General features: G+C 46.4%; 2 protein-coding genes and 2 long non-coding RNA genes across 5 annotated transcripts in view; 1 reads left to right on the top strand and 3 right to left on the bottom strand.

Annotated features, from left to right (window-relative positions):
* Positions 1-28,023, bottom strand: part of LOC122371262 — a 37,409-nt gene extending 9,386 nt beyond the window's left edge. Inside the window, exons 1-9 of one of the 2 annotated variants that reach the window (XM_043347436.1) lie at positions 27,657-28,023; positions 19,476-19,567; positions 18,650-19,138; positions 12,427-12,600; positions 12,109-12,178; positions 11,469-11,783; positions 10,755-11,089; positions 10,317-10,444; positions 9,748-9,900 (exon numbers count right to left, since the gene is read on the bottom strand). In XM_043347436.1, the coding sequence (XP_043203371.1) occupies positions 9,748-9,900; positions 10,317-10,444; positions 10,755-11,089; positions 11,469-11,783; positions 12,109-12,178; positions 12,427-12,600; positions 18,650-19,135 (1,661 nt within the window). In that variant the 5' untranslated portion in view covers positions 19,136-19,138; positions 19,476-19,567; positions 27,657-28,023. Of the gene's footprint in view, positions 1-9,747; positions 9,901-10,316; positions 10,445-10,754; positions 11,090-11,468; positions 11,784-12,108; positions 12,179-12,426; positions 12,601-18,649; positions 19,139-19,475; positions 19,568-19,826; positions 20,065-27,656 lie in introns of those variants that run through there. The other variant, XM_043347437.1, reaches the window with a different exon arrangement.
* Positions 28,024-40,446: 12,423 nt separating this feature from the next.
* Positions 40,447-100,646, bottom strand: LOC122371269. The gene is made up of 2 exons (XR_006254705.1): positions 100,582-100,646; positions 40,447-43,922 (listed from the first exon to the last, which is right to left on the bottom strand). It is a non-coding gene; the product is annotated as an uncharacterized LOC122371269 (long non-coding RNA).
* Positions 100,647-124,035: 23,389 nt separating this feature from the next.
* On the top strand, positions 124,036-131,200 carry LOC122371265. Its single transcript, XM_043347440.1, has 3 exons — positions 124,036-124,410; positions 129,070-129,142; positions 129,825-131,200. The coding sequence occupies exons 1-3, from the start codon at positions 124,340-124,342 to the stop codon at positions 131,187-131,189; spliced, it is 1,509 nt and encodes a 502-aa protein (XP_043203375.1). The 5' UTR covers positions 124,036-124,339; the 3' UTR covers positions 131,190-131,200.
* Positions 125,370-128,017, bottom strand: LOC122371266. Its single transcript, XR_006254703.1, has 3 exons — positions 127,792-128,017; positions 126,632-127,339; positions 125,370-126,227 (listed from the first exon to the last, which is right to left on the bottom strand). It is a non-coding gene; the product is annotated as an uncharacterized LOC122371266 (long non-coding RNA).
* Positions 131,201-144,179: the final 12,979 nt, after the last annotated feature.

Below are 144,179 nucleotides of genomic sequence, written 5' to 3'. Positions count from 1 at the left end.
ACCGGGCCTGCCTTTTGACTAGGGCCGGTCTCCGGCTGGTTTTGTTAGGTCTAGTTTCAGGCAGAACATGAACGGCGTTGATGTACTTGGGAGTTTTTACAGCATTAACTAAACAATGCTTTATGCTACAGCCGAGTCTGCAACTCAACCTGGTCGTTACTCAGCATTGTCGTCATCACAGAGCTTCAAATCGATCAGCTACAGGCTGAACACGTACCTATAGGGTATAGGAAGACGTCCAAAAACTGTTGGCCATAGTATCTGTAGTGGGATCTACGTTCCATGCTGGTCAGGCATTTTGCAAAATGCCTAGTCATTTTGTAAAATGGCTAGCCATTTTGAAAAAAGCCTGGTTGCGTTCAGTCATTTTTCAAACAGCCGTCTTTTTGTAAAATGCCTAGGCATTTTACAAAATGACTGATTTTCTAAAGTGCCTGCAACATATATAAGACAAAATAAACTACTTGCCTAAAATGAGGCTGTTGCGAACGAATCGAATCCGACTCGATCGACTGGTAAACTTACGAATAAGCAAAATCCGAATAATACGAAAGTCGAATTAAACTTGTTCCGAATTGATCAATCTATATTGTCCGCCATTTTCTCCTTCTAATTTCAACGAGTTCATTCACACGACAACAATAGCACCGACGAAATTCCGACTGCGTGAAAATATGCAAAATGGCGCGTGCCATAAAACACTGGAGCCGCTACGGCGGCGACATCCTCCCCCCCCAAGAGTGACCCGTCGTCACCCTTGGCACCATGCCCATCGAAACACACACTGGGCAGAGCGCAGTTGCACCACTAATCACCATCATCATCACTCCCCTCGAGGAGACACACTTTGCTAGCAGGACGGCGGAGACGTCCTTTAGCGGTCACTATATCCACAGAACGGACACGACCATCGGGTCCAGGGTACACCTGAGCGACTCGAGCCAGCGGCCACAATCCCTTTGGCGTGTCGTCGCCGGCTAGCAGCACCAAGTCTCCGACGCGCAGGTTCCGAACGTCTGACGTCCATTTGGTGCGCTGAACGAGGGTGGGGACGTATTCCCTGAGCCATCTTCGCCAGAACTGTGTGGCTATGGCTCGTGCTTGCCGCCAGTGACTCCTGACATTCATGCGTGATGAGTCACTGAGCTGAGACGGCAGGAGACACGCCGGTCTGCCGAGAAGGATGTGACTGGGAGTGAGCGCTTCAAAGTCACTGGCCTCTGAGCTGACGTGCGTCAAAGGTCGACTGTTGATGACTGCCTCTACTTCTGCGATAGCGGTCAGTAGAGCTTCTTCATGAACGATGAAGTTTCCAAGGACTACTCGGAGTGCTCGTTTCACGGTGGCCACCATTCGCTCCCAAATACCTCCCATATGGCATGCGGTGGGAGGATTGAAAAACCAGCGGATATTGTCTTGGGCGAGCCGATCACTGATGCAGCCTTGATTTAGGCCGGTTAGAAGACGTCGGAGTTCAGCTTCCCCTCGGCGGAAGTTGGTTCCGTTATCCGAGTACACCGAAGCTGGCCTACCGCGACGAGCGACGAAACGCTGGAAGGCCATGAGGAACGATTCGGTGCTTAAAGATGTCGATAGTTCGAGGTGGACTGCTCTGGTAGACATACATGTCACCAGCAGACAGTATCGCTTCTCCGTCTTCCTGCCTACTTTGGTGAGTATCGGGCCGAAGTAATCGATGCCGACGTTGCAGAATGGGTGTGTCACAGCTAAGCGCGCTTTCGGAAGCGCAGCCATTCTTGGCGTTTGAGGCTGGGCTCGTCTTCGTCGACAGAGCGGGCAGGCTGACAGGATCTTCCGCACTGTCGCCCGTGCTCTGGGGATCCAGTACAGCTGTCTGGCTTCATTGATGACGTGTTCGGCGCCAGCGTGCAGAAGCTGGCTGTGCAAGTGCGTGACTACTAATCGAGTCACTTCACTGCTGCGAGACAGGATCACTGGATGGCGAGCCGTGGCTGGGAGTGGTGCGTTGAGGAGCCGACCACCGACCCGAATGACACCGTCTTCATCCAGCCAGGGTGAGAGTGCCAGCAGACTACTTTTGCTGGAGACCGAACTGCCGTTCTTCAGGTCGATCAGTTCCTGATGATACTGATCATTTTGCATCTTGCGCAGAATAAGGTTTTCTGCATCGTTCAACTCTGCCACCGAGAGCGTGCCAGCACGGCGCCATTCTTGCTCTCCTTGAGAGCCGTGTCTGGCCACGAAGTTGCAGAGAACCGCATCAGCCAGGCGACGGAGCGTTTGTAGCGAGTCCAACTTGAGAATCTGCTGGGGTCAGGGAGAACAATCCCTGTGCTGAGATCAGTGGAGGTGAGATTCACGACCCTGACCTCGGGATCACCATCGTTTATGGCCTTTTGGCGAACCTCTGAAGGCCATTGATCCGGCGGCTGGCGAAGGAAGGCAGGTCCTTGAATCCAGCGGCTATCCGGCGTCAACTGAGAAGCCGGCAGTCCCCGCGAGCAGTCGTCCGCCGGGTTTAGGTTCCTGGGACATGCCGCCACTGCGATGGTTCTGAGCCTTGGCGAATCTCTGCTATTCGGTTGGCGAAGAACGTGTGGAAGCGTCTACTTTCGTTGTTGATGTATTGGAGAACCACCATACTGTCGCTCCAAAAGTTGACTCCATCAATTGCGAGCTTCAGTTCTCTTCTGATGGCGTCTGCCAGTCGAACGGCTAGCACAGCCGCTTGAGTTTCAAGCCGAACGATAGTCAGTTTCTTTAATGGAGCGACTCGATTCTTGCTCATGACGAAAGAGACAGACACAGTGCCGTCAGCCGATGTCTCTCTGAGGTAGGCCACGGCCCCGAAGGCGAGCTCGGAAGCATCACAAAATATGTGAAGCTGCCGATCACGTGCAGGTGAGTCGCATGCTTTGAAGCTCCGAGGAACTGTGAGTGCTTCCAAGCACGCCAATTCTCCCGTCCAACGAGTCCATTCTTCCGCCGTCGTTCCTGTGAGCTCACAGTCCCAGTCGAGTTTCAGTGCCCACAGCTTCTGCATCACGATTCTTGCGAGAAGAGTGAATGGAGAGGCGAATCCGAGTGGATCGTAGATGGAGGCAGCCATCTGAAGGATACCCCGTTTTGTAGGAGGCACAGTTCGGTGATGAACATGCAGCCTTAGCAGGTCAGTCTCTGCGTCCCACAGCAAACCGAGGATGCGTTCTGTCGGCAGCTGCACAGTCAGATCTGCCGCTGATGGCGTACGCTCGGACTCTGGCACAGCGGCGAGGACGTCACGAGCATTGCTGAGCCATTTGGTGAGTCTGAAGCCTCCTCGAGATACGAGTGCTGTCACTGCTGTGAGGCTAGAAATAGCCGAGTCGCTGTTTGGCTCCGAGCTGAGGAAGTCGTCCATATAGAAGTTGCAGAGGACCGCTTCTGCCGCCGCTCTGTCCGAGTCAGTGTCAGCGGCCTTGTCATTGGCGGTCTTGCGAAGGGCATACGATGCCGAAGCCGGTGAGCACCGGGCTCCAAAGATGATACGGTCCATTTGGTACACATCAGGAGGCCGGGTGGTGTCCAGATCTCGCCAAAGAAAGCTGAGTGCCGGCTGATCGTCCTTCACTGCCGCCACCTGATGGTACATCTGTTCGATGTCGGCCGAAACACCGACTTGCTGCTCCCTGAATCTCAGAAGAACGCCGGGAATCGTCTGAAGGAAGTCAGGGCCAGTGAGAAGCTGACTGTTCAGCGAGGTTCCTCTGTAGCTGGCTGCAGCATCGAATACCACACGGATCTTTCCTGGCTTGTTTTGGTTGACCACTGCATGGTGCGGTAGGAACCATCGTTTCTTGTTTGCTCTCTCGAGTTCTTCTGGGCAGAGCATTCGAGCGTATCCCTTGTCCAGATACTGTCGAAAGGTATCTCGGTATGCAGCTGCCGTCCCTGGTTGGCGGAGAAGTCTTTTTTCCGTGCTCTCAAGCCGATTCAGTGCTGCTGTGTAGTTGTCTGGCATGGAGACGTCGTCTGATCTCCACAGTAGACCGGTCTCGTACCTGTCCCCGCGCCATTTCGTCGTCTCAGCGAGCAGCTTCTCCGCGCGCCTATCTTCAGCTGATGAGGCGACGTTCTCGCTGAATTTGGTGCCGAAGGACTCGGTGGACCACCATTCCTTCACCAGAGAGCTCAGCTCTTCTTCTCGAGTGTCAACTCGTGCCATGTGCATGACGTGACGAGCACCAGGTGAGACCAGCTGTGTGATGTTGCCGCTTAGACACCAACCAAAGGCTGTACGAACGGCCACTGGCTGGCCTGGCCTACCAACGCGTGCCTCGTGCTGCACTATTGCTTCAGTGACGTCAGCGCCTAACAGTAGTTCGATCGGCTTGTCACTTGTGTCTGGAATGTCGAGATCGGAGAGATGTAGCCACTCGTGTCGCCGACTCCAGTCGATTGTTTGCGGCTGCACGTTCAGCTTAGGAACGGAGTATACCTCTTGTACGGTAATATCCGCTCTTCCGTTTCCATCCGACATTGCCGATACCTGCAGTTCAAATCGGTGCACAGTTCTCTTCTCGCCGGCCCCTTCGACGTTGTTGAGTTGCAGCTCCTGGCGTTCTCCGATGATACCCAGGCGCTGCCTCAGCCGATCGGTGCAGAGAGAGGTTTGTGCTCCGGCGTCCAGTAGTGCGTGCGTGTCACTGCACTCGCCGTCTGGCCCGTACACACGCACTGGTACGACTTGAAGAAGTGTAGACGTTCTGGTCGCATTCAGCGCGGCTCCGATCGTGCGATTAGTTGCGTGCTGCTCTGCTGGATCCATATGTTGTTGGGTTTGCTCGAGCGCGGCAGCCTGCTCCGTTCCACGACGCTCGAAAACACGCTGGCTGCCATGTAGTAACTGGTGGTGTCTGCCTCCACAGCCGGCAGAACTGCACTGTTGGACAGATGTGGACGGGCACCTTCTCGAGATGTGTCCCGTCTCCAAGCAGCGAAAACATCTGTCATTGTCAGCGATGTATCTAGCTCGTTCCGACACCGACTTTTGGGCAAATGCATTGCAGCGAGCCAAGCCGTGTCGGCGATTGCAGAGGGGGCACGCCGGCTGGGAGCCATGCTGAGTGGCCACCGTGGCGAGAGCCGAACGCGCACTCGATCCATGCCTCTGACTCGACGCCGGCGGTCGGCGCTGACTGTCTGCCGCTGAGCTGATGCCGCTGTTTCCTTCACGCTCAGACATTGAGCTGCTGAGCAATATCCGGACTTGTAGAGCTAGCCAGTCATCCAAATCGGACAGTGTGACTTGCCTTGGCTCCAGCTCTACTGCTCGTTTTCCCCACTCGTGACGGAGTTGAATCGGCAGCTTCACGACTGCTCGTCGCAAGTTCTCACGGCTCGTGACGTCACCATGGTAGCCGAGCGATTGGAGAGTCGTAACCGCGGAATGGAGACGAGCTTGAAACTTTTCTAGGGCTGCTGCGTCGAGGTGCTTCAGAGGCTGGCTCTCGAAAACAGCCCTCAGGTGTGCGAAAACGATATCGTCACTCCTGCCGAATCGACTTTGGAGAGCTTGTAGCGCCTTCGGGTAGAGCTCGCCATCGTATAGCATGCCTTCGATTGTTTTCTGCGCCAGACCAGTGACTGCCGACTGAAGATGAACGATTTTTTCTGCGTTTGACAGCCCTGGTTGCTTGTGAATCAGCGCCTCGAAAAGTCCAATCCACTTTGGCCACTCCAGAGGCTCACCCGAGAACTTCGGCAGTGCTATGCGCGGCACGCTGTGGAGCTCGGTGTGACGCGCTGTCGTCTCTCTCTGTTGAGCTGGTGAGGCCTCAGGACTGTTCAGCCTCCTGATCCAGTCTGCTGTTCTCAGGTTGCTCTCACCAACGTTCGCGCGTTCTTGCTCAACTTCACAATCGGCAACAGCAGCTTCGTCTCTGATGTTATCAGTCCTATCCAGATTGACTGTCCCTGACTCGATGGCTTCTTGCCGCAGTCGAGCTTCAAGTTCGGCTGTTTCAGCCGCTTCTCTAGCCGCCTGAATCTTCAGGTTAAATTCCTTTTCGCACTGAAGACGTTTTTCTTCCTGGCGACTCTTCAAGGCGGTCAGACGGGCCTGAATCACAGCCTCATGTGAATGAGCCACAGCTGCCGTCGAACGATGGGACGACGCTGCACTAGCTTCAGAAGCGGCCTCGTCAGATCTCGATTGAAGGTAAGTCATTATCTTTTGAACGATGCTGTTCCGCTGTGCTTCGATTTCGATCATGTACTCGTTTGCCTTCGATTTCTCTTCCTCGTCCGTCAATACCAGCAAGTATGACTCATTGGAGTCTGTCACTGTGTCCATTGCACGGTCAATATCACCGAGCAGCTCTTGGAGAATGGTACGACTGCCTCGAACTGCGATCAGATTCTCGGCTCGATTGCAGATGCGTGTCAAACACGACTTCTTGTTTGCTCGGATCCGCTTCACTCTTGCTGCTTCGGGTGATTGATCCATGTTGATTATTTGCTGATGTTGAGCAGCACGATCATTCAGAGCATACGTTGTTATGCTTAGAAGCCATGCAATGCGCGGAACGTTACGTTATCTGTGGCCATTACGTTAAGTGCGAACGATGCGAAACTCAAAAACGTATCTTAATTCACGATAATGACGTTAGAGCGAACGACGATATAACGCTCAAAGGCTACATTATTCGTGAACATTACGTTAGAGCGAACGAGACGACACACAAATTACGTTATCCGGCCCGGAGGACCAAAAAATGTTGCGAACGAATCGAATCCGACTCGATCGACTGGTAAACTTACGAATAAGCAAAATCCGAATAATACGAAAGTCGAATTAAACTTGTTCCGAATTGATCAATCTATATTGTCCGCCATTTTCTCCTTCTAATTTCAACGAGTTCATTCACACGACAACAATAGCACCGACGAAATTCCATTGACCTATAATAAGTATAGACAGACTACACTGGCTTAATCAGCGCCTGAAGGGCGTTCCCGCTGAGCGACACTAGCGCCACCGTACGTGTAAGGGCACGAACTAATAACACAATGCTTTGTCTATGGGAAAAACGCAAAAGTTTATCAACTTCTTTCGCGTAAATGACACGACGGAACGGAACGAGACTGCATCTACAATGAAGAAGCGTCCAAGCTTAATCACTTGAACATAGCACAAAGTCATAGGGTGAGGGACACGGCACGCGCCACGTGCCAACTAAGTGGTGACAAATGTGTTCAATCAACAATAACTTTACAACGACTGGGTTGATTGAGCTGAAACTTGGCATGTCGTTGGACATGCAAATGATGATGCATTTTCACGTGTCACGGTTTGGGTGCTGGTGCACGTGCGCACGTGCAGGGTACGCTTCCAGATCTCGAGAACGGCTAGGCCGATTGCGCTCAAATTTGGTACGTCGTTAGGGACCGTTTGACAGGGTGCCGTGCACAAGTCAGTTTGGGTCCAGCTTGCACGTGCGCACGCGCGAGGGGTCGCTTCCACATCTCGAGAACGGCTGGGGAGATTGCGCTCAAATTTGGTACACCGGTAGCGACCGACTCTTCCGAGTGGGGCCACTTTCACATCTTTAAAGAGCGGCTTTGCCATTGCGCTCAGAATCATCATTTCTAGATCCGTTAAAGGAGCTTCACTATCACGTAGTTTTGCAGGTCTCATGCGCGTTTCTCTTCATGATTGCGAATTCGATTAATACAGGTTGTTAGTCGATTTAACATTATGTATTGTGTATTTAAGATGAAGCTCAGCAGTAACATTCATGACATCATCAAAGCATCGTCAAAGCATATGAAGACATACAAATAATGTTCATGGTAGTAGAGACTGTAGGATGAGTGGCGATATACTCATACTAGAGGTGGCAAAAGATGAAAATTTTGGGAACCAGACTCGAACCAGACCCGGCTGGACATTTCTGGAACCAGTCGGACCCGGTCTTAGTTTGAAATCGGAACCATTTGGACCCGTTCCCCCAAAATCAATTAATACAAACTACTTGTAGGTATCATTAGTTGCATCATATAAAACAGCCTATTTCCCATTGGGAATACTCATGAGCTACTGTGAGCAAAAAACATTCACTTTATTCACTTCATAATTTGCAATAATGTGTAGTGTGCAAGATGTATAATTTATGGTAGGACCCGGTTGGACCCGTCAGAAAATTTCCAGGAACCGGTCTGGACCCATATGGGTCCAGACTGGTTCTTTGGACCGGGTCCTCGGGTCCACATTTTGCCACCTCTAACTCATACCAATCTGAGTGCACATAATGATGCATCATTTTATTCACCCATGAGCCTCTTTAACCCGCGTCCGGGTGGGCCTTTCAGCCAACTTCGCCATATAGTGATGGGAGGAGGGGGACGTATTTGTCAACGCCATATTATCTCGCAAAGGAAGAAAGATAGAAAGATGCGGAAAGGGCAGTAGGTAGCTCGCTATAAGAACTTTGAGAATCATCTTGACAATTTTTCAATCAGGTCATCGCTAAAGGTCACTGGTGATCACCAAAAGTTCACGAATTCTGGTTTTCGATTTTAACAACGTTCCACAAATCAGCGCACACACAAGTACCTAAATGAGGGGCCTTCTGCTCTTGAGCACTTATGTTGAGACACGCAAGAAATAATTAAGCCAGTCATTAGCAGGTCACACTTGGTAGGCATTTCGACTGTTGCAGTCTTGCTGAGCTTCCATTCAGTTTTCTTGACGGCTCCAGCCTCCATCGTGTTTAATTGCAGTAGCAACTTACAACTTAAGTTCTTCAATCTTTTTTACTTTATATGTTGGCCATAAGTCGGGCTATGTCTGGTTCAGTTGGCAGATGAATTTCAGCACACATCAGAAGCCTTCCAGCAACAAGAACATAGGCCTGTGCCTTCTTAGGTAGACCCCTTGGGTAGACCTTGGGTGGACCTCTTCCAAACCATTTCTTATGACATTTGTTAAGATTGCAAGTGTCTTTCAGTTTTTTCTTCTCTTGACTCTAGCCATTAGGATAAAAATATCAGTGTCTGACTGATCTAGCAGATAAACAGGATAAATTTAAAGAAAATGAAATAAAATGCTTTAATTACATGAATACCAAAAATCTCAGATCACACTGCTTGAAATGCTTGCTGTAATAACATAAGTCAATTTTATCTCCTTGAAATGATTCACTTATCACGTGCAATATGTGCTTGATATTTGTTTTGTGCTCTTTATTGGTGACAAACTATTTTTTCTTGCTTAATATGCACAGGACTGTCAACACACCTTACGCAATTTGCAATGCGGCAACAATAAATGATGCCGAGGACTTTGTTTATTCCGTTACCATGGAGACGATTTCGTGAGGCTTGACTTCAAACCTTAAACGTTTAAATAAATGTTTTGTAGTAAATGTTAGCGTTCTGATACACATTTTAAAATAAATTAACGTTAAATATTTAACAAACTTTTATTTCTACGTCCGTGCTTAAAGGTTAGGATTGCCCTTATCCTGCGCTGTAATTTCAGAAAACAATTTGCTTCTTTGGTCGACGAGGAACGCCGCAAAGACGCGAGTAGTTCGTCTATACTTATTATAGGTCAATGCGAAATTCCGACTGCGTGAAAATATGCAAAATGGCGCGTGCCATAAAACACTGGAGCCGCTACGGCGGCGACAGAGGCAAAATATGCAAGCAAATAAATGAGAAATAAAAACGGCGTAGTAGGTTAACTCGTATAAAGGTGAAATGAAACATGTGTTGTCCCACCTCTCGGCTCCAAAGTAGTGCGTGTAGTCGTACAACTCCTCCTGTTTACTACTAACTCCTTCCACCAGAATATCGGCACTCTGCTCCTGAACCTCGGCAAACATGGCGTCTACCATTGGACGGTCCCGGCTGATCGAGGCGCGGATAGCATCCCTGTGAATGACGTCATACAACAGGTGACGTCAGTTACATAGCGTCCACCATTGGCCGCTCCCGGCTGATCGCCGCTGAGGATGACGTCATATAATGCGCTTCCTCGCAAGCAGGTAGCGCAATTTGACGACTTGGAAAACAATGAAGAGACCCAACGCAATGATAAAAAGTTACTGTTATGCTACGCTGCAGTTTTTGCCAAAAAAAGTGGTTCCACTTATATTTTAAATCAAATGCATTCACACTAAACTCCGTCTCAGAAAACTTGAATGGAATCCGTTCCGTAACAACCAAAGACACTGCCGGTCTCCTGAAGTGCACCAGTCATCTCAGCTTCCAACGTTCAAACATCCTCCAAGGATGCTTACTACAAGAATGATCCTTGTTACTTATCGAGGATCGTCGATGGTACTGACCCGGGGTACACACTGCTGGCCAGACAGATGTCCTCAGCATAAAAATCACACTCCCGTCGCGTGGTAGTGCTCAAGTCGTTGTTGACAGGACTGAACGGTCGGAAATTCGAGCTGCCGAAATCAATGTCCTGCGGAGAAGAGAAGTTAACGGTTACTTGTGGCGCGTAACCAGTCATTTGATGTTAGTATGTTTTGGAGTTTGGAACATAAGAAAATGAACATCAAATAGCCAGCTTGAGCATAGATTGAGTAAAAAGCTGATTGAAAAGGTAAAAAGTTAGGTGAGGTCTTTAATGAAAGTTTTTGTTCAATATAGACAAATATGGTAGCGCTGTGCGGGAGGGCCGGCGAGAGCAAATCATTCAAACCGGCTGACTGGTGAACTATCTGACTAAATTTCCATCCCAACCTAGCGTGAGCTTTCGCCCACCAACTCACACTCGGCTTGAAGCCGCCATCGGGCGGTCCGAAGTCAAAGTTGGGCGGTCTGCGGGGGACCACCGGTCCCAGGCCCGGTCCTGGTCCCGGGTCCGGTCTGGTCTCCGGCCGGACCAGGTCAGGTCGCGGTCTGCTCTGCTCCTCCACAAACGAAGGAGGACGCTGAGGAAACGGAGGACGGAAGTCCTCCTGGTGCCGGCGCCTCTGTTCCTCTCCCTCAAACCGACGCCGACGCTCCTCGTCCTCGAGTCGTCTGCGATGCTCCTCCTCCTCTAGCCGTCTGCGATGCTCCTCCTCCTGACGTCGCCGACGGTCGCTGTCCGGTGGGGGACGCTCTGTAGGGGGAGGGGGAGGGGTGTTTATACCCCTACAACATGCTTACACTCTCTTTGAGTTTGGCTGTCTGAATATGCTAGCCGAAGCGGATGATAGAAACAAATTGTGAGCCGAAACGCGGGTCTCTAGACGAAAAGGGAATGCTGAAAAGCAGCAGAAAAAGCCTCCATGCATATAGGCTGTAAATATCTCATCCATTCATCGCAACAACGTTGTGATTTTCTTTTAGGTAGTGCAAACATTCAATCAAGCTGACTTGAATTGTGAGGTCATTGATCACTTCAAAATCGCCAGTTTATTCGACCAAAAAGAAATCATTGAATCTCTGCAAAAATAGAGAAGTCTCTGCAAAAAGAAATGATTGGCCGAATAACTAACCTTGAGGACGCCTTGGTCCAATTGGAGCTCGGAGACCGTTGTGGGGGCGACGTGGCGGCTCGTGATTGGGCGGTGAGCGGCGCGGCGGCGCCTCCTGATTGGCCGGCGGCGGGCGGCGCCGGTTGCCATGGTGACCCTTGGGACGAGGCCTCAGTCCCGGTCGGTGATTGGCCGGCTGTTTTCCGACGGGGAAGGGCGGGGGGAATACGTTGGATGCGTCCTGAGGGGCCGAGGCGTGGGTGGGGGGCGGGGGCAGCTGGATCACCCCCTCGCCAGGAACCTTGAACAGGAACGGAGCAGGCGCCGGGATCGACGCTGAAATGAACGGAGAAGACAAATTATTATTGGCGTGTAAAAAACGTCAACATTTTGAGAAATGCGTAAATAGCAGTGGTGTTATCAAAATAAAACTTAGCTGATTCGAATTTTCTAGGAATATACCTGCATGCAATTCGATTCTTTCTATGTATATCATGACCATGACATGACCATTTCCGTGACATGATCATCAAACATGACCATTTCGAGTGGGACACTTGTGACAGTTCATTGAAAATCAACGTCTTTTTAGGTAGAAAGTCATGTTTGAATGGCAAATAGAGAATTAAAGGGAGTAAAGGAATTGAATATTGTCACTTACGTTGCGCGGATTGGACGTCGTTTCTGTGATCCGGTGGCGGAGGGCCCCCGAACAGACCCGGTGGCGGTGGCTGCAACATGGGTCAGGTCAGGTTAGATCAAGGTCACTGTCATCACTCGTAGCAGTAGCAGGGAAACGTGACTTGAAATATTCATCAAACGTCCATCACCTCGACGCTGAAGAGTGACGCATGTTATGACATGTAAGTGGCGTCTTGACACACGAGTAAACAGCTTCTAAAATCTGTCCATGCAAAGCAAAAGCAAAACGTCCTCTAAATTTAATCCGAATGTTTCCCACCGTGTGACCCCGCCTGACCTGGTGCCCGATGACCTGGTCTCGCTCCCGAGGTCCGGGGTTTCTCCTGCCGGGCGGGGGCGGCCGCCGGTCCGCCCTGCGGTCGGGTCTGGGCGGCGGCGGCGGCGGCGGTCGCTGTATTCTGGCCGGGACGCTGTTGGGGAGAGGTCCTCGCGGCGGCCCCGGCGGACGACTCTGTGGAGAAAGAGGGAGAGAGTGGTAAGATATTGATAACAGCTTTGATACATTCAACAGATAGTGCTATCGACCTGCTCTTCGAACAGATGTTCAAAAAAGGTTTCCATACCCATTCTCTTCTCTTTCTTTCTATCACTGGATTCCTCTCACCCTTCCTTTGGTTCCTTTCTCATTCTCCCTGAAGTCTTTTCTTCACCCCTTTCTCTCCTATATCTTGCTCTCGATATCAATGAATATCAATGATCAGTATTTCTGCGGCCGCGATCTCGCTGTATGATCTCCGCTAGACTGAATAGCCCCCCCTTCCACCCACCCCCGATGTCTTTCTCCGCACCCCCATCATTACAATTCACCTGTCCATTTCACCCGTCTACTCAATGTCAGCAAAGTCATGAGCTAAATGCACGGTTCACGCTCCAGTGAACAAGGCTGACCAACAAATCTGTGCGGATATCTCTCCCCTGTCTGATGGTAGTCTAAAACTAGTTAGGTTAACAAACACAGCACATTGACAGTCTTTTGCGACATTTCATGCATTTTATCTAATGGAATGGTCGAGAGGCCAATTTCAGGACGGAACACGGATGTATAATGCATAGTGAATGTATTATTATTAATTGTGTTCCTTTACAAAGTAGTGTCACACATCTTGATGAGAATACTATAAATACATACTGATGAGTGACGTTGGCTGCAGGCCTGTATAGTTTTCTTTAGATATTCGTAAAATAATCACATGACTGAAAAAAATCGGTATTATCATAGCTTTATCAAAGCGTTTTGACGAGACATCTGAGAAAGCTTGCTATCATGTCTTGGCCACAATTATGGCAGGTATGTCTCATCTGCGTGTGGCTCAACCTAAATAACAACCCCATCAATTATATCTGCTCTGTCAGGGACATCTGCTCTCTAATTGATCGTCTGTTCGAGTCCCACTGGCCTGATCCACATTCCTAGTTCTCAGTGGAGTGAACACAGTCACAAACACCTACAATTCTCACACAGATCAGGCTCTGTTGTACGAGTACCCACACCAGCACTGCAGCCCGGTGCGGCGGTGCCACCTGACACAACCGGCCGACACCATTAGTAATGGGAAACTGGTGTTGTTTTGCTCCGGTTTGTAGGTGGAACTAGATTTATCGTTTTGTGGCATGTGCGTCCATTTCAAAACAATGGTATTGGTAACAACTAACACGTTGGTATAAGCCACAGTTAGTCGCTCAGTACAAAAACTGATCAGAGTAAGAGGTTCCGAAAGATAACGAAAAGAGAAGTACTGGACGAATGTTTGCAAAGGCACATAACTAATTGCGTATAATGACAGAACACAGTCTTAGGCATCATTTGACAAAACGAGTACAAACATTCTTTGGAATCCTAGAATCGCCGATGACAAAGCAGCCAGCGCTATTCCGTACCCGCGTGTTAGAACCAGTGTCTCAGAACTGCATTTCCCGTTAGCTTAGCTATCGTCTACACTAACAGATTGTTCACACGCGGTTCGCCTGCCTTCGCGACATTTATCATCTCTAGACGGATAGGCGAGAAATGACTGACGACAACAATCACGAGACGAAACATCACGTGACGCACACGCCTCATCCATCACACACGCATGACTGATATCACGTGATACGGTATATTTGTTTGGCAGCCACTACGATCTAGGTCACGTGATAATCGAACGGACTCTACGCGTACAATTTTAGTCATATGATCAGTCTTCCCTGTTGATGAGTCTGAATAATCAGTCAAGCTCAAAAGCAGGTTGAATTTGGCGTGACCGAACGGACCCATAACTTTTACATGTGTTTCGAATCCTGCACGGATTGTTCAGTGGAGGCGGAACACCTTCAATTAAGAGGGGGGGGGGAGGCACTGGCGACTTTTGGTCCCATTCTTTCCATGCAACGCCCATAGGGCTAATGTTAAAATGCAAAAATCAAAGGGGGCATGGTGCCCCGGTGCCCTCCCCGTTCCGCCGCCTATGGGGTTGTTCCAATTTCTCCCGTCAATCATCCAGGCTTTCCTCTCTAGATCACCCCCTTGTATTTCGCTCCCCTCCCCGGATAATGGTCACATCTCTCCAAGAGAAAGGCTTCAATTAGGCCAGCGGCCACCCTAGTGGCCTGACTGCACGTGCTAATGAAGGCACCTGCCGCGGTTATCGAAAGTCCACAGGTAGAGTGCAGGAGGAGAGAGAGGGAGAGAGAGAGAGAGGGGGAGAGTGGGGTGCGGCGGGAGGTGACCGCTAACTCGTCTGTCAGGTGTCTGATGGTCAGTCAACCGTGACAGACTCACTAACGGAGTGTCGGGCCGAGCCGGGCGGCAGGGAGTTCTCACACTGGACAGAGGACGGTTGGGAGCTCTCACATTGGCCATAGGACGGATGGGAGCTCTCACATTGGATAGAGAACTGCTGGGAGCTCTTACATTGGATAGAGGACTGCTGGGAGCTCTTATATTGGATAGAGACTGCTGACAGCTCTCACATACAACAGAGGAGGCGAGCTAGTAATGGCCGTCACTTTTATACATTTGACTAAGCTCTCAGTTCTCACATTGGACAGAGTGTGCCAAATGAAATATAATGGACATTGGTAAACGCTGAAATAACTCCATTATTGGGCAAACGATTTTAGACTACACAAATCCTCTTTTACACATTTGGCTAAGCTTCGGCGTCGGACAGATTACTGCGGTTGATAGGCAAAGGGCGTCGCTAGAAATCTGAATGAAGAGTCGGAAATGAATAGGCGGTTTTCAGCGAATCGTATAGTGTTCCTAAGCCGTTGTCTAATGTTCGTGAACAATGCACGTATACAGTATTCTATAGTTGTACATGAAAAGTACGTGGCAGTCGGTAAGGACAGAGGAAGGTAAACCCTTGACCCCTGGGGCCCTGAATGTAGAAAACATTTCTGGGGCTCTGAATGTAGAGAACAGGTCGTGACAACCAAGGTAGGTATGCTGCATGGCCGACAAACTCGCTGCTTAGTCGGCAACCCAATGAGATGCCCTGAATATCGCGTGATTGGCACCGGCCAGATGACAGTGTACTAACCTAATTAGTTTACACGTGGTAAGAAATTATGCATGCAATGGCAAGTCATTGTCGTGACGTTCGAGGAGCCTAAATAGTGGCCTGAGTGATAGATATTAATGAAATATAGCGGTACCTGGCTACAAGTAGCTGCCTTGAATACAATAGGCGGCGGCACGGGCAGCTTTCACGGGTAAATGCGAGCCAGAAGCACCGTAACACATGCTTGACTTTTGGGGTACCTAATGGCTAATGCACCTTTCAATTTAAAATGCATATAACTTCGCTTGGCTGACAACAGAGCCTATTTTAAGGGAATTTGACTGGGGGGGGGGCAACCTGGAAAATTGTCTCTAATAATCCATCAACCCTCGCCCGTATTGGTATTTTCCAGCTGCGAACGTAGATGGGGGGGGGGGGGGGGTCCGTTGGACCTTCCCCCTTGCCGTTTCGACCCTGCTCGAGCTAGAGCTTCATGGAAAAAACGACCGTGTTGCCCGTGATGAAAGGAAGCCGATGATACCCAATTTTAACCCTCGCCGACCCTCGCCGACACAGGGGGGGGGGGTTGATGCAACCCCCCTAAGGTTTTTTCGCGAATAACTCGCGTAAAAAGCTGCCGATTGCAACGAAACTTTCAGTACCCTCACATTTATCAATTTTACACCTACCCTAAAAATTTCATGACCCTGACCCAAATGACCTTTGACCTGTGACCTACTTTCCGAGACCATGTTTGGCCGGAATCACGATTCGGCGTATGTCGACTCGCATTAGCCGCGCTTTTGCAAGCTTTTCGTGCTTTCAAACGTTCAAACATGTGATTTGATGTTGCTCCCATGCATTAGGGTGGATGTCAAGGTCACCTGAAGGTCAGGTCAGGTCATTGACCTTTGATGACCTCGGTTCACTTTTTCGAGTTTTACATGTTTCTAGGCCAGTTTTTGGAGCTGAATTCGAATTTAGCAACCCGATGAACATTTACGAAGCCTAGTTTTAGTGCCTTTGTAACATGTTACGAAGCTGTCAGAGGCGGTTGACACCTACTAGGAATGCCCGGCAGGACCCCTACTGGTTGACCTGACCTGACCTGACCCGACCTGGACTAAATGCATGAAGACATCATCTGTGATCAAAACTCACATGATATCATTCGGATCAGCACCCCGAAAAACCCCATAGCAGCCACACTTTACGACGTTCTAACAGGTCCCGATTTTCCCGATTTTCGGGTCATTGACCTGACCTGGAAGGTCACCCGATGACCTAGGACATTAAAATTGGATATCATCGGCTTCCTCTCGTGACGGGCAGCACGCTCGTTTTTTCCGCGAAGCTCTAGCTCGATCAGCGGCCAAACGCGAGGGGGGGTCGTACCAACCCCCCCTTGTGCCGTCGAAGGACGCAAAATGGCCTGTGCCGGCGAGTGTTAAGGTCCTAGGTCGTCATCACTTGACCTTCCAGGTCAGGTCAATGACCCAAAAGTCGGGAAAATCGAGACCTGTTAGAGCATCGTAAAGGGTGGCTGCTATGTTTTTTCGGGGTGATGATCACGATATCATGTTAGTTATGATTATAGATGATGTCTTCATGCATTTAGGCCAGGTCGGGTCAGGTCAGGTCAGGTAAACCAGTAAGGGTTTTGCCGGGTGTTCGTAGTAGGTGGCAACCGCCTCTGACAGCCTCGTAACATGTTACGAAGGCACCAAAACTACTTGGCAATCGGTCAAATGGTTGCTAAATTCGAATTTAGCTCCAAAAACTAGCCTAGAATCATATAGAACTCGAAAATGTGAACCGAGGTCATCAAAGGTAAATGGCCTGACCTGACCTTCCGGTGACCTTGATACCCACCCGAATGCATGGGAGCAACATCATATCCCATGTTTGAACGTTTGAAACCACGAAAAGACTGCAAACGAGCGGCTAATGCGAGGCGACATGCGCCGAATCGCAATCCCGGCCAAACATGGTGCCATGGTGCTAGGCCGCCGGTGCATCTGAAAGAACTGTGGGTGCCCCTGACAAGCCTGAAGTTCCAACGACAGGCCCGTGGTGCCCCTGACAGGCCCATGATGCCCTTGCGAGGCCGTTGGTGTCCCTGCTAGGCCGGTGGTGCCTCTGCTAGGCCGCTGGTGCCCCTGGGCCCTGAGAGGACTGTGGTGCTCCTGACAAGCCTGGAGTGTCCCCGACAGGCACGTGGTGCCACTTACAGGCCCAAGATGTCCCTGCGAGGCCGGTGGTGCCCCTGCCAGGCATGTGGTGTCCCTGCTAGGCCTCTGGTTCCCCTGACAGGCCTGTGGTGTCCCTTGGCCCTGACAAGCTTGAGGTGCCCCCGACAGGCCCGTGGTGTCGCTGACAGGCCCGTGGTGCCCTTGCTAGGCCTGTGGTGCCTCTGGCAGGCCTGTGGTGCCCCTGGCGGGCCTGTGGTGGTATCCCTGACAGGCCCAAGGTGGCGCCCCTGCGAGGCCGGTGGGGCCTCTGGCAGGTCTGTGGTGCCCCTGGCAGACCTATGGTGCTCTTCCTAGGTCGATGGTGCTCCCAACAGGTCTGTGGTGCCCCTGACAGGCCGGTGGTGCCCCAGGCAGGCCTGTGGTGTCCCCGGGCCAAAGGGGGCGGGGGTCATAACCCATATGACCCACCATTGGATCCACCACTGGTCATTACTTGCAGACTGACTCATTTGACATCCATTGCAAAACAAGTCACAGTTGTATGTTTGTCACCGTGTTCCTTTATGCCCATTTTTATAGTGGGCACATCTCGACGACTGGGGGGGCAATTCTGTTGAGTGCGGGGGCATTTGCCCCCCAGTTAACATGTTAAAATAGGCCCTGGCTGACAAACCGAGTTTTTAATGGACCAGTTTTCACTCTTCCCTTTGCATCTAATCAATTACAATAAAGCACAGCATTATGAAACGGTGAATTGCCCATAAGGGCGCGGACAAAAGAAAAGGTCAAGCGCAGCTACTACGGAGTCAACACATCAACTCACCTTTTTCCTGGGCAGGATCATGTCCAGGATCTCGTTCCTGATCTTCTGCTGCGCTTCCTCCTGCCGTCGCCAGTAGTTTCTGACGTGTGAAATGAACATCTCCGGCTGAGGCAGCTGCTCCGGCTCTGTGCTGTTGAGCCGCTCCAGCTCCTGAAGGATATCCAGCCGCTCCTGATCGGTCAGCTCGTCATCATCCTCAAGGACCGTCTCCGTCGGTGGAGAACTTGTGGAGGCGAAATCCTCGCTCAGTTGCCGAGATTCTCGCGATAGAGATTTGAGAGCTTCGTCTTTTGGCGTTTTGCCAAGAATATTTTCCAAAGCGGAGGTCTGGGTTTCGATGAGAGCACGTGCGGAGGCGAATTCGCCGCTGCCACGACTGGGCTCGGCTTTTGACACTGCACTGGAGACATCCGAAGCCGAAGCTGAGGAATCGGCGGCGGATGTGCACGTCCCGCAGATCAGGAAAACGGCGAGAAGCACCTTCATTTTCTGAAAGCAAAAATTAAATACCGTGATTAGAGCTTCATTGCATTGGTTTTGGCTGCGTTCGCTAGTGGACAAATAAAGAATGATCAACTTCGGAAGGGGAAGTTCAATGAAACATATTCTAACGACTTTCATACAATGAAAAAAAAACGTAAGAATATAGTAAATTCAGGTGCAGATAGACAACAAAGTGGTACGCAGCTTAGCTGCACCAATTCATAGTTCATTCCCAGTTTCAAGTAATGTTGGATACAACTCTGCACATAATTTTGATTGATTTGATCCCTTCCAACGCCAATAAACGCTATCGCTTCCAAAAACACCTGGACTACGAACGTACCTTATTTATAGCTGATTTTGGGAAGGGTTTTCGAAGCCTTCCACGTCTTACTACAGATGAGTGACGAGGGTATTTCTACATGCCGCAATCTCCTGCAGAAGAAGAAGAAGTGTCACTCGTTAGTTGCCCATTCAGGTCCGGCTATTCTGTCTCTTTCTGGACGTCAAGTCACCATACACTAGCCATCACAATAACCCATACACAGTGATGTAGTGGCGTAAGTGGCTTTAGATCACTGGTCACTTCATGCACCAGACACCAATCATAGAACGTCACTATCACCAAACTGTCACCAAGATACCAAGGCACTTCTGCTGTTCACCAGGAACAACAGGAGAGCGCGCACCTCACCATCACGCTCCTACCGCTACACTGACGAGCGATCTGTTAGGGACCGTTCTCCTTCTCTGCTATAAGACGTAATGGCAGCTTCTAATCACCATTCACTAATCACCAGTCACCAGTCAGTGATCACCAATTGGGAGCCTTCGAGACGGCCACCCGAGACCGTCGGTAACCAGGTCAAACTAGGCTACCAATCGATCTCGAGCTACGCCGTCCGGTAGGGATAATATAGGGCAAACTTCAGGCTTGATCACACACTCCTGCTCAGTGAAGAAGGTGGAAGCTAGTGAGATGGGTCACGTCAATTCAGGCCAGGGAAGTGAGACACAAGGGAGTGCTACCAACTGAGATAGATTGTGGGACAATGAGTATAGGTCAGCTGACTGGAACGAACAATTAGACACTCGGTGTTAACGGACCATTAGAGGCGCGATGTGAAACGACAGTTAGAGCCCGGTGTGAACATTGGCTGAGGTGGGACGATCGGTAGGCGATTTATGTTTGAACAATGACGTAACGATATGACCGGGATTTATATAAACTTTGTCAGGGTGCACGGCAAACAATGCTGTCAATGTGTCACGTTTTGAAGTTTCGGAGCGTTTTTTTATGCTATTGAAACGAGTCGAGGGCTGAAAAAATGCAACTCGCAAGTGCAGCAGAAAATATGGGTTGTTCAAATACTTATTCAAATGAAAAGCTCTCACGAATGTTAGACACAAAAGATGGATGTGCTCGTTACAAGGCTAAATGTTAAGTTTTGCGTATTGATTGTATTATTTTCCAGCAGCAACTAATGACCGAGACAGTAATAATCCTTGGGCGAGTTTATCGGTTGGTAGGATCTGTCCCGTAATGAAGATAGAGATCAAACAGAAATTTCGCCCGCTCAGCTTATTCTTACAAAAGCACTGGAGCTTGGAACAGAGACTACAGCATATTCCATGATACTTGCAACTTTGATGTACAATTGCAGAGTTCCTGTTTGTGCTAAACTGACAATCTCAGCACACCCTAATTTCATGCACAGTGAACCATACCGTGTTTTCAGTTTCAGCAAGTCTTCACAATACCGCGAAGTCATGAACTGTGAAAACCAGATACGTGAAGCGGACAGTGACTTCTTCTATACCGCAGACAACTGGCCACACTGCGTGGACAGCATGCATTTCATAGCAGTGGCCGGCGAGACAATGGCTCAAGCACCCCGACAGTTTTCAGTGTATGTGAGAGTGAGACTCCTTTTTACACTCAAGCCAATTATACTGCGAAATGTGCGTTTCTATGTGAAAATGTGTTTCTAAGAACGGTTGTCGTAGGAATTGTCATTACTAATTTTCACGCGTAAAACTTCCAAAAGAAAGTATTGGAAGGTTGAAGTGGGGATCATTTATGTGAGAAAAGCTAGAAATCTGCAGCATAAAAAGACTTCCCAACTCTTGCAAGAATACAATATATTAGTTGTTCATCTTATCAATTCATATCCGATCAATGGCTAGTTGACCGATTCAGGATAGATAGTTGACAGAGTATAAAAACTCGAGTTGATCGTGATCACTGAATCATGTTTTCAAAACCGATAATTCAGTCTCGATAGTCGACATGTTGAAATTTCCACCACGAATTCAATCACTCCGACTGATTCCTCTCACGCAACAGCGAAGAAGACAACAGACCTTAGACCAGATTCGCTACCGGACCTACTGTGCTCACTTTCCCTCTCCAAACCCAGTTGGCCACTCTGAGGAACGGGCTCAATCGAGAGACCACAACGAGAGAAGACCAACTGTGGTCACCTCGATGGTCACACCAAGACGCTCACTGGCCCCCTTTACACCTAGGGTTGTCGCCGAGACGAGTCTCTCTTCACCACAGCTATACGGACGATGGTCAGAGAGGACGAGGGAGATATGGAAATTGGAAGCATAGTCAGAAGATATGGCAGCACACACCTTGCCGTGGAGCGGATGGTGTGAGGGCGATGTGATTATGAGGGTAAACAGATCACACCGAAGAGATCAATTTTCAAGCTTACGCCAGTTCTGGGGTCTTTCAACATTGCACTATATTTCTGTAGATCGCGTCTCCATATATCACTTTTAATGGTAAAAGCAGATGACTCTAGTAGTTGAGTCCATGGCTCTATATTACCCGGAACATAAACCATCAGGAGCCTAATCCGCCAAACCTACCCCGCAACTATAGCGTGTTGTGTCACTTCATTTTGGTGTTCATATGTGACATCCTAACATCAGCTCCTACGAAAACAATTTACTAGCATGGTCATAACCCACAACTCCGATCGCATATCTAAACAGAGACAAAGGGGACATTTTGCGATACCGTCAGATTTCCCTTCATATGCATTCTGGCCTGCTTTTCTGATAGGGTGACGGCTGCTACAAACGAAACTCTCTGTGCAGCGAACCGTGCCACTATCAGTCTTATGAAGCAGTGACACGAAGTGCATCCTCTCACTGTGCACTGCATGCAGTGCATGGTGCGTCGTGCAACCATGGCGTGCACACTACGCATTGCACGTGGTGCATTTATAATGCAGTGCAAAGTCACGATTTCTGAAAAACGCCAGTGAAACATTAGATACACAGATATGTCATGGATTAGGTAAGTACAAAACTGTAATCGATTTACGATACGAATATCAAAGATGCGTGGCTGCCACCGGTTAGTACTAGGTATGTCGGGCAAAATATTATAAGAGGAGCAATATTTTGCCTGACAAGTGAAAATTATATGGCATCCTACGTCACAAAAACACATTGCTGTAATAGCAAGGATGCTTATTGCACAAACTCCTATGTTCTCTATGTTCGATTCACTTGCACATGGTTTGCTATCTTCCATCTATTTTGATTTTTTACATTCCTCAACCTTGATCAGCATTGTCCAGTCATTCTGGATGCCGGCTGCCGCCTATGTAATTTACCCCAAAATACAATGAAGGAATCGGTGGAGCATTTAACGCATAAGACTGGTGACAAAAGCCAAAATGATCAGGTTGATGTCCCTACACACAGAAAAATATTGACACCGTTAGCGGTGTAATTGCACAGTACATATCTGAGCACTTGAGGAAAGTTAATTTAGTCCCTTCCCCGCTTAAATTACTCGCGCTTCTAAATGAACACCAGGAAGAAGGTAATAGAACACTGTTAGGAGGGTTGGGTGTTTTACTACATGTAGCAAAACACCCAACCCTCCTAACAGTGTTCTATTACCTTCTTCCTGGTGTTCATTTAGAAGCGCGAGTAATTTAAGCGGGGAAGGGACTAAATTAACTTTCCTCAAGTGCTCAGATATGTACTGTGCAATTACACCGCTAACGGTGTTAATATTTTTCTGTGTGAAGGGACTAAATTAACTTTCCTCAAGTGCTCAGATATGTACTGTGCAATTACACCGCTAACGGTGTTAATATTTTTCTGTGTGTAGGTGGAAAATTGTGCTTGACTGGGGAAAGGAAGCTCTCCCAATTCCACGCCGGCTTGGCTTTGGAGCCACAGCAGACGGCAGAGGTCAAGGTCACCGCTAGGGCGGCGGCGGATTTGCTGCGCCCGAGCACCCCCAGTTCGGCACAACTATCCGCCTATGCTGATGTCCGCCACCACGTATCTCCGAATCTGGTGCGGCTGTTCAGAACAGTGACGGCTGCTAGCGGCACCGGTCACACTGACGAGCTGACAACAGTGGTATCAGCTGTCCGACAGGATAATGACACCCTCCGTGGTCCGTTCAGTGCTCCACCACAGTCGGCCGAGCCAAAGCAGCGGATCTGTTACGCATCGCTGTGTTCGTCAGCTCGTCAGCGGTTTTCGGAGCTACGTTCGGTCACCAGAGTACCGCCATTGATACGTCCCCGGTACTCCTGAAGAGCGTGTTCGTTATCGGTCGAACATCTGGCATCCGTACACTCCGGACTGTGGTGGTTACCAGATCGTTGACGAACCCATCTCGGCCGCGCTTTAAGAGTCTGTCAAACCGACATCGCTCTGTGTCTGTTGGATGGATCGCGTGACGCGCACTTTAGTGTAACACTTCTGTCCGTCAGAGTATCATCCAACACGTGGTGTAGCGTGTTGTGGCGAACGTAGAGAGGAGTACGTGACAAGCATCCCATTGAAACTCCTACATATGGCGTCTACAACATTGAACTGAACCTGTTCATTTGGTAGATCATGAAAACGCCGGGACCTACTTCGAGTGGATAGGTTCGTCAAAGAACTCGACGGTCGAACTCCAGGAGCGTGTCGGCCGGCGGGTGATTTATTGTCACGGGAATGCCGTGCATGGGGCTGTAATTGATCGAAAGCCGTCACTATTGGAGGTGGGTTTGATGCTAATCGCACATAAATGTCGGTAAAATGACTGAATTGGAACTTTGGTAATAAGGCTGCCAATATTCCCACGTTTTTGAAGTTCACGGTTTCGGTTCATGGTTCACGGTTCACGGTTTTTGTGGTTTTTGCTCGATCATTCTATCCTTTAGCATCAAAAGTCGCAACATACATGCCAACAACTGTGACATGAGCAGCTCAATTCGAAGCTGATGTTACAGTTATTTTTGGTTTGTCTATTTTTTCCTATTTTTGGTAATTTCAACAGCGTGATCAAGGAATTCATTGTGGGCTCGCTACTGTCGTTACTACCGTTACACACGCATGCATTCTTTTGCCTTCTTCGTGTGTCTCATCAACAGTTCCTGAAACTCCTGACCACATTCTCACAAGAAGCACAATTTAAATCCATCTGCGTTATTTATTCGGACGGCAAACGAAGCACCAGGTGGCTGGCTAACTGTACATACTGCTAGCGTCATAAGTCGTTTCAAACGGGTTCCGCTGCGGTAAAGCGCCGTCTGGCATATGTTTTGCGTGCCAAACGTGCCCCTAGTGACGTCACGTCGTGCCCGCAGTGACGTCACGAGGCGGAAGCAACGGCGGGAGTGCAAGCAGTGCGCTGTGATCTTTATTCGTTTACTGTTTTGAATGAAGAACATCGGCTGCACACAGCACGTCTACCATTTATTATTACATAAATGCCTCAAGTGGATGAATTTAAAGTTAGTGTGCCAGCTTTCTTGGACCGTATGGAGTTAATGGCCCAGATAAGGAGAACCGGATTTTTAGAACTTATCCATACCTTCAAAACTCATGGAAACGTCTTAAATTCTTCAAATTTTGAGTACCCCAGTGCGAAATTCGCCCCGACGGGTTGTCGGTCGTACCCCAACCACATTTCACACCACTATGAACAATAAATGCACACACTGAAATCGCTATTACCGATATGCTCATCCAATCAAGTTTCGATAAACCCGTTCATCATCATCTCCTGCGGTTTCGAACACGCCTGTTAGGTGGCTTCTGATGCTCGTCGAGGTCGGAATTTCCAAATACGCGTGGTGCGTCGGGCCGCGCGCTCTGACTTCGGCCAAGAAAAATGCGTCAGCTGATCATTGTCATTTCTGCCACTTGCGTGTGGTGAAATGGGGTCATAACTTATAAGACGGCTTTTTCATATCAATTATTTTACATAAAATCATATTTCAAACCATAAATAATGTTCGACAGCCAAATAAAAGAAACAATACCAATACGGGCTTACACTTTAAGGCTCGATATTGTGTTGTCTACGATTAGACAGCTGATAACTCATTCCCGTACGTCGTATGGTCGTAACACTATAATGACCTTTGCTTATTGTCACAAGTGCGCCGCATTCGCGATTGTTGCCCGACGCCTGTTTGCAGGTGAGCCCACTACAGTTGTTATACATATCTAAAAACCGAAAAACTTTTAGGCGAAAAAGGCACTATTCCAGGCCCATTTTTGATTTTTTTTTGCGATATTAGGTAAAAACAGAAGCTTCTTATCCTAGGAAAAATAAAATGGGAAATCTTTCAAAGGTGGCACACTACCTTTAAATCATTCGAACGTTAAATAGCTACTTTCAACCACAATATCCGCGAGGAAGAAGTAGTGATTTACTCCAGCTGACAATGAACAGGTTACGAAAAAAAATAGCAAATGAGCGTGATTCTTTTTTTGTCTAAATTTCAGCCTTCCCCTATCACATTATTTGGACAACCCAGCCAGTACCGATCATCTAATTTCCCGAACAAAAGTATATGGTTCTTCAGTTTGAAGCGACTAAAGCTAGTTTCATGCCTCAGAGATCAGTTCGGTCAGTAGAATAAAACTGACACTGGACATGTCCTGTGTTTACAACGGTGACTGAGCCATGCTGTTACGTACCGTGACCCGAATTAAACCTGTATCAGAAATTTATATGAACAATTGTGGAGAACCAGGGAAAATGAGCTAGGCACCATGTGACTAAAAATGTGTCTGAATCGTTACTCGGGATTGATAGTCACAACCTGAGCAAGACAGACCCCAACGTGGCTTTATCCAGATAACTAACGAACTGGTTTAGTTATCAGACAGCCAGGTTGAAACAGACTTCTCTCAGTGCCAGACATGGTTTGCAGGGTTATTGAAGCAATGCTAGACGGCGTTAGTATGAGAGCTCGGCTTACTGCTGACTGCTGAGACAAGCGATCTGTCAGTGAAGACACATTTCTTTCACGGCTGTCGGCTGGTTGCATATTTTACAATTACATAGATATCGATCGCATCTGTAAAGGAGCTGTGAAGAGACATGAGAGACACAGTCTGGTGTTCACGTGTTCAGTTTGCACGGATGAAGAGCTCGGCAGGTCACGGGGTGGCTGTGACGTCATCAGAGAGCTCATTGGGCGTGTCAGACGGCAGCAGAGTGTGATATCATCAGTGTGTGACGTCACTAGAGCTCACTGGGTCACCGAGTCCGAGACTGCCGTCGGCATTGCGTAAGGTGTAGTGCGTCTCTTCGTGGCAAGGTTGAATGGACGTGATGGTAGCATGGTGCACATATGTTGGTAGACATTGGTTTGTTATATTGTTTAAGAATTAACTATATTTAATTTTTCATCGGCCTATAGGCCGTTGGAGTGCTATACTAAGCAGTGTCAAGGGACGCCTTTATCGGATAGCTGGATTTAAATTTTAAATGATATGATAAGCAAAACAATGAACAACGATAGTCTTTCTACGTGAAAAGGGCTAAGGGAAGATGTTTTTGAAATCGCTAAGACCAGCGTGTTTATCAAACTGGAATATAACAACAGCTAAGAATCAGGCGACGGCAGGAAATAATGTCAGACGATGCCACGACTGGAAGAAGCGGTCAAACTTGAGTGAGTAAGCTTCCCACCGTTGCCAGATGTGCCAAAGACACGACTGCGGCCACTGTGCGCCGTTCAATCACAGTGTTTATACACGATACTCGTGACTAGAGTGGTCGTGACTCGCGAATTATGTAAGTACGCTCGCTTCACGATCGTGACGTGAGGTAAAGAACGGTTGGTACGCCTTACAGCTATCTTTGAGGTTCCGTGGGATCCTTGTGGCCTGCTGGCTTGTTAAAAACGTCGGAATTTTATACTCTAGCTGATTGAAATGGTAGAAGCGTGCGTTCTAAATGATAGAAAAATGCAGCTAATTGATCACTGTTCATTGTTCAGTTGAGGTAGATACAGGTATACTGAGAGAAGACACTTCACTTCTCCATAGAATTTAGAAAAGACCTGACATAAATGTTAGGCTTCGACCCTTTGTAACTCATCCACTTTGGCTTGCGAGGCGTGGTGGAGCCAACGTTGAACCGAATTAGCATTTTACAGACGCAGATATCTGAAAACAAGAGCCGGTAGAGTGTACCGGATCGACTTTACATGCTGCCCAACTCTGATACTACTGGCCCTGAATAACTCACCTGCCTTCTGCGTCACTGGCTGCCGATGATCGGTTTAACTGTGACGGTCAGCTGACGCGTGCGCTGCAGTCGTTCTGCTCAGTCAGTTTGTTGTCTCCTCTCACCCGAACACAGTAAATCACTGCTGCACTAAACTCGGTCACAGCTGAAGTGTCAGTAGCCAAACAATACCCACAACTTGAGTCTAACCAAACCAGCGTCAGCTCGCTCCAAAAGCCAGCCGTCCTCGCCTCGCCTGCGTGAATCCTCAAGTGTGCTGCTTCGGCCGCGTGGTGCCCTCCCCTCCAGCGGCGCTGTGACTGTGCTGTGGTCCCGACCTGGAGCGAGCTGCGACTGGAGTCAGCGCAGTCTCACTGAGTGCCATCGCGACTCGCAGCGGCGTCGGCGGCGGCGGCGGCAGCGAGCCGTTACTTCGGCCAGGTACTGAACCGTGACGCAGCCGGGCCGGTATCTGGGACACGAGGAGCGCTGCGGCGCGGACCCCACGCTGCTCAGCTGGTGGACCACACGGTCCGGATGGTCCCGGACCAGGACCGTGAGGGTGGGAGAGGGGGGGGGGGGGGTGCGAGGTGAGGTTTGCTCATACAGCACCGAATAGACGAGTTGTTCCGAGTCCTAAAACCACCCTCTGTGACCTTCCACGAACTGAGGCGAGAAGTGGGAGGAGAGGGTTTTAGCTAGAGGAAGAGGGGGGGGGGGGGGTCGCACGTGACTGCACTCACACTGCTCGCACGTGTGTGCTCCATTGTTATAAGTAGGTGAAATGTGATAGACATTAGACAGCATAACGGGTGGTTGATTTGGAGCAATTAACACCAACTACACCACGGACTTATGCAACCTTCACTGGCAAGTAAATCACTGTCGAATGTGAATCAATCATCAACAAACCGTTTGCTCTCTCACGCCATGTTTCGTGTCCTCAGCAGGGTTGTGCTCGACTAAAAAAAGTTGCCGACTCGACTCATCATTCAACTTCAGAAAGCCCTGACTCAACTCTGACCCAAACAAGGAGCTGATTTTTCCCTTGACTCGACTCATGACTCAATCGGTTCAATGAAAATATGAGTCGACTCAAACTTGACTCAAATTTTTTGTTGAGTCAAGTGAGTTGACTCAAAATTGACTCAGATAAAAAAGTTGTTGAGCGGGGGGGGGGGGTGAAAAAAAATTCGGGGCCTTGTTCTAATCTTTGTTATAAATAGTTATTTGTTAGGACTTAAGGAGTGTTTTTTCTTTGAGTAATGACTTGTAATTAGATACTTATTTAGACCATTGTCTCTAGAAAGTTGAGTCAGCTGACTCATGTTAAATGTTTGACTCAACTCAATGTCAAAAGTTATTTTACTGACTCAACTCTGACTCAACTCAACAGCTTAACCCTCGCCCGTAAACGGCGTTTTGCCACCTTCGCCCATGCAGGGGGGGGGGGGTTGGTGCGACCCCCCCTGGCGTTTGAAAACGGAGCGTCGTAGAGCTTAGCGGAAAAGACCAACGGATTGCTCTCAACGAGATCTCACGATTGGTGGTATATTTTTTGGTCCTAGGTCAACATTTGACCTACTTATGACCGGTCAAAGGTCAAATTTTCGGAAAAATCTAACTTTTTCAGATTTCCGCGCCGATTGCGGCTACACGGTAAGAGATGTCGACTTGAAACCTTCACTATCGTGATCCTTGATCAATTCTCTATCGTTTGGTGTGTATTTCGATGTCATAACTCTAAAAATGATGCGTTGGAAGCATCGGAAGTCTGCAAGGTCATTTGTGCATTGGATCACGTCAGGCGTGTGACGTCACTGACCTGACCCTGACCCAAAATGAACTACAAGAAACAACTGACGATGCCTGAAATGGATAGCAAATTCGAATTCAGGGCATCAAAATACCCCGAAAAGGCATACAAGTGCAAGAAGTCATTACAGGTCAACCGAGGTCACTGACCTGACCTTGACCTTTAGTAACCTTGAAAAGGTCAACGGACATTGTGCCAATGTCAAATCAGCCAGTTATGATTCTAAAACAATCCATCAGTGTGTCAGGTCAGTCGGCATTTATACCATTGTGAAGCAATCTCCAATTTAGCGTAAATCTGGCCGGAGGTTGTTCCCTTTATGACGTCATAACTCCGTGACCTGACATGACCTTGACAAAAAAAATTTACCAAAAGTTGCGCAAAGGATGCCCCAAAGGGTACTGAAAATTTGAGCTGGCTATCTGAAACGGTTCGGCGTGTAGCTAAGAAAAACCTCAGGGGGGAGGGGTTGCACCCCCCCCCCCTACATGGGCGAGGGTTAATATTTTTGTCCGACTCAACTCTGACTCAACTCAACAGCTCAACATTTTATCCGACTCGACTCAAATCTGACTCATTTGAGTCAGAGTTGAGTCAAATTTTTGACTCGACTCATGAGTTAAGCACAACCCTGGTCGTCAAACACCAATTTCTTGTCGATTCACAGTTTGGACAACACAATAGGTATATGTCTACACATGTACCAAATTAGCCCGACCGAGCAGCTGGACATTTTATGAACCGGTACAGGAGTCAGAAGCACGCAGACGGCCCGGACACTATGGGGATGGAGTAGCGTTAGACCAAGACAGATGGACAACGTTGGCCGTGAGATTGTGTATGGAAAATGAGGCAGTAACTGCGACTCTGATGGAAATTGGACCCAGACAGATGTGGCCGGCGGCCGCTATGCGGTGTTTTCAATCAACTGTTGGATTATCAGTGTGATAACGGTGCATACCGTTACTGGAAGAACGGTTGAGTGTTGAGTTTGTGTACAGTCAGATTGTTTTGTTGGGCGGTTGATTCGAAATCGTTTAATTGTTGTGCAGCAGACACTTACAGACTTGAGATGGGATCTTCTTATCAAAACATCGTTTAAAAGCACATCACTACAGACGGGGACGAGTGACGATATTGGACAATCAGCCTCCGTAACATATTGTGTAAGGATCTTACAGGTTTTGCTCAGAGCGACCTCGCGCTACGATCACACAACGGATAGTGTCGGCACGATTTGGAGACTAGTGACGTCACGCTTCGAACACGTGCGTGGCCGATGCATTCTGGAGTTAGTACAGGTGAAGTGATCAGATGCAGGGAGACGGGGCTTTCGGGAGACGGCAGCGAATTAGTAGATCGGCGTTCCGAATGTTTTCAGTTTAACTAATGGAGACCATAAGAAAATGGAACACGTTTATAAAGAATAAGACATTGAATGTCAGAGTTGAAGACAGAGACTATAGGTATAGCATGGATATATGCAGCTGATCAAAAAGCGTAAACACCAGAAATGAAGAATGCAACATAGTATAAAAAGCACCGTGTTGCATACACATAGCTAGCATTTGTCACTGAATTGCTTTTTACATTTGAACTGACGTTGATCTGACCTGTGACCTACAAAGTCATAATCTGTTTGTGCTGCTAAGTGCTAGGGTTTGTCTTGTTGAGAGCTTTCAAGTGTCGTTTTCCATGTCTTTCTACGACCATTTTTTTTTTATAAATTTAGCTCGAATGTTTGAATGGACGAATTGACAGAGCCGGAGCCCACGCTAAGCAGAGCTTGTTGCGTAGACCCCGACCCCTAACGTCCGATCGCGCAATGCCGGGTAACGGGATAATTTAGATGCCAAAGTTTAACGCGGCCCCCAGTCAATGGCATTGGCAGCTTCCAGGGTTGTGCTTGACTCATGAGTCGAGTCAGAAATTTGACTCAACTCTGACTCAAATGAGTCAGATTTGAGTCGAGTCGGATAAAATGTTGAGCTGTTGAGTTGAGTCAGAGTTGAGTCGGACAAAAATATTAAGGTGTTGAGTTGAGTCAGAGTTGAGTCAGTAAAATAACTTTTGACATTGAGTTGAGTCAAACATTTAGGAACATGAGTCAGCTGACTCATTCTAAAAACAATATATATATATATATATATATATATATATATATATATATATATATATATATATATATATATATATATATATATATATATATATATATATATATATATATATATATATATATATATATATATATATATATATATATATATATATATATATATATATAGTATATATATAAGCTTTTCATCCCCCTCCTGCTTAACAACTTAGCCCTGGCCCTGCTGCCGGATTCCCCTCCCCCGCTCAACAACTTTTTTATCTGAGTTAATTTTGAGTCAGCTCACTTGACTCAACAACAAAAAATTGAGTCAAGTTTGAGTCGACTCATATTTTCATTGAGCCGCTTGAGTCATGAGTCGAGTCAAGAGAAAAAAATCAGCTCCTTGTTTGAGTCAGAGTTGAGTCAGGGCTTTCTGAAGTTTAATGATGAGTCGAGTCGGCAAATTTTTTTTTAGTCGAGCACAACCCTGGCAGCTTCACGCTCTGGTGACGTAAGCAGGGCGTGAAGTCTTTTTTATTTTCCCTTCACTAGTGCTAACCCTATGGTAGATACCGATTTCGAAGGTAAAACTAAAAGTCGATTTATTAACTTATTAGTCGAGATACGGAAAAACCGAAGGTACCACACAACAGGCCGATCTTTCTTCTATCGATACCCGCATCCACTTTTAAAATGGTACAAACATAAAACGCTGAAATATGGCGATCTGTGTGAAGATGTTAACCTTCCAGGCGGTGGGGGGGGGGCATTTTTTTGCCCCCCCCCTTAGTTTTTTCAATATATCTCGAGAACCGCTGCGCCGATCGTCACCAAACTTTCAGTACCCTCCCGGGAGCAGCTAGCGCACATGGTGACCAAAAATTTTTCCAAAGGCTATGATAGGTTGGCCGCTAATGACGTCAGAGTGACGTCATTTTTGCCATTTTCGACCCAAAAAAAGGTTTCGCGGGAAGAGCTGTCAGGCCTACAGCTTTAGAGATACAGAAAAATGTTTCAGACATAAAAGATGTGAAATCAAGAGGGCTACAAAACTGCTATATCGGTTTTTGGAATTTTTTGGATTTTGACCCCCAAAAATAAAAAATAGATTTTTTGATTATTATAGCCAAAAAATCCAAAAAGTTTTTTGAATTTCGAAAAAAAGGAATATATGTGATAGTCCCTACTGTCTTCTATCTATATACCAAATTTGAGATCGATACCTCTTTTTTTGGCCAAGTTATAGCGAAAAAACTGTTCAAAATTGATGACGTCAAATTTTCAAACTCAATTTTTAGCAATTCTAGACCCTGTAGCGCAAAACAAAGACCACCATTAGACTCCCCGTGACGAGCTGCATCGAATCGATACCCATTTTATGCAAAAATATCAACTTTCAAATTTGACCTTTTTTGACCTGACCTTGACCTGACCTCCACCAGAAAGTGACCTAAACCGTACCTGATGGTCTTATAACCAACACCATTGAGTTTGAAATGAAAAACTGGCCATAAAACATGCATCGCATAACCTTAGTAAAGTTGGGCTCATGTGGTGACCTTTGGTGACCTGACCTGTGACCTGACCTGGTATGACCAGTGACCTCTAATAGCAACATATGTACTAGACAACTGACGCCTTATCGCTGATTTTCGACAAAATGCGTTTTACTCGGTGTTATAGCGTTTTCCCTAGAAGCCCCGTGAACGGTTAAACATTTTATCTTTGACCTAACCTGTGACGTCATCGGTGACCCCGAGGTCAATAAAATTTGGTTTCCCTCGACAAATTTGACAGGGCTATCGAACGCCGTTTGAATTTTCCGGATCCGTCCAGTAGTTTCGGAGATACGGGGGGGGGAAATGCCCCCCCCCCCACCGCGCGGAAGGTGGCTGGTAGGCCCACCGCCTGCCGGGTTAACCATACTGGCACCATTCAATCGAATCTATTTACATCTTGATGGTTGTTTTTTCGAATCCTCGGAATGCACCGAGTGGTGGTAAACCTGACCTTTGATACAAGCCGGATCTTGTGACACCAAATGCACTTTCAGGTCAGGTCAGGTCACTGACTTAGGACGCTATAAATAAACCTCTGCATGCTCCTAGAATTTCGAAACTTCACAAGACCTTCAGTGCCAGGGGATCTTTCACAGTGAGATGAAACTTTTGACTCTTGGCAGCCTCTCGAGCCCCCACAAGTTGCATGGATCGGATTTTTACTAAGGGTCACCCGAGGTCAGGTCGGTCACGTGACCTCAACATCATAAGTCTATGGAGGAAATATGGAAACTGCTATTTAGCACCGAAAATGCATGGGATCGTGAATTTATATAATACTTGCAAGGTCCGACACATAACTTTGCATTGTTGGCCTTAGTGACGTCATATGACGTCTCACGTCATTAAGGTCATCAAAGTTTTAAGTAAATAACTCCCCATCAAATTAAGCTAGTGAGTCGGGAAAGTCCCTTATAGACTTGGAAAGACCTGGTGAATTAAATGGATAGCAATATCACCTCCTTCGATCAATTTTGTGACCTGAGGACCTGCTCGACCTGACCTTGACCCAAGGTCAACACCATAAGCTGACGTTTCCCAAACAAAAAGCATATCATTCGACGCGTCTTATTGCCACAAGCACGATGGTGCCAAAATGGGTTTACATCTGGGTGGTTTCAGCCATCCCGAGGCCTTCAACAGGGATGCCCTGCCTCTGCATCGATATTCGTGTTAGTGGTAGAGCTAATCAAGATTCCTTTACTACTGGAGCTAATGGAGCTAATGGCCATTAAGTTACGTGCAGCGCCACAGGTAAAGGGAATTAAAATAGTTGGAAACGAGTTTAAGATCTCGCAGTATTGTGACGATACTACCCTTTTCGTAGCAGATTTAGCTTCAGCTGATGAAGCCGTTAAAATCATTCACGATTTCGGCAATGTATCGGGCCTGCAGTTGAATATGGATAAGTGCGAGTTTATGTGGATTTGAGAGAACAGAAATTGCATCGTGCCAATATGTGGACGCACACTCGCTAGGCAAATTAACCCGGCAGGCGGTGGGCCTACCAGCCACCTTCCGCGCGGTGGGGGGGGGGATTTTTTTTGCCCCCCCCCCCTCCGTATCTCCGAAACTACTGGACGGATCCGGAAAATTCAAACGGCGTTCGATAGCCCTGTCAAATTTGTCGAGAGAAACCAAATTTCATTGACCTCGAGGTCACCGATGACGTCACAGGTCAGGTCAAAGATAAAATGTTTCACCGTTCACGGGGCTTCTAGGGAAAGCGCTATAACACCGAGTAAAGCGCATTTTGTCGAAAATCAGCGATAAGGCGTCAGTTGTCTAGTACATATGTTGCTATTAGAGGTCACTGGTCATACCAGGTCAGGTCACAGGTCAGGTCACCAAGGGTCACCACATGAGCCCAACTTTACTAAGGTTATGCGATGCATGTTTTATGGCCAGTTTTTCATTTCCAACTCAATGGTGTTGGTTATAAGACCATCAGGTACGGTTTAGGTCACTTTCGGGTGGAGGTCATGTCAAGGTCAGGTCAAAAAAGGTCAAATTTCAAAGTTGATATTTTTGCATAAAATGGGTATCGATTCGATGCAGCTCGTCACGGGGAGTCTAATGGTGGTCTTTGTTTTGCGCTACGAGGTCTAGAATTGCTAAAAATTGAGTTTGAAAATTTGGCGTCATCAATTTTGAACAGTTTTTTTCGCTATAACTTGGCCAAAAAAAGAGGTATCGATCTCAAATTTGGTATGTAGATAGAAGGCAGTAAGGACTATCACATATATTCCGATTTTTTCGAAATTAAAAAAAAAATGGATTTTTAGGCTATTATATTCAAAATATATTTTTTGATTTTTGGGAGTCAAAATCCAAAAAATTCGAAAAACCGAAATAGCAGTTTTGTAGCCCTTAAGATTCCACACCTTTTATGTCTGAAACATTTTTCTGTATCTCTAAAGCTGTAGGCCTGACAGCTCTTCCCGCGAAACCTTTTTTTGGGTCGAAAATGGCAAAAATGACGTCACTCTGACGTCATTAGCGGCCAACCTATCATAGCCTTTGGAAAAAAATTTTTGGTCACCATGTGCGCTAGTTGCTCCCGGGAGGGTACTGAAAGTTAGGTGACGATCGGCGCAGCGGTTCTCGAGATATATTGAAAAAACTAAAGGGGGGGGGGGGCAAAAAAATGCCCCCCCCCCCACCGCCTGGAAGGTTAAGGTGTTAGGTGCAGTATTCAGCGCGGTACGTGATTGTGAGGACGACAACATGCAAAAGGTGACTTTAAAAATACAGAACACCCTTAATCAATGGTCACAGCGCGATTTGACGATCAAGGGAAGGATAGTAATAGCTAAGTCTCTTGTCATATCACAGATGATTTATATAATGTCGGCTATTCGCGTAAAGAAAAAGCATTTGCAAGCCATCCAGACAAAAATTATGAAATTTTTGTGGAGAGGTAGGCCACCGAAAGTAGCTAGGGACACGCTATTCCAAAATACGGAGATGGGATGACTTAGTGCGCCAAACGTCTTAGCTATACACAGGGCTATGAGAGCCTCATGGGTCGGAATACGAGTATATATTCCCGACCGGGGCTGAGAAAATGCGTTTTATTCACTGAGGTTTTTGTGCGGAGGACCGAGTGCCGGTAGGCACGAGGTCCGTAGCAAAAAACCGAGGTGAATAAAACCGGCCCCCGGTCAACAGATCTGGCAGCACAAATCTAGTCGAATACAAAATTTCTGCTAGGTCCATAGACTGTAATGTTAAATCGGCCATATTTAAGGCTTATTTGTAGATAATTGCAAAGGGATAATGGAAAAAAACGAGATGCTATCTTATTGGAAATTTCATCTTCAGTTTCCCACTTTTGAAGTGTTTTTCGATTCGACGAACGCAAATCATGTTCCCAAGAGGCTGAAGGTACCTAACCGTGTTTCACATTAAACCGAATGGCAAAAATCGATTTTTTGGCGAAATTGGCCATATTCAAGAACGAATCATTAGGAATCTAGACAGGAATAAGAAAATCTCGAGATGCTATCTTGTAGGAAATTCCATCTTCTATTTCCGACTTTTGAAGTGTTTTTCGATTTGAGGTACGCAAATCGTGTTCCCAAGAAAGGAAGTTAACCATGTTCTACAGTGAGTCAATGACATATTTCTAATTTTTTAGGGATTATTTCTTTGCTAATATTTGTCAAACAGTTCAGTGCGATAGTCCATTGCAAAGCTGATCACTGCCTCTGACATCGGTCTCTATATTCTTTTTTGATTGCATAGCGGGAAATCCTGTTCCCAAGCAACTGAATGTTAGCCTCTTTCCTCTTGCTGGGTTCGAATCCCACTTCAAAATCTTTGAACTGTGTGTGATATGAAACGGTGATTAAGATAAGATCTAACAAAAAGGGAGGCTAAGTTTAGACTCAAGGAATGCGAATAGTTAGGTATCAATTTGCATTCCACATTTCTTTATGGGGAATATTTGTTTTGGATCCCTAAATAGCTGTTCCTGGCACCTAATTGCTGACTAGCACCAAAAAGCTTACTAAACCCTAATAACTGAATCTGGCACTAAAATGCTGACAAGTAGCCTTATGTTGCCAGATTGTCTAGTCGGAGTGGTTGCTGAATTGGCACCAGAATTGCAATATTCAGCACCTATATCCCTTCGCCTTTACCTAGCCTATTTGTGGCCCTTTTCTCAGATTCGTTTAACCATATCAGACATAAAATTTACATTACATTCATGACACGCTTTTGACAATGGAAAACATAACATTTGCGGCCCAAGGGGCATACGCAGGCGAACATATGACCAGAAAAGTCGGAGTTTCTTAAAACAAGCGGGTATCTGGACAAGTTTTCGTCTGGCATTTTCCTTTTTTACGCAGAACTACACATCTTTGTCCGTAGATTTTATCCGTGCGGTAGTCGATTACACGCGATATCCGTCTATCTGTAAAGCTCTGATGCCCGTGTTGGCACACGGCGGCCCCGCGCCTGAACCCAACTGGCTGTGCCCGCCGCCGGTGTCGAACTCCGGCCTGCGGCCATCCGAACACGCAGTATCACATCTCCGGCCATCGAATCGGCAGCTCCATCTCTGGCCCAGCTCCAAATGCAGCCCCCAGCCCAAACACATACACACACGCTTGCTACACTTCGTATCGTTTCGCACGTCTCTCTACGCCCAATCCACGCGGCCCTCTCTCGACTCTTCCTCACGTGGGATCTGCCGGCCGGCCGGCCAGACAGGGCGAATTCTCTTCTGCTACGTGCTGTCAGCAGAGTTGGCCTACGTTACGTTATTTTGAAGTTTTCGGTAACCCGTAGCTGTCAGTACCGTTTCGTAGCGTAGTTGGGATGTTTCGGTAGCGTAGTACGGAAAATAATAGAATAACGTAGGAACTACGAAATGGATTCCGTAGCAATTACAGATCAGCTGTATTTGTATAAGGTACATAATTTTTTTTTCAGTTTACTCATATCGTCACCAGACCTCCGGCCGTTTACACGGATGTGAGACGCCTGCTATATGAATACCACGTCTTTCTTCCGGCCGGACCGACACCGGGGATTTCCCACTGGGGAGTCCCTGGGAATTCCCTGTCGGAAGTCCAGCGCATCTAGCGAGTAGCGCGTAGGCACCGCCGCACCGACGATGCTGCAAAGCCGGCGATCATTGTGCGCAGTATTTGGCTTACTAGAGACTAACCGTTTCCACTGGGTAGTGGATGATGAGATGATGACATATTGCATAACGTAGTACGATAAAATAATTTGCTGCGTTAATTAACAAATACCGTAATTCAGTAACGTAGCAATATATAACGTATCGTAATTCGGTATCGTAGTTTTGGCCAGAAAAGCAAACGTAGCGTAACGTAGTGCGTAACGTAGCGTAGCGCAGGCCAACTCTGGCTGTCAGCCGCCGGGCTCATCCAGCCAGCGTGTCTGAGTCATGCCTTGGAATAAAACTGGACTGGCAACTATATAAACTAGATGTCATGGAATATTATGCCAAATAGCTGTTGTTGTTGTTGTCGGTCCCCGCAGCCGCGGCGAAGCCGCGGTGTAGCCTTAGTGGCTCTGGAGGGCCCTGAAGCTCTCTGGTGGAGACCGCCTCCTCGAGGTGGAGAGTGGAGACGGCGGAGGCTCATCCCGACGCCGTCGCCGAGCTGGTGCCCCCGGCCCGGTACATCAAAACGGTCTCCAAAAGTGCCCCCTCCGAGGGGTGCTCCTGGCGGCGGCTACCACTACCGGCTGCCGCTGCATCGCTGCGCCAACCTCTTATGCCAAATAGCTCGACTCGACAGTGCTGCCACCTACTTTCCTCCTAGATAGGTGCTACGTTCAGCATTTAGAGCAAGCAATACCGAAGAATTAGTGCCAGAAACAGCTAAATTAGGTCAACTTTGGCCGTAGGTGCTGGATATCGCCAAATAGGTGCTGGCGACCAAGTTTAGGCTGGAAGAGCTATTTAGTGCCAGAAATAGCTTTTTTAGGACGCGATTAAATGGCGTCCTTTCTTTATTACTATGTACACGATTACATGACCACGTGATATTTAACCCTCGCCGGCACAGGGGGGGGGGGGGGTGATGCAACCCCCTCCCCTAAGGGTTTTCGCGAATAACTCGCGTAAAAATCGGCCGATCGCGACCAAACCTTGAGTACCCTCGCAGTGATCAATTTTACACCTACCCTAAAAATTTCATGACCCTGACCCAAATAACCTTTGACCTGTGAACTACTTTCGGGACCATGTTTGGCCGGAATCGCGATTCGGCGTATGTCGGCTCGCATTAGCCGCGCGTTTGCAAGCTTTTCGTGATTTCAAACGTTCAAACATGTGATTTGATGTTGCTCCCATGCATTAGGGTGGATGTCAAGATCACCTGAAGGTCAGGTCAGGGCATTGACCTTTGGTGACCTCGGTTCACTTTTTCGAGTTTTACATGTTTCTAGGCTAGTTTTCTTAGCTGATTTCGAACTTAGCAACCATTTGAACATTTACGAAGTAGTTTTGGTGCCTTCGTAACATGTTGCGAAGCTGTCAGAGGCGGTTGACACGTATTGCGAATACCCGTCACGACCCCTACCGGTTGACCTGACCTGACCTGACCCGACCTGGTCTAAATACTTAAGGATCAAAACTGTGATCAAGGATCATCTGTGATCAAAACTAACACGATATTCGTGAGCAGCACCCCCGAAAACCCCATAGCAACCACACTTTGCGACTTTCTAACATGTCCCGATTTTCCGATTTTCGGGTCATTGACCTGACCTGGAAGGTCACCCTATGACCTAGGACCTTAAAATTGGATATCATCGGCTTCCTCTCGTGACGGGCAACACGCTCGTTTTTTCTGCGAAGCTCTAGCTCGATCAGGGGCCAAACGCGATGGGGGGGGGGGGGTCGTACAAACCCCCCCCCCTCGTGCCGTCGAAAGATGCAAAATGGCCTGTGCCGGCGAGGGTTATAAAATCGTTTGAGATTAGAGACACTAATATGTGCAATGTGCATATAGGTACTCATTGCAGTGCTGATTGTATAATGCGTTCCTTTAGACGTTGATGTAATTTTCTTTGGCGAAAAGTTAAGATCGTTACTAGTATTACTACAAAGGAGATTTTATTCTCCAAGTGGTACCGCACTTTCGTCTTTCACTTACAGGACATATATTTTCATTTTAGTCTTAATTGTGCAAGGTGTTCTTAAAAAGAAAACCATCACAAACATATTATGTGTTGAATACACCGTCTCATCAATTGATACGACCAATATGCAATATACATAGGTACATACATCTTTATGACGTATGTGCAGTGCTCGTCTCTGTTGGTCCAAGCGAAATAGTTTAATACATAGGTATATTCATATGTATTGTGCGCCACTGCCAAACCGATAACCACGATAATGTCGACAGATGCGACGCGTCACCCAACTTTGGGACAACAACGCCATAATTGTTTGAGAAATGCTGAAATTATCAGGTCACATAATGTATCACATGACATGAACGATTCACACCGGATCAGGTACACATTGAACAACAGCCTTCAGGGTCGAAGGTGACATAATCGGCTCAAACAACTGGTTACGCGTTCGCACGCATGCCTGTCAGGCCGTGCCCCACAGACCCACAGCTGAAGCACAGTGCAGTGGCCAGGGGAGACGCCAGGCAGACACACCCAGCTGTGGCGCTAGCAAGGTGTGTATTGTTTTCGCTTCCGGCTCTCCCGGTACGCTCCCCCCCCCCCCCCAGCACGGCGCAGGTTAATAAAACATTAGTTATTTGAGGAAAATATGTATTATTCCACCTTTTGCAATACAAAAGTTCGCATTTAAGATGAGAATGAACCTGATTAAAAGGCACAAAGTTGTATTGATCATTTAGTAACATTTTCAAACGTTTCTTCTCTTAACAGAAACATCATCAGTGATTCAATAAATCGTTACATTTCGATACATAGTAACAAGCAATCAGCGCGGTGAGCGAGTGGCACAGTATCGCAAGTCTAATTCAAAAATTCACAAATCACCTAGGGGGTCACTATGCTCTCAAGAGCTTAGTTTTTAAGATAGATACGATTTTTTTGCATGAGGGGACTCAGAATGAACAGGGCTATCAAGCTGCTATCTCGGATTATCAAAATTTTGAAAATTTAGAAAGTATACATTTAACTATCAAAATATATTTTTCCCCAATTTTTTTTTTTCAAAAAAGTTTTTGATTTTTTCGAAAAAAAAACGGAATATATGTGATAGAACACATACCGGTGACCTACTCTAGGAAGTTTTGGCCCGCTATCATCAAAAATAGCCAAGGTATACGCTTTATAGAAAAAAAAATATGTCATTATCAAATTTTCCAATCATTTTTTTTTTTGTACGTTTTTGACATCGTACACTTAAATAAATAGCACCATCGTGTTCCTGAGCTCAAGCTGCATCTGATAGATACCTTTTTTGTTGAACAATTTCAACTTCAAAATTTGACCTTTTTTACCTGAAAATGACCTGACCTCAGCTTTTTTTGGCTGAAAATGGCCTGATATGACACAGACGACACTGATTTCGAAATCTATGGCCTAACTATGGACCATACAACATGTGTCACGTGACCGATTAAATAGAATATTTCCATGACCCAGGATGACCTGCCCGTGACCTGAAAAATTCGAAGTAAAAGTTTGGTACCCTCAGGGTATCTTAGACATATATTCATATATTCATGAGTGTGTAAACCAAAAATGAGCCTGATCCGACTTTTGAGCCGGCGGCCAGAGCTCAAGTAGTTAACAAGCCAAAACGTCGATAACTTTTACTTTGACCTGACTTGTGAAGTCATCGGTGACCTCAAGGTAAATAAAATTCGACAGTTTTTCCAGGACTATCAGACGCCGTTTGAATTTTGACAATCGGCCCAGTAGTTTCGGAGTTAGGAGGGGGGGGTCTATAAATAGCCCCCCCCCCCAGTGGGGCGCGTTATAAAAAGACCCCAGTGGGGCGCGGGGTAATTCGTCCCATATTCCGGGAAAACATTGAAAAATGATGAGACCTCCACCCAAATATTTGGCAAAAGTCTTAAAAATTTGAAATCAACTACGCAATATGCTAATAAATGCAGAAAACAGCAACAAACACATGTTTTACTCGCCACTACCCTCCCGGGACCGCCATACTCCTTCCCGACAATTCCGCACTGTAAACAAAGTCTGCCGGTATCAAACAAGCATGGCCCGTCACTAAAGTACTTTTAAGAATATTTACTTTTCGTTTTTGATGCTTTTTGCTTACAAAATGTCTGATAAGGTGTTATAAAACCATCGTTTTTCGGTAATTTTTTTGTCAATTTTCCACGACTCATTACCTACTTATGGCGAATTGAAAGCGACCAGGGGCGATAGTCGCATTTGCCTCAAGTTCGGTGGAAATCGGTAAGTCCCAACATATTCGCAACATTTTCTATATTTGGGTACGATTATCAGCGTACCCATTTTTGAAATATGCGTACCCATATATCGAAAATCCTTTCAAAAATGGAAGGCTTCCAAAAATGGAAGATTTGAACACAGTTTCCCCAACTGATATGGTCTGGGAGCCAGTACTGGCGAAATTATATTGATATTGCGCCGGTATAGAAGGCAAAATGAAGGTTGTGGGAGGGTGTGACATTACTTTTGAGACACCCTGTGCTGTATGCAGCCGGTATACTGAGGTTTATGCATGGGGCTGATACAATTTTTAACATTATTCAGCACACAATTTATTTGTGTCGCTGAAGTAGAAGGGGGCATTACGCTGAAGTGCGGCATTACGCACGTTGTTCACAACACGGGCGGCTGTGTCTGCGCGCGCCACACGTTCCACGCTGTCGGGTGCATTAGAATTACCAAATTATCGTCTATCAATGTCGAGACGAGCTTTTTCCTACCGAGCGGCAACCTCCTGGAACCACCTCCCACCCACCACCACTAGCTCTGCCGGAACACACGCTGAGTTTCTTCGCCACCTTGCTGCCTAGCGTTTTTGCCTTCTGTCATATCCGTGAAAATTGTGACGCGCTTGATGCTTTGCACTCATCAGTCTACTGCGGCAGTGTTTGTGCATGTGTGCGTGTGTGGGGGGGGGGGGGGAGGGGTTAGGTGTACCATGTCTTTTGTGTGTGTGTGTGTGTGATCGAATCAAATACTAAACCATGCAATGGAATGATTCGAAATACATTGAACTGAACTGAAGTAACCATTGGCAGCAACGATGGCAGCTAATCTTGCGGAACCGAGTACGTTGCCGATATCAGACGTTGTTTTTCAGATGGCAAATATCTGACAGATAAAATAAAGATGATAGCTGCTGCATGGGTGGCTAGCCCAAGTGGTCCAGGAATAATAATTGATCATTGCACAGTCCCCACCAAAGTTATCCGAGTCGTTATCAAACCAGAGACTGAAGTTGTACGGAGTTCCGTCGGTCCAGGTCCACGAGGAAGTGCTGTTGTGTCTCGACAGGCCGATCCAGCTGTATTTCTTGCCCCCATCGCTATATACTGAAACCTCCTCCGCGACGAATGTGTTCTCTTCGGCGTCATGGATGGAAACCATCGTTGCGTCGGGATGAACCGTGGTACACACGTTGGACACGTCATCCCAGTGAAGACCATAGTCGGAGAGCCAGTAGCATTTGTCCCTGTATTGCTTCCATTCTGGGGAAGGGCAGTAGCCAGCGGCGGCGGCGACGGCGGCGGACACCAGCGTCAGGCGCAGAGTCCACTGCAGCATGATGACGGTAATTACGTCACTGCTGACGTCCTGACGTCACTCCTGGGTCTTGGTACCTGTGGGTAAAACAACGGTGGCTACTAAAAGCAAAAACAAGACAAAACCGACAAAGTTGTAAACTTCGATAATCGAACCCACAAAGCCCACATTGTGTAAAATGGGCTTTGGTGTAACTCAAAAAAAAAAAATGGTGTAGTAAAATGTGTGCAGGTTTGTAACTCATGTAGGGGAAGTGGGGGGGGGGGGGAACACCCCCCTAAGCTTTTCGCCAAAATGAGAGAATAAGTCTCTTGGTAGTTATTGTCTTGGTTACAATATTTAAACATTTTCTCACGTGTTTTAGGTAGGTACTTATTTTGCATGCCGCTAAAAGGTGTTCATGCATCACGACTTTTAAAAATACCTTGCATATTTGCCGCCTACAAAATGTGTGGCTAAGACTACGGCCTCCACCGGTGGTAGTCTTAACCCTATTCCGGGCTGGGGGCCTTTAACCTTCCAGGCGGTGGGGGGGGGGCATTTTTTTGCCCCCCCCCTTAGTTTTTTTAAATATATCTCGAGAACCGCTGCGCCGATCGTCACCAAACTTTCAGTACCCTCCCGGGAGCAGCTAGCGCACATGGTGACCAAAAATTTTTTCCAAAGGCTATGATAGGTTGGCCGCTAATGATGTCAGAGTGACGTCATTTTTGCCATTTTCGACCCAAAAAAAGGTTTCTCGGGAAGAGCTGTCAGGCCTACAGCTTTAGAGATACAGAAAAATGTTTCGGGCATAAAAGGTGTGGAATCTAAAGGGCTACAAAACTGCTATTTCGGTTTTTCGAATTTGTTGGATTTTGACCCCCAAAAATAAAAAAATAGATTTTTAGAATATAATAGCCAAAAAAATCCAAAAAGTTTTTTGAATTTCGAAAAAACCGGAATATATGTGATAGTCCCTACTGCCTTCTATCTACATACCAAATTTGAGATCGATACCTCTTTTTTTGGCCAAGTTATAGCGAAAAAACTGTTCAAAATTGATGACGTCAAATTTTCAAACTCAATTTTTAGCAATTCTAGACCTCGTAGCGCAAAACAAAGACCACCATTAGACTCCCCGTGACGAGCTGCATCGAATCGATACCCATTTTATTCAAAAATATCAACTTTGAAATTTGACCTTTTTGACCTGACCTTGACCTGACCTCCACCCGAAAGTGACCTAAACCGTACCTGATGGTCTTATAACCAACACCATTGAGTTGGAAATGAAAAACTGGCCATAAAACATGCATCGCATAACCTTAGTAAAGTTGGGCTCATGTGGTGACCCTTGGTGACCTGACCTGTGACCTGACCTGGTATGACCAGTGACCTCTAATAGCAACATATGTACTAGACAACTGACGCCTTATCGCTGATTTTCGACAAAATGCGTTTTACTCGGTGTTATAGCGCTTTCCCTAGAAGCCCCGTGAACGGTGAAACATTTTATCTTTGACCTGACCTGTGACGTCATCGGTGACCCCGAGGTCAATGAAATTTGGTTTCCCTCGACAAATATGACAGGGCTATCGAACGCCGTTTGAATTTTTCGGATCCGTCCAGTAATTTCGGAGATACGGGGGGAGGGGCAAAAAAATGCCCCCCCCCCCACCGCGCGGAAGGTGGCTGGTAGGCCCACCGCCTGCCGGGTTAAGGTCCCCCCCCCTTCAGGTTTTTCTTGTGCAATTGCTAAACGCCGCAATACTGAAAGCTCATACTCGGTGACTTTTCTTAAACATTCATTGCGCACATTTTGACAAAAAAAGTTACCGGGTCAGGTCAGGTCAGGTCACCAGAGGCGGTTTGTTGACCCCACCTCAGAAAAGTTTGCAATCACGCCAGAGCTAGAGTTTTTGACTGATCAGTTTCTTCTCTTCAGGCTTTAGTTAGGGTACCAGTATAGGCAATTTCTATATCTCAGAATTTTTATATCTGTGACCTGAGGTCAGGCCAGACTCGTGACCTTTACATTGCAAGCCTATGGGAAAATATTGAAATGCCTCCTGCTTCGTGTCAAAACCACACAATTCTTTCAGTATTATGGAAGATTATCTCATCGGTGATGATCCTGGTGCCGCTTATTGACAGGGGCACCGGGAAAGGTCATCTAAGGTCATGTCACGTCATAAATCGTTTTTTGTCAATAAACCACGACATGATGGTGCTCAAGACTTGTAAATGGTACCAAACTGCTCGCCTGGTCAAGGCGCGTCGTTTGGTATGCAGCATGACCATACCCCACAACCTCATTGGTGATCTGACCTTGACCTCGGGTCAAATTTCAAATTGACCTGTGAAGGTCATCGCATACTTATTTCGCATTGCCTCGACGAGAGCAACAAAAAATGTATTAATTTTATGTCTCTATGTTTCTTAGTTCAAAAGTTATAAGTTGTATAAGTAATTAGTTCCTTAGTTGTATTACCCTTTATAAAAATCAAAACGTCCGTAGGTGCATCTGTTTGTCGTATTAACTTTTGGAGGGGGTGGGTTCGGTGGTTTGCACGTGGCAGGCGCATCTTTGCCGCATGTTGGGCCGCGGCCGGCGCCGAGCAGAGGGCACGCGCCTTAGACTGACTTCTTCGCTTGCAAAACTGAGCGAAAAGCATCAGAGCCGGGAGGTCATTGGCCTTTGGCAATGAACACCGGCGCAGGGCACCGCCCGCTTAGAGGCATTGCCAAATTTATTCTTGCAATAACTCAGCCGCTACTGGGCCGATTTCAATGAAACTTGATTTATATTACGCTGCGCGTAATGCTGGACACCTAGGGTGCGTTCGGAGAGGCAGATTCCCGGGGAATATTCCACGCCGGCATGAAATTTCCGCCGAATGTGCCGTTCGGAGAGCGATTCCCGGGGAAAGTTCCGCGGAACGAACGCGAAAAGCGCGGAATCTAAAAAGCATCTCACGCGTCGTTCCCGTGAAGATGGCGGCGCCCATCGGTATGCTCGAGTGAGTATATTATTGAATATAAATGGATATTTCTTGCGTTTGTTTCCACCCTGATCAGTTTCATTGCAAATCCAACAATTGATAATGCTTACTCAGTTGTGTGATTGTCCTCTGAAGCAATGAAAACGATAATTTGAAGTGTTGTGTTGTGTGTGTTTGGGATGGGGGGGGGGGCACAGTACAGATGGGACTTTTTGAAAATAATTGTGATTTTTCTTAGTTGTTCTTTCTTCAAGAGCTTCATTCTTATTACATCTTGCCATAGATGTAGCGTTCCAAATAACCAAATAACTCAAATAACCCAAACAAAATCCCACGAACTCAACTTGGCGCAGTAGCGCCGATCCTTGAAATTGGCGGTATGGAATGTCCCTCTCCGAACGCAACACGGGGAATTTTCACGATGACGGGGAATATTCCGCGCTCTCCGAACGCACCCCTAGTTACTTATATACAAATCAAAACGTCCGTATGTAAATATGTGTGTATGTATGTAACGCGTCAGTCACGCTTGGCGAGCTATTGCTCCGGAACGGTGCGGGCTACGGGGGTGAAATTTTCGACTTAACCCGCGCGGGGCTGGGGTCTCCAGCCGAACGCGCGGGTCTGGGGGTGGGTAAATTTTACCCCCCCCCTGTTATCTCCCGAACTAATGGTCCGATTTGGAAAATTCAAACGCCAATCGAAAGATCTCATCACGAACAACTAAAAACATGTACTTAATTTAAAGTTTGAGCCTTGAGGTCAAGGTCAAGGTCATGTCAAAGGTACAAATTGCAAGTTTCTACAGTATCGGCCTTGCACCGTAGTTGCCGAAGAATGGACTGAGACTGATTGCCCAAAACGTGTTCTTAGGCTACCAAGACAATATTCGCTGCTTATAATATCATTCAGAGGTCACGGTCAAGGTCAGGTCAGGTCAGGTCAGGTCACCAAAAACAAAATATAGAAAAGGGCATGTGCGACACATGTTTTATGGGTCATTTTATTCATAGAATTCAATAGGCACACTCAATAGGTGATAGGGACCACATCTGGATGAATTTCAGGTCGAGGCCAGGTCAAGGTCAGGTCAAGTGAGGTCAAATTTTGAAGTTGGTTGTTAAGGCCTAAAAAGGTGTCTATCTGATGCAGTTTTTCACGGCGAATCGAATGGTGCTATTTTTGTTTCCGTGCAAGGTCTAGAACTTCCATAAAACTCATTTTTCAAAATTGTTGTGTGTCGTGACGTCATAAAATTTTAAATAACTCCCACATTTTTGAATCGATTCTTCTAAAAATTGGTATGTAGGTGCACATACACCACATCTCTGACATATATTCCGGTTTTTTCGATACACTCAAAATTTTGGATTTTTTAATAATTTTCCCAAAAAAATCAGCTTTTTGAAAATATTTTGGCCAAAATCCAAAATTTTCAAAACACCGAGATAGCCATTTGATAGACAAAGTAGAATTACGTATAACCTTTTTTGTTACGTCTTGATTCCTTTAAAAATGAAGATGTTAGCGGCGTTTGAAATTTTGCCGTTTTTTAGGCGAAAATGGCGAACATGACGTCACTAAAACGTCAATTTCTCAAATATTTTCCGACGGATTTCGCTCAAATTTTTTTGTTTGAGAATAATGAGACTGCAGAGCGGCGACCTGCGATCTGTGGAGAAAACTGACGAATACAAGGGAGGTCTTTGTAAAACGTTACAAGCCTGAGACTAGTAGATTGCTTACAAGTACAGGTTTGCTTCACGTAGACATTACTATGCTAACTAAGATTTGCACTGATTTGACTTAACAAGTACACGGCTCAGCCCTGTTAAATGCAAACATGCGCAGGTCTTTACCTAGTAGCCGCATTATTATAACTAGGAACACAGTCGTTCACACAACAATGACAAAGCAAACTTTGGTAGCTAGTCTAACGAACTACATGTGAGTGGGTTGTAAGAACAACTACCATGACAAACAATAGGGTCGTTCGATGACATGGCAAAGGGTGCGGGGATTTGCGCTAAATAATTTTCCTTGTAAAAGTAACAAACGTTTGTTGAAATGAGTTTACAGATACCACTCACTAAACTCATTTTGACAAGGGGTTGTCGTACAACGACGAGCGTTTGTCAAAAATACTAATAAAGGTTATGTCGAACAATGAATATCTTGTCATAGTTGGTTGAATCAACAGGGAAAATATAAGTATCCCCGTCTTCCGCCGCCGTTTTTGAGTTATTGCAAAAATTCGCGAGGGTGGATAAAATTTACCCCCCCCCCCTGCAGCCCCGCGCGGGTTAAGTCGGACACGTGCATCTGTTTGTCGTATTACATTTTGGAGGGGTGGGTTCAGCGATGTGCACGTGGCGGGCGCATCTTTGCCGCATTTTGGGCCGCGACCGGCGCCGAGCAGAAAGCACGTGCTTTAGGCTCAGTTTCTTCGCTTTCAAAAATGAGCGAAAAGCATCAGAGCCGGCGGGTCATTGACCTTTGGCAATGAACACCGGCGCAGGACACCGCCGCACTGTAGGCCGGCAGCCCGAAAAAGCGCTAGAAATTCCCCCAAACTGACTGTCCGCAATATGAACAAAATAGGTATCATTTAATCCCAAATTGATCGAAGAATACGATTCCGATGCCATTTTTGCCCTAAGGTCGAAATTGAGGTGGTCAGTTGTCACCAAACACAAGACTATTTAGACTCGCTAGTGGCCACCACATTTGCCGATTTTAATGCTAATCTTAAGTTGATGTTTATTAGTTGACCAGTTGTCGTTTTGAACGCAATTTTCTGTCAGACTAGTTCAGGGCACTGTTGTTCACTGTACCAACAACATTCTTACATATTGCATCGCTTTTCTGCAAGATAAGCTAGCTTTTTGCAAGCAGCTGCAAGACCTAAATAAAAATCATATCTAAATTTTTAAATAGACTTTTAAAAAAACGTTATTTCGAGCGGCTAAAAATAAACATCTTATACTAGCCGCTGATTACTCATCTTTCGTTCCATATAGGTACTTTGCTGCTTTTCCCTGCTACTTTTCGAGATATGCGCCAGTAAACCACATGATGTAGGGGCAATTGTCACCTCGCCGCTCTACTGAATGCCCGGCGCTCTTTATAGCGCTGGAAGTTGTGAAAAACTAAGGCTTATAATCTGAATAAAATATATGTCCCTGAGCTCAGAATTGATCAACGCACACAATGCTGTCAAAATTTTTGGGCCAAACCAAAAAATTCAGTCATTATTAACCCCCAAACACAAGTAACTGATAATCAACAACAACTTGCTCTTAAGTTAGACTTTTTGAGAAATGTTATTTCGAGCCGCTAAAAATGACCGTGCCATACAAACCACTAATCATCTTTCTGTCATGCCCTACTCGCAATTTTTGCTAATGCCTGCTACTCTTCGAGGTCACGTGACATCATTAAAAGTAAATGGGGAGATAAGGAAACTGTTGTTTTTGCGCATGGAATGATCTCAAACTATCTCAAGCACACGGAATCGTGATTTCATGCACTCCTTGCAAGATCCGATGCTTTACTTTTGCATTTTTGACCTTCCGTGACGTCATTTATGACGTCACTACGGTTAAAGGAGTTTCTTGTCAATAACTCATGATCAAATTGAGCCAGCGACTCGGGAAAGCCACCAATGGACTCGGGAAGACCTCCCGAATCGAATGATGTGCGACATGACCTCTTTCGACCAACTTCGTGACCTGGGGGTGCTGACCTGACCTTGACCTGAGGTCAACACCTTAAGTTGACCTCACCCGAACAAAAAGTATACCATTCGACGCGCCTGAGCCAGGCAAACACGATGGTGCCAAAATCGCTGCTCTGCGACCATTTTATGCGAAATTATTTACCAAATACCAAACCCTACCTTGGGCTTTTTGACCTCACCTCAGAGGTTACCGGTTGACATGGGACCTTAAAATCGGGTATCAATCGTTCCGTCTTGAAACGGCGCACACGCTTGTTTTTTCCGCGAGGCTCTAGCTCCATTAGGGGCGAAACGGCGAAAAGGGGTCGTACCAACCCTCCCCCCTCGGCCGGCCGAGGGGGTGGGGGGGGGGGGGTGGGGGTCCGACAACAGGTCCGGCGAGGGTTAAGCAGCCCCACTTCGTTTTTAGCATGTTTGCTTGTCGCTGAGATCAACAACTCAATCACAAATAATTTCTAGCACTTTTCCGGGCCCCCGGCCCAGTGTGCGCCGGCTTAGAGGAATTGCCAAATTTATTCTGGCTATAACTCAGCCGCTACTGGACCGATTTCAATGAAACTTGATTTATATTACGCCGCGCGTAATGCTGGGCACCTGGTAAGTAATTAATTCCAAAACATTTCATCGTTGATGACCTCTGGTCACTGGCTGATCCAGACTTGCGTTTGGGGGGGGGGGGCAACTCATGCAAGGAACCAAACCTAGGGTATCCCCAAATCCTGTTTTCTCATCGGATTTAGGCCACTTATTTTTCGTCACAGCCCTGAAATGATATTTTTTTTAACGAAAAAAATATAGAAATGGTAGCCCACCCAACCCGTGCCTTAACCCGCGCCCCGCTGGGGAGGGGGGGGCAGAATCTGCCCCCCCTCCCGTTTTTCGCCAATAACTTCTAAACGCGTTACGCCAGCGACGCCAAACTTTCAGTACCTTATCATACATCAATTTGACACGTTCCCTGAAAATTTGAGCGAAATCCGTCGGGAAATTTTTGAGAAAATGACGTTTTAGTGACGTCATGTTCGCAATTTTCGCCTCAAAAACGGCAAAATTTCAAACGCCGCTAACATCTTCATTTTTAAAGGAATCAAGACGTAACAAAAAAAGGTTATACGTGATTCCACTTTGTCTATCAAATGGCTATCTCGGTTTTTTGAAAATATTGGATTTTGGCCGAAATTTTTTTCTTCAAAAAACTGACTTTTTTGGGAAAATAATTATAAAATCCAAAATTTTGAGTGTAACGACAAAACCGGAATATATGTCAGAGAACTGGTCTATGTGCACCTACATACCAATTTTTAGAAGAATCGGTTCAAAAATGTGGGAGTTATTCAAAATTGTATGACGCCACGACACACAAAATTTTCGAAAAACGAATTTTTTGGAAGTTCTAGACCTCGTACGTAAACAAAAATAGCACCATTCGATTCGCCGTGAAAAACTGCATCAGATAGACACCTTTTTAGGCCTTAACAACCAACTTCAAAATTTGACCTCACTTAACCTGACCTTGACCTGACCTCGACCTGAAATTCATCCAGATGTGGTCCATATCACTTATTGAGTGTGCCTATTGAATTATATGAATAAAATGGCCCATAAAACATGTGTCGCACATGCCCTTTTCTATATTTTGTTTTTGGTGACCTGACCTGACCTTGTCCTTGACCTTTGCATGATATTGTTTGCAACGAATATTGTCTTGGTAGCCTAAGAACACGTTTTGGGCAATCGGTCTCAGTCCATTCTTCGGCAACTACGGTGCAAGGCCAATAATGTAGAAACTTGCATTTTGTACCCTTGACCTGACCTTGACCTGACCTCTGACCTACTTAAGCAAAAAAAATTGGGCTCTTTAGATCCGCCTTGTTGAGAGCTTTCGATTGCCGTTTTCCCCGTCTTTCTACGACCATCGGTTCGGAAGTTAGACAGGGGGGGCAGAATCTGCCCCCCCCAGCAGGGCGCGTATGGCTGAATAGCCCAGCGGGGCGCGGGTTAACCCTCGCCCGTATAGGGGAGGGGGACCGAACGGACCCCCCCCCCTCGGTTTTTCGCGAATAGCTCGCGTAAAAAGCGGCTGATCGCGACGAAACTTTCAGTACCCTCGCGTTAATCAATTTTACACCTACCCTGAAATTTTCATGAACCTGACCCTAATGACCTTTGACCTACTTTTCGAGACCATGTTTGGCCGGGATCGCGATTCGGCGTATGTCGGCTCGCATTAGCCGCGCGTTTGCAGTCTTTTCGTGGTTTTAAGCGTTCAAATATGGGATATGATGTTGCTCCCATGCATTAGGGTGGGTGTCAAGGTCACCGGAAGGTCAGGTCAGGTCATTGACCTTTGATGACCTCGGTTCACTTTTTCGAGTTTTACATGTTTCTAGGCCAGTTTTTGGAGCTGAATTCGAATTTAGCAACCATATTATGAACATTTACGAAGTAGTTTTGGCACCTTCGTAACATGTTACGAAGCGGTCAGAGGCGGTTGCCACCTACTACGAATACCCTTACTGGTTGACCTGACCTAAATGCATGAAGACATCACCTGTGATCAAAACTAACATGATATTCGTGATCAGCACCCCGGAAAACCCCATAGCAGCCACGCTTTACGACTTTCTAACAGGTCCCGATTGTCTCGACTTTTCGGTCATTGACCTGACCTGGAAGGTCAACCGATGACCTAGGACCTTAAAATTGGGTATCATCGGCTTCCTTTTGTCACGGGCAACACGCTCGTTTTTTCCGCGAAGCTCTAGCTCGATCAGGGGCGAAACGGCAAGGGGGGGTCCAACGGACCCCCCCCCTTATACGTTCGCGGCTGGAAAAACACCAATACGGGCGAGGGTTAATATTACTTTGAAAACACTTCAAATTGCTTTTGTCGACCAGTTAGCCCGCTCCGGGTCGGTGCTTAGCACAGCCTTCGCGTGCTGGGAGGTGTCGGTTGGACCCCCTGCCGTTCGGCCCCTGATCAAGCTAGAGGTCGCGGAAAAAACAAGCGTGTTGCCCGTGAGGGACGAGAGGAAGCCGATGATACCCGATTTTAAGGTCCTTGGCCATTGGTTGACCTTCCAGAGCGGTGTTTCACGGTCGCGCTGCCAGCCGCTGCCAGCGCATTCCGCGAGCTAAGGTCAACCTTCGGTAGTGTTGTAGGTATAGGCTTGTTGATGTCTCCATGGAAACCAAAAGCGCCAACAGCGCTGGCAGCGGCTGGCAGCGTGCCGTGAAACACCGCCCAGGTCAGGTCACGGACCTAAAAGACGGGAAAAATTTTTATTTATCTTATTGCAAATTTCTTGGAATTTCTGTTGATGTAATTAAAACTGTAACACCTCACCAAACTTCCCTTCTGTGCGGACATGAAATGCCTCCCCCTACAACACGGGTCAGCTCTTCTTTGACGTAGGCGTTTTGGGTGGTCGCGGGAAACGGCTCACTGAAGGGCACGGCTGTCCGCCGTAAGTTTCGGGAACGGGGACACTTTCAAAAGTAGCACAATGTCCGCTCTAAAATGATCACAGGCTTGTGGACAGATTCCAGAATGGCACGGTTGACTGCAAGGAACAAAACGCACGAGAGGTCATGTTTTGGGCTGCCGTGGTCGACGGGCGGGTCTTCGTCCACTGGTTCGCTTCTGGCTGATCAGTGACCGGGTCAGCTTATCTGAGGCTGCTCAGGAAAGAATTCTGGCCTCATGTGCCTGGCGGGGTTCGAAGACAAGGCCTCTGGTTTCAGCAGGACGGCGCTGAAGTGACACGACGGCGGCTGGGCGCGGCTCCATATCAAAGCATACAAAATCTCATCATACAATCAGCAAAACATACAAAATCGTAACATACAACGCGCAAAACCTAAAAAACAGGCCGGGTAGGGGACAGTCAAAACATACAAAATCGCAACATACAAAATCGTGTCATACAAAATCGCAAGGTACACAATCGTTTCACACAAAAAGGCAGTGGAAAATTAATGGCATTAATCAAAGTACGCATCATACAAAACCAGTTCATATAAATTTTCATCATTTCGTCGTCCTTGAGATGTCAATTTTCAGCTGGATCAAAACCTACAATCTCAACTGCGCTTCAAGCGACATCTTTGTTAGAAGTTTGCGTAGTTACGAAATATTCCGCTAGATGCCTCCTCTGTCAAAGCACAGACAAGCTTTGCACGGCCAGCGTTTTTTGCTTGTTTATACAGTGAGCGCCGGTCTCGGAGCGACGGGGCGTCCCGGTGGCGCCGTCGTCCCCCTCCCTCAGGCTGGGCAAGGTCTCCCCTCCCTCGGCAGACGGCGCGGCCCCAGAGGAAACGGCCAAGGCCGTGCCTGACTTACATCCCTGCTCCCCGCGGGCCGGAGAACGAAGTGGCGCTTGGTACATTGAGTTGCATTCTGCTTATTTTGACCATAGCTGCCGGAACATAATTCGTAAATGAAATTAAAAACTGCAAATGAAATTCAAATGACTTAACTCTCGCCCGTATAGGGGGGAGGTCGAACGGACCCCCACTCCCTCGTTTTTTTTGCGAATAACTCGCGTAAAAAGCGGCCGATCGCGATGAAACTTTCAGTACCCTCGAGTCAATCAATTTTACACATACCTACCCTTAAAATTTCATGACCCTGTCCCAAATAAACCTTGACCTGTGGCCTATTTTTCGAGACCATGTTTGGCCGGAATCGCGATTCGGCGTATTTTGGCTCGTATTAGTCGCGCGTTTGCAGTCTTTTTGCGGTTTCAAGCGTTCAAGCATGTGATATAATGTTGGTCCCATGCATTATGGTGGGTGTCAAGGTCACCTGAAGGTCAAGTCATTGACCTTTGATAACCTCTTTTCACTTCTTCGAGTTTTACATGTTTCTAGGCTAGTTTTTGGAGCTGATTTCGAATTTAGCAACCATTTGAACATTAACGAAGTAGTTTTGGTGCCTTCGTAACATGTTACGAAGCTGTCAGTATACGGTTGACACGTACTATGAATGCCTGGCAGGACGTCTACTGGTTGACCTGACCTGACCTGACCTGACCTAGCCTAAATGCATTAACCCGCGCCCTGGTGGGGTCTGTTTATGACGCGACCTGGTGGGGGGGGGCTATTTATTGCCCCCCCCCGTATCTCCGAAACTACTGGACGGATCCGCAAAATTCAAACGGCGTTCGAAAGCCCTGTCAAATTTGTCGAAGGAAACCCAATTTCATTGACCTCAGGGTCACCGATGACGTCACAGGTCAGGTCAAAGATAAAATGTTTTGCCGTTCACGGGTCTCATAGGGAATGCGCTATAACATCGTGTAAAACGCATTTTATCTAAAATAAGCGATAGGGCGTCAGTTGCCTAGTACATATGTTGCTATTAGAGGTCACTGATAATACCAGGTCAGGTCACAGGTCAGGTCACCAAGGGTCAACAGATGAACCCAATTTTACTAGGGCTGTGCGATGCATGTTTTATGGTAATTTTTCATTTCCAACTCAATGGTGTTGGTTATAAGACCATCAGGAACGGTTTAGGTCACTTACTGGTGGAGGTCAGGTCAATGTTAGGTCAAAAAAGGTCAAATTTCAAAGTTGATATTTTTGCATAAAATGGGTATTGATTCGATGCAGCTCGTCACGGCGAGTCTAATGGTGGTCTTTGTTTTGCGCTACGTGGTCTAGAATTGCTAAAAATCGAGTTTGAAAATTTGACGTCATCAATTTTGAACAGTTTTTTCACTATAACTTGGCAAAAAAAGAGGTATCAATCTAAAATTTGGTATGTTAATAGAAGTCGGTGGGGGCTATCACATTTATTCCGTTTTTTTCGAAAATCGAAAAACTTCTTGGATTTTTTTGGCTAATATTTTCAATTTTTTTTTTAAATTTTTGGGGGTCCAAATTCAAAAATTTCAAAATTTCGAGATAGCAGTTTAGTAGCCCTGGTAATTCTACACCTTTTATGTCTAGACGTTTTTCTGTATCTTCAAAGATATAGGCCTGACAGCTCTTCCCGCGAAACCTTTTTTTGGGTCGAAAACGGCAGAACAAGACGTCACTCTGACGTCATTTGCGGCCAACCTATCATAGCCTTTGGAAAAATGTTTGGTCACAATGTGTAAAATTGATGCCCGGGAGGGTAATGAAAGTATGGTGACGATCAGCGCAGCAGTTCTGGAGATATATCGAAAAGTCTGGAGGGGGGGGGGCAAAAAATAGCCCCCCCCCCCACCAGGGCGCGGGTTAAGACATCATCTGTGCCATCAAAACTAACATGAAATTCGTGATCAGCACCCCGAAAAACCCCTTAGCAACCTCACTTTACGATGTTCTAACAGGTCCCGATTTTCCCGACTTTTGGGTCATTACCTGGAAAGTCAACCAATGACCTTAAAATTAGGTATCACCGGCTTCCTCTCGTCACGAGCAACACGCTCTTTTTTATCGAAGCTCTAGCTCGATCAGGGGCCAAACGGCAAGGGTCCAACGGAACCCCTCCCCCTATACGTTCGAGGTTGGCAAAACACCAATACGGTCGAGGGTTAACCCGACAGTTGCTGGAGTATTTCGCCACACACCACTTGCTGGGTGGGGGTGGGAGGGGGGGGGGGGGTAAACTTTCCCAGCCCATAGCTCGAGAACCCATAGCCCATAGCACATAGCTCGAGGCGCAGCGAAACGGGAGAGGCAGCAAACCAAATAACGCGACCAGACGCTTCTGATGAGTACCTTCAAGAGTTCCGAGGTCACAGGTCGGTTCAATATTATTTCAAACACCTGCAATTAGGCTTTTAGGTAATAGCATGGACTTTAAACCTCGAACTGGGCGTCTCTCGTAACAAACTCTGTCAGGATTGTGAACAATCTTTCATCTTAGTGCTACACAAGTGTCAGATTTAAGCAGGGATCACTTAACCCTCGCATGTGTACGGCGTTTTACAGCGTCTAATGTGTAGGGGGGGGGGGGTCGGTTGGACCCCCCCTGCCGTTCGGCCCCTGATTGAGCTAGAGCTTCGCGGAAAAAACGAGCGTGTTGCCCGTGACGAGAGGAAGCCGATGATACTCAATTTTAAGGTCCTAGGTCATTGGTTGACCTTCCAGGTCAGGTCAATGACCCAAACGTCGGGAAAATCGGGGCCTGCTAGAACTTCGTAATGTGAAGCTGTTATGGGTTTTTTCGGGGTGCTGATCACGAATATCATGTTAGTTTTGATCACAGATGATGTCTTAATGCATTTAGGCTAGGTCGGGCCAGGTCAAGTCAGGTCAACCAGTAGGGATCCTGCCGGGTATTCGTAGTAGATGTTAACCGCCTCTGACAGCTTCATAACATGTTACGAAGACACCAAAACTACTTCGTAAATGTTCAACTTGTTGCCAAATTCGAAATCAGCTAAAAAACTAGCCTAGAAACATGTAAAACTCGAAAAAGTGAACCGAGGTCATCAAAGGTCAATGACCTGACCTTCAAGTGGCCTTGAAACCCACCCTTATGCATGGAACCAACATCATATCACATGTTTGAACGCTTGAAACCACAAAAGACTGCAACCGCGCGGGTAATGCGAGCCAACATACGCCGAATCGCGATTCCGGCCAAACATGGTCTCGAAAAGTAGGTCACAGGTCAAATGTCATTTGGGTCTGGGTCATGCAGTTTTTAGGGTAGGTGTAAAATTGGTCAACTCGAGAGTACTGAAAGTTTAGTCGCGATCAGGCGCTTTTTACGCGAGTTTTTTTGCGAAAAACCTTGGGGGGGTTGCATCAACCCCCGTGCCGGCGAGGATTAACAGTTACCGACCCGCCAAACTGGCGGCTCAAGCGACTCAGTGAACTAAAGCACGCTGACGTGCTCCTGGGAATGTCCACTCCAGTCATGCCCCTCACCGAGCGCGAGTTTGGCGGTTACGCCGGCTTCAAATATCGCCGCTGCCACTAGCTGCAGATTAATGGGCTGGCGTGGACCTCCACGCCCCATTTAACCCTCGCCGGCCGAGGGGGGGGGCGGGTGCCGCCCCCCCCCCCATAGGGTTTTTTCGCGATAGCTCCGAACACGCTAGCGATAGAGAGCTGAAACTTGGCATACCTGACCTTTGATCCAAGCCGCATCTTTTGACACCAACCGCATTTTTGGGTCAGGTCAGGTCACTGACCTATGACGTCATAAGTGAACCTCTGCACGGTCTTCAGATGTCGCAACTTCGCAACGCCCTCACTGCCAGAGGAGATGTCACAGGGAAATGAAACTTGCAGGATCTAGTATCCATTATGAGTCCCACAACTTGTATATCTCGGATTTTTCCTAAAGGTCATATGAGGTCAGGTCATTTTCGTGACCTCACCATTATAAGTCAATGGGGAAAAATGAAAACTGCTATTCTGGCGCCGGGAACGATCTCCAACTATCTCAAGCACACAGAATCGTGATTTGATGCACTCCTTGCAAGGTTAGATGCGTCACTTTTGCAATATTGACCTTGCGTGACGTCATTTATGACGTCATCAAGGTCATATTAGTTTTTCGTCAATAACTCTTGATCAAATTGAGCTAGCGAGTCGGGAAAGCCACCAATGGACTCAGGAAGACCTGCCGAATCGAATGATATGCGACATGACCTCTTTCGACCAACTTCGTGACCTGGGGGTGCTGACCTGACCTTGACCTGAGGTCAACACCCCAAGTTGACCTGACCCGGACAAAAAGTATATCATTCGACGCGCCTGAGCGAGACGAACACGATGCTGCCAAAATCGGCGCTCTGCGGCCGTTTTTTTGCGAAGTTATTCACCAAAAACTGAACCGTACCTTGGGGCACTTGACCTGACCTCAGAGGTCAACGGCTGACCTAGGACCTTAAAATCGGGTACCAATCTCTGCGTCTCGTAACGGCGCACACGCTCGTTTTTTTCCGCGACGCGCTAGCTCCACCAGGGGCGAAACGGCGAGGGGGGGGGGGGTCGTACCCGCCCCCCCCCCTCGGCCGGCGCGTATGTAGAAAACCAATAGGTCCGGCGAGGGTTAACTTGGCGCGCAGCCTGCCACTTGACACCAGAAGCAGGGAAAGCTATCGACTCGCAGAAACGTAGCCTGAAAAGCGAGCGTACGGCGGTCGGGCCGAGATTAAAAAAAAAAAACGAGGTTATGAGGTTTTTCGGGGTGCTGCTCACGAATGTCATGTTAGTTTTGATCACATGCTGCCTTCATGCATTTCGCCCATGGTCAGGTCAGGTCAGGTCAGGGCAGCCAGTAGGCGTCCTGCCGGCTATTGGATTGTGTCAGCTGACAGGCTGTCAGTGGTGGACATTGAGTTTTACGAAAGCCGAAAAGCTATGAAAGCTGCGAAATCTTTGAAAGTTGTATTTCACAACGCATGTGTGCCATTTTTTCTTCGAGTTTATTGACAATACACACACCCACACCTACACCCCACCCCCCCCCCCACACACACACACACGAAATTTATTGGATCAGTATTTGGTTTAGTGAGCATGCGTAATGGAGATCTGGCGCAAAAGCCGTAGGCTTGATTCATGGCGCCAAATCTCGGACCTCAATGCTTTAGCACAATCACGTCTATACCGCCTATACCGCCGCCGTGCCATAGATCATCTCGCGCAACCAGCCGCCCTCACGCGCCCAACCGCGGGCGCCGGCCCGCCCGGAACAGCATCAAGTGTTAATATTGACTAGTAAATCTACCAGATTCTTGCAATGTTTTTTGGAAGTGCCAAGCCACCAGCCGACCGCCCCCGCCACCGAGCCCGCGGCCATGCAAGAAGACTTGAAGTTGGAATGATTTGCATTTTTGTTTGAGGTCATAGTTTAGGATAAGATTCAAGTTGTTGTAATGTATGACTCTTTGTTGGGGTCGTAATTGGGACATGAAAACAAGAAGTGTGGTACATTTTCCTTGAAACTACCACATGCACATTTAGGAGAGTCAGCCTTTTGTACTTTGTACTTATGTTCGTTGTCATATTGAGTCGTATCCAAGATACCTGTCGTATCCTTGTGTGCATTGTGTTTAGGGTCCTAGTGCCGTATAAGTAGTAGATAGGAGGTTTGTCAATGCACGTATGTTCTGTGATCTTGTTTCTAATGTCTTTGTATGGAAGATGCTTAACACTCGCACCGACGGGGGGGGGGCGGATATCCGCCCCCCTGAGGTTTTTCGCAAATAGCGGAAAAACCGCGGCGCGTAGCGCCGCGAAATTTGGTACGACTATTCCTTTATCAATTTTACACATGGTGTGCAAGTTTGAACCTCCTAACTTTTAAGGTCAGGTCACCAGGTCACTTTGAATGACCCAACCTCAAGTCACTTTTTTGCAACTTTGTCACCGTGCCAGAGCTACAGTAGATGTCGGAGGCCTTTGAAAGTCGCAGGATGTTATGAGGTCATTAGTAGCTACAATTTGTTTATCTCGGAATTTTGATATCGGTGACCTAAGGTCAGGTCATTTTCGCGACCTCCCCATTATAAGTCAAGGGGCGAAAAATCAACTCCCTGTTTTTACCACTAAAACGGGTCGGAATGGCCCCATATACCATACATGACTTCATATACGATCAACCTTCACTACCTTGAGGTCTGTTTTGCTGTTGGGCAGCTGTAAGGTCATGTGACGTCATCAAAGGTCACCAAAGGTTTTTTGCCAATAACTCCGTACAGGAACAAGATACAGCCACGCGGATGGTCTCATTGTGTTCAGCTCGTCAAGACGCATCGAATGATATACATGATGACCTCGAGGTCACGTGACCTGAGGTCAACCTTTGACCTTAACCTTTCGAGGTCAACATATATATCATTCGATGCGGATTGACGAGAGGATCACGATGATGCCCTTAGTTTGTTCCTATCTTGACTAATTCGAAAGTTATTCGAGAAAAACTCTCTCCATATCTAGCGCCGCCATTTTGACTTTTTCGACCCCTGTGACGTCATCTTTGACCTGACCTGAAAATGACCTTTGTAAAAATTGTAGACCTTGACCGTGCGTATCCGATGCCGTTTACCGCTTGTTGCTATCTTGCTTCGTTCTCGAGATCTCAGGGGGGGGGGGCGGTCATCCGCCCCCCCCCCCGTCGGTACGAAGTTGGCGCAGACCCCCGTCGGTGCGAGTGTTAATGTAGGTAGGAAATGGATTCCATTGTTTCCCTGTGAGTGCAAAAAAATGTCCGCTGGTGTTTAGTTGTGCGTACTTGTGGCTGAGTATGGTAGGCAGCGTTCCTTAGTGTCCTATTCGTGGCTTGATGTCGAGGATTTGGTACAAGTGAAATAACATAAGAGGGTAAAGTTTGACTTCGATCGTTAGTTTGTGGTAGATATGGAGTCGGTGCAATTTTCGTCTAGTTGTCAGCGTGTCCCATCCAAGTTCAGTACGAAGTTTGTTTGACGATGTTCGAAAAACGGACTCGGCTGCGTCAGTCTAGCAATAGTGTCGCAGTAATCAAGATATGGTCGGATATATGTCTTGTAGGTTGCGTCAAGGGTGTTTCGAGGGAGACATTGAGCTATAGGATGTGATGGACTAAGTGATTTGTTCGCTTTTTGGAGGATGGCATTTATGTGCTCGTGGAATCTGAGGTTTTTGGAAAAAATCAATCCAAGGTGCTTATGTGTGCTAGTTAAAGGTATTGGATGCCCACCGAAATTAAGTTTGGGTGGTGTGCTGTTTTGTTTATAAGAGAATGTTTGTTGCACAGTTTTAGATTAGTTAAATTTTATGGCCCATTCGCGCCCGTATTTTTTAATTTCGTCGATATATTTCGTCAGTACATTCACCATGCTTATATGTAGAAACAGGACAGTTTATAAACGTGAAAGCATGACGATGATCTTTGGGCCCGTCTGGCCAGACCGGGACGATACTCCCAAGCTAGTGTCGTCCCGGCCCCGGGGAGAGCTGGGGATACCTCCCCGCGGTCGGGGAGAGCTGTGGGATGCCTCCCCTGTGCTCTAGACGGCCTCCTGGCCCCGCCCGCGCTGCCCCATTTTTCATATGAATAATGGAAAATAAAACATGCACAGTGCACACACACTCACGTGGGGGCAGCGCCCCTGAACACCGACCGCCCGAGCGGGGCGCCACGTCGGGTCGCAGACCACCCTGGGGGGTGGGGGGGTGGGGGTAAATATTACCCCCTGCTAACTTAAAAACCAAGGGCCGTAGAAATAAACGGAAGGCGGCAATCGAAAGCTCGTAATGAGAAGGTTCAGGTGAGTGCTTAAAATGTCCTTAAAAAGGTGAAATGTAAGGTCAAGGTCAGGGTAAAGGTCAAGACATGATTATTTGCCCGGTCAACATAGGTGAAAATTTCAAAATGGTTATTTTTGCCATAAAAAGGTTTCTTTCGATGCATAATTTTACAGGGAGATCAATGTTGCTATTATCTTTCTATGTTGCATACTTTGGTCAAAACCGAAAAAAAAAATATCTATGGACATTTTCGAAGATTTTGGACGATATCAAAGCCATTTTTGAACCGATTGACTTGAAATTTGACATATATATATATATATATATATATATATATATATATATATATATATATATATATATATATATATATATATATATATATATATATATATATATATATATATATATTTAACCCGCGCCCCACTGGGGGGGGGGGCTATTTATAGCCCCCCCCCTCCCGTTTTTCTGCAATAACTTCCAAACTGCTTGACGTATCGACGCCAAACTTTCAGTACCTTTGGCTGCATCAATTTGACACCTTGTGTCAAAATTTGAACTTCGTACCTACCATAGGTCGGCCGTAAATGACGTCAGAGTGACGTCATGTTCGGCCGATTTCGACGCAAAACATTGAACCGCGGCAATCGCTCCCAAGAGCTCAGTTTTTAAGCTAACTAGATCCAATTTCTTTGCATGAGAGGACTCAGAATAAACTGCGCTATCAAACTGCTATCTCGGATTTTCAAAATTTAAAAATTTTCGAAAATGTTATATAATAAAACTAAAAATTTATATTTTTACATTTTTTTTTCAAATTTTTTTTTTAACTTTTCGAAAAAACCGGAATATATGTGATAGAACGCATTATTATGACTAACTCTAGCAAGTTTTAGCTAAATATCTTCAAAAATGGCCAAGTTATACGCATTATTGCAAAAAACTAACAATTATTAATTTTTCAAATCAATTTTTCAGCATGAATTTGACATCGTACGCCAATATAAATAGCACCATCGTGTTCCTGAGCTCAAACTGCATCCAATAGACACCTTTTTTGTTGAAAAATTTTAACTTCAAAATTTGACCTTTTTTGACCTGAAAGTGATCCAATTTATATTTTAAAAATTAAACTAAATTAAATTTGACTCAAAATGACCTCGAATGACACAAGACGACATCAAATTCGAAATCTCTGACCTAAATGGACCATAAAACATGTGTCACGTGACCGATGGATGATATAATATTTTCGTGACCTGTGATGACCTGACCTTGACCTGAAAATCAAAGTACAAGTTTGGTACCCTCAGAGTATCTAGAGCATCTGTTCACGAGTGTGTGAACCAAAAATGAGCCTGATCTGACTTGTAAGTCGGCGGCCAGAGCCCAAAACGTGAACAAGCCAAAATGCTAATAGTTTTTACTTTGACCTGACCTGTGACGTCATCGGTGACCTCGAGGTCAATGAAATTAGGTTTCGCTCGACAGTTTTTCCGGGGCTATCAGACGCCGTTTGAATTTTGACGATCGGCCCAGTAGTTTCGGAGTTAGGAGGGGGGGCTATGAATAGCCCCCCCCCCCCCCCAGTAGGGCGTGTTATACGCAGACCCCAGTGGGGCGCGGGATATATATAGGCAGTCGCCGAAATACGGTCAAAGTTAGCTGAGTACACTCGTTGCCTAGGCATTACATGAAATGCCCAAGTGACGACTGGCACGTTCTCCAACGAATACCGCAGACGTGCGAGTTCCCGCGCCTTTTTCGCATCCAAAGGGTCGGATCCGACACCCCCCTCCGTTTTTCTTGAATAACTCATGAACCGCTTGCGCTATCAACTTGAAACTTGGCATACCTTCTCCCCCATCAATTTGACGTCTTCTGTGCAATTTTTAAGAAAAATTTCCAAAAAATTTTGAGATACGAGGTGTGGCTAAAAAGAAACCGGACTGCTCGTGCTGGCCGTAAAGTAGGGGGCCCAAAAACTAGCGAGACACTTGACATTAATCTTTATCATATTGTCGTGATGTATGCCAAACAGCATCTCGATATCACTATTATTCTCCTTTCCACAGCTCTTTGTTTTATTGATGAATCTGACGCTGGTCACTCTGGTCTGGATGTCCTCGACCGATTCAAAATGGGTTCCCCTGACGACCTTTTTCATTTAAAGGAACAGCCAAAAGTCACAGGGAGGGAGATCTGACATATAAGAGGGTGCTTGAGCACCGCGACCTGGTTTGTGGCAAAGAACTGCTTGACGCTAATGGCAGAATGCGCGGGAGCGTTGTCGTGATGGAGCACCCAGTTCTTGGCTTCCCAGAAATTCCACTTGGTGCGCCTGACTCGTGAAATGAGGCGTCCCGGGTCTTCCTTGTAGAAATGCTGGTCGACTGTGGTACACCTCCAGCACGAACTGGCGGTGAACGAATCCCCTATGATCGAAAAAGACGATCAATGTCGTCTCCACCCTCGACTTCCGACATGCGCGCGAACGTTGATGGACCTCCAGACTTTGGGGTCATCACCGACATCCTCACGACCAGTGCTGAACCTCGTATGCCATTCAAACACTTGCATGTGACATATGGCCTAACATAACACTAAAGCCTTGAACAGATTAAGCGTCTCTGTTGAGTCTGGCAAGGAACGTGATGTTCCTTCTTTTTTTGAAGCTCATTGTAGAAGCCTGGCGGTGACAAGGCCGCCGAACATCGATAAAACAAAGTGCTGTGGAAATGAGAATAATAGCGATATCGAGATGCCGTTTGGCACACATCACCACAATATGATAAAGATTAATGTCAAGTGTCTCGCTAGTCTTCGGGTCCCCTACTTTATGGCCAGCACGAGCAGTCCGGTTTCTTTTTAGCCACACCTCGTATATCGATTTTAGTGATGTAACTACATGGCGTTTTCAGTCAAAACGTGGTAAATGTTTAAAAAATCGCCAAAAATCGAGGTTTTAAGCAATTTGCAAATTAAGAAAGTGAAAAGACGCAACTCAACGAGTTCTTTAAAATGGCTATCTCGATTTTTCCATAACATGCGTTTTTCACCCCTAAAAATTCAAAAAACTATATTTTTTGGAAAACAGCTAATAAAATCCAAAATTTTGGGAATTTCCAAAACACCGGACTATATGTTATAGAGCTCTATTAGAACATTAGATGTCCCAAATTTCAACTTTCTATCTTGATTTTTGACCCCCAAATTGTAAAAAATAGCTCCAACATGCATAGGGCATGGTGACGTCATAAGCATTTTCGTGAATTAGAGGCACTTCTGAACATCGCATGTGAAAACAAATGGCACCACTAGATTGCTGGGACAAAGCTCGTCTAGAAAAGTGCATTTTTATGTCAAAAATAAAAAGTTGAAAAATTGACTTTTTTCTTAGCCCTCGTTTAGTTATGTATGGTATAAACGATTTTTTATGCTTTCAATGTACACTTATCAACAGCACAGTGACTTGGGGTCACTTATAACCATTACCATCGGATTCGGCGTGAAAAATAAGCCATAAAACATGCGTCGCACGCCCATGTAGCAGAAAGTGAAAACCGTGACCTTTCGTGACCTGACCTGACCTTGACCCGTACTTAGTATGACCCCTATACGCACATGGTACCTTCACTAGGTCTTTGAGGTCATTTGTGGTGAGTTTCGAGCAGCAGCTATCGATTCCGCTGTCCGTAAGCCTAATCATGCAAAACCCCTGAATTTGACCTTTGACCTGACCTTGACCCGAAAGTTGACCTCAATCTTAAAATCTTAAGAGTGCTTTGGGAAGGTCTCGTAGAGACCTTTCGAACGCCGCCTCGCGGGGCTCGATACGACCATTGGTTCTCGAAATAACAGGGGGGGGGGGTCGGATCCGACCCCCCCCCAGGCTGTCGTGGGTACGGAAATAGCCCAGGCGGTGCCGGGTTAGGTTTGATTGATGTTATGTAGATGCAAGTAGGCTATAGGGTATAGGTAAGGTGAGTTAGGTAAGGTTAGGTTAGGTTAGGTTAGATTATGACTGAGTTAGCCTAAATGAACTTAGCCCGACGGGATTTGAGCCCGCCATCTCGCCACGGAGTTCAATATCTGATACCATACACCATCAACCCGTTCCATCGGTGAGATTTTCCATCGGCGTCGTTGCAGAAAGTGCCGGTCGTCACTTGGGCATTTCATGTAATGTAGGCAACGAGTGTACTCACTAGTCACTACTCAATTAATTTCGACTATATTTCAGCGACTGCCGGGTGGCCGCCTGGCATTTCATGAAATGCCTAAAATTTTCAGACATTCGCTGCAACGCGCGTATTTCTACGAATATTTCAGTCTGTGCCGGCATTCCGCGTAATGCCTAGACATTTCATGAAATGCCGGATTTCAGCCGATGCCTACGACATATATATATATATATATATATATATATATATATATATATATATATATATATATATATATATATATATATATATATATATATATATATATATATATATATATATATATATATATATATATATATATATATATATATATATATATATATATGTAGTCCATACGTGTATTATACAATTATACACATATTTTCCGGGTTTTTGAAAATTTTAATTCTTAAAAATTTAACAGACTTCATTTCTATAAATGTCATTTTTTGAACATTTCGCGACTCCAATACACTCTGTGCCGGTCATCACCCGAGTGCGCCTGCTGCGACCCGCCGGACTCCCTGTTGGACTACCGGCCATGTCTTCGCCGCTGTGCCATGTCGTCGAGTCGCGAAATTTCAAAACTTTTGAAATTTGAGCTGAAGATTGGTGAGTCTTACGAACTCCTCCCTTACATTGGACGCTGTAAAAAGGCCAATATGGGCAGGGGCTCCTCCAACGTTTTTTTTTTTAGATTTTTCACCATTACGCAATATACGTACAGCTACAAACCGGAAAGGGTATGGCCTTTTTACAGCGTCTTACGTATGGGGGGGGGGGGGGCGTTAGACCCCCTGCCATTCGGCCCCTCATCAAGCAGGAGCTCTGCGGAAAAAACGACCGTGCTGCCCGTGACGAGATGAAGCCGATGCTACCAAATATTAAGGTCATTGGTCAGTGGAGGTCATTGGTTAATTTTTCAGGTTAGGTCAATGACCAAAAAATCGGGAAATTCGGGGACCAGCTAAAACTTCATAAACTGAGGTTGTTTTTTTTGGGGGGGAGGGGTCGGGGTGCTTAGTGAAATTCAGGTTGGTTTTGATAGCAGATGATGTATTCATGCATTTGGGGTAGGTCAAGTCAGGTCAGGTCATGTCAACCAGTAGGCGTTTTGTCGGCTATCCATAGTACATAGATGTTAATCACCTTCGAAACATGTTACGAAGGCACCAAAATACTTCATAAATGTTAAAATGGGTGCTAAATTCGAAATCAGCTCCAAAAACTAACTTAGAAACATGCATAACGCAAAAAAAAACCCAAGGTCATCTAATGCCAATGACCTTGACCTGACATTCACGTGACCTTGACACCCACCATAATGCATGGGACATACTTCATTTCACATGTTGGAACGTTTACAACCACAAAGAAGTCTGGAGACGCGCAGATAATAGCCGTTTTCACGACGGCCATCTGGTACACATTTGGTGCAGATTAGGTACAGATTTGGTCAAATTAGGTTCAGTGTATCTCTTAGTACCTATCAGCTAGGGTTGCACTAATTGCTTATATGCCTGCTTTGTCATATTATCAGAGAGTATCATAGATTAAAACACTGAAATAAATTCCTAAAATAAAGATATTTGCTGTAAAAGAGATTAGGTGCAGATTTGGTCAAATTAGGTGCATTCGCCGGATAGCCCGTCGTGAGAACGGCTAATGTGCCCTGACATACGCCTAATCACGGTTTCGACCTGAATGATCTTAAGAAACAGGTCACAGGTCAAGGTCATTTTTGTCAGGATCATACAATTTTCAGGGTAGACGTAAAATTGGTCATCTTGAGGATACTGAAGGTTTCGTCGCGATCGGCCGCTTTTTGCGCGAGTTATTCGCCAAAAACCAAGGGGGTCCTTTCGACCCTCCCTCCCCCCTATAATCGCGAGGGTAAAGTGGAGAACCGTCAGACCTTAAGAGGGAGGTGTGATCAAGGATAAAGCTGTTACATATGCAGTATGCACGATTGCGTCATGTGTATATGTACGCCTACCAATATAATAGGTTTCACATGGCCTTGATGCCCGCCTCCCCCCTTCGCTTGCTCGGCGTCGGTCCCCTCAGCACCCTCCGACCATCCGCAGCGTCGACAGGCGACCGGTGCAGCGACCAGAGGTATCGTGCTTCTTAGGGACTTAGTGGTATTCCACTGTACTTCCTGGTGCGCTCCAAAAAACACACTGTCACAGTACCACTACCCCATCTAGCGACTGACTTGTTAAATATCAGTTCACTCGGCGTCAACCAGAGGCATTTTGTACCTTGCGATTTTAGACGATGCGATTTTGTATGATGCGACCATCTCTTTTTGTAGGTTGCAATTTTGTATGTTACGCGCTTGTATGATCTGCAATTGTACGTTCTAATTTTGTACGTTCTGATCATTGTATGATTCGCCTTTGTACGCTTTACACATTGAACGTTAAACTTTTGTACGTTGCGATTTTGTACGCTGCGCTTTTGTACGTATTGACTGTCCCCTACCAGGGCTATTTTGTAGGTTTTGCGCGTTGTATGTTACGATTTTGTATGTTTTGATGATTGTATGCTTCGATTTTGTATGCTTTGATAGCCACCCGCTGGGCGCCAGTGGTTGGATGGCAACTTTGACAGACAAGTGATCAGCCGTCCCACTGAGCGGCCATGGCCAGCTTGGAGCCCTGATCTCTCGCCGATGGACTTCTGATTTTGGGCAGTCGTCTTGAAGGTCCCCAGCAGAGACCCTTCCAGTGACCCTAAAAGAGCTTCAGGTCACAGTGGAGAGGTTTGCTGCAAGGCTGTGGCGGAGGATGTGAAGCGCGTGGTGCGCCATTTGCGTCAGCGGGCCGAAATATGTGTCCGAAAGCGAGGCACACAGTTCAAAATCCATGAAGGGTACCTAAATGCTAGTCAGGTGTACATAATTTCCCATGATTTGTTATTTCATTCGGGCATTGACAATAGCTTTGTGATGTGTATGACCTGAGCTATAGCTATTTTAAAAATAACATTCATTATAAAAGACCCTGTAGATGATGTCTAAGACATCATCATCATCTAAGACTCTTCTGACGTTTTTTTTTTTGGGGGGGGGGCAAACAGGCCACTTTAGGCCTTTGGGGGGGGGGCATGGCCCTAAATGCCCCCTGGATCCGCCAGTGCCTCTGGTGACCTCAATATTGACCTGACCCGAAAATGTTTTATGTAAAGGTTGTAGATCTTTAAACGACCTATCAAACGCCGTTTGCCGTTTGTCGCTCCCATGTGTAGTTTTTTTAGATCTGAGGGGGGGCCGACAAGGCCCCCCTCCGCCCAGAATCGAACCTTTCCGAGCCCGCCCGGAATAGGGTTAACCCGCGCCCCGCTGGGGGTCCTGGATTTCCGCGCCCTGCTCGGGGGGGGGGGGTGTTTGAACACTCCCCTTCTAACTCGGCTCCTGGGCCACGTAGCGATACGCGGAAGGCGGCGGTCGAAAGAGCGCCAAAATTAATTACGAAATTACTTCGGTCACTTTTTTGGTCAGATCAAAGGGCAGGTCACCAGAGGTCATTGACCACGTTTCCATAGGCATCACTGATCCGGATCAGCAAAAATGGATTAGCTAATCCGGTATAGTTGGACGATACATGAATATGAAAATAAGGGATTAACTGATTACACTATGCAACAGTCATTTTGTTCCTGAGTAACGACCGATTTTTTTGGACTCATTGGGTCCCATTATAACCGAAATGGGCATTTGTTTTGATCTGAAAATGCTTTTCCGGTTTTCAGAGACGATTTTCGATTTTTGGCCCCGAAATTCAGTTTTTGGCCCACCGTGTCCGGTGTAATTGAGTAATTGACTCGCGGTAACTTTCATCGCCTTTCCTATGCCACAAGCTTTCGAATGATATCCGGTTTTGCATATTTGCGTGTAAAAATAACGTCATAAATCTATGTTAAAGTAAGAAAATGTTGAAATTTTGTAAAAATTTGACATTTTTTTTCGATTTCATTTCAAAATAGAGAAAAAACTAAAGGGCCTATCCAAATTCTGAGCCCAGTTCCTTGAAGAGCATTCAATTTCCGTTCGGAAGGTACTATTTTAGTGCATTTTATCGGTTTACTGTGGCGTCCAGATTGAGTCACTTGAAAAACGGGCCCCCAGCCATTTCCATGACAATATGTGTTTAGTGCATGAAGAATCATTCTAACAAATGGAGGTACAGATCAAGACTCTGAGCGACAGGACTGCTCAAAAGTAAGTTCCTGCGTGTGACCCGAGGTCGCAAGGGGTCAACAACATGACCTCAGTTGACCCCTCGTTGACCCTATGGCGTTAACATACGTTATCAGGTTAATGCTATGTGATATGACCTAGGATATGTGTTTAGGTTAACTCAATCTGGACGCCACAGGAATCCGATAAAATGCACTAAAAAGGTAGTTTCCGAACGGAAATTGAATGCTCATCAAGGAACTGGGCTCAGAATTTGGATAGGGCCTTTAGTTTTTCTTCTATTTTGAAATGAAATCGAAAAAAATGTCAAATTTTTACAAAATTTCAACATTTTCTTACTTTAACATAGATTTATGACGTTATTTTTACATGCAAATATGCAAAACCGGATATCATTCGAAAGCTTGTGGCATAGGAAAGGCGATGAAAGTTACCGCGAGTCGATTACTCAATTACATCGGACACGGCGGGCCAAAAACCGAATTTCGGGGCCAAAAATCGAAAATCGTCTCTGAAAACCGGAAAAGCATTTTCAGATCAAAACTAATGCCCATTTCGGTTATAATAGGACCCAATGAATAAGAAAAATTCGGTCGCTTTCCAGGAACAGAAAATGTTTCATTTTTTGTTGCATAGTGTTATATAAGCCTAATCCACTTGGAATCATATCATGTAATGAAGAGTTCGAGAAATATAATACGATTTAAATTTGCTGATCCGGATCAGTGATGCCCATGGAAACGGGGTCATTAACCCTCGCCGGCACAGGGGGGGGGGGGGTTGATGCAACCCCCCCCCCCCCCCCTAAGGTTTTTTGCGAATAACTCGCGTAAAAAGCGGCCGATCGCGACGAAACTTTCAGTAACCTCGCATTAACCCGGCAGTTGCTGGGGTATTTCGCCACCCACCGTTTGCTGGGGGGGGGGGGCGTTAAACGCCCCCAGCCGATAACTCGAGAACCAATAGGCGCAGCGAAACGCACGAGGCGGCAAACGAAAGAACGCGACGAGATGCTTCAGATGAGTACTTTAAAGTTGAATTTTGAGGTCACAGGTCGGGTCAAGGTCAGGTCAAACACCTGAAATCGGGCTTTCAGTAGCATGGACTTCAGGACTTCGCAATGGGCGCCTCTCGTCATCAGCTCTGTCAATACGGTGCACAATCCATCATATAAGGCCTACAAGAGTGTCAGCTCCATGTAGGGGTCAGTCAAGCATAGGTCAGGGTCAAGGTCAGGTCAACCGGGTAGGCACATATCCCCGAAAATCAAAACTGATATTCGCAGCCTGTGACACATGTTTTATGGGTAATTTGGGGCGTAGAACACGATGGTGACATTCATTTTAGCATATGTGTACGTGTTTGGCTCAAAAAGTTAAATTTAAGAAATGCATGTATCATGGTCGTGAAGTAGTCACGAGAAATTGCCGAAATTCAGTTCAAGATTTTGGAAAATGCGGAACGATAATCAATAATCGAAGATAGCCATTTGATTGTTCATGGTATTGGCAGTCTAATGGCGTTTACGGCATGTCTGTATGTCTATTCTGTGATTTTATATGATTTTTTGAACATATGCCGTTTTTGGTCGAAAACTCAGAAATCATGACGTCACTAAAACCTCGATATCTCAAAAATTTTCAGACCGATTTTTTTGAAACTTTGTCACAATAAACTTCAATCAATTTTCTACAGGTACCCAAAATTTGGCGCGCCTGCGGCGCGCCGTTTTTATGCTATGGCCCGGAGAAAAAAGTGGGGGCGTTTAACGCCCCCCCAGCAACTCGCGGGTTAATCAATTTTACACGTTCCCTGAAAATTTCATGATCCTGACCCCAATGACCTTTGACCTGTGACCTCTTTTCCGTGACCATGTTTGGCCGAAATCGCGATTCGGCGTATGTCGGCTCGCATTAGCCGCGCGTTTGCAAGCTTTTCGTGGTTTCAAATGTTCAAACATGTGACTTGATGTTGCTCCCATACATTAGGATGGGTTTCAAGGTCACCTGAAGGTCAGGTCAGGTCATTGACCTTTGGTGACCTCGGTTCACTTTTTCGAGTTTTACATGTTTCTAGGCTAGTTTTTGGAGCTGAATTCGAATTTACCAACCATTTGAACATTTACGAAGTAGTTTTGATGCCTTCGTAACATGTTACGAAGCTGTCAGAGGCGGTTGACACGTATTACGAATACCCGTCACAACCCCTACCGGTTGACCTGACCTGACCTGACCCGACCTGGTCTAAATGCTTAAAAACATCATCTCTGATCAAAACTAACACGATATTCGTGATCAGCACCCCGGAAAACCACATAGCAGCCACACTTTACGACTTTTCAGGTCCCGATTTTCCCGGTTTTCGGGTCATTGACCTGACCTGGAAGGTCACCCGATGACCTAGGACCTTAAAATTGGGTACCATCGGCTTCGTCTCGTGACGGGCAACACGCTCGTTTTTTCCGCGAAGCTCTAGCTCGATCAGGGGCCAAACGCGAGGGGGGGTCGTACCAACCCCCCCCCCCCCTTGTGCCGTCGAAGGACGCAAAATGGCCTGTGCCGGCGAGGGTTAAAGGCAAAATTTCGCCGATTTTCAGGTCAAATGTCGACAATTTCCAAGAAGCCAACGCATAACCCGAAAACCAATAGAGCTACAGCGCCGCGGAGAAGGGCATTCGATAGCCCTAGTCCTTTCTGAATAATTCTCTCAGATTTGACATAGCGCCACGGTTTTGCCCGCGCCCTACGACTTGGGAACCTCTAGGAACATAAATAAACGCGTGTCTTTTGAGTTTCATCACTCATCACGCTACGAACAGAAAACACCGCCACCTCAATTGGGGGAACACCGCCACAATAAGTGATCACAAGCGAAAATCGCCAACGGCAAGAGTGTACTAGATGGGTCATGCAAACCTATCTTCCCGGACAAAGCCGATCAGTCATTTTTCGATGTTATCAGGTAAATCAAAATGAGTCTCTACTGAAAGACATTCAAAAGTGCTCCCGACTCATCGATTTTTGTTTATCAGAGAATGTGCATTTTTCTTTAAATGCCCACATTGAGCTTCAATTACACTGAAACATAGGAACGCAAATCTGACGACGCTTACCTTCGTGCGGTTAATAGGAAATGGCGGATTTTACGCTTTACAGTTCATACTTTCGCCGCCAGATGGGGTGGCGGTGTTTCCCACATGGCGGTGTCCCCCCCCCCCACTTCCCCTATAAGTCCAACATAGGACACTGCGTCGTACAATGCGAAGTGTTGTGTCGTGAGATAGGGTAGGGTGGGGTATTTTGAACATATTTTTACGTCTTCTCCGTCATACCAAATTCCAGCTCAACCCTGGATGAATAAAAACTGTTTCAGTAGCGCAAATGTCACTTACTTTCACCATGTAAGCCTCATTTTTGGACGAGCCGAGCATACCTTGAATGGCATAGCCTCACTTCTCCACCAAGTCACGGTGTGTTCAAACTGCCCAACCGTGGGGTAATTTGAACATACTGCCTTTACGTGCCATAAAAACGATAATCTCGCCAGCACCGATGTTGTTTGATGCATAAACAAATAGGCAAGAACAATGCTAAACATACATTCATTTGAAAAATCAGCACAACGACAAGCATAGCACTTGCAGAGTATCAATATCTGCACGCTGCACACCGGTCAGTTGACAGAAGTCCAATCTATTCAGTTAACCCGCGCCCCGCTGGGCTATTCAGCCATACGCGCCCTGCTGGGGGGGGGGGGGGGCAGATTCTGCCCCCCCCTGTCTAACTTCCGAACCGATGGTCGTAGAAAGACGGGGAAAACGGCAATCGAAAGCTCTCAACAAGACGGATCTTAAGAGCCCAAATTTTTTGCTTAAGTAGGTCAGAGGTCAGGTCAAGATCAGGTCAATGGTACAAAATGCAAGTTTCTACAGTTTCTACACTACAGTTTCTACAGTATCGGCCTTCACCGTAGTTGCCGAAGAATGGACTGAGACTGATTGCCCAAAACGTGTTCTTAGGCTACCAAGACAATATTCGTTGCATACAATATCATGCAAAGGTGAAGGTCAAGGTCAGGTCAGGTCACCAAAAACGAAATATAGAAAAGGGCATGTGCGGCACATGTTTTATGGGTCATTTTATTCATAGAATTCAATAGGCACACTCAATAAGTGATATGTACTACATCTGGATGAATTTCAGGTCGAGTTCAGGTCAAGGTCAGGTCAAGTGAGGTCAAATTTTGAAGTTGGTTGTTAAGGCCTAAAAAGGTGTCTATCTGATGCAGTTTTTCACGGCGAATCGAATGGTGCTATTTTTGTTTCCGTAAGAGCTCTAGAACTTCCAAAAAATACATTTTTCGAAAATTGTGTGTGTCGTGACGTCATACAATTTTGAATAACTCCCACATTTTTGAACCGATTCTTCTAAAAATTGGTATGTATGTGCACATAGACCATTTCTCTGTCATATATTCCGGTTTTTTCGATACACTCAAAATTTTGGATTTTATTATTATTTTCCCAAAAAAGTCAGTTTTTTTTATAAAAAAATTGGGCCAAAATCCAATATTTTCAAAAAACCGAGACAGCCATTTGATAGACAAAGTAGAATCACGTATAACCTTTTTGTTACGTCTTGATTCCTTTAAAAATGAAGATGTTAGCGGCGTTTGAAATTTTGTCGTTCTTGAGGCGAAAATTGCGAACATGACGTCACTAAAACGTCATTTTCTCAAAAAATTTCCTACGGATTTCGCTCACATTTTCAGGGAACGTGTCAAATTGATGTATGATAAGGTACTGAGAGTTTGACGTCGCTGGCGTAACGGGTTTAGAAGTTATTGGCGAAAAACGGGAGGGGGCAGATTCTCCCCCCCCCAGCGGGGCGCGGGTTAACAGAACGTCTATCATTTCCGTTCAATTAAAACAGGGGTCGGCAAATGGTGGGGCATGCCCCCTTTATGGCGCCCTTCGGCGGGGGGTAATGAGGGCCTCTGAGAAAGCCTCATCTTTTTTTAGAATTAATGGCTCCCTTGATGGGACAGACATCGCAACTGTTGTGCTCCAGGATTCAAAGATTCGTCGAGGTCAAACGCACAAAGCATGAACTGATTAGCTGGCGCATGCCAATTTTCATTAGCTGCTCACCATGCCGTACAGTCGTGCAAAAGTAACTGTCATGTATTAACCGGCGCTCATCTATTGGGTTTTCACAGTCACTAACGCAAGGGAGAGGAGTCGTCCATTGCACCCTGACCCGAGCATCTTGGCCTCTGAGCTGGAGCTTTGCAGAAAAATTCAGCGTGTTGCCCGTGAAGATAGGCAGCTGCTGCTACCCAATTTAAAGGTCCTTGGTCATTGGGTGACCTTCCATAAGTCGATGACAATTACCGAGTAAATCGGGTCCTACTGTAACTTCTTGAAGTGAGATTTTGTGGCCTGCCATGATCTCAAGAAATATCTCACAAATCAACGGTTACTCTGGTTAATGCCATTTTCAGGACAGCTTAAAAATGATCGGCTCGAGGGTACATTTTTTTTCGTGATCCGACCCTTTTAACCCTCGCCGGACCTATTGGTTTTCTACATACGCGCCGGCCGAGGGGGGGGGGGCGGGTACGACCCCTCCTCGCCGTTTCGCCCCTGGTGGAGCTAGCGCGTCGCGGAAAAAACGAGCGTGTGCGCCGTTTCAAGACGCAGAGATTGATACCCGACTTTAAGGTCCTGGGTCAACCGGTGACCTCTGAGGTCAGGTCAAGTGCCCCAAGGTACGGTTCGGTTTTTGGTGAATAACTTCGCAAAAAAACGGCCGCAGAGCCGCGATTTTGGCAGCATCGTGTTCGGCTTGCTCAGGCGCGTCGAATGATATACTTTTTGTTTGCGTGAGGTCAACTTAGGGTGTTGACCTCAGGTCACGGTCAGGTCAGCGCCCCCAGGTCACGTAGTTGGTCGAAGGAGGTCATATCGCATATCATTCGATTCGGCAGGTCTTCCTGAGTCCATTGGTGGCTTTCCCGACTCCCTAGCTCAATTTGATCGGAAGTTATTGACGAAAAACTAATATGACCCTAATGACGTCATAAATGACGTCACGCAAGGTCAACATTGCAAAAGTGACGCATGGGACCTTGCAAGGAGTGCATGAAATCACGATTCTGTGTGCTTGAGATAGTTGGAGATCGTTCCCGGAGCCAGAATAGCAGTTTTCGTTTTTCCCCATTGACTTATAATGGTGAGGTCACGAAAATGACCTGACCTCGTATGACCTTTAGGAAAATCCGAGATATACAAGTTGTGGGACTCCTCATGGATACCAGTTCCTGCAAGTTTCATTTTCCTGTGAAAGCTCCTCTGGCAGTGAGGGCGTTGCGAATTTGCGACATCTGAGGACCGTCAGAGGTTCACTTATGACGTCATAGGTCAGTGACCTGACCTGACCCGAAAATGCGGTTGGTGTCAAAAGATCCGGCTTGAATCAAAGGTCAGGTATACCAAGTTTCAGCTTTCTATCTCCGGCGTGTTCGGAGATATCGCGAAAAAATCCTATGGGGGGGGGGCGGCACCCGCCCCCCTTCGGCCGGCGAGGGTTAACGTGATCTATTCCCGAAAAATATCCGCTACCCCTATACGTATGGGGGTTAACCTGCGCTCCGCTTGGGCTCCTGGATTTCCACGCCCTGCTGGAGGTGGAGGTTGAACACCCCCTACTAACTTGGCTCCTGGGTCACTAGTGAAACGCCGTAGTCGGCGTTCGAAATAGCGTAAGAATTCAGAAATGATGAAGAAAAAACTATGGTGACTTTTTAGGTCACGTCAAAGGTCAGCTCACCAGATGTCATCGAACGTAAAATTTCGCCAATTTCCAGGTCAACCTTTGACAATTTTCGACAAAGTGGCCTATAGCTCAGGAAAGGATAGAGCTACAGCGCTGCGGAAAAACGCATTCGATAGCTCTCTTAACGTTTTCTGATGCCTGCTTTCAGATTGAACCTAAGATTAACGTTTTAGCCTGCAGGAGACAAAAACTGCAAAATGTACGTTGTTTACTGATAGTTTTTCTCCAGTAACTTTTCCCTCAAAACTTGCAAGAGCTCACTTTTATCAGCATCGTGATCCTCCCGTCCAGAAGCACCGAAGGTTTTGTTGCACATCAGTCGATCCGTATCGTCGAGCTGAACACATCTAAGGCATTTTCATCGCTCTGGTATGCCTTTATCAAAAGTTATGAGCAAAAATTGTTAGATACCATTCATGACCTGAAATGACCTCAGGGACATACAACGGGGTTACGGGTGCACTTTTCCGGTTAAGTGGTCATGTTTACTTGTAATTCAGTGTTTCACAGTGTTAGGAATGATACTCGTCCAAAAGGGACGCCTTTCAATTTTCTACCATTGACTTTGCGCCCTCTCCCATGGGAGAGGGCGTGAAATTGACCTGACCGTCACCGACATCAAATCCCCGAGATACAACTTTTGTACATGCTGTTGCCTTTATCAATTCCTGAAAGTTTGAAAGAGCTGTCACTCTGTGTAGCTACGGCAGGCGTTACAGTCTTTACGGAGGTGAGGTCACTTGACGTGATCTGGTGACCTGACCTTGAGTGACTGGTCTGAAATTTTCACAACATGTGCAAAAGGTGTATGATAAAACGTGTCGAAATGGTGGCGCTCCGTGCCAACGTTTTTGAGATATTTGCGAGAAATCGCGGGGGGGGGGGGGCTGCGGTTTCTCGCAGATATGGTACCCAAAGAGTCACGGAAAAATATGATATTTCAGTAACCTTGGTTGTATCACCAATGGGGTCTGGTAGGTGGGGGTAATGGCCCTGCCTGGCGCCAAAAAAGAGGGCACGACCCCGGAGGACCTGCCGACCGCTGAATTAAAACTATCCCAACTTTACTTCATCTGTTATAGTGGTGCCAATCAGAACCTAGACATTTGTAGTTCTGAATTTGTCCAATGTCCAATTCGGAATTGGTTGGATAAAGGTAGCAGACTGGACAACATTGGACGATGGTTCACTACACTTCAGTATTTTTATGAAGTAATCGTGCATAGCATTGATTGGCGAATGGAAAGCTTAGTTAAGCTCTCAAGATAATGAAAACCTTTTGGCTGGCAAAGTTACAATATAAACAATTTAAATGACAGCTTTGGGTGCTGATTACTACGTAATTTTCGGACATATTTGGACACGTGGCTGACTTAAACATTTGTGGACGGAAATTCAACGAAAATGCCGGACATTGGACGGAAATTAGGCATAAATTTTCTGAAACTGACATCATTTAGCTCCTACTGCTTTGAGTCGAAGCTATTGGCCAGAAAAAAAAAATAGGAACGTTGTTTTTTCGGAGTTATACCTGTCTTTATTGAAATCCTCACACTATGTTCAAATTTCCCCACGCTAAAAGTTATTTTGCCTTATTTCAACACAGGTTTAAAAAGCCAATTTCTTGGGTTGAAGGCACTTATTAGTTCATTGTGCAACAAAACCCGTTGCGTATTGAGCGCTAGCAATGTAACATTTTGCGCTGCAATGAAGTTGCAATGACGTGTTGTTAGGCGTTTTCACTTGCGAAATTGAATTTTTACAGTGTGCGTCAACACTTAAGTTCTCTGAAACTTCAACCCTCGCATGTGTAGGGGGGTCGGATCGACCCCCCCCATGGTTTTTCGCGAATAACTCGCGTAAAACGCGGCCGATCGCGACGAAACTTTCAGTACCCTCGAGTTGATTAATTTTACACCTACTCTAAAAATTTAATGACCCTGACCCAAATGACCTTTGACCTGTGACCTATTTCTCGAGACCATGTTTGGCCGGAATCGCGATTCAGCGTATGTCGGCTCACATTATCCGCGCTTTTCCAGTCTTGTTGTGATTATAAACGTCCAAACATGTGAAATGATGTTCGTCCCATGCATAACGGTGGGTTTCAAGGTCACCTGAAGGTCAGGTCAGGTCATTGACCTTTGATGACCTCGGTTCACTTTTTTCGAGTTTTGCATGTTTCTAGGGTAGTTTTTCGGGCTAATTTCGAATTTAGCATCCATTTGAACCTTCACGAAGTAGTTTTAGTGCCTTCTTCATACGTAACATGTTACGACGCCGTCAGTGGTAGTTGACACCTACTATGTATAGCCGGCAGAACGCCTGATGGTTAACCTGACCGGACCTGACCCGACCTGGCCTAAATGGATGAAGACATCATCTGTGATCAAAACTAACCTGGAATTCGTAATCAGCACCCCGGAAAAACCCGTAACAGCTTCACTTTACGAAGTTCTAGCAGGTCCCAATTTTCCCGACTTTTGGGTCATTGACCTGACCTGGAAGGTCAACCAATGACCTAGGACCTTAAAATTGGGTATCATCGGCTTCCTCTCGTCACGGGCAACACGCTCGTTTTTCCGCGAAGCTCTAGCTCAATCAGGGGCCGAACGTTAGGGGGGGGGGTCCAAGCGACCCTCCCCCCTACACGTTAGAAGCTGGCAAACGCCGCACACATGCGAGGGTTAACCCGGCAGTTGCTGGGGTATTTCGCCACCCACCGTTTGCTGGGGGGGGCGTTAAACGCCCCCAGCCAATAACTCGAGAACCAATAGGCGCAGCGAAACGCACGAGGCGGCAAACGAAAGAACGCGACGAGACGCTTCAGATGAGTACTTTAAAGTTGAATTTTGAGGTCACAGGTCGGGTCAAGGTCAGGTCAAACACCTGAAATCGGGCTTTCAGTAGCATGGACTTCAGGACTTCGCAATGGGCGCCTCTCGTCATAAACTCTGTCAAAACGGTGCACAATCCATCATATAAGGCCTACAAGAGTGTCAGCTCCATGTAGGGGTCAGTAAAGCATAGGTCAGGGTCAAGGTCAGGTCAACCGGGTAGGCACATATCCCCGAAAATCAAAACTGATATTCGCAGCCTGTGACACATGTTTTATGGGTAATTTGGAGCGTAGAACACGATGGTGACATTCCTTTTATCATATGTGTACGTGTTTGGCTTAAAAAGTTCAATTTAAGAAATGCATGTATCATGGTCGTGAAGAAGTCACGAGAAATTCCCAAGATTCAGTTCAAGATTTTGGAAAATGCGGAACGATAATCAATAATCGAAGATAGCCATTTGATTGTTCATGGTATTGGCAGTCTAATGGCGTTTACGGCATGTCTGTATGTCTATTCTGTGATTTTATATGATTTTTTGAACATATGCCGTTTTTGGCCGAAAACTCAGAAATCATGACGTCACTAAAACCTCGATATCTCAAAAATTTTCCGACCGATTTTTTTGAAACTTTGTCACAATACACTTTACTCAATTCCCTACAGGTACCCAAAATTTGGCGCGCCTGCGGCGCGCCGTTTTTATGCTATGGACCGGCGAAAAAAGTGGGGGCGTTTAACGCCCCCCCCCCCCCCCAGCAACTCGCGGGTTAAACCTCGTTCATATGATAGCCCTTTTAGTTACGATAGTTTTGGTTTTATTGTCGTGCCACTTACGGATTTTCCGTAATTTTGTGTTATCATACTATGTTAAAATTGCCCCACATGTTCAAATTACCCCACCCTACCCTATGTCCCTTATTTTATAGCTGAAACCTTATCTTCGGTTAGAGCTGTACATATATTGCGCAGCAGTCGCACTACGGTCGGACACACAACAACCAGCCATATATGGGCAACAGAGAGACCCCGTGAAAAAGTAAGAAACATGTCCCTAAAATGCTGCCGTTACTAAAGTGCTGCCAGACAGCTTGGCTAAGGCTAATACACAACACGAAGTATGTCATAGCAATCGTCATTGGGCTTTTCCTACCCTCAGATACCTGCAAAAAAAAATGTCTACTAGACTGTGTCGCTAGTAAAGGCTGGACCGGAACGTCCCCGAATATTTGGCAGTGATGTTTCTAAAGACTAACTGTAAAGAAAATTTCCTTTAAAGATTGATATTTGGAGGCTAGAAGCAGTTGATTGTGGCCATGTCCGCGACTACAGCGCCACCTCTTGGCTAAATGTGCAACTAATTGATGGCTTCTTCAATCAAGCAAATTATTCTTATATAAACACTTTTTTGCACTTCAACAGCTTGACTATGACATTCTTAATGTATTTCTGCCCTAATTTTGGAAATGGCATGCCAGTAATAAGCATTAAGTGCTTCTGGTTTGCTGGCCGGCATTTGTACTGTAGCTTTCATAGATGTCGCTGCGATCGCGTTGGGTATTATATGGAGTCTACAATATGGAGATATATGCTCAAATATTACAGTTTACTATTAATTGGACCACCTCACAAGCATGTTGGGAGTCTGGATGTGTGAGCCAGATAGTTTATCGATTGCTTGGTTGTTCCTTCTGACCCCGGTCAGCGCCGGCACGCAGTCAATCGGCTCTAGCTTACGGGCAGAAAACCGGAGTCACCACGTCGCCGTGTCGTAGCTCTGTTGGACAATACAGTGTGTACTGCTTAGAGCATTGAGGCTGACCCCGCAGTCACGAGTAGCAGCTGTCATGCCGCAGAATTCGCATCCTTGCCTTATACCACTTACCAGTGGCCGGTCGGGTAATCAAAACTATGATTACAGCCAGGAAAGAGCTCCGTCGAGTAGTGGTCGGATCGAGAGTAGACTTCAGGTAACAGAACGATCTGCTCCTCTGGCTGGCTCGGAGTAATTACATCATGCATCACATTGGCCTCCCTGCTGCCCACTCGTCCGTATGTTGATACTTGATAGTGTCCCTCTTCGCATGATGTATAATCGGTCGTGTGTGCCGTCGGTCGTATGCCATCCTGCAGGCCAGTCCGTTTTCCAGCTGCGACGTAAGGCTCCAGCGGCGGCCTGAACCGGACTCCCCAGTCCCCAGCTTCAACAGTGCGATGTCTTGGGGCAGTTCGCCTGTCTCCCCGGCGAGAGCAACAACACGCCTTCTATCGGATGGAACGCGGTGGGCTCGAGTACACCGCAGATGAAGCCGGGTTCCCTCGTTCGTTCTTAGTGCCATTTCTGAGGGGACGCCATATCTCCGCTCTTAGTGTGCTGCTGAGCCGTGCGCCAGCGTCCAGTGTTTAGAGTGCCACTTTGGAGTTATTAAGCACTGAATATGTCTTGCCTTAGGTCTGTTAATTGGCCTTGGGTATGCATGGTACCATCAGTGTGGCTCGGATGATGACGAGCTCGGTCTTAATGCTGGCACGGAGGGTATACGCTGGGACTCTGACGGCATGCTCACCGCCGTCAGAGCGTGCGGGAGGCAATGAGAAATCAGAACCAACAGACAATCCGTTGTTGGCCGGCTTATTCAACCAGATCCAGGCCACCCGCTCTGTATCCTGAGTTGCTTGTTTGTTTGTATGCTGAGTTTTCCTTATCGGTTCGTTGAGACCATTTCAAGGCCATGAAATTAAAGTGTAAATGAGCCGAGTCGACCACCGACTGGTGCAGCGCTGTGACTGCCAGCTGAGTCGATTATGTATTCCGTCGAGACGAACGATCTCCGATGAGAAAAGTCACACTGCTCTGGCGCCCAATAATGACAGAAGTGCATGTATTCCAATTCAGAGCTGCCCCTACCGATCGCTCGGGTGGACCGTCAATATAGGTACAGAGAAGTGTGCTCGAAGACGAGAATGGGTCGCCGGTTAGTCCTAAGGATTGACAGGGCGGATCGTGCTTCTCAGATTACATGGATCATTTTCTCCGCAACTCGCCACCTCTCTTCAGTGACTCGGCGATCATAACCGATGGGATGCCGCAATCCACCGTCTTCGCGCGTAACAGACACGGCAGCAGCGAGACGGCCAAGCGTGCCCACCGGCGGTATTGTGTCTGCAACTGCCAGACTTGTAAACGACTCTGAGTTGATTCGTGAATCGACTCAGAATCAAACCGTTTTTCGATGAGTCATGAGTTGATTCGAATCACTTCATCGAGGAACTTGATGAGTCATGAGTTGATTCGAATCAATTAAATTTAACATCATGAGTCATTTGATGAATCGATTCAAATTTTCAGACTCAAACAAAAAATCGACTAAAAAAAATTTGAGTCGTTTACAAGTCACCATCAACACCCTAATAATCAATGCTAGATCACCCCCTCAGCTTTAGCCATCACTTAACTCCATATTTCAGACTTACAAGAGCCTCAGAGGCTCAGGCACAGGCGCCTAATGAGCCAAAAGCATTTGGCAGTTGGTACCTAGGTACTAGAGGTGGCAAAACTGGAAAATTTTGGGACCCGGACCCGGACCCAGTCTGACTGGCACATTTCCAGAACCGGTCAGACCCGGTCTAGGTCAGCATTGGAACCAGATGGACCCGTTCCCGAAATTCATTTGGAAAATTGTGTACTGTGCAAGAAGAAAATGTTTTCTTTCCAATTGAGCAACCTTGTGTTGCAAAGTAAAACACTCATGCCATGGTCATTTCACTTCACTTCACAGTTTGTATTTTAGAACCAGATTCAGGTCATATTTAATAATATAAGGCGTAAGAAGAACAATGAATTTCATGCTCACCTAAGCCCCTTTTACTACAGCTGCTAAAAATGATGTGAACTGGGGATCCATGGAGCAGTGACTTCATCAGTCAGAACCTAACATCAAACATGGAACAAGATAAATATACTGATAACTTTGCTAATATTCTTGGTAAAAGATATTCGTTTTTAGAATGGAATACATAAGTCCTTCAAATATCAACTATATAACGTCCCAAACGAGAAAATCAAAATCAAAATAGAGAAACCACAGGGGAGCAATGCCGCTTCAACCCTATTGGCCGTAGTGTCTAACGGTGGCGGCCATATTGCGCAGACCAGAAACCGGCTGCCGCCTGTGTTGAGGAATAGGGAATTCGGGACCTCGATTTACGTTTGCGGCCGCCGTATCCGTTACGTTCAAGTTACGTAGATACGGAACCCGGCATCTTACGCAGAATTGAATGGGGAACACGATCGTATCTTCAGAATTCCTCAAATTCACTCGCCTGACCTACATTTGCCCCGGCCGAGGGGGTTGATTGAACCCACCTCGCTAATGCACCGCTAATTAAACTAGAATTAAGCGGTAAAGTGGTCGTATGCGGCAAAGTATAATGCAGAGTGACTGGTAGGAACCCGCTGTAAGGGTCTCAGGTCAACCGGTGACCTCTGAGGTCAGGTCAAGCGATCTAAGGCACGGGTTCGGTTTTTGGTAAATAACTTCGCCAAAAATGGCCGTAGAGCCGCGATTTTGGCATCATCGTGTTCAGCTAGCTCAGGCGCATCGAGTGATATACTTTTTGTTCGGGTCAGGTCAACTTAGGGTGTTGACCTCAGGTCAAGGTCAGGTCAGCACCCCCAGGTCACGAAGTTGGTCGAAAGAGGTCATGTCGCATATCACTCGATTCGGCAGGTCTTTCTGAGTCCATTGGTGGCTTTCCCGACTCGCTAGCTCAATTTGATCGGGAGTTATTGAAGAAAAATGGTGACCCTTGTGACGTCACAAATGACGTCACGCAAGGGCAACAATGCAAATATGAAGCATAGAACCTTGCAAAGAGTGCATGAAATCATGATTTTATATGCTTGAGATAGTTTCAGATCATTCTCGGCGCCAAAATAACAATTTTCATATTTCCCCATTGACTTATAAGGGTTTAACGTATTAGTTCCTTATAGCTGATGATTTTTTAGGATTTCATCTTGTTCTCCACTCAATTCTGCGTAAGATGCCGGGTTCCGTGTCCACATAGCTTGAGCGTAACGGATGCAGCGACCGCAAACGTAAATCGAGGTCCCGAATTCCCTATTCCCCAGCACAGGCGGCGGCCGCTTTCTGGTCTGCGCAACATGGCGGCACCGTTGGACACCATTTGGCGGCCGATGCGCATTCCACATTATAGAGTTCAGTGAGAGAAACCAAAAACTGTAAGGTCCGCCAGAAATGTCGACACCAATAGCAAGACAAAGCAGGCGTTAAAACACTGCAAAATTTTGTTGGCGTTAAAGTACTGCAAAATCGAAATGGTATTAAAGTACCGCAAGGTTGCGATCATGACATAGTGCCAATTCATTAACCTTACCTTACCTTACCTTACCTTAAAGTGATCGGGATATTGTAAAGGCACTAAGGCCTGGAGGTCCCGCTCTCATCGAACTCATGTGTTCCGTTTTGACTCGACTCAATCAGTGTCAGGCACCAGATACTGAAGCGGAGCCCAGTGGGCGTCCAGACGGCCTTTGAATACGTTCAGCGAAGGAGAGCCAACAACCTCGGCCGGCAGCCCATTCCAGTCGTTTACCACACGAATGGCAAAAGCTGACCTCCTGACTCTGCTTGAAGGTGGGACTTTCCGGATCTTGAACTGGTGGCCTCTCGTAGAAGTGTCGGTAGCGAGCGTGAATAAACTGGTTGGATCCACATCTATGCCGCCATGGAAGATCTGGTAGGTCGCTATCATGTCGCCTCTTCTTCGCGACATTATAGCGACCTACCGTAGAAAACGTAGTATTAACCCGCGCGGGGCTGGGGTCTCCAGCCGAACGCGCGGGGCTGGGGGGGGGGGTAAATTTTACCCCCCCCTGTTATCTCCCGAACTAATGGTCCGATTTGGAAAATTCAAACGCCAATCGAAAGCTCTCATCACGAACTACTAAAAACATGTACTTAATTTAAAGTTTGAGGTCAAGGTCAAGGTCAGGTCAAGGGTACAAATTGCAAGTTTCTACAGTATCGGCCTTGCACCGTAGTTGCCGAAGAATGGAGTCATGGACTGAGACTGATCGCCCAAAACGTGTTCTTAGGCTACCAAGACAATATTCGTTGCATACAATATCATTCAGAGGTCAAGGTCAAGGTCAGGTCAGGTCAGGTCAGGTCACAAAAAACAAAATATAGAAAAGGGCATGTGCGACACATGTTTTATGGGTCATTTTACTCATAGAATTCAATAGGCACACTCAATAAGTGATATGGACCACCTCTGGATGAATTTCAGGTCGAGGTCAGGTCAAGGTCAGGTCAAGTGAGGTCAAATTTTGAAGTTGGTTGTTAAGGCCTAAAAAGGTGTCTATCTGATGCAGTTTTTCACGGCGAATCGAATGGTGCTGTTTTTGTTTCCGTACGAGGTCTAAAACTTCCAAAAAAGTCATGTTTCAAAAATTTTGTGTGTCGTGACGTCATAAAATTTTGAATAACTCCCACATTTTTGAACCGATTCTTCTAAAATTTGGTATGTATGTGCACATAGACCACTTCTCTGACATATATTCCGGTTTTTTCGATAGACTCAAAATTTTGGATTTTATAATGATTTTCCCAAAAAAGTCAGTTTTTTGAAAAAATTTAGGCCAAAATCAAAAATTTTCAAAAAACCGAGATAGCCATTTGATAGACAAAGTAAAATTACGTATAACCTTTTTTGTTACGTCTTGATTCCTTTAAAAATGAAGATGTTAGCGGCGTTTGAACTTTTGCCGTTTTTGAGGCGAAAATGGCGAACATGACGTCACTAAAACGTCAATTTCTCAAAAAATTTCCGACGGATTTCGCTCAAATTTTCAGGGAATGTGTCAAATTGATGTAAGAAAAGGTACTGAAAGTTTGGCGGCGCTGCGCGCCGCCGTTTTTGAGATATCGCAAAAATTCGCGAGGGGGGGTAAAATTTACCCCCCCAGCCCCGCGCGGGTTAACGTAGAAAACAAACTACAATTTGTTGTTAGTGCTTAGATATAGAATAAAAACCAAAGTTTCTGGGACTGACCTGATTTTGATCTTAGCGTCTTTGAGCTGGGATCCATGAGCAGGGTAATTGCGTATTACAAACGTATCACTATGATGAACAAGTAGGAAAATCCGTTCCTGATGCACATTTACTCGTCAATGCATTCGGGGTCTTTGTATCAATGTCATTAGGCGTTTAGTATGTGCTAGAGTGGAGACTTTGTCCTCTTCACGATCGTGTTCCAAAATTGTTACCTTTATGCAGTAGATTAGCGTGCGTAAGGCTTAGCATATATGACGCTCAAATGCGCCGTTTTCATATCAACACGGAATCATTGGCCTTGGAGAATGGCATTGGTATTGACTCAGTTATTTGCCAGCTGTTGCCGTATGATGGCGCTAGTAGAGCGCTAGTGTTATACGCTCTGCTAGCGCCACCATGCGGCGCCAGTTGGCTAAAAATCTGTTCAATATTACGGCTTCTGGAGACTGCCTTAGATTCATTTCATACAGATAGAAATAATTTCAAAGCTGATTGAGTTATGAAATGCATTTAAATATCAAACTGAAACCAAGGCCATGGGTATCAGACATTGAACTGCGATTTCCGGTGGGCACAGTGACTTTGGTAATTGGTATGTCAATGTCTTTGAAAAGGCAGGTAAGATTTGCAACTTGAACTGGTCAGCCTTACTTCAATTGGATTTGTGTCCATTATAAATGGATTTCAGTCATACTTACCTACATATGTTATTGTTATTGGTATTTGATTTCTACAGCCCAAAATATTGTTGGGTGTGTACAGCAAACTGAATGGAAGTGATGTGTACAAACATTTGAAGTATTTTCTGGACTGCTTGCAGTTAGAACTTGTTTGCTTTGTTGTAGGTGACAAGATAAGAAATTGAAGCAAGACTGACCAGTGACCAGTATGCTACAGAATAGGTAGCCCAATCTGCAGGAATATTAGAATTCAAAAGTGGAATTGGGACTTAGGAACTGGAAACTGCATCAACCATGTTTGCCAAAGTAGGTACCTATGTACCTAGTCCTACTAGGTAGCTGCTTGAATCTTTGGTCAAGGCTACTATGCTGCTTAATACAATTGTGGTATGCGGCATATTCATTTTATCATAGCTTTGAGTCAAATAATCAACAAATGCCTATAGTGAGTCATGGGTTGAATGAAATAAGTTCAATAAAAATGTCGTGTGAGTCATGAGTTGATTTGAATCGATTCATCAAAATGTGTGAGTCATGAGTTGATTCGAATCATTCCGTTGGCTAGTTGCTCGAGTCATGAGTTGATTCGAATCATTTTATCGAGGAACTTGATAAGTCATGAGTTGATTCGAATCAATTAAATTTAACATCATGAGTCGTTTGATGAATCGATTCAAATTCCAGACTCAAACAAAGAAACGACTCAAAAAAATTTGAGTCGTTTACAAGTCTGGCAACTGCTGTGTCCGCCCAGCTCCTGTCCGCTGCCGTCGCTCCCATCGCTGCTGTGGGTCCGTTGCCGTTGCCGTATCCACCGCCGCTGTCAGGCCCACAGCTGCCACTATCGTTACAGCCGGCGCAGCCAGCGCGGCAATGACGTACATTTTCAGAGTGAGATGTCGAATAGACCGAAGATTTTGCTGCTAAGTGCGGGGTGGGGGCTGTCACATCACGCTGATTGTTTTCCTGTCTGTGTCTTCCGAGTTGCGACTGGCCGCTGCCGTCTCTCGGTTACTTTGATTAGAAATCAGTATCCCTCACCTCTCCACACTGCACTTATCCCGCTCCAATGTGGTGTTCACATACAATGGAGGGTGGAACTCGCCACTGCACTTCGATGTTCAGCGCCATGAGATTGATTTCTAAGTTCTTACTCTTTGGTGTGTTACTTTATTTTAAAAATGATTTGAAAACTACACTTCACCGATAGCACAAATAATGTCAAGTGTTATCTGCTACCCGCCCTCTCGTGAATGCCTACTAATATTTTCCCACGGAAATGCCGAAGTTGGCGGGGAGGATTAGTGGTATAAGTGGGGTAACAGTAGGGTACGGATATAAGGAGCGTTAGACAGATGTTGCACAGGCCCTGTGGTGTGGTATGGTACTATTGGGTACAAATCAGACATGGGCACGGATCCCAGACAACCAATCACGGAAATCGAGATTGCCATTAGATTGAAGGTCTTCAAGCATGCAATTATGGTGGAAAACATGGCTAATAGAAGCCGCTCAATGAACCAACTATTTTGCATTCCTTCAGAGTTAATAGTTCTGAGAAAATCCCTCAAGATCCATCTCGGATCCATGATTCGTGATCATGGATCCGAGATGGATCTTGAGGGATTTTCTCAAAACTGTAAACTCTGAGGGGATGCAAAATAGTTGGTTCGTTGAGAGGCATCTATTAGCCATGTTTTCCACAATAATTTCACGCTTAAAGACCACTAATCTAGTGGTCAGCTTGATTTTCGTGTTTGGTCGTCTGGGATCCGTGCCCATGTCTGGTACAAATGTCATTCATGATTCGAAGCACGCTAAACCATGCGTCGATAAAGACGGTGGCATAGTCTCAGTTTCGACCCAATATATCGATTACCAGAAAACCGATTGGGACGGGACCAGCATCTGCCTGTCGATAATTTAACAGGCTATCAAACGCGCAGGCTATCAACCAATATCGTGGCATAATCCTATAAAAAAAAATCCAGAATATCACCTATGTCAAAGTGTTTTGTAGGGGGCGCTAGTGTAGTAAAACGATAATTGTAGATGTCGCTAGGTGAAATCTCAAGATTTTTCAGAGCTACGGGAAAAATGTTCTAGCCCTCCAAATACTTGATTTTGACCGCTTCTTTGGACACCATTATTCATGTAAAGCCCTTGGGCCACAAATATCTTACGTTCGCCAGAATTTGCGAGAAAAAGTGGTCTGGTGACACAGTCTAAATTGTCTACTCGCTGCAACATCGGTGATAGCTTCGCATTGTCAGAGCTTTCAGGGTGCATTTGCGTGCTTTTCGTATGCAGCCTGAGCGATGTGATTGATGCCGGCAATACGCCGTCGAGGAAGCTAAACGATGTTTGCGGGTTTCAGGCATCAGTTGTCACGGCCAGGGCTGCGGAGTCGATGGATTTTAGGGTGACTCCGACTCCGACTCCAACTCCGACTCCGACTCCGGGTGGTTCCATTAAAATACATATCATGATATTGAAGTTCATAATGGAGATGTTTTTATCTTGCCTGAAACGATCTCTTGTGCGCTCCAAGGCTTTGCGTTGCAAATCTATATTATGAATTATAACATGTCCGTGCGTGCGTGCCTGCGACTGTCATGCCTTATGTGTCTTATTGCGCCTGAAAGGCGCCGCGTAGCGACGTGAAATTTGGCATGCCGAATCGATGGGTTGATGTGACCTCTGTATTAAAATTTGGGACGGATCGGTCCAGGGGTGCGCCGTCGGCACGTGCAAAAGGGTGCTCCCATAGGCTTAACACGGGGACGGCGAAAACCGCCAACGGGCGAAAATCGGGCTTGCAGCGCTCCTCTCCCGGGCTTATAACTCGGCGATGGGTGACCGCAGCGAGATGGGATTGCCACCAATGGATAGAGGAGAGATGGAACTAGCGTATCGATATGGTTTCATAGCATAGCACGCGCCACGTGCAAGACAGCACCCCCGGTTGTCAAAAAATGACCGATTTAGTGCATTGTGACGGGAAAATGGATGCCGCTGGAAAACGGCCTGACGGAATGAAATCAGTGTGGTGCCATTTTACAGACAAATGTACGTGTAATGATAGGAAAGCAAATAAAAACTGATGATCCGTACCATTTCCTTAATAATGAAAAAATAATTGGAAAATTTGATTCGCGCGGAGCGCGATGTCCTTTACAACATCAAAACGTATTGAAAACGCTTCTCAATCGCTATGAAACCTACATATTCGGAAAGACCATTCTTTTCTGACCAATATCCACCCAAAATATTATCGAAAAGTCAATAAACTTTCGTGAAAATGACTCAAACATACGACCGTGTTTTGTTAACGTTACCGGTATTTTTCGACAAAATCCGATCGATGGCTTATGGCCGGCAAGTCATTCAACTTTTGACAATAGCTATCAAAGCATGGGCTGCAATGCACCGCCCGCCAAGAGGAATTCGGAAACACAAAATAGGTGCTCCCCAGTAAACAACAAATTTGTATTAGCAATAACTTAGCCGGTACTGGGCCGATTGTGCTGAAACTTTGACTGTGGGTGGAGGGGGCACTCACCTGGCGATGCACGGCCATGTGTCGCAGGTGGGGTGGACCGATTGCACGTGCGCACGTGAGGGGTCCACTTATACATCTCAAGAACGGCTGGGCCGATTTCGCTCAAATTTTGTTCACTGTTGGGGACAATTTAGAAAGGTGGCTGGCACAAGTCATATGGAGTCTCAGTTAGCGCGTGCGCACGTGCAGCGGGCCAGTTTTATATCTCAAGAACGGCTGGGCCGATTGCGCTCAAATTTGGTACGTTACTTTAATCGAGTATGAGAAGGTTAACTATGTGTAGGTTATTAGTAAGGTAGCATATGGGTAGGTTAGGGTAGGGTAGGGTGGGTTTGAGTTCGATAAAGGCAAACCATGAGAAAGGCTCTAACAACCCGCAACCAGCACCAGCATACCATGCCGTTCAAACAAATATCCAACTCCGACAAAATAAGACAAATAAAAATCATAAGTTCCCACACCCAAAATAATGCCTCCTCAAATGCATCCATCAAAACGCACAGTTATAGTGCAAAACATGCCATCTAGTCTATATTATGAATTATAACATGTCCGTGCGTGCGTGCCTGCGACTGTCATGCCTTATGTGTCTTATTGCGCCTGAAAGGCGCCGCGTAGCGACGTGAAATTTGGCATGCCGAATCGATGGGTTGATGTGACCTCTGTATTAAAATTTGGGACGGATCGGTCCAGGGGTGCGCCGTCGGCACGTGCAAAAGGGTGCTCCCATAGGCTTAACACGGGGACGGCGAAAACCGCCAACGGGCGAAAATCGGGCTTGCAGCGCTCCTCTCCCGGGCTTATAACTCGGCGATGGGTGACCGCAGCGAGATGGGATTGCCACCAATGGATAGAGGAGAGATGGAACTAGCGTATCGATATGGTTTCATAGCATAGCACGCGCCACGTGCAAGACAGCACCCCCGGTTGTCAAAAAATGACCGATTTAGTGCATTGTGACGGGAAAATGGATGCCGCTGGAAAACGGCCTGACGGAATGAAATCAGTGTGGTGCCATTTTACAGACAAATGTACGTGTAATGATAGGAAAGCAAATAAAAACTGATGATCCGTACCATTTCCTTAATAATGAAAAAATAATTGGAAAATTTGATTCGCGCGGAGCGCGATGTCCTTTACAACATCAAAACGTATTGAAAACGCTTCTCAATCGCTATGAAACCTACATATTCGGAAAGACCATTCTTTTCTGACCAATATCCACCCAAAATATTATCGAAAAGTCAATAAACTTTCGTGAAAATGACTCAAACATACGACCGTGTTTTGTTAACGTTACCGGTATTTTTCGACAAAATCCGATCGATGGCTTATGGCCGGCAAGTCATTCAACTTTTGACAATAGCTATCAAAGCATGGGCTGCAATGCACCGCCCGCCAAGAGGAATTCGGAAACACAAAATAGGTGCTCCCCAGTAAACAACAAATTTGTATTAGCAATAACTTAGCCGGTACTGGGCCGATTGTGCTGAAACTTTGACTGTGGGTGGAGGGGGCACTCACCTGGCGATGCACGGCCATGTGTCGCAGGTGGGGTGGACCGATTGCACGTGCGCACGTGAGGGGTCCACTTATACATCTCAAGAACGGCTGGGCCGATTTCGCTCAAATTTTGTTCACTGTTGGGGACAATTTAGAAAGGTGGCTGGCACAAGTCATATGGAGTCTCAGTTAGCGCGTGCGCACGTGCAGCGGGCCAGTTTTATATCTCAAGAACGGCTGGGCCGATTGCGCTCAAATTTGGTACGTTACTTTAATCGAGTATGAGAAGGTTAACTATGTGTAGGTTATTAGTAAGGTAGCATATGGGTAGGTTAGGGTAGGGTAGGGTGGGTTTGAGTTCGATAAAGGCAAACCATGAGAAAGGCTCTAACAACCCGCAACCAGCACCAGCATACCATGCCGTTCAAACAAATATCCAACTCCGACAAAATAAGACAAATAAAAATCATAAGTTCCCACACCCAAAATAATGCCTCCTCAAATGCATCCATCAAAACGCACAGTTATAGTGCAAAACATGCCATCTAGTCTATATTATGAATTATAACATGTCCGTGCGTGCGTGCCTGCGACTGTCATGCCTTATGTGTCTTATTGCGCCTGAAAGGCGCCGCGTAGCGACGTGAAATTTGGCATGCCGAATCGATGGGTTGATGTGACCTCTGTATTAAAATTTGGGACGGATCGGTCCAGGGGTGCGCCGTCGGCACGTGCAAAAGGGTGCTCCCATAGGCTTAACACGGGGACGGCGAAAACCGCCAACGGGCGAAAATCGGGCTTGCAGCGCTCCTCTCCCGGGCTTATAACTCGGCGATGGGTGACCGCAGCGAGATGGGATTGCCACCAATGGATAGAGGAGAGATGGAACTAGCGTATCGATATGGTTTCATAGCATAGCACGCGCCACGTGCAAGACAGCACCCCCGGTTGTCAAAAAATGACCGATTTAGTGCATTGTGACGGGAAAATGGATGCCGCTGGAAAACGGCCTGACGGAATGAAATCAGTGTGGTGCCATTTTACAGACAAATGTACGTGTAATGATAGGAAAGCAAATAAAAACTGATGATCCGTACCATTTCCTTAATAATGAAAAAATAATTGGAAAATTTGATTCGCGCGGAGCGCGATGTCCTTTACAACATCAAAACGTATTGAAAACGCTTCTCAATCGCTATGAAACCTACATATTCGGAAAGACCATTCTTTTCTGACCAATATCCACCCAAAATATTATCGAAAAGTCAATAAACTTTCGTGAAAATGACTCAAACATACGACCGTGTTTTGTTAACGTTACCGGTATTTTTCGACAAAATCCGATCGATGGCTTATGGCCGGCAAGTCATTCAACTTTTGACAATAGCTATCAAAGCATGGGCTGCAATGCACCGCCCGCCAAGAGGAATTCGGAAACACAAAATAGGTGCTCCCCAGTAAACAACAAATTTGTATTAGCAATAACTTAGCCGGTACTGGGCCGATTGTGCTGAAACTTTGACTGTGGGTGGAGGGGGCACTCACCTGGCGATGCACGGCCATGTGTCGCAGGTGGGGTGGACCGATTGCACGTGCGCACGTGAGGGGTCCACTTATACATCTCAAGAACGGCTGGGCCGATTTCGCTCAAATTTTGTTCACTGTTGGGGACAATTTAGAAAGGTGGCTGGCACAAGTCATATGGAGTCTCAGTTAGCGCGTGCGCACGTGCAGCGGGCCAGTTTTATATCTCAAGAACGGCTGGGCCGATTGCGCTCAAATTTGGTACGTTACTTTAATCGAGTATGAGAAGGTTAACTATGTGTAGGTTATTAGTAAGGTAGCATATGGGTAGGTTAGGGTAGGGTAGGGTGGGTTTGAGTTCGATAAAGGCAAACCATGAGAAAGGCTCTAACAACCCGCAACCAGCACCAGCATACCATGCCGTTCAAACAAATATCCAACTCCGACAAAATAAGACAAATAAAAATCATAAGTTCCCACACCCAAAATAATGCCTCCTCAAATGCATCCATCAAAACGCACAGTTATAGTGCAAAACATGCCATCTAGTCTATATTATGATTTATAAGATGTCCGTGCGTGCGTGCCTGCGACTGTCATGCCTTATGTGTCTTATTGCGCCTGAAAGGCGCCGCGTATCGACGTGAAATTTGGCATGCCGAATCGGTGGGTTGATGTCACCTCTGTATTAAAATTTGGGACGGATTGGCCCAGGGGTGCGCCGTCGGCACGTGCAAAAGGGTGCGCTCATAGAGATAACACGGAGTCGGCGAAAGCGGCGGTCGGCCGAAAATCGGGCCGACACGGCTAGCTTTCCCGCTTGATATCTCAGCAATGGGTAGACGCAGCGAGAAGCGGTTGCCACCAATGGATAGAGGAGAGACAGACCTAGCGTATCGATATAGTTTCATAGTATAGCACGCGCCACGTGCAAGACAGCACCCCAGGTTGTGAAAAATGACCGATTTCGTGCATTGTGACGGGAAAATCGATGCCGCTGGAAAACGGTTTGACGGAATGAAATCGGTGTGGTACCATTTTGCAGACAAATGTACGTGTAATGATAGGAAAACAAATAAAAAGTGATGATCCGTACTATTTCCTTAATAATGAAAAATTAATTTGAAAATTTGATTCGTGCGGAGCGCGACGTCCTTTACAACATCAAAACGTATTGAAAACGTTGATCACTGGCTATGAAACCTACATATTCGGAAAGAGCATGCTTTTCTGACCAATATCCACCCAAAATATTATCGAAAAGTCAATAAACTTTTGTGAAAATGACTCAAACAGACAACCGTGTTTTGTTAACGTTACGGGTATTTTTCGACAAAATCCGATCGATGGCTTCGGCAGGCAGGTCATTCTACTTTTCACAATAGCTATCAAAGCATGGGCTGCAATGCACCGCCCGCCAAGGGGAATTCCAAACACTGAAAATAAGCGCCTACCAGTAAACAGCACATTATTGTACTAGGAATAACTCAGCTACTACTGGGCCAATTGCGCTGAAACTTGGACTGTGGGTGGAGGGGGCACACACCTGGCGATGCATGGTCGTTTGTCACAGGTAGGGTGGATCGATTGCACGTGCGCACGTGAGGGGTCCACTTACACATCTCAAGAACGGCTGGGCCAATTTCACTCAAATTTTGTACACCGTTAGGAACAATTTAGAAGGGTGGCTGGCACAAGTCATCTAGAGTCTCAGTTAGCGCGTGCGCACGTGCAGCGGGCCGCTTTTATATCTCAAGAACGGCTGGGCCGATTGCGCTCAGATTTGGTACATCGCTTCGATAGAGGGTGATGAGGTTGTGAGTAGGGTAAGGTACGGTATGTGGTGAAGGGTAACGTATGAGTAGGATAGGGTGTGGGTAGTGTATGGGCAGGGCAGGGTACGGTATTGGTAGGGTGAGTTATGGGCAGGGCAGGGTATGAGTAGTGTAGGGTAGGGTAGAGTTGAGTGCAATAAGGGCCCAACTGACGAAAGGCTCTAACAACTCGTAACCAGCACCGAGACACCATACCGTTCAATTAAAACGAATATCAAACTCCGACCAAATAAATAAAGATGCAAGTTTCTACACACAATCTAATGGCACCATCAAAAATATCCCTCAAAAGGCACAGTTATAGCGCAAAACATGCCATCTAGTCTATATTATGAATTATAACATGTCCGTGCGTGCGTGCCTGCGACTGTCATGCCTTATGTGTCTTATTGCGCCTGAAAGGCGCCGCGTAGCGACGTGAAATTTGGCATGCCGAATCGATGGGTTGATGTGACCTCTGTATTAAAATTTGGGACGGATCGGTCCAGGGGTGCGCCGTCGGCACGTGCAAAAGGGTGCTCCCATAGGCTTAACACGGGGACGGCGAAAACCGCCAACGGGCGAAAATCGGGCTTGCAGCGCTCCTCTCCCGGGCTTATAACTCGGCGATGGGTGACCGCAGCGAGATGGGATTGCCACCAATGGATAGAGGAGAGATGGAACTAGCGTATCGATATGGTTTCATAGCATAGCACGCGCCACGTGCAAGACAGCACCCCCGGTTGTCAAAAAATGACCGATTTAGTGCATTGTGACGGGAAAATGGATGCCGCTGGAAAACGGCCTGACGGAATGAAATCAGTGTGGTGCCATTTTACAGACAAATGTACGTGTAATGATAGGAAAGCAAATAAAAACTGATGATCCGTACCATTTCCTTAATAATGAAAAAATAATTGGAAAATTTGATTCGCGCGGAGCGCGATGTCCTTTACAACATCAAAACGTATTGAAAACGCTTCTCAATCGCTATGAAACCTACATATTCGGAAAGACCATTCTTTTCTGACCAATATCCACCCAAAATATTATCGAAAAGTCAATAAACTTTCGTGAAAATGACTCAAACATACGACCGTGTTTTGTTAACGTTACCGGTATTTTTCGACAAAATCCGATCGATGGCTTATGGCCGGCAAGTCATTCAACTTTTGACAATAGCTATCAAAGCATGGGCTGCAATGCACCGCCCGCCAAGAGGAATTCGGAAACACAAAATAGGTGCTCCCCAGTAAACAACAAATTTGTATTAGCAATAACTTAGCCGGTACTGGGCCGATTGTGCTGAAACTTTGACTGTGGGTGGAGGGGGCACTCACCTGGCGATGCACGGCCATGTGTCGCAGGTGGGGTGGACCGATTGCACGTGCGCACGTGAGGGGTCCACTTATACATCTCAAGAACGGCTGGGCCGATTTCGCTCAAATTTTGTTCACTGTTGGGGACAATTTAGAAAGGTGGCTGGCACAAGTCATATGGAGTCTCAGTTAGCGCGTGCGCACGTGCAGCGGGCCAGTTTTATATCTCAAGAACGGCTGGGCCGATTGCGCTCAAATTTGGTACGTTACTTTAATCGAGTATGAGAAGGTTAACTATGTGTAGGTTATTAGTAAGGTAGCATATGGGTAGGTTAGGGTAGGGTAGGGTGGGTTTGAGTTCGATAAAGGCAAACCATGAGAAAGGCTCTAACAACCCGCAACCAGCACCAGCATACCATGCCGTTCAAACAAATATCCAACTCCGACAAAATAAGACAAATAAAAATCATAAGTTCCCACACCCAAAATAATGCCTCCTCAAATGCATCCATCAAAACGCACAGTTATAGTGCAAAACATGCCATCTAGTCTATATTATGATTTATAAGATGTCTGTGCGTGCCTGCGTCTGTCAGGACTTATGTGTCTTATTGCGCCTGAAAGGCGCCGCGTATCGGCGTGAAATTTGGCATGCCGAATCTGTGGGCGTGGGCGGCCTTTGTATTAAAATTTGGGGGTGATCGGACCAGGGGTGCGCCGTCAGCACGCGCTCGCGTGCGCCATAGGGTTAACACAGGAAACGGTCAAATCGACGATGGGGCGAAAACCGGCCTGCGGCGCCCACTTCCCGGGCCCAAAACTCGGCGACAGATTGCCGTAGCGAGGTGGGGTTGCCACCACTGGATAGAGGAGAGATGGGCCTAGCGTATTGATATGGTTTCATAGTATAGCACGCGTCACGTGCAAGGCAATACCCCCGGTTGTGAAAAAATTGCCTATTTCGTGCATTGTGACGGGAAAATCGATGCCGCTGGAAAACGGCTTGACGGAATTACATCGGTGTTGTATCATTTTGCAGACAAATGTATGTGTAATCAGATAATAGCAAACAAAAACTGATGCTCCGTACCATTTCCTTAATAATGAAAAATTAATTTGAAAATTTGATTCGCGCGGAGCGCGATGTCTTTTACAACATCAAAACGTATTGAAAACGCTGATCAATCGCTATGAAACCTACATATTCGGAAAGAGCATTCTTTTCTGACCAATATCCACCCAAAATACTATCGAAAAGTCAATAAACTTTTGTGAAAATGACTGAAGCATGCGACCGTGTTTTGATAACGTTACGCGTATTTTCCGACGAAATCGGATCGGTGGCTTCGGCAGGCAGGCCCAGGCAGGCCATTGAACCTTTGACAACAAGCGGTAGCGGAAGGCACCTCTCGCCAGGGGAATTCGCCAGTAAATAAAATGAATTTATTCTTGCAATAACTCAGCCGCTACCGGGCCGATTGTGCTGAATTTTGGGACTGTCAACGGGCACATATCGAACGACACATTACCATATGTAGGGTGCTAAATGCTAATGCACGTGCACACCTGGAAAGGAGCAGTTTCCTATCTCAAGAACGGCTTGGCCAATTTCTCTCAAACTTGGTACACACTACAGAACCCGTAAAATCAATTAGATACCATACAGTTATCGCGCAAACATGGCCATCTAGTAAGCATTAAAAATAACATGCAGAGTTAAAAAGCAGGTTCCGGCACCGTCTTCTGCTTCTTTCGCTGAAAACGTTCGTCCAAAACAGCAAAATGGCCTTTTTTTCGACAGAATCTAATTTCGAGTTCAGTATCGTCAATTAAACAGGTGCAGTGCATGACGCTGAGCCATGCAGCGTTAACTCCGACTCCGGAGTCGGAGTCGGTAAGATTTTGGTGACTCCGACTCCGACTCCGACTCCGGGCAGAACTGTCGACTCCGACCGACTCCAACTCCGACTCGGACTTCGACTCCGCAGCCCTCGTCACGGCACAGCAATTTCTAATAAGACATCAACATCAGCCTGTTTATCTGAAACTTGAAAGTACAAGATCTGATCTCGCAAATATATATATATATATATATATATATATATATATATATATATATATATATATATATATATATATATATATATATATATATATATATATATATATATATATATATATATATATATATATATATATATATATATATATATATATATATATATTACCCCAAGCAAAAGGCCGCCAATCTCACCTGTGTGTCAAGAAGACCCTATGCAGTTCTGGAGTGTCGGCTCCGTCTCGGCAGAGACATGCACCTCGCCTTCATGGGACGATATTTATATGTTTTCCACTATCAGCTCATGCAGGCGTGTTCCCACCCTGGGCCGGCTGGGATGGGAGGGGGTGGGGTGACGGAACAGCTGCTGAATGCAGCGCAAGGCTCGATGTCAACCAACAGGTGACACCCCTTATCGTGTCCATGTGCGACTTATGCCCAGATAGGTATTTCTAACTTGAGAAATTGTTAATTCACTTCTAGATATCATGGACAATTGGACAATGGACATGCCGTGTGCCACGAAAATATTCGTTTTAGCCGTTTATAAACGTTAGATAACGATTGATCCTTTTTGTTGATGTCAGATGATCACGATTGACCGTTAAAATTTATTTTGATGTCATTGGACGCGACAGGTCTTTGATGGTGAATTTGTAACTTGTAAGTACCATAAACGGGGGTGACTTTTCCATGTTTTCAACTTTAGACGCTTGTATTCTTTAAACTTGTTAACTTATTGGGATTACTCTATGTTCAAAACGCGGATGAAGATTGGCTCCTTGGATTTTGCTATTATCGCATTTATATCTTGCCTAAAAAAATAAATTTATAAAGAAATTGAGTCGTGGCAAAGTTGTAGTAACTGAAAAAGAGGTGACTTTGCCACTATGCCAAATAATGGTTTCGTTAACAAATATTTTTCAAGCATTTTTGTTCCATTGTATGGGGAAAAGCAGCCATCCTTGATTGTTTAATAGGAAATAATAAAGCAATTCGAGGTTTTTTGCTCTTAACCCGCGCCCCGCTGGGGTCTGCCGAGCCGCGCCCCGCTGGGGGGGGGGGGGCAATTTGGTCCCCCTTAGATCTCGAGAACCACGCAACATAGCCACAAGCAGCAAACGGCGTTGGATAGCCCCAACGGGGGACTACGTTGTGACCCAATTTCATTGACCTCGGTCAAACCGATGACGTCACAGGTCAGGTCAAAGGTCGAATTTTCACTGTTTACAGGCATTTCAAGAAGTGTGTTGTAAAATCGAGTTGAATGCATATCATTAAATATCATCGATAGTGAATTGTTCGTCAAACAGATATTTTGCTATTTGAGGTCACTGATACCAGGTCAGGTCACAGAGGTCAGGTCACTGAGGGTCACAATATGAAAATATCATGTGATGCATGTTTTATGGTCCATTTTACATGGCAAATGCGATTATGTGGGTTTGGCAACCTTTGGGGCCAGTTTAGGTTATGTTCTGGTGAAGGTCAGGTCAAGGTCAGGTCAAATAAGGTCAAATTTCAAACTTGATATTTTTGCATAAAATGGGTATCGATTCGATGCAGCCCGTCACGAGGAGTCAGAAGGTGGTCTTTGTTTTTCGCTACATGGTCTAGAATTGCTAAACATTGAGTTTGAAAATTTGACGTCATAAATTTTGACGTTTTTTCGCTATAATTTGGCCAAAAAAGTGTATCGATCCAAAATTTGGTATGTAGATAGAAGAGGGTAGGGGCTATCATATATATTCCGCTTTTTTCGAAATTCGAAAAAGTTTTGGGAATTTCGTGAGTTTTTTCTAAAAAAAAAATCATTTTTATTTTTGGGGGTCAAAATCCCAAAATTTTGAAAATCCGAGATAGCAGTTTTGTAGTGTAACGCAGATGCGCTACATTTTTTCATCTTTCATGCGGAACTGCAAGCTGTGTCACAAGCTGAAACATAGCCATCTGCAAGCGCCGCACAGACACGGTCAGCCGGCTAAATCGGCTGTGATACCCTCTCTCCGTCCCAGCTGGCGTCCATACAGACGGTGCAGCCGGCTCTGACAAACAGGGGTCCCCTTTAGATGACCACCCCACTTCCTGAGAACCCGGATCTGAAGTCAACAAATAGCATACCGAAACGCACCATCCTGCCGGTGTCGAGCCATTAATCAGTTTAGCCTTTGGAAAACAAGACTCTGTTCCACGCTCGGCACCCAGCCGCCGTCACAGAAGTCGACCTGGATTTCCACTGGAACGCCAAAACAAGAGAGGGGAGCGGAGACCGGCCCAGTGGATGAAATGAAACTCGGTCACCACCATGGAAGTAGGACACCTGGCCGGAGACATTCAAAACAGGGGGAGCGCAGGACTAAAAACAAGGGGAGCGGAAGGCCGGCCGCCACCTGGCGCCTCAGGCGCCGTAATCGCCGGCGGCGAGTCTGCCCGATCGCTGCGCGAAAGGGTGCGACTGCCATGGCCCGAGGGGACGCCCAAATTTTGTCAGCAAATCACAAACGTTTGAGGGCGGAGTCAAACGCAGCTTCTGAGAATAGAGGAAGAAGATTGGACAAGGTGATGCTACTCGGCCCTCTGAAGTATGACGTCATCAAAAGCATAAGTTGATGAGACGGAACTGGAACGCTCTCTCGCTTCTCTCGGACCACGGACTCACACACACACACACACACACACACACACACACACGCTCTCTCGGACTACAGTTGATCCACGAGACCTCCACGGCTGGACATCACGGCGCCGGCGGCGGCTCTGGCCGCCGGGCCGGGCGCTGGACGGACACGGCCATCATGTCAGCGACTCCATCTCAAGTAAGGTCACGGTGAACACGGGCACGCACCTAGTCCCTAAATCCTTCAAATAATCACCCCCCCCCCCCCATTGCTGCTATGTGAGCCACATTATATTTCCCCTTTTGAGGTGTCGTTCCGCAATATTTTAGGCCATTCAGTTCAGGTATTTCAATTTATTTTGGGACTTTCAGTCTAGGTAGCTTAATTTCACAATTCGATTTCGATCAATAATGTAACTGTGTGCGTGATACGATACGCGTGCCGACGTGGACCCTCTTCAGTCGTCCGGCGCCCCGTGGTGATTAAGGCGGACGGAGGGGATTATGCACCGTGGGGAGTCGGGAAAGGGACGGGCGACTGTGTACCGCACCGCGCGGCTTGTGGGGCTCAGTTGATGGGCGGCCTGGGCCCAGAATGTTTCCTTTAAATTTGACGTGTAAGGGAATTTAAGGTGTTGCGTCGGAGTATGTAAATAAATGGGACTTGTAAATATTGAAATACGAGTGTGAGTTATGCTGAAGGGCAGGGATCGAAGGATGGAGCATAAAAGGCTATATGCCAACCCACAGTCGGGAAAGAGGTCATTTCCAAGGTGTCTGGCCAGAGTAATTTACAACGATCAGTTTTCTTTATCTGTTTGATTTTACACAGTACACATAGGGATTATACAGGGAGCACACACAGAACACGCAGGACCTCCTTACCCTATGCTGGAGAGTGCTCTGGCCGTTATTATCCTACTCCTACCGTACCACTGTCCTGTTCCCATAAATATAACGCGTCAGCGGAATTCCTGGCGCTCCACTTTATCCGATGGTCCGACTACAAGCAGCACGCACAGAACACGCAGGACCCCCGTACCTTACCCTATGCTGGAGAGTGCTCTGGCTGTTATTATCCTATTCCTACCGTACCACTGTCCTGTTTCCATAAATATTACGCGTCAGCGGAATTCCTGGCGCTCCACTTTTATCCGACGGTCCGATTACAAGCAACACGCACAGAACACGCAGGACCTCCTTACCTTACCCTATGCTGGAGAGTGCTCTGGCTGTTATTATCCTATTCCTACCGTACCACTGTCATGTTTCCATAAATATTACGCGTCAGCGGAATTCCTGGCGCTCCACTTTATCCGATGGTCCGACTACAAGCAGCACGCACAGAACACGCAGGACCTCCTTACCTTACCCTATGCTGGAGAGTGCTCTGGCTGTTATTATCCTATTCCTACCATACCACTGTCCTGTTTCCATAAATATTACGCGTCAGCGGAATTCCTGGCGCTCCACTTTTATCCGACGGTCCGACTACAAGCAGCACGCACAGAACACGCAGGACCTCCTTACCTTACTCTATGCTGGAGAGTGCTCTGGCTGTTATTATCCTATTCCTACCGTACCACTGTCCTGTCTCCATAAATATTACGCGTCAGCGGAATTCCTGGCGCTCCACTTTATCCGATGGTCCGACTACAAGCAGCACGCACAGAACACGCGGGACCTCCTTACCTTACCTTATGCTGGAGAGTGCTCTGGCTGTTATTATCCTATTCCTACCGTACCACCGTCCGGTTTCCATCAATATAGTGCGTCAGCGGAATTCCTGGCGTCCCACTCTATCTAACGGTCCGAATACAAGGAGCACACATAGACTTTGCCGCACACGAAATATATGTAACTGTACCCCACATGGACACTGCAAGGGACGAAACCGGGAGATAGATGATGCACGTCACGCCCCTGTGCGTGGAAAGTCCACCGACGCGGCCACGGGTTAGGAGGGAGATGAGACGCGAGTGAAAGGGAAGAAGACTGTACACGTAGATAAATCGGATTTTCTGAATGACGCTGAGCCCGAATAGACCCCACTAAATAGTAGGCCTCGCTGGAGTATACGTGCAATAAGTCGCGAAATTAAGAGCAAGGAAGAGAGTGAGTTGAGGATTGATCATTGAGGATGAGTGCATAGCCAACGAAAGCTAATCTGTTCGGTTACCGGTGCGGGCCCCACAAAACCGCGGCTATACGGAGACGATGCAGGCAGCCCGGAGGGACCTACTATGCATTTCAGACCCCATGAGACCCTGTTTTTCGGCGATAATTTATTCAATATTTGTCCAATTTGCTTCAAATTTTCACAATGCACATTTCAGCTCAAGCGCCAATTTTTGTCAATATGGTCTCTTAACAAAATATCAAATTTTAGGATACTTGTCGTTGCCTCGTAATGTTAAAATCGGCTTCGTAAATCCGTCAGTGGAGTAGAGGCTATCCGTGCGTAGGCGTGACGTCACAAACACGTGACCATTAAGCTCCGCCCTCCCGGCGGACGGGGCGGTGACCTTGGCCGGTCAGTCGGCTGCGTGGAGCGGGCGGGGCAGTAGCTGTCGCACCGGGGCGGCTCGCATGGAGCGTAGCTGCCGTGCAGTTGTCGTTGCAGCCGTAACTTCATCGAATGAGCTAAATAGCGCGCATAAGTAACGCACTAGCTGAAGCCCTCGACTTTGTATTTATCACAAATGTACGTACACCTTGTTCAGTCATAACAAAATATCTATTTCCACGCAAGATTCGGGGCTTGTGAAAAAAACGCACATAAAAGACGCTGTTGATTTTAAATGGTTGCGTAAAATTATGTATCGCGTCAGACTACGTCCAAATTGCAAAATAGAATCACCATTAATAGGATGCAATTTATGTGTTTGATATATAAAATTTGATTAGGAATGTATATGCCGGCGTGATCGATTTACATCATCCCGGTGTAACATAAGCATTGAACACCTTCAGGAGTAATCCATTTTGTCATCGACTTAGGTTGAGGAGGTGTTGTTGTGTTGTTGTGTTGTCCCTCCAGGCTCTGGTGAGCTGTAGCCTAACGGCTCTGGAGGTACCTGGCGACCCTCGCCAGGGCCGCCACCGCGTCGTCTCGTCGCACGTCGCTCAGGCTCGGGAAGATGGTGCCGAAGATGTGGAGCCGGGCGTTCATCAGCGCCGGGCACCGCAGAAGGACATGGTCCGGGGTGTCGGCCTCTTCGCCGCAGGCGCGGCACCATCCTGCCCGGCATCCCCGATCACTGCACTGGGCGCACTCCGGCGATGGGTGCCGCCCGATTCTGTGCAGGTACTGGGCTGACCCGGACCAGTGTCCTGCTCGTAGTTGGTGAGTCTCCACTGCGTCCAGCCTGTTGGGTCCACGAACCGGCGGCGGGGGACGCCCCTCCATCAGCGTGCGGTACCAGCCAGGAGGCCACTGGCTGGTGGTACGGGCACGCGCGAGTCTCGCCGCAGCTCGGTAGACCGTGGTCACGTCAACAGGGACGTCTTCTTGGGGGAGAGTTGAGGCATCTTTGGCGAGTTGGTCCGCGCGCTCATTCCCCGGGATTCCGCAGTGGGACGGTATCCACTGTAGGAGGACCCGGCGACCGCTCGACGACAGCTCCAGCAGGCTGTCCCAGATCGCAGTTGCGAGGGGCGATGACTGCGCAGACGGCCCCTCCTGCAGCCTTCGGAGAGCCGCTTGAGAGTCTGTGCAGACCACCACTGGATCCTCTGTGTGCGCCGGGTGCTGTCGCAGGTACTCGAGTGCTGCGTTGAGGGCTACGAGCTCCGCCCTGTAGCTCGAGCAGAGTTTGCCGGCAGCGACCCGCAGCTCCCGGGTCTCGCCGTCCGGCAGCTCGAGCAGAGCTCCAGCACCTCCGCTGGCGACTCCTCCGTCGGCCGCGCCGTCCGTCCATACCCACGTGGCGCATTGTGGGAGGCCGCTCAGGTGGAGAGTGGCTACCTCCAGCTTCGTCTGGGCAGATGCTGCTCTCGGCGGGAGGCCGGGCCCGACGTCCAGGCGGAAGGTCACGCCGTTCGTGGTCACCCATGGGGGTTGCCGGCTAGCGAGGATGGGCTCGATCGGCGACGACACGCCAGCCGCCTCCCAAACCTCCGTGCCCACCTGTCTCCAACCAGTGACGGAGGACAGGCGCGCCGGCACCACCTCGTCGGCGACGGTGCGGAGCGGGTCCTCGCGCGGCAGGGCTCTCGCCTTGGCCAGGAAGCGGGCCGCCAGCGAGAGACGCCGCGCCGAGACCGGGGGCATACCGGCTTCCGCCAGCAGCGCGTGGGTCCGTGTTGAGACGGGGCAGCCCGTGATCACGCGCGCGGCCGCCCGCACTTCACGTTCGAGGATCTCGACGTGGGAAGCGGGCGTGGCAGGCAGCCAGGCCGCAGCGGCATGTTCTTGGGGGCCCCTGACATATCCATTGGCCACCGCTCGAAGTTGCTGTTCTCGGAGGCCCCAGTCACGCCCAGTTAGCCTCTTGAGCTGGGCTATCCGGGGACGAGTCTTCTGTCGCAGATTTCTGCAGTGCGCCCCGAAGTGGAGGGTGCGGTCTAGAGTAACTCCAAGGAGTTTCAGCTGGGCGCCCGCGGCCACGGTCTCCCCTGCTACCTTGATGTAGCAGTCGACTGCGTCCTTGGGGGCTTGAGAGAGGACCAGCACCTGGGTTTTTTCGCTCGCCACCCTCATCTTCGAGGCGAGGGCCCACTGCACCAGAACATCAGCCGCTTGCTGGGCTCTCCGCCGTGCGACCAGGATGGTGTTGCCAGAGCATAGCGTCGCCGTGTCGTCGGCGTACATGTACTGCGTCGTGCCTGGGATCTTCTTCAGGGCGTCTGCCAGTGGCGCCGCCCATAACAGGAACAGGGTCGGCGCCAACACGGTTCCCTGTGGCAGACCTGCTCTGAAGATTCGCTCGCGGCTCTTGGTGCCATTAACTTCTGTGTGAGCTCGGCGGTCGCGGAGGAAGCTCCAGATCCAGGTGATGAGGCAGAGTGGTATGCCTTGTTGCAACAGTCGGACGCGGAGTAGCCGATGATCCACCGTGTCGTAGGCTCGGGAGAAGTCGAACGCCGTCAGGACGTAGCGTTGGGCCGTCTCGCCGTCCGCTGGCTGCTTCTTACGCGATCGCGGGCGCTGCCATCCGTCCTGAACCTGCTGCACCAGTCGCCCCAGACTGTCCTCCACGGAGCGGCCCTCACGGAAGCCCACCTGTTCGGGTGGGATTAGGTTCCGGGCCGCTACAACGTGGTTCAACCTGCTGAGGACTAGGCGTTCGACCAGCTTGGAGACGTGACTGGTGAGCGCGATCGGTCGGTATGAGGAGATCAGGCGCTTGTCCTTCCCGGCCTTTGGGATAGGGCAGATTGTGGCCTGGCGCCACTCACGTGGGACGGCTCCTTCTTGCCAGCTGCTGTTGATGGCGTGCAGGAGTTCCCGTCGCGCGGTAGGGCCCAGGTGGAGGAGCATCTCAGCCGTGATGCCGTCGGGACCGGGTGTCTTCCTCAACTTGAGAGAGTTCAGCTGCCGGACCAGTTCGTCCATGCTGAAGGCTCCGCAGCATCCCACACGGGCGCCGTCACACTCTCGGCACGTGGACGGGGTGAGGGCCTTCCTCTGCTGCTTCGCCAGGCGGTCGACCTTGGGAACCCTTACTTGGCGTGAGACCCAGGCGTATGTTTGACAGAAGGCGTCGGCCTTGTCGCCGTCCTTGACTAGGAGGCGTCCTCCGTGTTCCATAGCCTGGCCGTCTCTGTGGTCGTCGTCGGTCGCACCTTCCCATCGTTTGAGGATCTTCGACACTCGGCCGATGCTGTTGGGCTTGTTCATCTCCTCGGATACCATCTGGTGGAATCGTTGGCGGGAGACTCTCGCCTCCACCTCCGCCGCTCGTCGTCTGGTATCAACATAGCGCTGGATCGTCTCGGGGACTGCGGGGTCCACTCGGGCCTGTGCTGAACGGCGGTCCGCGATGGCCTCCTCCAGCTCCGGGTCTGTAGCCCAGGGCTTCGGATCAGCGCGCGCCCCACGAGGGATGTGTCGCGCGCTGGCTTTCTGTAGGGCCGCAGTGAAGCGCGTGCACAGCTGCTGTGCCGTTGCACCCCGAGGAGGGTCTGCCAGGGCCGCTTCGCACTCCGAAGACCAGGCTGACCAGTCGGCTTTCTTGAAAGCCCACCGGGCCTTGCGGACTCGTCTTGAGCTGCTGAAACCGCTCCGCACAGTCATCTTCATCACCCGGTGGTCACTACCGAGCGAGTCGTCCAGCAGCCATGATGTGCGGCGGGCCAGGGAGAGGGCGCACACCGCGATGTCCGGTGCCGTCTGACTGTCCACTCTGGTCGCTTCTCCAGAGTTGAGGACCGTCCAGCCGGTCCGGTCCAGCCAGGTCGCCACTCGATCCCCCACGACATCCGCCGCATCACAGGTCGAGTGATGGTTGAGGAGGTCGCCGGACTAACTTTACCCCCAGATCTTATGTGTTGAAATGCAAACATGAAAAGTAAAAGCCTAGAGATAGTTACCTCACCATTGAGGACATACCTACTGTTACATACATAAGTTTTACAAAAAGATACGTGTTTCTTGATGATCGTTCTCGTGTAGTGCACAACGTCCATCTGCCACATTCATATTTCTTTTTGTGCACGTCTTAACAATATAACACGCACATGACACCGCGATAAAGGCCATTTCTACCATACGACACATTCGCTTCTGCCCCACCCGGCGCCCCGCACCGCTTCACGAATCACGAATACGGTCGTCTCGCTGGAGCGATGCCCCAGGCAATCGGCCGTGCCCGAGACTCTTCATCCTACCTTGTTGCTTTCTGCGCCTTCCTCAGAAACATTTATTGACGCTGCCAAATATATCAATATTTTTGGGTCATGCAGAGGCTTACGCATGATCTTATAGGTAATCGGGTAGTGACCTGACCCAACCTGACGATGAGATAGGTGCAACTCCGGCTTAAATAAATGTTCAGAGTCCAAGAGTCCATCTATCTTTACTTCTACGGCCGGTTCCGTTCCAATCAGGGATGCGGAGCCGTGGAAATTTCAGACGGCTCCGGCTCCGGCTCCGGCTCCGGAGAAAAAAATCGGCTCCGGCTCCGGCTCCGGCTCCGGGTGAAATGTCATGGCGGCTCCGGCTCCGGCTCCGGCTCCGAGTAAAATGATTCGGCTCCGGCGGCTCCGGCTCCGGCGGCTCCGGCTCCGGCTTCTACTCAGTACATCACCTATGCGATCAATTAAATACGGGTGGAAGAAAAAAGGCGATGGGATTGGTACACGTTGCTTCTGTATTTGTATAACAAGGCTATTTTGAATACCACATTGTTTTACGCCTTGTACTGTCAAACCGAACTAGGTAAATAATTGTTTCCTCTTAAGAAAAGGAGCCGGAGTCGCCCCCTTTTTTGACGGCTCCGGCTCCGGCTCCGGCTCCGGGCTATATTGTTTCACGGCTCCGGCTCCGGCTCCGGCTCCGGGCAAAATATGCCGGCTCCGGCGGCTCCGGCTCCGGCTCCGGCTCCGGCTCCGCATCCCTGGTTCCAATAGATCCTACCTTGATTCTGATCATTCTGAATATTCTGAGCTGGTTCGACGTTTAAATACCAAAATAAGGAGAAGAGGACACCAAATGCCCTCGAACGGATAATTTTTTGGCTTTCGTCCCGAAACAACTTTGTCAGCTTCACTTGTCTCCATTATGTGGTCCCGCTGCGACCTCTCCGCGGTGCTGACACCGACTGAAGCGGCATAGACCCATCGCGGTCACGGCCGGTGGGCGGAGTCAAGTTGAGCACGGCGTAACGTGATTGGCCAGCGCTCCTATCCAATCCGGTGCGGTAGCGAGCGAGCCTCTATCCGGGTGCAAAAACTGATTAACATTACGAGCCAACGACAAGTGCTCTAAATTTTGATATTTTGTTAAGAGACCATATTGACAAAAATTGGCGCTTGAGCTGAAATATGGTCTGCCAAAATTTCAAGCTAATTGGACAAAAATTAAAGAAATTATCGCCGAAAAACAGGGTCTCATGGGGTCTGAAATGCATAGTAGTGACCCAGCCCGGTTTAAAACGATAGGTTAGGTCCGCTATTGGTCCATTGAGTGATCAGCGCAGGATGACATTCGATAAGCGACGTAGGTAGTTTCGGAGATGGTTAGGACCCCAGGCGTCCCAGCGAGGAGACGTATGCCGCCGGTTAAGTAATGTCCCGCGAAGAAACGTGTGATGCCGCAGGACGGGGGGGGGGGGGTAAACATTAAATACCGCAAGCATGCGAGTCGGGTGATCGCAGTAAGACGGTGCTGGCCACCCCGCTGTCAGTCGATTTATTCCGGCCGTGCAGCGGTCATTTCGGATAGGTCTGTGACGACAGTTAAACTACCAGCAACGGATAGATAGGGCTGCGGGCACCTATGACGCTGGTAGTCGTGGAATCGTGTGAAGCCAGTGGAGGCTAACCCATTCGGTGCCGGTGCTGTTCCAAAACCGCGGCTATACGGAGACGATGCAGGCAGCCCGGACGAACCTAGTTACCCAGCCCGGTTTCAAAGTTTAGATAAGCCCGCCGTGGGCCGAGGTACGCTTAGTTTCCTTTATATAGGTAATTCGTAGTGGTGCCAATCGGAATTTCTTTTCTTGGAATTCCAATTTTTGTCCGATTCCAATTTGGAATTTGGACGGAATTCTTAAGATTTTTTGGAAATTAATCGGAACAAAAGGCCTTTAAAATTTAAAAATTTTTAAAACGGAGGCCTTTAAAACGCTTTTAAACGCTTTTAAAATTTACGCAAAAATGCAAAAATCGGGAAAAATTGGAATAGCCCCCGCTTTGGACAAAATTGGAAATTTACTTGGCAGGTTCTTGGAATTGGATCGGAATTGGAATTAAAATTTCATGAAATTGGCACCACTAGTAATTCGGCATATACTGGTAGTCATGGATTCGTGTAAAGCCGACGAAGACTAACCGTGTCGGGTCGCGGCCGCCCGGCCGCGGACCATTTTCAGAAGTGGCGGGCAGACCGTGCGTCGAGTACTTGCTTACTCGCGCGGCGGTACTGGGGTTCACAAGCATTGTTTAAAATCTTTTCATTTGCCATGAACTTGAAATTATACACTGTAATTAACGATCATTTGTCAAATATTACAAGTTCTTCAAAATTCTTCTTTGAAAGCAAATGATTTCATTTCACTCAAGAATTGTCTTGTTCACCACTACAACCGCCACCCAGCCGCCATCCATTGGAAGAGATAGGCTCTGCGGCACGAAGTGTCGTTTTAAACTGGACTGGGAACCAATGTGTGATGACACTTCAAGCTAAATTTATGCTCATTATGTACCTAGAAGCATTGGGAACAACGCTCTGACTGTACATTTTTATATTTTTGCCTCTTAATGGAAATATTTACAATCAACTACTTTGCGAGCGCAGTTTAGAAGCTCCAGTAATGTTAAAGTCCTATCTCCTACGAGTATGTAACTACTGCTCTAGGGAACCAACAGTTTGCATCGTACTAGCTGTAAATTATATCCATATTGTTCCCAGTACTTTCCTGAACACTGTGGTGAGTGTACATTTTTCGTTTTTTGCTTTACAAGCGTAAAATTCGTCTGGTTTTACACCACCTCATTCGCCTCCATAGCCCCGTAACGGCGCCGCGCGGCCCGGCCGGCCGGCGCCCGCTGTAGTTCCAAGCACTGCCCGATAGATGGCAGGCGCAGAAGTGGTCCCAGCCGTCCCGGTACGCCCCTTTCGATTGCCGGGGGCTGACCCGAAAACCGCGTGCTATACGGAGATGACGCAGGCAGCCCGGACGGACCTTAGTTACCCAGCCCCGGCTCCAAAATTTAAAATAGTCCCCCGCGGAAAAACCAGACTACACAGTGTCCTGCGAGCCGTAGTCTTGGAACCGCGGACCGGAGGATGCTTATTATTTTATGTATAGGTAGTTCGACATGGTCTTGGACCCGCTATAAGTCGCGTAATTCAAGGGCGGAGTGCCGAAATCTGTGGTGGTTCGTATATTCTATTCGTGTAGCGTGAGCATTATGAAGCGTTTTCCTGATGTACGGAGCATCGTGGTTATGAAGGGATAACGGTTAATTAAATTTAAGGCCAATGACTCAATAACGACTTGCGCACGCCTTAGCACCACCGGGGGAAGTTAGGCAAAGAGGGAGGGATCAGAGATGGTTAACTCTGACAATTTATAAGGTATGGCTGGGTGTATGACAGAAATGAGAGGGGACGGACAAATGAACGTATGATTGGCATGCATATCCGGTGGGAGATAACCCTCAGCTAGGACGGATGCTGTTGTTGCGAGTTGGGACTTTTGTTAACCCGCGCACCGACGGGGGTCTGCGCCAACTTCGCACCGACGGGGGGGGGGGGGCGGATGACCGCCCCCCCCCCCTGAGATCTCGAGAACGAAGCAAGATAGCGACAAGCGGTAAACGGCATCGGATACGCACGGACAAGGTCTACAATTTTTACTAAGGTCATTTTCAGGTCAGGTCAAAGATGACGTCACAGGGGTCGAAAAAGTCAAAATGGCGGCGCTAGATATGGAGAGTTTTTCTCGAATAACTTTCGAATTCGTCAAGATAGGAACAAACTAAGGGCATCATCGTGATCCTCTCGTCAATCCGCATCGAATGATATATATATGTTGACCTCGAAAGGTCAAGGTCAAAGGTTGACCTCAGGTCACGTGACCTCGAGGTCATCATGTATATCATTCGATGCGGATTGACGAGCTGAACACAATGAGACCATCCGCGCGGCTGTATCGTATTCCTGTACGGAGTTATTGACAAAAAACCTTTGGTGACCTTTGATGACGTCACATGACCTTACAGCTGCCCAACAGCAAAACAGACCTCAAGGTAGTGAAGGTTGATCGTATATGAAGTCATGTATGGTATATGGGGCCATTCCGACCCGTTTTAGTGGTAAAAACAGGGAGTTGATTTTTCCCCCATTGACTTATAATGGGGAGGTCGCGAAATTGACCTGACCTTAGGTCACCGACATCAAAATTCCGAGATATACAAATTGTAGCTATTAATGACCTAATAACATCCTGCGACTTTCAAAGGCCTCCGACATCTACTGTAGCTCTGGCACGGTGACAAAGTTGCAAAAAAGTGACTTCAGGTTGGGTCATTCAAAGGGACCTGGTGACCTGACCTTTAACCCTATTCCTGGCGGGGGGGGGGCCTCAGGAGCCCCCCCTGAGGTTTTTTGGTTATTTCTCCCAAACGCGTTGAGCTAGGAAGCTCAAATTTTCTGACTTTTCCTAAAAGGCTTCTACGCAACATGTCTGAAAATTTTGAGTTGATCTGACCTCAGGTCAGGTCACCAGAGGCGGTTTGGTGACCCTACCTCAGAAAAGTTTGCAATCACGCCAGAGCTAGAGTTTTTGACCGATCAATTTCTTCTCTTCAGGGTTTAGTTAGGGTACCAGTATGTGCAATTTGTATATCTCGGAATTTTGATATCGGTGACCTAAGGTCAGGTCAATTTTGCGACCTCCCCATTATAAGTCAATGGGGGAAAAATCAACTCCCTGTTTTTACCACTAAAACGGGTCGGAATGGCCCCATATACCATACATGACTTCATATACGATCAACCTTCACTACCTTGAGGTCTGTTTTGCTGTTGGGCAGCTGTGAGGTCATGTGACGTCATCAAAGGTCACCAAAGGTTTTTGGCCAATAACTCCGTACAGGAACAAGATACAGACGCGTGGATGGTCTCATTGTGTTCAGCTCGTCAAGACGCATCGAATGATATACATGATGACCTCGAGGTCACGTGACCTGAGGTCAACCTTTGACCTTGACCTTTCGAGGTCAACATATATATCATTCGATGCGGATTGACGAGAGGATCACGATGATGCCCTTAGTTTGTTCCTATCTTGACTAATTCGAAAGTTATTCGAGAAAAACTCTCTCCATATCTAGCGCCGCCATTTTGACTTTTTCGACCCCTGTGACGTCATCTTTGACCTGACCTGAAAATGACCTTTGTAAAAATTGTAGATCTTGGCCGTGCGTATCCGATGCCGTTTACCGCTTGTCGCTATCTTGCTTCGTTCTCGAGATCTCAGGGGGGGCCGAATCGGCCCCCCCCCCCCCGCCAGTTTCTTGTCCCGGCGGAGCCCGCCAGGAATAGGGTTAAAGTTAGGAGGTTCAAACTTACACACCATGTGTAAAATTGATAAGAGAATAGTCATACCAAATTTCGCGGCGCTACGCGCCGCGGTTTTCCCGCTATCCGCAAAAAACCTCAGGGGGGGGGGGGGGCGGATATCCGCCCCCCCGTCGGTGCGCGGGTTAAGCGTAATTGATATTTTTTTCAAGGTGAGCCAGGGTATTGGTTATCATTTTTATCACACATCCCTGGCCTATGTGCTTCCGATGATTGATCGCCCCGGAGAATGTAGAGACAGAGTCGGGACGAGTTCGCGAGGGGCTTGAGCGAAAGAAGGGCTCATAAGAAGCAGTAGCAGCATCTTTTCTCTACACGACCACATAAAGAACTTTAAAATTGCTTGCAACTGTAAATTTGGTGAGCGTTTCAAGATGTAATGTTTTTTGCTCATTTTTGCTCGAACATGACCTCAGTTTGACCTCAATAACTCCTGAACCAAGGTGACCTGTGACTTGAAATTTTGTGTGAAGGTGTCACATTGATGCCCGGGAAGGTACCTTAAATTTGGCGGCGCTGCGCGCTACCGTTTTCTTGCTATTTAGGAAAAACCACAGGGGGTATATTGCCCCCCCCCTCCGAGCGGGGCGAGGGTTAAATGATGTACAAAAAAGGAGGGATACATTACTTTTTATAATGCGTTATATTTGTTCAAAATAATTGACATTTGATAGTAAATAGAAACTGAAAAATGAATCAGAACAGATAAATAAGCACAACTATGATTGTATCGGTACTCTAGGAAGTTGCCGCATTCTTCCAGCGGCATTGAGAGGAACAGAAAGAGGACGTTCTTGAGGCAACTTACCGGCACCCTTATTATCAGCGTTTCGATCTATAAAATGATACAGGTTTCTTCAGCTAGTCTTACTGACAAACTCAAGAGTTGTAGATGATCATGACTGTGATGAAAAGTTGGGCCCAGCTTCATCCATTTTTGGATTTTGGTTATTGTTGCCTTTCTATACTCCCACTGTGCATTCCTGTGTTAATTTTCAACATATAAACTTTTCCTTTAAAAAAACCAGTTTGGAGATCAAAATGATGCTACTTTAAAAAGTTATTTTGAATTGCATCGGATAAGTATTTCATTTTTGCCTTGATAACATGGTGGCAAAGTCACCCTGCATGTGGCCTGCAATTCACTTGGAAAAATCGCCACCAAAAATTTCAGCTAAATGAAGTGACAGATGCCAGTTTTGCCGGATATGCTAACTTAACAGCCTTGTCATGATCAAGGATCAACCATACTAATTTTCAGCATTCAGTTACGGGCCACCGCCGGCCACTGGCGGTTGGGCGACCGCAGCGCCGCCTACCGGCGGTATTCAAATCGAATAGCTACCCGAAGCGTGCACGGAAGACTTTTGATTAAAAACGCGGCCAACTGTCTGTACTTACAAAAAGTGCAATGTCCTATTTTGAAAGTCCATGCACTGGTGAACACTGGACATGGTTTGAATCTTCTCTGAAGAATATTAAATGTGGCAAAATGCAGGTGAAATATTGGTCACGTTTGCCCAGACAGCAAAAAATCTTACTCATCAGTTAATTAAGAGAAATTCCGTCACTATTTCAAAAGTGCAATATACTACATGTAATATTCAGCTATGCTCTAAGTAATGTATAAGTATGTGAATATTCTAATTTACGAATTTGATGTGGCATTTTCGGATTTAAGAAATATTTCTACAGTCTTCCCGGGCTTACCTTCGACACATAAATGTCAAACTTTAAAAAATGTGATCTAATAGGATCAAATTGGGATTGTTTTATGATTTTCATGTAAATATTAATAAGTTAACCGCAATATTTGCACCGTAAACGCTAAACAACAACGAATGTTTTTTGGAACTCTTGACATTCATCAAGGACTTCGATGTCCGGGCGTCAATGGGCCTTGGCCCGTAACGTGCAGTTGGTCTAAAACATGCTTAGATAATAAAAAGTTCGGACCTCTTCAGATGTGACCATTTCAATGACTCCAATAAAATGGAGCCCAGTTAGGTATTTAGTGGTAACTTATCTCTCAGTGTTGGCTAAATTGGAAGGCCCATCGATTATCTTTCATTTGTGCATAAAAAAATTATTACGTTTTTCGTAAATTATCACTGGAGATCTCCCTAAAGCATTTTACGAGAAGCATGGCAAAGTCACCCCGCAAGGCAAAGTCACTCCCGTTTATGGTACTGTAAAAAAACATCACGTTAATTTTGCTCTAAGCAGTCATTTCAAACCTCAGGAACGCAAAAAAAGACTGATATATAACGAGTGACTTGAATTGTTGAAATTCTAGCCTCTAGCAAGCTTACCATCCATGCAAAACCTTGCACTCGGAACATTCATGCATTGTCACACGAACCACCGATCGGGACATACATGTTTTTATCCATCCCTCTGTCATCCGTAACACAAAGTCTGAGATAACTACGCGTAAAGTATTGAGAAACCTAAACTCCGGGCCACCCAAGACAGTACGAATGTCGACACCCGTGAAAGTCAGGTGAACCCCTCTCTTCCAAACAAAATATGCACCTATTATCTACAACACAGAAAACAATTATCGCGTCACCGTAGAAAATCTTGTACTTTGCCATTGCGCTAATACAATTTTTACATTTGTTCAGCTCACGATTTATTTGTGACTTATAGCAGCATCATGGCAGCAGCGATGATAACACATTTGAGTACCCCGGCAGATTGCTGATAGCAGACATTGCTTTTCAGCTGGCAGCTATTTGGCAAATAAGATATTTCTTAATCGCTCCGCATCCGTGGCTGGACAAAGTGGTCAAGGAAAAAACGTTCATCATTGCAATGCACGGTTGTCTGGTCCGTAATAATCTGGGACCGCTAAAAACAAATGGAATGGTAAATTTAACAATATTGTAACAGAGAGTATAAAAAAGACATGGGAACAATGACGGGGAAGAGCTTTAGAGCAAAAAGAGAGAAGTGGGATAGAAATAAAAATAAACATAGGTAAGGTTGCTCTCTTCCAGGGAACTCTAATTGAGCGCAAAAAGGAAAGGAAAGTTCTTGTCGTATTTTTCTGTAGCTGAGTTCGTCGAAATAAGTCGTTGTAAGTTTTGGTCAAAATCCAAAAACAGAAGCGCTCTCATCTCGCAGGCGGCCGTTACCGGCCGTCGTTCAGGTAGCAGCTACCTGGCACATGAACTGATAGTAGAAATCCGAACAGCCGAGGCCGGCCCACATGCCCTCCACGTAGTAGTTGATGAGGGCGCAGTTTCCACCGCGATAGTCCGGGTCGTCCATGTACCAGAGACTGAAGTCGTACGGGCTTCCGTCAGCCCAGGTCCAGGGAGCGGTGTTGTTGTATCGCGAAAGACCGATCCAGGCTTGATTGTAGGTTGGGTCACTTTTACCAGCCACTTCACCCGCGACGAAAGCATTCTCTTGGGCGTCATGGATGGAGACCATTGTTGCGTTGGGATGAGCCATTTTGCAGAAAAATGGTGCATCTCCCCATTGCCGATAATCATCGGACTTCCAGTAGCATTTATCCCGGAACTGCTTCCATTCGTAGGAAGGGCAGGTTGCGGTGATGACGGTGATGGCGGCGGACACCAGCGTCAGGCGCAGAGTCCGCGTCATCGTGACGTCACGTTTGACGTTTACTACGTCCTTTATGCTTTAGCTTCTGTGGGTAGGTAAAACATCGAGGGCTATTAAAAGAAAAAGGTTAATTTTAAAAGTGCGAGCCCTTAAAGCACTAAACGAGAGCATTTATCTAGAGTGGTAAAATTAGCACCATGTGAACCAACATTAACAGGTCAAAGATCAATTGGGTCAGAGTCATGAAATTTTCAGAGTAGGTGTAAAATTGATTAACTCGAAGGTACTGAAATTTCGTCGCGATCGGCCGCATTTTACGCGAGTTATTCGCGAAAAAACCAAGGGGGTCCGTTCGACCCCCCACCCATACTGGCGAGGGTCAAAACAAATGCGCCTGCTCTCACCTGCCCTTAGTGGAAGGTCCTGCGCAGTTCAGTAGTGTCGGCTCTGTAACTGCAAAGCTGGCTGCGCGTAGTCTTCGGTGCGCAATTTTTATAGGTCTGCGATTTGCTCGTCCTACGTTGTTCTCACCACAGGTGGGGTTGGGGAGGGGTGGGGGGTGGAACAGCTGCCGAATGCAGTGCAAGACTCGATGGCAAGTGGCAACCAACAGGTGACATACATCTTATCGTTGGAAATGACAGGTGTTCAGCGTGCAATTTAAACAGAGAACTTGAGTCGCAAGCCGAGATTGTTATCAGTTCAGCGGTGCTAGCAAGAATTCTGCGATATCCCAAGAACTACTGCGTCGAAATATCCCCAAATCGGGCCTCGTACCCAAGGTCCGTTCCACTAAGTCTCACTGGCCTATATCCCAACCCTCAAATTTCATGAAAATGTTTATTTTTTGGCTAGGGAATGTTCTTGGGATTGTGCACTCCTCAGGCTCCCACTGCACATGTAGGACAAATCAACGATCTTTGCTGCTTATCGAAAAAAAAAATATTTGATTTTCCATTTTCATCGTACCAGGGTCCAAATTGAGAACGATGGTGGGCGTAAAGAGCCACTTTTTTGGGGTGGAGGGGGTCAAAGTATGTGTCCGATTCTTCCACAGCTATGTGCACATAAAGGAATGGTTTGAGATGCAGATGGCTCAAGCTTGTCCCTATCAGCACGAGCTTTTGAAGGAGAGGGGTCATGACCTCGTGCACCCCCCCCCCCTTTGGTTTTTGCCGTGACGAATAATAGAATACTCGTAAAATAAATAATAACGCAGCAGAAAAGACATACAAATATGTTATTACACAAAGACAGTTACCGGAATGCTGAATCTGACGATACAATAAAGGCGAAAGCTATAAATATCGAAACCCATATAATGTCAATAAGGAGTGCACCCATGGGGAAAGTAAGGAACAGGAATGGAAGAGGGCGGGGAAGGGAGAGAGAGCTATCGGTCAGAAAAATCTTAGTTAAACTGAACTGGGTAAACTAATATCGTGTCTTCCAATGTCAGTAGAGCGACTTATTGCGGTAAGTCTGTCGTTTATTCAGGGCAACACCCAAACACCCGACACCGAAAACGCTCCCACCTCAGCAGGCGGCCATCACCGGACTATGTCGTTCAGGTGGCAGCTACTTGGCACATGAAGTATTGGTAATAATCTGAGCAATCGTAGCTGGCCCACATGGTCCAGTCGTAGTAGTTAACAAGGGCACAATTTCCACTGTGATAGTCCGGGTCAGCCTTATACCATAGATGAAAGTCGTACGAGGTTCCATCGGTCCAGGTCCAGGAAGAAGAGCTGTTGTGTCTCGACAGGCCGATCCAAGAAGTTCGAGACGTACTGCCCCTGCTAGCGACTTCCTCTGCGACGAAGGCATTCTCTTCGGCGTCATGAATGGACACCATTGTTCCGTTGGGGTGCGCCGTGGTACAGACTTTAGATGCGTCCACCAGTAGCATTTGTCCCGGAACTGCTTCCATTCGGAGGAGGGGCAGGTTGCAGTGATGGCGGTGACGGCGGCGGCCATCAGCGTCAGACGCAGAGTCAACGTCATCGTGATGGTGGTGACGTCACTACTGACGGTAATGACGTCACCCCTGAGCCTTGTTTGCTGTGGGTAAAGGAACACGGGCTATTAACCCGGCACCGCCTGGGCTATTTCCGTACCCACGACAGCCTGGGGGGGGGGGGTCGGATCCGACCCCCCCCCCCCTGTTATCTCGAGAACCAATGGTCGTATCGAGCCCCGCGAGGCGGCGTTCGAAAGATCTCTACGAGACCTTCCCAAAGCACTCTTAAGATTTTAAGATTAAGGTCAACTTTCGGGTCAAGGTCAGGTCAAAGGTCAAATTCAGGGGTTTTGCATGAATCGGCTTAGGGACAGCGGAATCGATAGCTGCTGCTCGAAACTCACCAAAAATGACCTCAAAGGCCTAGTGAAGGTACCATGTGCGTATAGGGGTCATACTAGGTACAGGTCAAGGTCAGGTCAGGTCACGAAAGGTCACGGTTTTCACTTTCTGCTACATGGGCGTGCGACACATGTTTTATGGCTTATTTTTCACGCCAAATCCGATGGTAATGGTTATATGTGACCCCAAGTCACTGTGCTGGTGATAAGTGTGCATTGAAAGCATAAAAAATCGTTTATACTATACATAACTAAACGAGGGCTAAGAAAAAAGGTCAATTTTTCAACTTTTTATTTTTGACATAAAAATGCACTTTGCTAGACGAGCTTTGTCCAAGGAATCTAGTGAAGCCATTTGTTTTCACATGCGATGTTCAGAAGTGCCTCTAATTCACGAAAATGCTTATGAAGTCACCATGCCCTATGCATGTTGGAGCTATTTTTTACAATTTGGGGTCAAAAATCAAGATAGAAAGTTGAAATTTGGGGCATCTAATGTTCTAATAGAGCTCTACAACATATATTCCGGTATTTTGGAAATTCCCAAAATTTTGGATTTTATTAGCTGTTTTCCAAAAATATAGTTTTTTGAATTTTTAGGGGTGAAAAACGCATTTTATGGAAAATCCGAGATAGCCATTTTAAAGAACTCGTTGAGCTGCGTCTTTTGATGTCCTTAATTTGCAATTTGCTTCAAACCCTGATTTTTTGCGATTTTTTAAACATTTACCACTTTTTGACAAACGCCATGTAGTTACATCACTAAAATCGATATATCTAAAAAAAAAATTGGAAATTTTTTCTTAAAAATTGCACAGGAGACGTCAAATTGATGGGGGAGAAAGTATGCCAAGTTTCAAGTAGATAGCGAAAGTGGTTCATGAGTTATTCAAGAAAAACGGAGGGGGGGTCGGATCCGACCCCCCCCCAGGCGGTCGCGGGTTAAAAGCAAAAATAAAATTTAAAACCGGCCAAGTTCTAAAATTCGGAAAACGAACTTTCAAAACACTCCACGTTGATCAAGTGAAGTAATATTTGTGCAGGTTTGTCATTCCTGTAGTCAACCATAATGGGAAATGGAAGTAAGAACATTCAATCGCCATAGAGTTTTCCTAATCACAGATAAATGCAAAACAATATCTGCTTGCTGTAGCAAACACGAATTCTAGCCCCGTATCGTCAGAGGTTTCTGGATGCACTGGGTATTATATGTATATACTAGAAATATTATGTATAATAGGGGCATTCCACGATAGATCGACCAAAAAAACTTAAAATTTACACCCGCATATTTTATTTTTTGCTTAAAATTGGTCTAATGGGTTGTGATGGGCAGGGAACCCAGCTGTGGCAAGGATTTTTTCTTCGAACAACGGTTTCTGAGATATAGCCTCGGGCAGTTCCTGGAGGTCACGCTGCAACCCTATGTTTGGCGGCTTATAACTCAGAAACTATTGGTTTTCTATGGCAAAAACTTGATATGGTTCAACTCGCAATCAACCAACAAACGTTTTGGCTATCTCGGATTTTCGATTTTTGAAAATTTTGATCACGTGACATCTTGACCTTTTTTTCGAAGAGTGACCTTGATATTTTTCCAACTGAAAGTCGCAATTTTGTCTGATGACGATTAAAGCCTTATCAATTGTCATTCATATGCGATAATAAAAAAAGTGGCTTTCGGCCTGCGTTGACCTCAGGTCAGGTCATTTTTATGACCTTCCCATTATTACGAGCGGGAGCGACAGCGAGATCTCGAGAACAAAGCAAGATAGCGACAAGCGGTAACCGATACAGGATTCACACGGATAAGGTCTAAAATTTTTACTGAGGTCATTTTCAGGTCAGGTCAAAGATGACGTCACAGGGGTAAAAAAGAAAGTCTAAATGGCGGCACTACATATATATGAAGTTTTTTCTCAAATAACTTTCGAAGTATCCCAGCTAGGAACAAACTAATAGCACCATCGTGATCCTCTCGTCGATCCGCATCGAAACATGTATATGTTGACCTCGAAAGGTCAAGGTCAAAAGTTGACCTTAGGTCACGTGACCTTAAGGTCATCATATATATATATATATATATATATATATATATATATATATATATATATATATATATATATATATATATATATATATATATATATATATATATATATATATATATATATATATTTATATATATTGAAACGAACTGCAACTTAGTTTTGCACCAATATTTACGAAAAAAACCACACTATGGAGTCGATCGTATATGTGCATGTAAAACTAACAGTTTCGGGTCATCTCGACCCCTTGTCAAAGTTTACACACATTGCACAGAGCAACACATCAAGCGAGACATTATACAGATGACATCGATTTCTTTGCACACAGACACATGACACCGTTCAAATGGCGCTTCTCTTGTAAAACCTGGCCTTAATAATTCCGGAAATGACCTTGTTAAATGCAAAATGACCCTGTGACATGTTTATGTTTCTAGTCGTACTAATAAGAGCAGATTCTACAACACGGCGTTTAATGTAGTCATCAGAATGAAAGACAATTTTGGCCCTGTCGAAGTCCATTGAATGTTGGTAGTCTCTAACATGACAGAAAATTGCACTTTTGTCATTTCCCACGCGTATGTCTCTTCGGTGTTCATAAGTTCGTTTTTCTAAATTTCGTCCAGTCTCCGTCGGTCTCCGTCGGTCAAAAATCCGTCGGTCTCGTTGAAAATTGCAGGCCATATCCAAGAACTAGCTTTTCATCGGGTTTCAAACGGTACGAAGAAACGGTTCAACGGTTCAAACGGTTCAAACGGTTCAAACGGTTCAACGAGACCGACGGATGAGTTCAATTTAGATCATCTGGTATCCTTAGTGAAAGCCAATAAGGATGGTGAGTTGTCACATGAGTTTTTAACTGGATGTCTACTCAGCTCACTTGATGCCCGTACAAAGAAAGGCGGCATCCCCAGAAGATTTGCTCTGGCCCTGAAGGCGCTGAAAGATAGGAAAGAACTTTTAATAACGAAGTCAGACAAAACAAATCAAATAGTGATTTTGGATCGTGGTCACTACAACAGCAAACTGGATGACCTTCTGGCGGACGTGCAAACGTACGAAAAACTGGCGAAGAATCCTTTAGAAGATAAAGTGAAGATGTTCAACAAAAAACTAAAGAAGCTTCTTGGAAACACAGAATTTTGCAAGCAGTTCCAAAGCATCAACTCGTCTCTACCAGGGAGACACCGGTTGGTCACGTGACTCGGAAACAAAATCAGCTGATAGAGTGGCGGAATCGCCGTTATCAGACACGAATAATTCCGGACGATAGAGCGGCAGTATAGGAGTCTCCTTCACAACAGGCAAACATTGCCATGTTTATCATTCAATGATCAAGAAACTTTCATAAATTATATATTTCTTCGACGATTACCGCCGCAACCAACGCGCACTTATCGTTACCAGCACATAAAGCTGTGCTTTGCGATATTATTTGTAAAGAAACGGCCAATACCTATGTACTAATTATGTGTAACAAAGCTCGAAAACGATAGCATTCTATCTTGCTTCAGCCTTCTACTTACGCTTTTATAATTACGACAACGACACCATACGGCCTATCGACAATATGCAACTCCGTGGAGCGTCCGGCCGCACTCTGCAGAGTGTGCCGAGATCGGTGCGGACCATCCGCGGCCGTCCACCTGCGCTGCCCCGTGCCCGACCGCTGGATGGGCGACGCCGACGCCTAGCTCGTCTGGATACCATCCACTCAACGGTTAAACAGATGCAAAAAGACGACTGGGCGGTGGCCGCCAGCTACGCACACAACTAAGCTACTTGGCTACGCCCTCTCGGGGAGGGGAGGGAGGAGCAACAACCGTTAACAGTCTGAACTCTGATGAGCCAATGGAGTCTGTGAGCCGCGCCAATCAGCGCTGTTCCGCGCGTAGACGGGAGCTCTATTTTCGCTGGTCCGTCAGTCACCAGCATCGTTCCGTGCTCTCGCTCATAGCTATTCGGCCGTGTTTTCGTGTGTAGGTCCGCAAAAACAGAGAGAGATTCTCGGATCGCGCCAGTCGGTCGCAAGGGTATCTATTTTCTATGTACTTTCCAGTATTGCAAACGTTATTGTTGGGAGCCGAGGGTAATCAGCAGTCGACGCATTTGTTCTGTTATAATAAAATTGAAAATAAAGCGAGGTATATTCACTTAAATTCACATATCACCTTTGATTTTTTGGCACGGACTACTTGCCCCTGCTACAGCACACAGCCGATCTCTATGTTTCTGTTCCAGAGCTGCAGTGGACACGGCAAAAATACACTTCCGTTCTGAAAACTTAATCCAAAAGTACACAGATTTCACGACGAACTACCACTTTCATACCATTTTCTTGCTCACAGGTGCTCAGCAATAAGCGCGCGACTGATTGCAGCTAGTGCACTCACGATTACTAGTTCGCGCTCGCCAAACCTGTCATTTACATCCACCACCAATACCATCAACATCTGTCCAATTAAGTACCTATTACCATATCGAGCCAGAATGAGACCACGACATATTATCGTCCTATTACATAGCACAAATTCAGGGGTGGGGGGGGGGGGGGGAAATCCGTAAAGATACCAAACTCCAATCACAGCCAACATCGTTTTGGGACGGGGAGTCGAAGCCGGGGCTCGTATCGACGTATCCTTCACATATCTCGGCGTCTCACTCCTTTCGACACTTAATCAACCCTGGCACACCATCCACCGGGCCAGGTCGGCTCCGACCATCTTGAGTTCCATACTGAGATCTGATAACTGACCGTCATTTGTTCCTATCAGTCAGCGCGCACTATGCCTTAGCACAGCAAGTGCACTATGCGGCCTTCTTTAGATACCCCCTCGGAGCAGGGCGCTGGTCCTGGGTGCCTGGCGCCTTTTGTTCGTGTACGGCTAGCAGCATTTTCGGGGTCCGATGGTTTCCGCAGTGGCGGCGCTGGTCACCGTGGAGCCGTCGGACGACACCGTCAGATGAAGCGTCCGCAACTGGTGACCTGTGACACAGCGAGTCGCGACACGTCAGGTCTCACGACGACCGTCCCGTTTCGGTCGCGACGGCCGTTATATAAACAGTCACGGCGGCCGTCACATACCAGGCACAGTGACCGTTACACACGAGCCAATGCGATCGTCAATTAGCAGTCACGGCGACGTCACAGGTTGCTACGGTCATCAAATTTCCGCCACGGCGACGACAACTCATAGCTCATATCGTTTCCTGTCGCACACTTCGCCGTAATTGCAATACACTAGCCTGTTTATGTATACGTTTATCACTCAAAAGTCGTAGCCCGAGTCTGAGACCCATCATACGTCACGATCCCTGCAACGGCACCTGCATTAGCAGGCATCCCGTCCCGGCAACACACAAAGTTCTCTCCACTCTCCAGCCACTCACCTAGGGACTTGGGGGGGGGGGCGAAGTAATCTTGGGGGTGACATAGCCAGGACGTGTAGTCGAGCTGCCGTCGGCGGGCGTGCCACGAATGGCCGGCGGACCTCCGTCGGCTGGCGGGCCACCATCAGCCGGAGGGCCGTAGTCGGCCGACGGGCCGGTGTCGGTCGACGAGCCACCGTCGGCCGGCGGGCCGGTGTCGGCCGGCGGGCGGGCCACTGTTGGCCTTTGAGCCGGCGTCCGTCGGTTGGCCTCCGTCCGCTGGCGGGCAGTCTGCATAACAACAAATAGTTGAATTAGTTACTCTAGTGTTCACTGTTCAAATTCATTGGTTACTCTTCATCAAAATTGTGTTTCTTTATAATCTTAAATGTAAAAAACTGAAGTTTCACCATTACTCTGGACACTGTGCTGAAATTTCAGCGCAATCTGCCTGTTACACCTGACATGTTGATGGTAACCTGGTTTATATGTGATATGTACCTACGACATTATATTTGCTCAATTAATTTTTCTCATCTGCACTGCTGAAAGTGTTTCACTGAAGACGTTGGTAACGATAAGGCAGACGTAGCACAAGCTTCTTCTTTCTTCTTCTTCGTGGATTAGGGCGCGTAGCCAATAACAGGTTCAAGGTTGTAGGTTAATACGCATTCCCGCCCAAATAGCAGCTCGTGCTATGTTCGCCCAACCGATACCAAGACGTCTTCCCTGAGACAAAACATTTATTATCATTAATGAAGAATATACTTAATATGGTTTACAATTTACATAGCCTTGCTTGAAACATTTTTTCATGGTCCTTTTGATCAGGTTGTAGGTAATACGCATTCCCGCCCAAATTGAAATGGCAGCTCGTGCTATGTTCGCTTAATCGATACCAAGACGTCTTTCCTGTGAGACAAAACATTTATCACAGTGTATATAAATAACATTTATAATCATTAATGAAGAATATACTTAACATGGTTTACAATTTACATAGCCTTGCTTGATACATTTTTTCATGGTTCTTTTTGTCTCAGACCTCACTGCTCTAGGGGCCAACTTGAGTCATTCCCAGCTATTTGAATATCACAGATTAGAAGCTAAAACACAAAATCACCCAACCCAAACCGGTCACTGATAATCTCCCACGATGAAAAAACAGGTTTTAAAATTACCTATGCATTAACTTCCGTTTCCCATCAACATAAACCAATATCAACAAAAACCAAGTCAGAAAACATGTTGAAACTAAAAAGTGTTCTCTGTCAGCAAATAAAACGTCGCTTAGCCAATCGAATGCAACGTCGTGCGTCTGCTAGCGACAAACGTATATTAGCAGCATTTACAGTACGCAACTTGTGGCTGTAAATCATGGCCCGCAGGGTTCAACACCAAATTCTGCGAGTTCCCGATTTATATTGGTTTTAAAATTTATCTTATCAGATAGAGAATTTAATTTGCTTAAATATCGTGACTTCAATAGATGCCGACTAAGTCTTGTTTTTTAGTAATATTCTATTGAATGTTACAGTGAGACCTTTAGCAGGAAGGACACTAATACATTCCAGACCAGAAAAATGTAGCTTACAACATGAAAACTGCAATAAAACATGCATATCTGGAAAGAAAATTGAATTTTAATTTCAAAGAAGTCCTTTTGTACGCCAACCTCCGACAGCTTTACCAAATATTGTTGTTTTTGTTCAGGACTGTTCAGTTTCTAAAAAAACTAAGTTTCATATTCGGAAGCCAATTGCCAAATTTCCCGATTTAGATGAGCTTTGATATTTTGATATGTTATAATGTGAGTATTTTTTATTATTTTGGTGATTCATTTAAATGCCGAATCGGTCTTGTTTTCAAAAAATATTACATTTAGTGGGACAGGGTGACCAAGGACACCAATGGCGGTTGTGTCTTCAACATCAACTAAATACAGTTTCAAATGTTTAAAAGCCAACAAAACACACATAATCTGAAAGATATTTCAATTTTGATATTTTTTGACCATATTTTAAACCCCGCATCACTGAAATTACTCGACAATTCAGGGTGGAGCATTGGCAGGTCCGGAAGGCTGAACAGCTCAGAACCATAATAATTTCGAAATTAAATGAAAGAGTGTCGGCCTTTGATATTACTTTTTTATCCTTCAATTTTAATTTTTGATTGTGAAAAATTAATTTCGTCCATGAACAATCTTTGCATTTTAAGATATATAATTTTTGAAATGGCGGAGATAGCCAACAATTTATTTTCGTTAATGCTTCACAGGTTCATACATGACGTGCTCTGTGATCATAAATCAAAAATATATATACAAAGTATAAAACTCATTGAAATCTGTTGCTTAGTTCTCTTTTTTAGACTTAAAAGGTCAGCTGAAAATAGTGGTCAAAATACCTTAGTGTTGTAATTTCGAACCGGTTTTACCTAGTTCTCTATATACCGTGGTCTCTACCTTACATGTATGGTCTCCCAAAAACGCACAAGGTAGGCACGCCCCTCAGGCCGATTATATCCAATATTGGATATAATCGCCAAATCCCACACAGAGCGGGTTGATCGTGTGCAGCACAAATTCTTGTTGTGGTTGAATAGCCACACATCCTCGCCATGTTCCTCTCTGTCCTATCCTTCTCTTCTGCATCATTTTGGTATTACATCACTGTCTGTCCGTAGAAACCAACACGACCTGCTCTTCCTGAGGAATATCCTGGCCGGTAAAATCCGTTCTTCTAACCTCCTTGGTAGATTTCCGCTCCATGTGCCGCCGCGATCAACCCGCTCACAGCGGCTCTTCGCCGAGCTTCCCTGGCGCGTACGGACCGTCGGGGATGGTTTTCTGCGCCGACTACCGAGGGCCATGAACGTGTTTTTAACTAGAAGTCCCGCTGATGTTTTTAGCGATAGTTTCTACACTTTTAGAGGACACGTTTTAAACTATGTGAAAGGGCTGGAAGCGGCGTGATCGCATCCGCTGTGCTTTTAGTGTTTCTTGTTTACTAGGCTTTTTAGGCTATTATTTATTTATTTACATCTCCTGTGTTTATAACCCTACGTGTTTTTATCTTCAGTGTGTGTGTGTGTATGTAGGTGTGTGTGTGTTGTGTGTGTGGGTGTGTGCTGTTTTACTGTCTCTTTGACTTCGCCTTTTAAGTGGACTTATTGTCTGTTGGCGATTTTAAATATACAAATACAAATACAAATTGGATCTGTGACCTACAAACTGTCGAGATGGCTTGCCGATCACCTCGCTCCAGCAGTGAGTGCCAGCGCGGACTCCAATGTAAGCAACAGCCAAGATTTTTGTGAAAAGGTTAAGGGTCTTAACATTCCGACAGGAAGTCGGCTGGTCAGTTTTGATGTGGACTCACTTTTTACGATGGTGCCAGTCAAAGAAACAATTAAGTACCTGGAAGAAGTCCTGCCGAGACTTAACTTAGATATACCTGTCTCTAACAAGAAGTTCATTGAGCTGGTTAGACTGGTGTTGGATGACAACGTGTTCGTAGCGAACGATCGCTTTTATAGACAGAAAGCTGGCCTAGCGATGGGGAACCCCCTGTCACCTATCTTGGCGAACCTCTTCATGCAGTATTTCGAGAGCAGGCTGCTTAAAGATATAGCTCCGCCCGGTATGGTTTGGCTTAGATATGTAGATGACGTGTTTTCCATTTGGCCAGAAGACAGCGACTTTGACAACTTTTTCTCTAAGCTGAATGACCTACACCCTTGCATCAACTTCAAAGTAGAGTGGGAGAAGGACAACAAAATCCCATTTTTGGACGTTCTCGTTCAGAGAACTTCATCAGGGTTTCGCTTTTCAGTGTACAGAAAGCCGACAAATTCAAACTCTTACATTCACTACTATTCCTTTCATGACAAACGTGTCAAGAAGGCAGTGATTTTGGGACTTTATCTAAGAGCGTACAAAGTTTGCAGCCCAGAAACACTAGATGATGAGTTACTAAATATCCAACGGATATTTACAGGGTTACGATACCCAGAATGGTTCATACATGAAGCTCACATGGCAGCTAGAAAAACTTTCTTCACTAAGCATAGAGACAAACGTGAAGTGCCTAAGAAATGTTTAGTATTGCCATACAATGAGGGTTTGACAAGTTTCAAAAATATCTGCCGCGAAGAGGGTGTGGGCGTGGCTTTCACATACCCAAATACTATATCAAAGACTTTGATACGAAACAAACCAAAAAGTGGAGCGAGTGTTGGTGTGTACACCATTCCATGTAAAGAGTGCCCTGACACGGCTTATGTGGGTGAAACTGGACGAAATTTAGAAAAACGAACTTATGAACACCGAAGAGACATACGCGTGGGAAATGACAAAAGTGCAATTTTCTGTCATGTTAGAGACTACCAACATTCAATGGACTTCGACAGGGCCAAAATTGTCTTTCATTCTGATGACTACATTAAACGCCGTGTTGTAGAATCTGCTCTTATTAGTACGACTAGAAACATAAACATGTCACAGGGTCATTTTGCATTTAACAAGGTCATTTCCGGAATTATTAAGGCCAGGTTTTACAAGAGAAGCGCCATTTGAACGGTGTCATGTGTCTGTGTGCAAAGAAATCGATGTCATCTGTATAATGTCTCGCTTGATGTGTTGCTCTGTGCAATGTGTGTAAACTTTGACAAGGGGTCGAGATGACCCGAAACTGTTAGTTTTACATGCACATATACGATCGACTCCATAGTGTGGTTTTTTTCGTAAATATATATATATATATATATATATATATATATATATATATATATATATATATATATATATATATATATATATATATATATATATATATATATATATATATATATATATATATCATTCGATGGGCCTTGACGAGCTGAACACAATGAGCCTATCCGCGCGGCTGTATCTCAAACCTGTAAGGAGTTATTAGCAAAAAAAAAAACATTTGGTAACCTTTGATGACGTCACATGACCCAAGAGCAACGTCACAGTTGACCAAGAGCAAAGAAGGTCTCAAGGTAGTCAAAGTTAGTCGCATATGGAGTCACTCATGGTATATTAGGCAATTCCGACGCGTTTTAGTGTAAAAATAAGGGAGCTGATTTTCCCCAATTGACTTATAATGGGGTGGTCAAGGAATCGACCTGACCTCAGGTCATCGGTATCGAGATTCAAAACGAACTGGCGCTAGGCGAAAGCAAACGGATTGGTGCCTATTCTACGTCTCTTTCTTTATTAGATCAAAAGGTACAACCAAAACTATTTTGACTTCCTTTTTACCCCTGTGACGTCATCTTTGACCTGACCTGAAATTGACCTCTGTAAAAATTGCAGACCTTATCCGTGTGAATCCTGTATCGTTTACCACTTGTCGCTATCTTGCTTTAGTCTCGAGATCTCGCTGTCGCTCCCGCTCGTAATAATGGACAGGTCATAAAAATGACCTGATCTCAGGTCAATGCAGGCCGAAAGCCACTTTTTTTATTGTCGCATATGAATGACAATTGATAAGGCTTTAATGGCCATCAGACAAAATTGCGACTTTCAGTTGGGAAAATATCAAGGTCACTCTTCGAAAAAAGATCAAGATGTCACGTGATCAAAATTTTCAAAAATCGAAAATCCGAGATAGCCAAAACGTTTGCTGGTTGATTGCAAGTTGAACCATATAAAGTTTTCACCATTGAAAACCAATAGTTTCTGAGTTACAAGCCGCCAAACATAGGGTTGCAGCGTGACCTCCAGGAATTGCCTGAGGCTATATCTCGGAAACCGGTGTTCGAAGAAAAAAATCCTTGGCACAGCTGGCTTCCCCGCCCATAACAACCCATTAGACCAATTTTAAGCAAAAAATAAAATATGAGGGTGTACGGCTTTGGTCGATCTATCGTGGAATGCCCCAATATGTATAATATGTATAATATGTAGGCAGCCTGATCGATGTGTTAACCCGCGCCCCGTGTTGGGGTCTGCCGAGTTGGGGGCTGGGGCGGGGGGGGGGGGCATTTTGCTCCCCCTAAGATCTCGAGAACCACCCAACGTAGCGACAAGCAGTAAACGGTGTTAGATAGCCCCAACGGGGAACTACCTTATGACCTAATTTTATTGACCTCGGTCAAGCCGATGACGTCACAGGTCAGGTCAAATGTCGCATTTTCACCGTTTACAGGCATTTCAAGAAATGTGTTGTAATATCAAGTAAAATGCATGTCATTGAAAGTAATCGATGGGGAATTGTTCGTCAAACACATATTTTGCTATTTGAGGTCACTGATACCAGGTCAGGTCACAGAGGTCAGGTCAAAGAAGGTCACAATATGAAAATATATGATGCATGTTTTATGGTCCATTTTACATGACAAATGTGATTATGTGGGTTAGGCAGCCTTTTGGGCCATTTTAGGTTATGTTCTGGTGAAGGTCAGGTCAAGGTCAGGTCAAATTAGGTCAAATTTCAAAACTTGATATTTTGCATAAAATGGGTATCGATTCGATGCGGCTCGTCACGGGGAGTTTAATGGTAGTCTTTGTTTTGCTCTACGTGGTCGAGAAATGAAAAATAAAATGAGTTCAAAAATTTGACGTCATCAATTTTGAATAGTTTTCGCTATAACTTGGCCAAAAAAGAAGGTATAGATCTCAAATTTGTATATAGATAGAATAGGACAGGGTCTATCATATATATTTCGATTTTTTTTTAAAATTAAAAACACGTTTGGGATTTCTTTTTGCTATTTTATCAAAAATTCAGTTGTTTTTAATTTGGGGGTCAAAATTACAAAGTTTGGAAAATCCTTGATAGCAGTTTTGTAGCGGCGGAATTTCTCTACACAACCACATAAAGAACTTTGAAATTGCTTGTTAACTGTACCTTTTGTGAGCGTTTCAAATTTCATGTTTTTTTTTTGCTCATTTCTGCTCGAACGTGACCTCAGTTTCACCTCAATAACTCCTGACCTAAGGTGACTTAAGACTTGAAATTTTGTGTGAAGGTGTCAAATAAATGTCCGAAAATTTGGCGGTGCTGCGCGCCGCCGTTTCCTTGTTATTCAAGAAAAACCACAGGGGGGCCATATTGCCCCCCCCCCCCAACGGTACGAGGGTTAAGCCAGCAACACGGCGGAGGGGAAACAAAACAATGTTTGCGGGGTTCGAACCTCAGTTGTCACGGCAGATCAATTTCTAATCAAAGGTCATCAGAAGCATGACTCTACCTGAACGCACAATAACAAATGATCTTGCAATTATGTTTCGATTACCCCAAGCAAAAGACCGCCAATCTCACCTGTGTGTAACGAAGACCCTATGCAGATTTGGAGTGTCGGTTCTGTCTCATCAGACATGCACCTCGTCTTCATGGGACGATATTTGTTCTCCGCTATCAGCTCATGCAGGCGTGTTCCCACCCTGGGCCGGCTGGGAGGGGTAGGGGGAGGGTGACGGAACATCTGCTGAATGTAGCGCAAAACTCGATGTCAACCAACAGGTGCCACCCCTTATCGCACCTTAGTGCGACTTATGCCCAGCTAGGTATTGCTAACTTCGTGAGCAATTGTTTCATTTTCACTTCTAGATGTCATGGACAATTGGACATGCAGTGTGCCACCAAAATATCCGTTCTAGCCGTTTATAAACGTACAGAGCCTTTTTGTTGACATCAGATGATCCCGATTGACCGTTAAAATTGATTTGGATGTCACTGGACGCGACAGGCGGATGGTGGACATCACGTTAGTTTTGCTCTAAGCATTCAAAATCAATTCAAACCTCAGGAAAGCAAAAAAAAAACATAACTATAGTTCGTTTTTTTTCAAAAGGACTGGCTCCAAGTTCATTATCGAAGCTCTCACGTGAGTTTTGGCAGCTTCAGCGTCTGGCCAAGAATTTCTTACCGAAAAAATATTCCATTTCAAATTATGCTCGGTAAGTACCTGGAAATTGTGTCTTAAAAAATGAACATACTATGATGACGTCACTGGCGGCAGCAGGCATCCATAATGTCCGAACGACGGGACAAAGTGTCGACGAATTTGGGGGAAACTTCGTGTTTCGCTGTTGCCGAGGTTATAATCGAGTAAGCGGTTCCGTCCATGATAGTTATACGTTACATTGCAATACAAGTTCGACAGCATGACGTCATCACTGTTCTCATATTTGGTTCCAAAACGCACGTATGGAAATTATCGGGAAGAACTCACATGTTAAAATTAGTCGACGTTCGATTTTCTCAGGTTCAGTTTTTGCCCGTTTTGCTCGCTAAAACACGTGCTTATTCGAAAATCATACTTGGAGCCAGAGTCCTTTTGAAAAAAAACGAACTATAGTGACTTTAATTTTTGAAATTCTCGCATCTAGCAAGCATACCATGAATGCCAAACCTTGAACTCGGAACATCCATTCATTGTCACACGAACCACCGATCGGGGCATAAGTGTTTTCGACTTCGTGCATCCCTCTGTCATTCGTAACACGTAGTCTGAGATAACTACGCGTAAAGTAGTGATAAAACTAAACTTGGGGTCACCCAAGACAGATCAAAGGTCGACACCCGTGAAAGTCAGGTGAGCCCCTCTCTCCTAAAAACAAAAAATATGCATGTACCTATTATCTACAACAAAGAAAACAATTATCTTGATGTATTGAATGGTCGGTTTTGCCATGATCAAATAATTAAATATGGTGATGAAATTGACCAGTAACATGGCAGTAAGATGTATTTTTAAATAACAAAATGAGGCCGAAAATATAGAACGAGCTTTCGTCTTACGACATCATCGGGTTCACGAAAGACGAAAGACGAAAGACGAAAGCTCGTTCTATATTTTCGGCCTCATTTTGTTATTTAAAAATACATCTTACTGCCATGTTACTGGTCAATTTCATCACCATATTTAAAACAATTATCGCGTCACCGTAGAAAATATTGTACTTTAACATGGCGCGTATACAATTTTCATATTTTTTCATCTCACGATTTATTTGTGACTTTACCAGCATCACGGCAGCATCGATGATAACAACGCATTTGCGTACCCCGGCAGATTGCTGATAGCAGACATTGCTTTTCAGCTGGCAGCTATTTGGCAAACAAAATCTTTTTTAATCGCTTCGCACCCGTGGCTGGGCCAAGTGGTCAAGGAAAAACAGTTGTTCATTGCACGGTTATCTGGTTCGTAATAATCTGGGCCCGCTAAAAACAAATGGAATGGTAAATTTAACAATATTGTAACAGAGACAGTATAAAAAAGACATGGAAACAATGCCGGGTTAGAGCTTTAGAGAAAAAGAGAGAAGCGGGATAGAAAAAATATAGGTAAGGTTGCTTTCTTCCAGGAAACTCTAATTGAGCGCAAAAAGGACAGGAAAATTATTGTCGTTTTCTTCTGTAGCTCAGATTGGTCGTCGGCCGTTCTATGCAAAAACCAAAAACAGAAACGTTTTCGTCTCGCAGGCGGCCGTCACCGGTCGTCATTCAGGTAGCAGCTACCTGGCACATGAACTGATAGTAGAAATCCGAACAGCCGAGGCCGGCCCACATGCCCTCCACGTAGTAGTTGATGAGGGCGCAGTTTCCACCGCGATAGTCCGGGTCATCCATGTACCAGAGACTGAAGTCGTACGGAGTTCCGTCAGCCCAGGTCCAGGGAGTGGTGTTGTTGTATCGCGATAGACCGATCCAGGCTTGATTGTAGGTTGGGTCACTATAACCAGCCACTTCACCCGCGACGAAAGCATTCTCTTGGGCGTCATGGATGGAGACCATTGTTGCGTTGGGATGGGCCATTTTGCAGAAAAATGGTGCATCTCCCCATTGCCGATAATCATCTGACTTCCAGTAGCATTTGTCTCGGAACTGCTTCCACTCGGAGGAGGGGCAGGTTGCAGTGATGACGGAGACGGCGGCGGCCACCAGCGTCAGGCGCAGAGTCCACGTCATCATGACGGTAGTGATGTGACTCTTGACGTCAACAACGTCCTATATGTCTTGGTTTCTGTGGGTAAAACAACCGAGGGCTATTAAAAGAAAAAGGATAATTTTAAAAGTGCGAACCCTTTAAGCACTGAACGAGAGTATTTATCTAGAGTGGTAAAATTAGCACCATGTAAACCAACATTAACAGGTCAAAGGTCAATTGGGTCAGGGTCATGACATTTTCAGGGTAGGTGTAAAATTGATTGACTCGAAGGTACTGAAAGTTTCTTCGCGATCGGCCGCTTATTACGCGAGTTATTCGCGAAAAACCAAGGGTGTGTCCATTTTATAACCCCCCCCCCCATACGGGCGAGGGTTAAAACAAATGCGCCTGCTCTCACCTGCCCTTAGTGGAAGGTCCTGCGCAGTTCAGTAGTGTCGGTGTTAGAGTGAGTTTGCGAAATCGGTGGATCCGCGGATTTCCTAGGGAATCCGCGAAGTCCCTAGTGGCTCCGCGGATGAACATCAAGTCTAGTATATCCGCGGATAAACGGGCGGGGATCCGCGGATGAACAAGACTCTTCAGGATAACCGCGAACTCCCTGAAGAGTTGACGAGATCCGCGAACCACCCGGGGAATCCGCGGAGTAACGATTCATTCTAGGGAGTTTGCGAAAGTCCTATGCGTTTCATGCAGCTATCTTATGACAAGAATCAAGAATGCAAGGGCATATTGGTTAGATCGTCTGCGACTTAACCCTCGCCCGTATTGGTGTTTTCCCAGTTGCTGTTGGAATTCGCGGAGTAGGTACCGATTCATTCTAGTGTGTTCGCGAATCATTCTTTCATCTCGCTAGACGTCGCTCGCAAATATCAATATGCAATTAAATAATAGACGGTAAGCCATTTTTGGCGTGGTTGAACTTTTGCGACTGCAGTCTGCTCACTTTTCTCCCAACCATGAATGGAAAGCTGGAAAGGCATCTGAGCGATCACATGTGAATGTATGCAAGTGTGTATGAATAACAGTAATGCTCACTCTTCCTCAGGGGCGGAGCTTCCTTTGCAGTTGGTGGGGCAGTTGCCCCCTCCCCCAACTTGCCCTTTTGCCACAGTCGACCTGACCCGACCGGTCAGCACCGCGCCTACAGCCGCTCCAGCCCGGCGCCACAGTATACCTATCTATTCTGGGGAACATTTGGACTGGAGGGGCAATGCTGAACTCCGATACGAGAACCCAACACGTACCTATCAACCCGCGCAAAAATATCAACTTTGAAATTTGAGCTGATTTGACCTGACCTTGACCTGACCTTCACCAGAGCATAACCTAAACTGGCCCCAAAGGCTGCCTTACCCACATGATCGCATTTGTCATGTAAAATGGACCATAAAACGTGCATCACATGATATTTTCATATTGTGACCCTCTGTGACCTGACGTGGCATCAGTGACCTCAACTAGCAAAATATGTGTTTGAAGAACAATTCCCCATCGTTGATTTTCAGTGACATGCATTTTACTCGATTTTACAAGCACAACACATTTCTTGAAATGTCTGTAAACGGTGAAAGTTCGACATTTGACCTGACCGGTGACGTTATCGCTTTGACCTAGGTCAATGAAATTGGGTCACAAGGTAGTTCCCCGCTGGGGCTATCCAACACCGTTTGCGGCTTGTCGCTGTTACGTGGTTCTCGAGATCTTATGGGGGAATGCCCCCTCCCCCTCAACAGGGCGCGTTGCTCGGCAGACCCCAACGGGGCGCGGGTTAAGTCGCAGATGATCTACCCAATATCCCATGCATTCTAGTCTAGATAGCTGTATGAAACGCTTAGGAACTTCGCAAACTCACTAGAATGAATCGTTACTCCGCGGATTCCCCGGGTGGTTCGCGGATCTCGTCAACTCTTCAGGGAGTTCGCGGTTATCCTGAAGAGTCTTGTTCATCTGCGGATCCCCGCCCGTTTAACCGCGGATATACTAGACTTGATGTTCATCCGCGGAGCCACTAGGGACTTCGCGGATTCCCTAGGAAATCCGCGGATCCACAAATTTCGCAAACTCACTCTAACATCGGCTCTGTACTGCAAAGCTGGCTGCACGTAGTCTTCGGTGAGCAGTTTTTATAGGTCTGGGATTTGCTCGTCCTACGTTGTTCTCACCACAGGCGGGGTTGGGGAGGGGGGAGGGCGGAACAGCTGCCGAATCTAGTGCAAGACTCGATGGCAACCAACAGGTGACATACATCTTATCGTTGGAAATGACACGTGTTCAGCGTGCAATTTAAACGGAGAACTTGGGTCGCAAGCCGAGGTTGTTATCAGCTCAGCGTTTCCAGCAGCAATTCCGCAATATCCCAAGAACTATTGCGTCGAAATATCCCCAAATAGGTCCAGGGTCCTCGTATCAAAATTTTCAAGGTCCCTTCATCTGAGTCTCACCGGCCAATCCCAACTCTCGAATTTAAATGAAAATGTGTGTGTTTGTGTGTGTGTGTGTTTTTTTTTTTGCTAGGGAAACCTGTGATTGTGCACTTCTCAGGCTCACACTGCACCTGTAAGATAATCAACGATCTTTGCTACTTATCGAAAAGCTTGCTACTTATCGATTATCCATTGCCATCAGGCATCATACCACGGTCGAAATTGAGAACGATGGTGGTCGTAAAGAGCCACTGTTTTGGGGACGAGGAGGTCAAAATATGTGCCCGATTATTCCAGTTATATGCACATAAAGGAATGGCTGTTGATGCAGATGGCTCAACTCAAAGCTTGTCCCTATCAGCACGAGCTTTTGAAGGAGAGGGGTCATGACCTCGTGCACCCCTCCTTCCTAGGATGCGCCACGGTATAATACACAACCTTGGTTTTTGCCGTGACGATTGTAGAATAAGAGAATACTCCTAAAATAACGAATAACGTATCAGAAAAGACAAAAATATTTTATTGCACAAAGACGAGTACTGGAATGCTGAATCTGACGATACAATAAAGGCGAAAGCTATAAACACCGAAACGCATTTAATGACAATAAGGAGTGCATCCAGGAGAATGAAACGAAGAGGAATGAAAGAGGGCGGGAAAAGGAGAGAGCTATAGGTCTGAGGAATCTTTATTATCGTAATTGAACTGGGTAAGCTAAATGTCGTGTTTTCCAATGACAGTCAGTGGGGCGACTCGGTGGTCACTGCTCAATCTTTCGTTTATTCAGGGCAAAAATGAATACCAAAAACGCTCTCATCCTCAGCACGTCGCCGTCACCGGACTATGGCGTTCAGGTGACAGCTACTTGGCATATGAAATATTCGGAAAGGTCGCAATCGTGACTGGCCTACAAGGTCCAAGAATAATAGGTAATAAATACGCAGTTTCCATCATAATAGTCCGGGTCGTTATTAACCCTTGCCCGCACATGTCATTTTCCCATCCTAGAACGCACATGGCGGGGGGGGGGGTTGCCAGTTGCCACCCTCCGCGCTATTTCGTTCCAGTTGAAGATAGAGCTTCGCGGTAAAAAGCAAAAAAAAATTTTGGGAAGAGACGAATCCAATGATACCCAGTTTTACCTTCTCAGGTCAGTCATTGACCTTCCAGGCCAGGGTCAAACTAAAAAATGTTGCTGTTTTGGGTCACCGTTGAATATCAAGTGCGCTGCTCATCATACACCTATGACCAGACTTGTAAACGACTCAAATTTTTTTGAGTCGTTTCTTTGTTTGAGTCTGGAATTTGAATCGATTCATCAAACGACTCATGATGTTAAATTTAATTGATTCGAATCAACTCATGACTTATCAAGTTCCTCGATAAAATGATTCGAATCAACTCATGACTCGAGCAACTAGCCAACGGAATGATTCGAATCAACTCATGACTCACACATTTTGATGAATCGATTCAAATCAACTCATGACTCACACGACATTTTTATTGAACTTATTTCATTCAACCCATGACTCACTATAGGCATTTGTTGATTATTTGACTCAAAGCTATGATAAAATGAATATGCCGCATACCACAATTGTATTAAGCAGCATAGTAGCCTTGACCAAAGATTCAAGCAGCTACCTAGTAGGACTAGGTACATAGGTACCTACTTTGGCAAACATGGTTGATGCAGTTTCCAGTTCCTAAGTCCCAATTCCACTTTTGAATTCTAATATTCCTGCAGATTGGGCTACCTATTCTGTAGCATACTGGTCACTGGTCAGTCTTGCTTCAATTTCTTATCTTGTCACCTACAACAAAGCAAACAAGTTCTAACTGCAAGCAGTCCAGAAAATACTTCAAATGTTTGTACACATCACTTCCATTCAGTTTGCTGTACACACCCAACAATATTTTGGGCTGTAGAAATCAAATACCAATAACAATAACATATGTAGGTAAGTATGACTGAAATCCATTTATAATGGACACAAATCCAATTGAAGTAAGGCTGACCAGTTCAAGTTGCAAATCTTACCTGCCTTTTCAAAGACATTGACATACCAATTACCAAAGTCACTGTGCCCACCGGAAATCGCAGTTCAATGTCTGATACCCATGGCCTTGGTTTCAGTTTGATATTTAAATGCATTTCATAACTCAATCAGCTTTGAAATTATTTCTATCTGTATGAAATGAATCTAAGGCAGTCTCCAGAAGCCGTAATATTGAACAGATTTTTAGCCAACTGGCGCCGCATGGTGGCGCTAGCAGAGCGTATAACACTAGCGCTCTACTAGCGCCATCATACGGCAACAGCTGGCAAATAACTGAGTCAATACCAATGCCATTCTCCAAGGCCAATGATTCCGTGTTGATATGAAAACGGCGCATTTGAGCGTCATATATGCTAAGCCTTACGCACGCTAATCTACTGCATAAAGGTAACAATTTTGGAACACGATCGTGAAGAGGACAAAGTCTCCACTCTAGCACATACTAAACGCCTAATGACATTGATACAAAGACCCCGAATGCATTGACGAGTAAATGTGCATCAGGAACGGATTTTCCTACTTGTTCATCATAGTGATACGTTTGTAATACGCAATTACCCTGCTCATGGATCCCAGCTCAAAGACGCTAAGATCAAAATCAGGTCAGTCCCAGAAACTTTGGTTTTTATTCTATATCTAAGCACTAACAACAAATTGTAGTTTGTTTTCTACATTAACCCGCGCGGGGCTGGGGGGGGTAAATTTTACCCCCCCTCGCGAATTTTTGCGATATCTCAAAAACGGCGGCGCGCAGCGCCGCCAAACTTTCAGTACCTTTTCTTACATCAATTTGACACATTCCCTGAAAATTTGAGCGAAATCCGTCGGAATTTTTTGAGAAATTGACGTTTTAGTGACGTCATGTTCGCCATTTTCGCCTCAAAAACGGCAAAAGTTCAAACGCCGCTAACATCTTCATTTTTAAAGGAATCAAGACGTAACAAAAAAGGTTATACGTAATTTTACTTTGTCTATCAAATGGCTATCTCGGTTTTTTGAAAATTTTGGATTTTGGCCTAAATTTTTTCAAAAAACTGACTTTTTTGGGAAAATCATTATAAAATCCAAAATTTTGAGTCTATCGAAAAAACCGGAATATATGTCAGAGAAGTGGTCTATGTGCACATACATACCAAATTTTAGAAGAATCGGTTCAAAAATGTGGGAGTTATTCAAAATTTTATGACGTCACGACACACAAAATTTTTGAAACATGACTTTTTTGGAAGTCCTAGACCTCGTACGGAAACAAAAACAGCACCATTCGATTCGCCGTGAAAAACTGCATCAGATAGACACCTTTTTAGGCCTTAACAACCAACTTCAAAATTTGACCTCACTTGACCTGACCTTGACCTGACCTCGACCTGAAATTCATCCAGAGGTGGTCCATATCACTTATTGAGTGTGCCTATTGAATTCTATGAGTAAAATGACCCATACAACATGTGTCGCACATGCCCTTTTCTATATTTTGTTTTTTTGTGACCTGACCTGACCTGACCTGACCTTGACCTTGACCTCTGAATGATATTGTATGCAACGAATATTGTCTTGGTAGCCTAAGAACACGTTTTGGGCGATCAGTCTCAGTCCATGACTCCATTCTTCGGCAACTACGGTGCAAGGCCGATACTGTAGAAACTTGCAATTTGTACCCTTGACCTGACCTTGACCTTGACCTCAAACTTTAAATTAAGTACATGTTTTTAGTAGTTCGTGATGAGAGCTTTCGATTGGCGTTTGAATTTTCCAAATCGGACCATTAGTTCGGGAGATAACAGGGGGGGGTAAAATTTACCCCCCCCCCCCCAGCCCCGCGCGTTCGGCTGGAGACCCCAGCCCCGCGCGGGTTAATACTACGTTTTCTACGGTAGGTCGCTATAATGTCGCGAAGAAGAGGCGACATGATAGCGACCTACCAGATCTTCCATGGCGGCATAGATGTGGATCCAACCAGTTTATTCAGGCGCTCGCTACCGACACTTCTACGAGAGGCCACCAGTTCAAGATCCGGAAAGTCCCAGCTTCAAGCAGAGTCAGGAGGTCAGCTTTTGCCATTCGTGTGGTAAACGACTGGAATGGGCTGCCGGCCGAGGTTGTTGGCTCTCCTTCGCTGAACGTATTCAAAGGCCGTCTGGACGCCCACTGGGCTCCGCTTCAGTATCTGGTGCCTGACACTGATTGAGTCGAGTCAAAACGGAACACATGAGTTCGATGAGAGCGGGACCTCCAGGCCTTAGTGCCTTTACAATATCCCGATCACTTTAAGGTAAGGTAAGGTAAGGTAAGGTTAATGAATTGGCACTAAGTCATGATCGCAACCTTGCGGTACTTTAATACCATTTCGATTTTGCAGTACTTTAACGCCAACAAAATTTTGCAGTGTTTTAACGCCTGCTTTGTCTTGCTATTGGTGTCGACATTTCTGGCGGACCTTACAGTTTTTGGTTTCTCTATTTTGATTTTGATTTTCTCGTTTGGGACGTTATATAGTTGATATTTGAAGGACTTATGTATTCCATTCTAAAAACGAATATCTTTTACCAAGAATATTAGCAAAGTTATCAGTATATTTATCTTGTTCCATGTTTGATGTTAGGTTCTGACTGATGAAGTCACTGCTCCATGGATCCCCAGTTCACATCATTTTTAGCAGCTGTAGTAAAAGGGGCTTAGGTGAGCATGAAATTCATTGTTCTTCTTACGCCTTATATTATTAAATATGACCTGAATCTGGTTCTAAAATACAAACTGTGAAGTGAAGTGAAATGACCATGGCATGAGTGTTTTACTTTGCAACACAAGGTTGCTCAATTGGAAAGAAAACATTTTCTTCTTGCACAGTACACAATTTTCCAAATGAATTTCGGGAACGGGTCCATCTGGTTCCAATGCTGACCTAGACCGGGTCTGACCGGTTCTGGAAATGTGCCAGTCAGACTGGGTCCGGGTCCGGGTCCCAAAATTTTCCAGTTTTGCCACCTCTAGTACCTAGGTACCAACTGCCAAATGCTTTTGGCTCATTAGGCGCCTGTGCCTGAGCCTCTGAGGCTCTTGTAAGTCTGAAATATGGAGTTAAGTGATGGCTAAAGCTGAGGGGGTGATCTAGCATTGATTATTAGGGTGTTGATGGTGACTTGTAAACGACTCAAA

Source organism: Amphibalanus amphitrite, unplaced genomic scaffold (genome assembly GCF_019059575.1).
Source record: "Amphibalanus amphitrite isolate SeventyFive unplaced genomic scaffold, NRLGWU_Aamphi_draft 001224F_arrow, whole genome shotgun sequence".
In the NCBI taxonomy this organism is placed as follows: Eukaryota; Metazoa; Arthropoda; class Thecostraca; order Balanomorpha; family Balanidae; genus Amphibalanus; species Amphibalanus amphitrite.
Note: the sequence above shows the minus strand (reverse complement) of the source record. Positions and strands in the feature narration are given on the sequence as shown.

What these genes read in the sequence shown, in the direction of transcription:
- LOC122371265 (XM_043347440.1), top strand. Translation starts at nt 124,340, where the DNA reads ATGTTCAACAAAAAACTAAAGAAGCTTCTTGGAAACACAGAATTTTGC. An exon ending in CAGTTCCAAAGCATCAACTC is followed by an intron (nt 124,411 to 129,069) that starts GTCTCTACCAGG and finishes CTATATACCGTG; the next exon opens with GTCTCTACCTTACATGTATG. An exon ending in TCAGGCCGATTATATCCAAT is followed by an intron (nt 129,143 to 129,824) that starts ATTGGATATAAT and finishes ATACAAATACAA; the next exon opens with ATTGGATCTGTGACCTACAA.